Genomic DNA, 130,399 nt, shown 5'->3' on the forward strand with positions numbered 1-130,399 from the left:
CCCAACTTTTACATCAACATGGATGGGACTGGAGGAGATTATGCTAAGTGAAATAAGTCAAGCAGAGAAAGTCAATCATATGGTTTCACTTATTTGTGGAACATAAGGAATAGCATGGAAGACATTAGGAGAAGGAAGGGAAAAATGAAGGGGGGAAAATTGGAGGGGGAGATGAACCATGAGAGACTACGGCCTCTGAGAAACAAACTGAGGGTTTTAGAGGGGAGAGGGGTGAGGGGATGAGTTAGCCTGGTGATGGGTATTAAAGAGGGCACGTACTGCATGGAGCACTGGGTGTTATACGCAAACAATGAATCATGAAACACTACATCAAAAACTAATGATGTATTGTATGGTGACTAACATAACATAATAAAATAAAATAAAATTTTTTAAAAAAGAAAAAGAAAATCCTGCATAAAATCCTACCGTGGTTCCCTGCTGTTTTCAGAATGCAGCCCGGATGTCTTGATGGGCTTGTCCCTTCTTACCGCTCCAGCATCACCTCTAGCCTCAGCGCTTCAATCTGCTGGTTTCTACAGCCACGGTGCACACTTTCCCTTCTGCAGAGCATCTTCCTCTGCCTGGCTAATGTCTACTACGTCTTAAGGGCTCACTCCAGCTGTACACCTTCTGCTGGAAGCTTCTGGACACACCCTCCCCCTTGAGCTGCACATCTCTGCAGTTCTACACCTCATGCTACCACTATCACATACGTATCATACTTCATTGTGATTTTTCATTCTTCTGTCCACCTCTTCTACTCTATGGTGAGTGCAGGGTCTGATTCATAATCTGTGCTTGACATTTTTTTTCAGACGTAATTCAATAGGTATATAGAGGGCACCCTTTCCCCCTCTCCCCCCCGACTCTGCAACATCAGAAAAGGCCAACATATCACCTCTGCACCGTGACAAATGAGCTTTTGGGACAGGATTCCCGGGCATCCGTGGCCTTCAGTACTCCTGATGTGTGGGTGGCAATCCCGTCTCGCCTCTCGGGCTCCCCCTAGCGCCTCCAGATGAAGCTGCAGGAATGGCAGGGCACGCGTGAACATGCGGTCCCAGGCCCGTGCATGGCGCATGCGTAGCGCGCGAGCGCCTGGCTCGGATAGGAACAGTCCAAGTGAGAGGGGAGCTGGCTGTGGATTCAGATTCTTTTTCTTTGTGCATTAGGGAGGTGGCTTCTCTTCTCCTCTTCGATTGTATCTTAATTTGTAAGACTTGAGTGTGGCTCTGCAGAGAGCAAGAAAGGCACTAGAGTGTTGTCAAGCTTTTCTTCGTTCTTCAGCCCCCCACCCGGGGTGGGGGCGGAGGGTTAGACGGTCCCAGGTCAAGAAGCGCGGGGGCGGAAGCGGCGGCGGCTGTCAGACTTGGAGAGGGGCCGGGCGGAGCGGCAATGGAGGGTCAGCGCTGGCTCCCGCTGGAGGCCAATCCCGAGGTGAGGGCGGCTCGGATCTCGGCCTGAGGCCGCGGGCAGGGGTCGAGAGAAGCGGGCTGCCGCGGCTAGTTCAGAGCGTTTGTTTCTATAAATTGTGTTCTGTTTCGTTTTCAGGTCACCAACCAGGTGAGTGAGGTGTCTGTCGCTCGGGACCCCGGAGCCCTCCCTGCCCGCCTGCATCTCTACGCTTACTGGGAATCTGGAATTAGATTCAGTGAGGGCCCCTCTTGCTCTGCTTCAGACGGGTGTGCCCCCTTTACGGCCGTGTGCCTCCCACCTGGCTCCTGGAGATGCTCCCAGCTGTCTCAGTCCCTCCTCTGGTCCCACTGCCGTGTCATCACGTTTCCTCGGGTCTCCGGGTCTGAGGCTTGTGGCACGTTGACCCTGTATTCCCATACCTCTTCCCTCTTCGTTTTGCCTCCTGCTAGTGCCGATTCCATAATTTCCCAACCCTTGTACCTTCTGGGTGACTAATTTGTCTACACTACCTGACTCCAAGCTTTGTAAACTCGCCCACCCAGTCCTTGTAATTTCATCCACCGCCCGCACTATGAAATCATCTTCCAATCATCTTCTCTTGCTCCATCAAGTCACTTCTCTTCCCTGCCACGCCCCCTTTCTTTTCCAGTCCCTTAAAACTGGAATTCAGTTCTGCTTTGATACCATAGAAAGCGCAGGAATAGGGACCCACGCCATTCTTTGCCCACCTACAAACACTTAAAGTTCCTCTGGGTATGGAAGGTTCAGGTTTGGTGAGGGAAAAGGGAACATTTCCCCGCCACTCGATTAAAAGAACAGTAAGTGCTACCAGGTATAAACTTTTGATTTGCTCAGGTGTATTTTGTCCTGGCCTGTTTTTCATTCTCAACAGCTCATTGACTTTTTACTGCTCTCTTACTTTATCATATGATATACTTCCCTCCCGCCCCCCATAATCTTCCTTTTCATCACCAAGGAATAATGATTCATCACATACTTAATTGATTTTTTGTTTTCAAAGCTTGTAGAAAATTCCTTATATACAGAAAGTAGATAGAAATGCTTTATTTTAATGTTGACAGCAAATCCTAAATCTTATGCAGTTTATTTTATGTTTTCAGAATGACTCCAAACTCTTCTGTCTCTTTAGTAACCTAGAAATGTAAAAAACTGAAAACCAGCATATATCTTTTATATTACTCTTTAGGTGGCATTCCCTGCCCATTATCATGTCCATTTTCTTTTGTTTCCCCCCTTTGAAATTTGCTGTTAATTTTTTTCCTTAAAACACTTTGACACTTTTGTAAAAAGAGAAAAAAAATCTTTGGGCCGAAAAAGTCAGTATTTGCAACTTCTGATTTAGTGCCATAGTGAAAGAGGTATTTTTCTCTCAGATTTAATCCAAAATGATTTTTACACCTTTTGTGAAAAATCAGTTTACCATATATGTGGACTCTGTTCTTTTCCATTTATCTATGTATCTGTTCTTTTCCCAATTCCACACTGTTTTGATTACTGTAGTTTTGTAGTAAATCTTGAAATCGAATGGTATGGATCTTCCCACTGTTCATTTTTGAAATTGTTTTAGGTTATTTTATAGCTCCTTTGCCTTAGCATACAAATTTTAGAATCAGCTCATCAAGTTCTACAAAAAAATCGTGATTTTGATGGTGAATGTGTGTCTAAGTATATAGATTTAATTTGGGGAAATTAACATCTTAAAAATATTGAGTCTTGTAATCCATTAAGGTGGTATATCTCATCATTTACTTGGGTCTTCTTTGATTTCATTCAACAGTGTTTTGTAGTTTTAGCATTTAGGACTTGCACATATGTTAGATTTATACCTAAATATTTAATGATTTTTGGTACTATTGTAAATGATACTGTTTTAAAATTTCAATTTCTAATTGTCCATTGCTATGTATAGAAATGCAGTTGATTTTTATATGTTGACTTGTATCCTACTACCTTGCTAAATTCACTTACTCTGGTGGCTTTTTTGTGGATGTTTTGGAACTTTCTATATAGACCATAATTTTATCTGTGAATAGACTGTTTTTTATTTGTTCCTTTTCAGTCTGTGTGCTTTTTATTTCTTATTGCACTGGTTGGGACCTTCAATACAAAGTTGAATAGAATGGAGAGAGAGGACGTCCTTGTCTTGTACCAGACCTTGGGTGGAAAACATTTGATTTTTCATCATTAGGTATATTAATTGTAGGGTTTCAGTAAATACTTTTTCTCAGATAAAGAAGTTTCCTCTTTTTCCTAGTTTGCTGAGAGTTTTTATCATGAGTCAGTGTTCAATTTTCTCAAATGACTTTTCTGCATCCCTTGAGATGATTATTTAAGGAAGAAATAATACCAATTCTGTGTAAACATAGAAGAGGAGGGACACTTACCAATTCATTTTAATGGCCAGCATTACTAGACAAGCCATAATATGAGTAACTGCAGACCAGTATCCCTCATGGGATCTAAAAATCTTCAACAAAATGTTAGCAAAAAGAATGTAGCAACATGTAAAAAGGATAATAATTCATGACTAAAAGCAGTTTATGCAGGTTATTGGAAAGCTAGTTCATCATTCAAAAGTCAATCAATATAATTAACCATATAACAGACTAATGAACAAAACTATTTTTTAGATGATATTGTTATTTGTTAATAAGATATAAACTTATTTAACTCTGATGTGATCTAGCTGCTATTGGACTTTCCCCAGGTACTCTTAATAAACTATAAAACACATTCACTAAAAGAAACCACAAAAAAAAAAGTGTACTTTTTCGCATTAATTAAATAATATTTATATAATATAAATAATAATACCTTTTATAATGCCAGGTATCTGAGAAGGAGCTGGTTATTCTTTGGTGATTAAAATATTCATGGCTTTCTGCTTTTCATTTCAGTGGGAAGATAGACAATAAACAAGTAAGCAAACAATTAGCAATTGTTTTAAGTGCAATAAAAAAAATTAATAGGGTACTGTGATCGAGACCATCAGGAGAAACATAATAGGTTGGATGGTGACAGGAGGCCATTCTGAGGTGACATAAACAGGGAAAAGATGTTATTTAGTGTATGATTCTATACTATTTCTGGCTTGCTTTGGCATGGTTCAGTTTGTTTTAAAGAAGTAATATGCTTTTAGGGGAGAATGGGAAAAAATCTAAGGAGTGATTAGTTTTAACCAAAATTTTTGTGGTTGTTTCTTTATTCTCTGTGTATTAGTGACAAAACTGAGGGTAGAAAATGAATAGAAATTTAATAACTGACTTAAAATTTGGAGAATTAGTAAATTAAACCAGATAAACCCCAACAGTATCTATCCCCACACTATTTCCCTATCTTAATGGAATCTTAGGCCTTTTACTTGTTACAGTTTGATAGTTGCATATGTTATTATTGTACTCTTAGTTTGAGCAAATACTGTTTTATGTTCTAATGATGCCTAATTTGTAGAAGAATGATCAATCCATATTTACTATATGGAGATCATTATTAACTGTCAGATATTAAGTAGTAACCATGTGTCTCTGTAGATGTGATAAGCAATGATTTTTCTTACTGATTAATATGCTGTCAATCCCTTCTAAGGATACTTTGTCATGTTGCAGGTAGGACTTACCTGGAATAAAACCAGTTAAGTGATAGAAAAAATTATTCTCATTTAACTACTATTCTCCTATTTCTGTATCTAGCAATTACTAGTAGTATATGTTTATTAGTAGTAATATCAAGCAAATACTAAATAAATGTAATTTCTGTTAAAACCTAAATCATTAACAAATAAGTAATAAGGAGGAGTTTATTGCTGCCCTGAGCAGGCCATTAAAGACCGAAGAAAGTGGCTTTAGAACAAATTTGAAAGGAAAGTGAATTTTATTTTTCTATTTTCTTCAATTTATAAAATCAGAGTCTTTGTTATTTGATTGTCACCTAAAGAAGGAGGAGGAATTCATTATAAATTAGGGGCAGAGGGTAACAGTTTTTCAGGTAGAGAAATCTAGTTTTTGTGCAAAACCCGGAGGGAATAGGTGGTTATAGACCCTTTGAGAATGCAAAGAGTTCTTTGTAGCTAAAGTTAGAGAACAAGGTACAAAAAAAGAGACTTCAGACAATGAAAAAATGAGGCTAGAAAAGTAAATAGGGGGATGAGAGCATCCTGGAGCTCTGCATGTGGGTTTTGGCAGTGTGAGCTTAAAGAATCATGTAAACTCTCAGACTCCGTTTTCTCACTGGTAAAAGGCTATATTAAAACCTACCTTGGGCGCCTGGGTGGCTCAGTTGGTTAGGCGACTGCCTTCGGCTCAGGTCATGATCCTGGAGTCCCTGGATCGAGTCCCGCATCGGGCTCCCTGCTCAGCGAGGAGCCTGCTTCTCCCTCTGACCCTCCCCCCTCTCATGTACTCTCTCTCATTCTCGCTCTCTCAAACAAGTAAATAAATCTTTAAAAAAAATAAAAAAATAAAAAAATAAATAAAACCTACCTTGCCAGTTGCAATAAAGGTGAAGTACATTAAACCTTTTAGCATGGTTTCTGATACATGATACTTTTTAAAAATATTTACAAATAATTTTAAATTTATTTGGTAGAAAATTTTGTCATTGGACCATAGAATAAAAAAGATAAGTGGCCTAAGGATCTTTTATGGGCACATACTCTTTTTTTTTTTTTTTTTAAGATTTTATTTATTTGAGAGAGAGAGCACACATGAGCAGGGGGAGGGGCAGCATGAGAGAGACAAGCATACTCCCTGTTAGCAGGGAGCCCAACACAGGGCTCCATCCCAGGACCCTGAGATCATGACCTGAGCTAAAGTCAGACACTTAACCTACTGAGCCACCCAGGCGCCCCTAAAGGCACATACTCTAATTTACTCATTTTTCTTGACTGGACAGAATTTTAGTGGCATTGTGAAAATTTAGTGAGCTAATCAATCAGAATTTTGTTATTTTGTTATCCAATGTTTAGAAAAGCCAAGAGACTGGTATTAGAGGTTTTAAGTCTGTTATCCTGCTTGATGCAAACTGGATGCTTCTAACTGTGTAGAGATGGCTTTGCAAATGCATATATAGAATACTCTGTGGGTAGTCTGGAGAGATTTTTTTGGAATAGTTTTAAGATTGTTATTTTGAGTTTTCCTCCAGTTTTGTAAATTTAGCCAAAATACATATGTGTGTCAGTTCTATAGTTGTTTTTTTTTGTAACTTACAAACTATATATACCTATTGTAAAAATAACACATTTTTTAAAAACTGGAAAATAAAAAAGTTGAGTTCACACCACCCTAGCTAACTGCAGTCAATATTTTAGAAAATTTCCATCCAATCTTTCTCTGTTTCGATAGGATAATTTTAAACACAAGTTTTGTTTTTGTTTTCATGATCAACGTAAGACAGCTTCATGATTTAAAAAAAAAAGTGAGAGGTAAAAGTTGAAAGCCTTCTTCTTCACCCTTTCTCACTTTTCTCCACTTCCCAGAGGTAGTTACTATTAATAGCTGCTTTTGTTCTTTTTATTCATATGATAACTTCCTGTGTGAATCTTACAGAAATCTAGTCAGAGGATGCAACTAATGTACTTGATAGATATTGATTGAATTTTTTATATCAATCTCATTTGATTAGCAATATGAGTAAAAAGTTAAAAAGTGTGAGTCCAGTTAAAATTTAGCCATTTTTGTGTTAATTTAGTCATTCATTCCTCAGTTTGTTACTTACCAGTCTCACTACAGTTGCTGCCTTGGATCTTGGTACTTTTTGTACTTAATAACTTTGGCTGCCATGGAGTCAGTTGACAACAAAGGCCCTCTACTTCACAGTAATTGGCCAGTTTTGTCCAGAGTGTCACTAAAATGTTTAACTGTTACTTGCTGTTTGCGGCACAGATGTGAAATTACTCTGTTATGTGTACCATCTTGTTTTATAATTTTATGACTGTATGACTTTTGGGGGTATATAAAATTAACAAATTTAATTCCTCTTTTCAGGGTTCATGACACTTTTACTTTTAGAGCTCTCAATCCTGGGCAGGTAGTATTCTTCTATCCAAGTACTAACCAGGCCCAGCGTTGCTTAGCTTCTGAGATCAGACAAGAGCCGGGTGCGTTCAGGGTGGTATGGTTGTAGACTGAGCAGGTAGTATTCTGAGTTGATTAAATGAATGCCTGGTTTAGATTAGGCAAATACATCTTTCACAAATAAAAATGAATACATTTTAAATACGTGTCCATAGCTTAATGGACATACATAGACATACAGATGGCAAGATTATTTGTTAAAATAGGGATATAATCTTCAGTTCAACAAGTATAACTTGAGTGTCTTTGGTTTAGCCAGGTACAGTGCTAGGGGATGGGATTAAAAAAATGAATAAGACACAGTTCCTTCCCTTGATTTTGTCAATTTTAATTCTTTTTGGTTTCTAGATAAAACTAAATAAATTGGTTTAGTGCTTTAAAAAAACCTGAATATTGAGAAGGGCATTAACTAAGAATTTTGGAGAAAGTGGAGAATGGAGAGAGTAGTTTGGAATGAGTGGGAATCAGATGAAGAATAGGTATAATACAGAGGAGCCCGTTGATTTCTGTGGCCCCAGACTGTTGGAGAGCATGTGACTTGATAAACTTAATAGGTGTTGAGCACATTCTGCTGAGAGAAGTTTTTTAATTTAATATATTTCTTATTAAACATATCTAGGACCTTATTTTTGACCAACCATATTATCATTAGAGTTTCTTCACCAGGCAGAGAAGGAGTTTCTCTGTTTAATTAGGAAAGTCTTTTCTTATAGAACCTGACTATGAGACGAATGGCACTGTTTATGTAACATGGCATTTTCTATTGGTTTTGCAAGATCTCAACTGATGGTCCAAGTACATGCAATCATTCTTCAGGGAGAAGTACCCAAGGCACTGTCTTATTTTCAAATTTTAGATAATGTTAGATCAATAGATAACTTATATTCTTTTTTCTTTCTTTCTTTTTTCTTTTTTTTTTTTAGAGAAAGAGAGCACATGCAAGAGAGGGGAGGAAGGGGCAGAGGGCAAGGGAGAGAGAGACTCCTAAGCAGGCTCCGTGCTCAGCTCAGAGCCCAACATGGGGCTCTACCTCACAACCCTGAGATCATGACCTGAGCTGAAATCAAGAATTGGATGCTTAACTGAACTGAGCCACTCAGGCACCCCAATAACTTATATTCTTGAACTAAGATATAATGATGCATTTTTTAGAGGGGGAGGGGCAGAGGGAGAAGGAGAAAGAGAATCTTAAACAGTTTCCATGCCCAGCGGGGAGCCCAACATGGGCTTCAATCTCACAACCCTGAGATCATAACCCAAGTTGAAATCAAGAGGCGGATGTTTAACTGACTGAGCCACCCAGCTGCCCCATGATGCATTTTTTTTTTTTTTAAAGATTTTATTTATTCATTCGAGACACAGAGATACAGAGAGAGAGCGAACGAGCACGAGCAGGGGGAGAGGCAGAGGGAGAAGCAGGCTCCCCGCTGAGCCAGGAGCCGGACGTGGGGCTCGATCCCAGGACCCTGGGATCATGACCTGAGCCGAAGGCAGATGCCTAACCATCTGAGCCACCCAGGCGCCCCCCATGATGCATTTTTAATATGATTTTTTCCCCCTCTGCTCCTTTTTTTCTTTCATCTAAACCTTATTTTGTGGTGATGTACTTTTATAAATTAACAGCTTCATTCAACACAAACATTTATTAAGACTTCATTGTGAAATTGACATCATTCTCATTTTTTCTCTCTGCAATAGATTAGGGTCTGACATTTTATTTTCCTATGAAATCTTAGGAGTTTAAAAAACCACTAATCTTGGGGCGCCTGGGTGGCTCAGTCGTTAAGCGTCTGCCTTCGGCTCAGGTCATGATCCCAGAGTCCTGGGATCGAGCCCCGCATCAGGCTCCCTGCTCGGCGGGAAGCCTGCTTCTGCCTCTCCCACTCCCCCTGCTTGTGTTCCCTCTCTCGCTGTCTCTCTCTCTGTCAAATAAATAAATAAAATATTTAAAAAATAAAAAAACACTAATCTTTTGTTACAGTTGTTTTGCCAAGTATGAAAGACAGTGAAGTTGAATAGGTTTCACTGTGTACTAGAGGTCAGGAAGCCCATAGTTTACTTCTCATATCAAGCATTTTCTGGTGTTCATATTATCACTGGACTTCTTTGGCTTTATGTACTTTTTGCTCATTGATATAATTTGTGATGTATATCTATCTTTAAACCTCAAGTCTCATCTTTGGTAAGCAGGATAAACTGTGTTGATCATCTAATATAATTATTTGCTCGGACCTAAATACATCTTCTTAAAAATCATGTACTGGAAATGAGTTTAACATACCAACCAAACTAACTTGTATGTGTTTGGTGAAGTCCTGGTTTATTATGTTCAATCCCAAAGTAATGGATTTTTAAAAAAGGGATTTTGCTTAATATATTATAAAATTTTAATGTTTTTTAATTGGTATAATATATTGCTGTCTCTTCCCACCCTGTTCATGGAAAACCTGCTTTACTTCATTCTTACTAAACATCAGTAATAATTGTACCTTTCATTCCCTCTTATTTATTAGATTTGTAGTAATACATGTTCATTATTTCCCTGTTTACAGTTTTTGTTTGTTTTCAACTTTTTACCAGTTTCTCAAACAATTAGGTCTACATCCTAACTGGCAGTTTGTTGATGTATATGGAATGGATCCTGAACTCCTTAGCATGGTACCAAGACCAGTGTGTGCAGTGTTACTTCTCTTCCCCATTACAGAAAAGGTAATTGTTAACTAAGATAACAAAGTTTCTGGTAAATGTAATGTTTTCTTTCAATGTTGAATTAAAAACATACTCTTCTTTAAGAACAGATGACCTCCTTCTTGCATGAAATGAGGAAATCTAAAAGACATCTTAAAAAAAAACCTAGTTTTGGGGTGCCTGGGTGGCTCAGTCAGTTAGGCGTCTGCCTTCAGCTCAGGTCATGATCCCAGAGTCCTGGGATCGAGCCCCGCATTGGGCTCCCTGCTCAGCGGGGAGCCTGCTTCTCCCTCTCCCACTCCCCCTGCTTGTGTTCCCTCTCTCGCTGTGTCTCTCTCTGTCAAATAAATAAATAAATAAATCTTAAAAAAACCCCAAAACCCTAGTTTTATTAAAGAGATGATATTTAGGGCACCTGGGTGGCTCAGTCGTTAAGCGTCTGCCTTCGGCTCAGGTCATGATCCCAGGGTCCTGGGATCGAGCCCCACATCAGGCTCCCTGCTCCGTGGGAAGCCTGCTTCTCCCTCTCCCACTCCCCCAGCTTGTGTTGCCTCTCTCGCTGTGTCTCTCTCTGTCAAAAAATAAATAAAAATCTTTAAAAAAAAAAAAAATTGTATCTCCTCAACTTAAAAAAAAAAAAAAGAGCTGATATTTAGATTTTAATGTATAGATTGACAGTAAAGCCCTGAGTTAGACTTTTAAACTTGGCTAATTTTCTTCTTTTATAAAATATGATTTTTTGCCTCAGCGTGTTTCGATATCACATTTAATCACATTTTGTTGTATATGCTTTAGAAATGTTAAGTACTAGAATAATCTTAAATCTGTCTTAGAGAAGGTATGAATAAAGAATATTCACAATTTCAGTATATAAAATATGTAATTATTTCCAATATATATATAAAAAGAAGTCTTTTCAGAATAAACTCAGTATGTGTGGAAATCATTAAGTTTAAATACAGCTTTATTGGTAGATTTAGGATGTGTTGGGGATTATAATTAGCTGTTCTTAGAGTTCTGTATTTAATTTCAAATCTCCGTATTTCAGGCCTTGTCTAGATATATATATTATGGAGCCAGAACTTTTAAGTTCTTTTTTTTTTTCTTTCTCCATATACTTCTTTTTTTTTTGCTAGTAATTTTTTTTATTATGTTAATTTTTAAAACAGCTTTTGAGTTCATATCCTTCTGATTTTTATTTTTAAACTTGGAAACAACAGGATGAAGTCAGTAGTTGTGAAAAATGAGGAAGTAAATGGAAAGATGTGGGAGAAGTGAAGTACTGATGAGTTGGTGTATACATGCTCAGGTCATCTTATTTTTCAGGAATAAATGGAGCCAAGTCTCACAGAAAATAAGAATTAGGCTTCGTTCAGTCCTAGAAATTCCTGGATAATTTTCTTTATGCCATAACTAGCCTCAATTCAATATAAATAAAAAAATACTGAAATATTTCTCTTTTCTACTTAAGGTGCTACAAAAAATTAAGGAAGGGATATTTATTCATATTTGTTGTTTATAATATAGAAATTCAGAGTTAGAAATTTCTTGATGATTATCCGTTTTTAGACTAAACTACTTTTAATGGTGAGGTTGTAATTATTCTGAAATTTGAGAAGGAGTTAGGACACTTAAGTTTACTCTCTCTTAGTCCAGTGTTCTTTTCTTTTCTTTCTTTTCCTTTTTTTCGGATTACTAAAGTAAGCCAATAGATAGCTATCCCAGGACTCCAATTGTAAGGAATAATAAAAAGGAAAAAAAAACAGCTGCTTAACGCTTAGGATTTCTTAGTTGGTGTGATACAGATATGAGTTTATGGTCTGAATTGGAAATTTCCCAAAACATTGAGTTTTATGACCTGTCTTTTTTTTAAAGTTTATTTTTATTTTTTTATTCACTTTCTTAGTTAAAGAATAAATTGGATTTGATCTCCTTCATTTAGTGGGTCATCATTATTTAAAAAAAGCATGTTGTCCTTATCAATTGGACTCTTCATTTAGTGGATCACCAGTACTGAAAAGCTCATTGTGCCTATTGCTAGAAAGAACACAATTTTCTAAAATACTAAAGTGGGGAATATAATGACTTCTGCCACTTTTGGATCTCTCTTACAATTTGGTGTATTCTTATTCTGTTCATAAGTGACATATTAAAGTCTCTCAAAGGATATCTAGTGGGTATTTTAGGAATACAAAGTGTTTCAGGCTTCTATGTTTTTTCTTTTTAAGATTTTATGTATTTGAGAGAGAGAGTGAAAAAGCATGAGCAGAGGGGAGGGGCAGAAGGAGAGAGAAACAGACTCCCCGATGAGCAGAGAGCCTGACACAGGGCTCTATCCCAGGACCCCAAGATCATGACCTCAGTTGAGGGCAGATGCTTAGTCAGCTGAGCCACCCAGGTGCCCTTTAACCGTTTTTGTTTTTGTTTTCAGAGAGTGAGAGTGAGAGAATGAAAGAGCGCTCATGTGCACACAAGTGGATGGGGAGGGGCAGAGGGAGAGGGAGAGAGAGAGTCTAACCAGGTTTCATGCCCAGCGCAGAGCCTGACACAGGGTTCCCTCTCATGAACCTTGAGACCATGAGTTGAGTCAAAATCAAGAGGCAGAGCCTTAACCGATTGAGCCACCCAGGCGCCCCTATAAAGTAGATATTTTAAAAACATAAATGAGAATCATTTTAATGTCTATTGACCTAGAACCACCCCATAATCACAGACAAATTTCCGAGTTGGAATATGTAAATCTATTTCATTCTTTTTTATGTGCTTTATAGTATTCCACTAAGATATGCCATAGTATGTTAACCAAATCCCTATTGATGGATAATTAGAAGTTTCCCAGTTTTATGTTTGAGTACTTTTTAATGTATTATTTTCATAAGTAGACTATTGACTTATTTTTTTTTTTGGACCTTTTTTTTTAATAGTATGAAGTATTCAGAACAGAGGAGGAGGAAAAAATAAAATCTCAGGGACAAGATGTTACATCATCAGTATATTTCATGAAGCAAACAATCAGCAATGCCTGTGGAACAATTGGACTGATCCATGCTATTGCCAACAATAAAGACAAGATGCACTTTGGTAAATAATTTTGTGTTACTGCTTGGCCCCCTCACCCCGCTAAGTTAAAAGTTAACTTATTGAGCAGTAGGTGGTGCTGTAGTTCTTTCTTTTAAAGTAGTAAAGGAAACCTTTTCCTCTCTCCTTTTATAATGGCAATGTATATTGTGTTGAAGAAGTATTAATCTTTCCCATTCTTTTATGATTGATAAACAGAGGTTTAACAAACAACTTAAAGCCTATCATTTATCCCAATTTTCTTACATTCCCAGCTTACCAGTGAAAAGGTTTTTACCCGAAAAAGTTAGCATGCTAATAGTATTTTCATATATCAGTGAGATAGCAAACCTTTTCAATTTTATCTTCTTTAATATTCTCAGAATCTGGATCAACCTTGAAAAAATTCCTCGAGGAGTCTGTGTCAATGAGTCCTGAAGAACGGGCCAGATACCTAGAGAACTATGATGTCGGTACTTTCTTTTTGTCTCGATCTCAGTTATGGGCAGTTTTGTGGGATTGTAGATTCTGTTTGCGGGTTTATCTTGAAACTAGTTTTGAGCACTTGTGGATTTTGTTGTGTCATTACCTGAAATATCCATAAATGTTGATCAATTGCCACTTCTTTTCTACATCCAGAGCTGAATGAGAGAAAAAAAGTTTGACAAATATTAAAAATATTTTATGATTGACTATTGCTTACCATTCCCTCCCTATAAATAAATATATGCCTGCCAATACCCTATGTGTCTTTCACTGGGAATTTGGAACAAGGCTGAATACCAATGGAAAAAGCAAAGGTTTAATGGTAGATGCCAGACCATACTTTAGCTCTTTCATCCTCTTAGTAATGTTTTTGCATGTGTGAAGACACAGGCTACATAATCTACTTTTAAACGATTGTACCATTTCATAGAATGGTTTTAGAGTGGCATTTAAATTTCATTGGTTTTGAAATCTGTTTTTCTTTTGAAGTTCTTTTTACCTTTTGGTAACACTATTAAGTAGATGGTAAGTTCTCTGAAATTAGAAGCGGTGTAGTGTACAGATTATTTGGCTAGAAAAATGCCTTACACAGAGTTTGTGCCCAATAAATTCATTGATTTTATTATGTTGTTTTAGCATTCTTAAACACTTTGATTATCTTAAATTGTTTTTTCTTAAAAAAAACCCAGCAGATCTCATAAGATATCTTTATTTTACACAAAAGTAAAATAAACAACACAAAAGTCACCAGTGATCCCACCAATGAGAGATAGCCATCATTATTCATATTTTTTATAGGGAGTATATATATATATACACAATTTTTTAAAACAAAAATTTGATCACACTGTAATATTATTTTATAACTTGCTTTTTTCACTTAACTTATCACAAATTATTACATACCAGTAAGTATATATTTGACATCATCATTTAATGGCTGCATAGCTTTCCACTGTGCAGTATTTTATTTCACCAATAAATTATTGTTGGAAATTTAATATTTTTCCTCTTTATTCACTATTTAAAAAAGTACTACAAGGTATATTATTGTAGCTAAATCTTTACAGATATCCTTAATTATATATACTTATATACAATTACGTGTAAATAAACTCCTAGAACAGAAATTGCTGGATCAAATAGTTTGCATGTTTTTAAGGCTTTGATACTTACTGCCAAATTGCCATTCATAAAGGTACTTTCACCCGAAATTTACTACTTTTGCCCATTTTCTTCATCTTTCCTAATAGTGGGTATTATAAGAGCATTTTTTTTTAAGTTCAGAAAACTAAAATCTCTAGCTTCTGATAAATGCATGCTTTCTGCTCCCCATTTTTAAACTGCTGACTGAAGCTGCATGATTAAGCATAACTACAGCCAGAGCTGCAGAGGAGCATGTAACCTGGAGAAGCAGATGAGATAAGTTTTCCAGTCTCTATCTGTGAGATGCTTACTTTATTCTAGTCCCAGCTGAATAAAGTGTTAAAACGTTAGTTCTAACAAATAATTTAAATGGCTCCCACTTCACGTCTGGAAATTACAAATAATCAGATAGTCACTTTCCTAAGTCTTCAGGGATTTGTGGGTTGGAAAGTAGAGCAATTCATTTGGTTATCCAGAAATCATTCTTTAATATTAAACTGTTCCTAAATTTCTTCCAATTTGTTATCTCTTAACAAAGCTTTAGATGTTAAAATTTAGCATTGTTGTTTTCTTTTAAAATTTTGGATATAGTCATTTTTTCCAATTAATATCTTGTGTTCTTATTACAGGCTATTCGAGTCACTCATGAGACCAGTGCCCATGAAGGTCAGACTGAGGTATTTCACATTTTTCAAAACTTTTCTTGCCATGTGTAAGTTTAACCATAGTGTTGTTGTATGGCGTGTAGTTTTAGAAAATTACTTGGACTTTTTTTTCCTTTAAGGGAATTTGCTTATGTGAAAGTAGTGGTGAAGTAGCTCAAGAACATGTATCAATAAGCTATTAATAGGCACTTCAATATCGGCCATCTCAGTTTGTCTAATCATTTAGACAAATTGCAGACTGTGGGCTGGTTGCATCTTCCTTATTAGATTCTTCTGACTTATGCAAGTGTTTTGAGAAAAATACCTGCATGATAGTACTAGTAGATGAACCTGTAGGATTTTCAAGACTCTTTATCATGCCCAACCTCCAGCAAAAAACCCATCATTCTCTTTGCTCAATAAATCTGTTCTGGGGCAGTATGATGATTTCTACCATCTTCATTCTGTTAGTAGTTCTTCAGCTGGGTCACCTTTCCTCTCCTTCATCTCTCTCTCTCTCTCTTTTTTTTTTTTTTGTTCTCTTGGTTTCCCTTATTCTCTCTCCATTTCTTTTCTTTCCCTCCAAGCCTCATGTTCCCACTTTTGGAGGAAGGTTGTCAAAAGGTATTTCAGTCAAAGTGAATAGAGTTTAATTAAAGTCGTTTGGTAAATTTGTAACAAATTTAAGTCTTAACACCAGAAAATTATAGATTTTCTTCTTTCTTATCCATGTGTGACTTGAAACCATATTTTTTCACATACAAAGATCATACTGCCTTTATCCTTTAACAATACTTGAAAAAATACTTGAAAAAATAATCTGATTTAAAAATATTGTTCTTAAATATTTTCACTATCTCCAAAAGGTTTTTTTTTTTTTTTTTTTTTAAGGAGAAAACAATTCAATACTATGATATACCTGCAGTTTTTCATAGATTGAAGTGGATAACTGAGTGTTTGGAATAAAGCCATTTAGGAATTTAAACATTAATTCCCCCTATAATTATATTATACCGTCTTGGTTGTTCTCAAGTTCTGTTTTCAGGGGTCTGGACTTTTGCTTTTTGACTAAGTTTACACACACACACACACACACACACACACACACGGCATCTCTAAATGACTATAATACCGGATTGGAAATTAATGAAATGCTCCCTTTTTAAGTTGCTTTGTATGATCCTAAGCATGTTCTTAATCTTCACTATGCTTTGCTTTTTTGTTTGTAAACTTATAGTATTAAAATTAGCGATGATGATGATCAGCATGAGATTATTATAAAATATGAAGACATTTATAGTAAAGCTACTAAATGCTTTAATACGTGTTTACTTCAAAAAATTTGTCTTTGCAGTACCTTCTCTTGCCTTCTTTTTGGTGGCTTTATCTATATTATGCTTCAATAACTCTTTTTAGATGATGTTCACAGCTTTTTCCAGACCTAAATTCCACTTTTCTTAATCTTGGATGCTTTTAGACATCACCTGAATGATCACCAATATTTTGGAATGCACTTGTCCTTGTTTGAGCTTATTACGTTGTATTTTAAACTTTTTCTTTCCTTTATTTTTCCTGTTTCTTGTAATAGTTGCATCATACATTTTCCCCATTATCACTAATCTAATAATAGGAATTTATTTCACTTCTTCCTGGAAGATCAGCTTCTTATATAGATTCTCAATCCTTAATCCTTATTCTAATACTCATTCATTTTTACACAGTTCTCCTGGATTACCTTTCCTGAAAAGGTACTCAAATTTTTCTGGGTTTTTTTTAGTGTGTAGAAAGCAGTGATTATCCAGGTGAGGTAAGGGTAGAAGTTAGGATTTTCTGGACAGCTTTTTCTGTATTTATTCTCAGAAGAATTAATTGCTTTTGCTCATCTTGCATCTCTTATAGTTGAGGATCACTGCTAGAGTGGCCCCATTTTTTTATGTGTACTATAGCTCCAAAGTGTATTGGGGTAAAAAAACGAAAAGTGTTTGAGAACCATTCCCCAAGGATATACAATAAATTTCAGCCTCTTTAGCCTAGCTGTATTCAAGGTTTTCCTAGCCCTTGTCCTTCTAACTTTTCAATAGTGTTTTCTCTTTAAATAGTTCTCTCTTGCCATACCTCACTTTATTGTTGCTATGCTTTACCTCTTGCAATTTACTCTTGCTAAAAATATTCCTTCATCAAGCTCTGCTCTTCCTACTTCTACCTATTCTTCAAGATTTGGCTTAAATACTACCTTCTGCATGAAACAATACATGCCTTCTATGGACTCTTTTATATGACTTCTATTTGCATTTAGCTATTTTCATATTCTTTTTCATTTGTTTAAGATGTATATTTTTTCACTACATTTTTTTTTTTTTAAAGATTTTATTTATTTATTTGACAGAGAGAGACACAGCGAAAGAGGGAACATAAGCAGGGGGAGTGGGGGAGGGAGAAGCAGGCTTCCCACCGAGCAGGGAGCCTGATGTGGGACTCGATCCCAGGATCCTGGGATCATGACCTGAGCCGAAGGCAGACGCTTAACGACTGAGCCACCCAGGCGCCCTTTTTTCTCTACATTTTAACAGCCCTGAAATTAGGATGTATTTTTACAGTTAATGTCGTAATTAACTTGCTTAGTTGTGCATAAAATGTGACACATAATGACTGGTACCTTAGATTTGATGAAATGGGGCATCATATCTACCTTACTGTGGCTCTTAGGCCTAGGATTGGTATCTGGTTCATTTGGACATGCTCCAAAATATCCGACACCATTCCTTACACATGAGCACCACACATATTTATTATTTCACCATAATTCCCTCAGAGCTATCCTTAGTGATGTAAGAACTAAACAACAACAACAACAACCCCATCCTTGTTTTTTCCATAGTCCTCTATGTAAACAAGACATACCCATTAGCCATTTTTCTTCAATAGGGCACTATTAACATTTTGGGAAGGGTTCAGTTCTTTGTTGTATGGGGCCATTTTGTGCATTCCACGGTGGAATATAAATTACTGTATTTTAGTCACTATTTTAGTGACTCCCAGTCACTGAGAGAACAAAAACCCACAGCATACATTTTCAAATCCAGTATGAACCAGCTTAAAACTTTTGCACAGGTACTATTTTTGTGATCATCTTATTTCAGGTTCATCTGCCATCTATGGGCTTAAGAGTTTTTGACATATTATTATCTCCATTGTCTCTATATTCTAGCACACTGGTTTTTGTCAGTTCCTGAAAAACAACTAAGTCTGATTTGTATTTGTTTGCTTGGTTGCCATAACAAAATATCACAGACTGGATAGCGTAAGCAACAGAAATTTATTTTCTCACAGTTCTGGAGGCTAGAATTCAATATCATGGTGCCATCAGGATTGGTTTCTGGTGAGCCTCTCTTCCTGGCTTGAAGATGAGTACTTTCTCACCTGGCCTTTCCTCTGTGTGCATGTGGAGAGAGGGGGAGAGAGAAAGGGGGGGATTGATCAATTGATCTATCGATTGATTGATCTCGCCTCTTCTTCTTATAAGGACACCAGTCTTATCCAATTGGAGTCCCACCTTATTAACCTTAATTACGCCCTTGAAGACCCTAACTCCAAATACAGTTACATTGGGGGTCAGCACTTCAATATAAGCATTTTGGGGGAACACAGTTCAATCTGTAACACCATCTTTATGCTGTCTATTGACTCAGTACTCTTCTGGATATATCCCTCCTATTTGTATAGTTGGCACCTTCTTATCCATGAGGTCACTCCTTAAAAGTCATTTTTTCAAAGAGGCTTTTCTTTCATCACTGTTAAGTATATCCACCTCTGTGAATTTTCTGTCATAAAATCCTATTTATTTTCTTCCTGGAACTTGTAAATGATTTATAATAAGGTTTTTTGTTTGTTTGTTTTTCTGTTTACTTACTAGACTATAAGCCCCATGAGGTCATGGGCCTTGTTTGTCCCATTCACCTTGAATACCCAGGACAGTGCTTGGCATGTGTAGGCATTTATGAGAAATTACATATATAAAGGTAAGGAGCACAGGATATAGGTTTGTATGCTGACTCCACTACTTTGTAGCTTAGGCAGGATACTTTCCTCAGTGTAAATGGAGGTGTAAAAGTAGTAGCATCTACCTCGTGGGATTGCTGGGAAGATTGATGAGTGAATCATATAAAGTGCTTAGAATAGTGCTGGGCATGTAATGGACCTTCAATAAATATTAGATGGTTAATTTTATTAGGCATTCAGGAAAAATGAATATGGATGGCAGAGGATGAGGCTCTAATAAGGTGAGGAAGAGGCAGAGGAAGAAGTAATAAGGTGAAGCCAGATCAAGGAGGGGGCTTGGATTTTATAGGCAGTGGGGAGCCACCAAAGATGGTGTGTTTAGTTTTCAGCATATTGAGTTTAAGGTGAGTTTATGGGTTATCTGTGTAGAAGTTGGATATGGAGCCTAAAGCTTTGGGGAGATATCTGAAATCTTTTGTATTTGGGTAGTAGTTAGAACCTTGAGAATTCTATAGAGGGAGAATAGTGGTGGACCACAGTAAATCCCCAGGCATGTTGGTATTAAAGGAAGTGGTTAGAGGAAAAAGAGCCAGTAATAACAGTGTAATTGAAATGGTAGTTGTCATTGACATCGTTGGTGCTCTGTCAGAACATGTTCATGGGAGTAGGCAGGCAGGAGCCTTAGTGCATGTAGAGATTTGTAGACTAAATGAGAAATCAGTAAGTCAAACCACCCAGATACAATAGTGTCTTCAGAAGATTGGCCTTAATATGCTACTACAGACCAGTTGTCTGTTTACCTGTATGGTTTTTGCCATCCCACCATCCCACCATGAACTCAGGCCGACTCTGGCTAATCAGAAATTTAGCCCCACCTCACTTATGTTTCATTAACCTATACTGAAAATTATTGCTTTAATTTTTCACTTAAGATAAAAGAACAATGAGATATGAGGAACTTAAATTATGTGTTTTTAAAATTGTGAACAAGTATCAGTGATACAATAATGGAAGCAATCTGCAAGTCCAATGTGAAGAAAAGAAAAAAAATCCAAAAAGGTATTTAACTTGCCTTTAAACTGTACTTTTATTTCACTGATGCTTACCTAAAAAGCAATTTCTAAAGTTTGTCATTTGTCCATATTAGTCTAGGAGCCAGTCCAGATAAAAGTAGAGATCTTCTGATAATTTATTGTTTATTTAACTTTTTACAAAAGAATAAATTTATTTTATTGCTCAGAACTCTCCATTCAAGTTTATAATAATAATGAAAAGTAATAGAAATTGGCACTATTTTTTTTTTAAAGATTTTATTTGACAGAGAGAGATGCAGCTAGAGAAGGAACACAAGCAGGGGGAGTGGGAGAGGGAGAAGCAGGCTTCCAGCCGAGCAGGGAGCAGGGAGCCCGAGATGCGGGGCTCAATCCCATGACCCTGGGATAGTGACCTGAGCTGAAGGCAGACACTTAACGACTGAACCACCCAGGCGCCCCCTGGCACTATTGTTTTATTTATGGTTTTAAATAAACATGCCAATATGGAAAGTGTAGCAAAAAATGCTTTTTGATTTATATATATTTACTTCCAGTCTTTTCTTTAAAATGTATCTCTTTTTTTTTTTTTTTTTTTAAGAGAGGCAGCGGGGATGGTCAGAGGGAGAGGGAGAGAGAGAATCTTAAGGAGGCTTCATGCCCAGCATGGAGCCTGACTTGTGGTTTGATCTCACAACCCTGAGATCATGACCTGAGCTGAAATTAAGAGTCGGATGCTTAACTGATGGAGCCACCCAGGCGCCCCTTTAAAATTTATAGTTTTTTTTTTTTTTAAAGATTTATTTATTAGAGCGCGTGTGCAAAAGTCAGGGTAGGGGCAGAGATGGAAGGAGAATGGAAGGAAAGAATCCCAAGTAGATTCCACACTGAGTGCAAAGCCCATCCCAGGGCTCCATCTCATGACCCATGAGATCATAACCTGATCTGAAACCAAGAGTCATATGCCTCCCAAGTACCCCCCCCCTTTTAAATTTATCTTTAAAACAGTTAAGGGGCAGCTGGGTGGCTCAGTCGGTTAAGCATCTGCCTTCAGCTCAGGTCATGATCCCAGGGTCCTGGGATGGAGCCTGCCCAATGGGGAGTCAGCTTACCCCTTTCCCTCTGCAGCTCCCTCTGCTGTTCCCCCTGCTTGTGGTGTACTCTCTATCGAATAAATAAATAAATAAAATCTTTAAAAAAATTAATAAAATAGTTAAGATCAAAGAATTTTGTGGTATTTTTTTCTTTATATTTTATCATGAGCATTTTCTTGTCTCATCACGACCTCTTCATAAAGAATTCTTTGTGGCTGTGTACTATCATGTGAATGAACCATAATTTCCAGGTTTTTTTTTAAACTTTTGATGTTTGTATTGTTTTCAGTTTTTCAAGTTAAAACTATAACTTCATTAAATATCTTTCATTATCCAAGTATTCATTCTAGGTTCTTTCTTTAAGATAGTTTCTTAGAGGTAGAATTACTGAGACAAAGGGATGAACATTTTTAAGATTCTTGTTGTAGAATATAAAATTGTCTTTCTTTCATTTGATCAACCACATAACCTGTTTGAGCACCTATAATACCAGGCACTGTGCTAGGAGCTGTATGTACAAAGATGAATAGGATAGTTTGTGTCTTTAAGGATCTCTCACTTCAGTGGAAATAGCCCCAAAACTAACCCTTGCCAGTGTTGAATTCTATTTTTAAATTTTGTCATGTGTGATAGAGGGAAGTAATAAGTTTGGTTGCTAATGACAGTTCAAAGATCTTTACTACAAGTTTACAGAATGAATTTAAATCATGAAATTAAATTGTAAATTCTTTATGATGAAATATGTGATAATATATTTTGGTTAGTGTTGTCCTATAAGAGGAAGTTTATTTGACTGTTAGGTAAGCAATGAATAAATTGTGATTTCAAGTATGTGTTCATATATGTATACACAGTTAAAGCTAAAATGTGTGTGTGTGTTTATCTGCTTTTTGGCCCAATCAGTGCAGACTGTCAGCGGAGAAAAACAGTGTCAGGTTTCATTTTCATTCGATGTAGTAGTTTTCATGACTTCATTTTACGCTGCAGTAGTTTTGGTGATTTTGATTATGTTAGAATTATGGTAAATTAAGATGTTCACATTTATTTCTTTTTTAAGGATTTTTTTTTTTTCTTTCCCGTCTTTTAAAGAAGCTAATCCAATTAGGCAGAAACTTAATGCCCATCACCCAGTTAACCCATCCTCCCACCCACCTCCCCTCCAGCAACCCTCAGTTTGTTTCCTGTAGTTAAGAGTCTCTTATGGTTTGCCTCCCTCTCCTTTTTTATCTTATTTTATTTTTCCTTCCCTTCTCCTATGTTCGTCTGTTTTGTTTCTTAAATTCCACATATGAATGAAATCATATGGTATTTGTCTTTCTCTGACTGACTTATTTCACTTAGCATGATACCCTCTAGTTCCATCCACATCGTTGCACATGGCAAGATTTCATTCTTTTTGATGGCTGAGTAATATTCAAACACTAACACCATGTCTCCAAGCATGTAATCAGTTCTTTACTCTCACTAAAAAAATGATTTATAGATAGATTAAATTAGTTGTTGAAGGGTAAGAAATGTAATTACTACTCTATCCTGTTTGTACTTTTTCTCCCCCCCTTCTTAGGTTAACAAGTGCTTTGTCCTAAAATGGATCAAAATATTCTTTTCTTTGTTCATCATCTTATGTATTTATGATTTTTTGACAATCTGAGCATTTTGGAAATAGAGATATTAAGCTATTACTTATTTTAAAGGAAAATTCTTAGACTGAACTCATGAGTATACTCTTTCAGATCTGACTAGCTGTAACCCTCTATGTAAAAATGTCTTCAGCAATAAACATAGAATCAAGGTTAGGTTTGGGGATGGTGAGGTTTTTCTGTTTGTTTTGTTTTAAACCACAGCTTTCCAAAACAGAAGATAATGCTCATTTGTAATAAATGAGAACCTATTCTCACATTGCAAAAAAAAAAAAAGAATTTCTGGGAATTAGTTTGGCCAGCTTAACAGTGGTAAGGTTGAATTTAATGTAACATGTACAGATATAAGTCATTATATTAATAGAGATTAATTAATAGAGATTTCTGACCTGGAGAATTATAAATTGAGGTGAGAAAACACAGTTGTTAAAACCAGGAGACGAAAAGTCTTTTAAGACATTCTTGAATGTGGGCATTTTGATTTATTAGGTGAGCAAAATGAATAAATTTGCCATCACGTAGATTTTCCATGGACTATGTGGTGGTATTTTGTGTATTTTGATATGTAGCCCGTGTTTCACTTTGACTTCTTTGCCAACTAAATATGGATACTCTATAGGAAAGTTTGCATCTTTTGCATGAATCTGGTTTTACTTTCCTATTTTAAATTTGGACCTTACATTTAGTGTAATCCAATGTATTGTATAGATAGTTACTAAAAAATCTACAGAAATCCATTTAGAATTAATTTATAATTTTGATTTTAAACTTTTCAAGTTAAAAACTTTTCATGTTTTATATATGTGTACATGTTCTCATGCATGTGCACACACGTGCTCATACATGTATGCACACACATTTATATTTTACTTCTTTTCATAGCATTTGGCAGCCCTAGAGAAGTTCCTAATTCTTTTTCTGTCCGTGTGCCACATTTTAGACTCAGTGATATTTCTAACATCTGAAAGGACATATACGTTCAGGAATAACTTAAATTTGATTGTGATCAAGTACATATTTTATTAACAAGTCAATAAAAGGAACCATGATTTTTAATGATCATATAATGAGAAGCTAAAATTATTTTTAGAAGTAGAATTTCATTTTTTTTTTCAGTATTTTATTCCCATTTCTACCCTGTGAAGAGGAGATACTGTGAAAAAAGCGCACATTGTTCTCGATTAGAGATGCACAAATAATGTAGGTTCTGAAGCCAAAAAATTCTCACTGTGAAGTGACTGGGGATGCTTGGAAACATTAGGCATGATTTTGGGTGCCACAGTGTCAACTGAGGAAGTTTTCTTTGTAACTCCTTAGTGTCATTTATGGGTGAATACAAATAGAAATTAAGGTGCTTCGTAGCTTCCAAATATTGTCATCTTCTTAATTTTCACCGCTTTTGAAAGTATGTTTGCCATCTTATTGTAATGATTAGTATAGTTACACTGTACTAATCTTCTAAATTCCTTAAGATCTATCTATGTTACCCCATTTTATAGGTGGGAAAACTGAGAAGTAACTTGTTCAAGGTCACATAGCTAGTAAGTGACCATGCTCTGAAGGCAACAGAATATGAACATAAATCAAAATTGCTAACACAAAAAAGAAGAAAGGGAGGATTTTTAATTTAAAAGTTTTGTTTTTGTCCTAAAAGCAAAGTTAAACACAGCTAATAATTTTTTAATTTAAATTCAATTAATTAACATATAGTGTGTTATTTGTTTCAGAGGTAGAATTTAGTGATCCATCAGTCTTATATAACACCCAGTGCTCATTACATCATGTGCCCTCCTTAATGTGCACCACCAAGTGACCCCATTCCCCTACCCGCCTCCCCTCCAGCAACCCTCAGTTTGTTTCCTATGATTAAGAGTCTCTTATGGTTTGTCTCCCTCTCTGATTTCTTCTTGTTATACTTTTCCCTCCCTTCCCCTCTGCTCCTTTGTTTTGTTTCTTAAATTCCACCTATGAGTGAAACCATATGATAATTGTCTTTCTCTGACTGACTTTTTTCCACAGCTAATAAATTAGTGAAATATGTAATGCATTATAAATGTCCATTCAGAGTTGTGCTGAATACTTTATTCTTTGTTACCCCTGTATCTAAGTTAGCTCTTAGTAGATTTTTCCTTATATTAAACATAAAATCTTACTCATAAACCAACCACAGTCTTTTGATTATCATATTGTGTATATTTCAGAAAACAGTAATTATTTTAAGTATCTACCAGTTAATGATCCCTTCATGTTCAGAAAATTACGTGGTTATAATGATATTTTTCTTAATAACAGGATGCCCATTAAAATGAGATGTTTTGGGTGTAAGCCAAAATCTACTTAGTTTATTTTAGCATTTTAGAATAATTCAGATTTGAGCACTTAACCTACCAAACACTTTATTTCTTAATAGACAAGTTCTTTTAGGCAGACACTCTGCCCCTTTTAAAAAATGTCTGTGTCATTTCTTTTTAGCCTTTATAGTATTTCTAATTCTTTGGTTAATGTTAAACAGTTTAAAGAGTAATCTTCATTTTTCCTACACACAGAGACATGTACATTAATTGGACGAAGGGACACACTCCACCTTTTTATTAAAGGTTTAGATCATTTCTTTTTAGCCTTCATGGTATTTCTAATTTTTTTTATTGTTATTAAACAGTTTAAGGAGTAGTTGACTCATTTTCTCATATACAAAGTGACATGCACATTACCTGTGAAGGAAAAGTAATTTGGCCTTGTCGGACCCAGGTATTTTGTTTTTGGGGGTTTTTTTTGTTGTTTTTTTCTGAACTAGTTGTAAGTTTTGGAAAACAAACTCTTGAGTTGTGTTTGGAGAATACAGATAAAGATAATAATAGATTTCCCTCTATGAATCAGTTAAATTAGTTGACAGTTGATGGGTGAGTGGCTTTGTATGTAATGAAAACACTGAATTTAGGGCTAGGAGTCATGTGTTCTGCCTCTGGCTTTGACAGTCACTAGTTGAATGCTTTGGGCAAGTCAACTAAGTCTTTGTGCTTCTGAATATTAAAAACCCCAGCACTGTCATGATAAACTCACTCTGTGTCTGTATTTTATTTTTTGGTATTTTATTTTTAACTCTTGAGAGGATTTAAGTCAGACTGAGAATGCTTAAAAATCTCTTAAAATGAATGTTTATACCTAATTCTTTCATGCAATAATAATTTATTAAATTCCTAAGAGTTCTTGGTAAAGAGCAAAACATTTACTCTGCTTTTAAAATGGCTAGGTTCTGAAAAGTCTATTCTAGGTGTTCCCAAACATCATGTAATAAAGAGATAGATTTATATTACATGTGAAGTGTTCTATATGTAGTCACATTATACTGTTGCATTACTCACACAACAGAGGGGGTGCAGGTTCAATGTTAAAGTTCTGGCAAATGTTGATTTTTTAATAATTTTAATGAAATACGTAATTTTTAGCAATTTTGGATTCCTCTACCAGAACTGAAAAACTGAGGAAGTGAACTCTTTATTATGCCTCTTCTGAAAGACTCAAGAATAAACTGTAAAAATTTGATCTTTTCTAATTAGTATGGAAGACAATGTGAAAAATTGGATATTTAGTTCAAGATTCAGTTTACAGTTTAAATTTTCATATTTTGAAAGCAAGGCTACCTTGTTTTCTTAAGCTATTGCATTGACAGTTGATATGAAAATTTTTTTTTTTTTTTAAAGATTTTATTTATTTATGTGACACAGAGAGACACAGCGAGAGAGGGAACACAAGCAGGGGGAGTGGGAGGGGGAGAAGCAGGCTTCCCGCGGAGCAGGGAGCCCGATGCGGGGCTCGATCCCAGGACCCTGGGATCATGACCTGAGCAGAAGGCAGACGCTTAACGACTGAGCCACCCAGGCGCCCCGACAGTTGATATGAAAATTTAAAAGTTGGTGTGCTTGTCTTTAATCTTTGTAATTCTAGGAAGAAAACCTAGGAATTTTAAGATTTCATAATAGCATACTTCATATCAAAGTCATTTCATCTCTTGAAATGATATTACTTGACAGCCTTTTCCTGAATTATCATATACATTTTTACTGAAATTGAAAATATATATGATGTACACTGTTATGCCTAAATTATGAATTAAATTATCTTTAGAAATCATGTAGTTAGAGAAAATATGTTATATATTGTGTTCATTTAGCATTAGGTAAACATAAAAATGACTAGACTAAACATTTAGAATTATTACTTCTAATGTTTAACATCTTAACATGTTCATTTATTTATTAAAAATAATAGTAAGCTGACACTTGGGCTATAAAATAGTGGGTAACAGCTTTCCTGCCTAAGACCTTTATAAGGTGGTTAAAAGTAAAACAGCCATAATATAGTAATGTACCATCCCATTTTTTATGTTCTACAATATAAAAACATAGCCAGATACAAACACACACACACACAAACTTAAAGGGTGGAACTCATTCAGCAGAGTGTACTTTTTTCATTTTTTCCTCTTATATAAGCTTACATTGGAAGACATAATGAGTAAAAAGGGCTAAAATCACCTATAGATAACCTGATAAAAGTTTGGGCAAAAATTGTATCTTCATCTTTAAAAAGAAATGATCATAATTTTTACCTTATAGGGTTACTGTGAGGATCTATGGCATCTATAGTTTAGAACATCTGTTACATAATAGTAATCACACAATATTAGCTATTACTATTATTCACTGGTGAACATATAAAGATACTTGTGTGAACATATTTACAGCATAGTTTATAAATGTAGGAAAGTAGAAACAACCTAAATATACAATAATATATATATTTATGGTACATCTGTTTAAGAAATAACTTGCCTTGAAAAATGATATAGATACATACTTATTGGGTGGTTAGATGCCCAAAATATATGGATAGTGAAAATAGCAGCATGAAGAGTATGATCCCTTTTTGTAAAAAAAAAAAAACCAAAATGCTAAAAAATTTTAACAAATTGCTAAAGGCCAAGTATAGGCTAATATGAAACTATAAAATTGCTGTAAGGGGCCCCAAAAGGGAAGCTCTCATTCACTCCACAGACCTCACTGGTACTTATAAGATAGGCTAGGGACAGGACTAGAGAGAGCCCTAAGGTACAAACCTGAGGAAGGGAGCAGTTTCTACTTTGGTTAAGGCTCTAAGCCTTGGTTCTTCTCCCCTACAGAACAAAACCTAAAGATGCTAGGACAAAACACTTTCTTTGGGGAAGGGAATAGATAAAACCACCTTTTTGGGGAAGGAGCAGAAAACTATGAGAGAAATTGCTGGAGGAGGAAAGCCTGATCCTTGATACCGGGATAAACAGCCTAACTATAATGGTAGAAGCAATGGCTAAACCAGAACATTAAAGAATATCTCCACCTTCCCACCATTAAAGACCAGCAAGCACCAATAAACAAGTGTCAAAAGTGTGAGAGTGAGTCAAGAACAAGGAGAGAGACCTCTGAGCACACTCTCTGAGAAAAAGCCTAAAGCTTTGGGTGGAACAAGAACATTGAAAAAGAAAGCATCCAGCAACCCAGCTGCTACCCTAAGCACAAAGTAATGCTAGATGAATTTTAAGCTGATAGGGTGCTAAGGTTAACCATAGCACAGTAAAACACAAACAGCTCAACTCCTGACCAGATTGATTCAATTCCACACATTAAATGTCTAGCAGAAGAGGTATGCCCATTCCAAGGCATAAATAGTATTTACCTCAGTCTGCTCTTACACAAGATGTATAGCTTTTAACCAAAAATTACAAGACAAAGAAGAAAGAAGAAAAATAACAATACACTGTTATTAGACAAAGCAGTCAACAGAATCAGAGTCAGATATGATCCAGATATTGGACCTGTCAGATGTAGTTTGAAATGACTATAATTAATATGTTAAAGACTCATGTGAACAAAGTGGACATGTACTAACAAAAAGGGAGTATCAGCAGAGAGTTGGAAACTCTAAGAATCAAATGGAAATGCTAGTAATGAAAAATATGGTATCAGAGATGAAGAATGCCTTTAATGGCTTCACCAACCAGTAGACTAGACAAAATTGAGGGGAGAATCAGTAAATATGAATACAGATCACTAGAAATTACTCATACAGAACCACAAAAATATACTGCTGGTGGTGGGGGGTACTCGGGGCATCTAAGAGTTGTAGGGCAATTTCAAATGATCGGATACATGAAAGGAGAATCTTAGAAGGAAAGGAGAGGTGGGGGTGAGATGGAGACATGGGACAGAAAAAATATTTCAAGATCTAATGGCTGTTTTTCAATTTCAAAGAATAATTAAAGACCTCAAACCACAGCTTCAAGAATCTCAAAGAACACTAGGTAGGATAAATACCCCCACCCTCTGAAAATCAAACACACATATACACTGAAATGCATAATATTCAAACTGCTGTAAATGAAAGGTAAGTAGAAAATGTTCAAGGCAGCCAGAAGAAAAAGACAAGTCAGATACAAAGGAACAAAGATAAGAATTACAGCAGGCTTCTCATCAGAAAGTATGCAAGCCAGAACACCATGGAATGATATTTTTAAAGTGTTGAAAAAATTAAATGAAACAAAAATATCTTTCAAAACTAAAGGATACATTGAAACAAACTATTCAAAACTAAAGGACACATTGAAACAAACAAAAACAGAATTCATTAGCAACTTACCTGCACTACAATTTGGAACTACACAAAGACTTGGGGAGTGCTGGAAATGGAACAAGGGAAGGTAAATATAAAATAAATTTTGTAATTTAAAAAAATTGCTTTAGAAGATAATTGTCTAAATAAAAATGGTAGCTATGCATTATAAATTTATAGCATAGATTAAAATATATGGCATTAGCACAAAGGATGGGAGAAAGAATTTGGAATACTACCATAAGGCTTTTAGATGACATGTGATGTGGTGTAATATTATTTGAAGGTACACCATGACTAAAGATACATATTTTAAACCCAAGGACAATTACTGAAAAAGATAGAAATATAAACAATAAGACAATAGTACATATAAAATGGAATCATAGAAATAATCCAAAAAAAGGCAAAGAAGGAACAAACAACAGATGGAGAAAGTAGAGAGCTGACAAGATAATAGGTTTTAAGTCAACCATATCAATGATTACATGAAATTAATAAAATATAAATGGTCTGAATGTAAACCCACAAATTGAAAGAAAGATTATAACATTAGTAAAAAAGCAAAACTCAATTATCTGTGTCTACAAGAGAGTCACTTTAAATATAAAGGCATGGAAAGATTAAAATTAAAATAATGGGAAAAGATATACAATGCAAACACCAATGAAAAGAAAGCTGGAATAATTATATTGAAATTAGATGAAGTAGACTTCAGAACCAGGAATATTTAACAGTGATAAGGACATTCTAAGGATAAGGAGATCAATTCACCGATAAGACATACCATACAGTTTGTGTATGTAGCTGAAAATAGAGCCTCTAAATATATGAGGCAAACACTGAGAAAACAGAAGGGAGAAATAGACAAACCCACAAATAGAGTTGGATATTTCAACACTCTTCTCAGTAATCAGTAGAACAAGTAGACCCAGAAAATTAGTAAGACCTTAACATAGAAGATCTTCACAACATTGTTAAACAACTTGACCCTATTAACATTTATGAATATTCCATCCCAAAACAGCTTAATTGACATTCTTTTCAAATACACATGGAATGTTCACCAGGATACACCATATCCTGGATCAAGAAATTAACAATTTTCTTAAAAGTTGAAATCATACAAAGAATGTTTTCTGGACTAATGGAATTAAATTAGAAATCAGTAACAAAAAATATCTGGAAAATTCCCAAATATTTAGAAGTGAAACACTATACTTTTAAATAGTTCATGGATCAAAGAGGAAGTCACAAAGGAAATTAGAAAACATTTTAAATTGAATAAAAATTTTAAAAAATCGAAATATACAGGTTTCAGCTAAAGCAGGAATTAGAAATCTCTAACATTAAATGCTTATAGAAGAGAAAAAATCAGGAGTTACAGAAAAATCTATAGCACTAAATGCTTACAGTAGAAAAGGCAAGGATTCAAGAGAAATCCATAGTATTAAGTGCTTACAGTAGAAAAGAAAAGAGGCTTCAAGTCAGTGATCTAACATTTTACCTTAAGATAGTAAAAGAAGAGCAAATTAAACCCAAATCAAACAGAAGGAAGAAATAATAAAGATAAAAGCAGAAATCAATGAAATTCATTATTGTACTAAAGATCCTGGCAATAAGGCAAGAAGAAGAAAGAAAGGGCATATGGGTTAGAAAGGAAGAAATAAAACTGTATTCATAGCATGATTTTAAAAAAATTTTTTTTAAATTTTATTTGGTTAGTCACCATACATTACATCATTAGTTTTTGATTTGTGTTCCATGATTCATTGTTTGCATATAACACTCCATAGCATGATTTTTTATATAGAAAATTGTTTATTTAAAAATGGGGGATGGAGACTGTATTTGAAATGTTAATGTCAAAAGACAAGGAAAGACTATTGGAAATATTCCAGGTTAAAGAATACTAAAAAGACATGGCAAGTAAATTCATTGTACCTGTTCCTAGATTAGGTCACGAGGGAAAATGCTCTAAAAGAAATGAATAGATCAACTAACAAATTAAAATATGGACACACTAGACAAGATATTAAAGCAGTGTAAAATTATGAAGGTGATAACTACACTGCTGTTATGTAAGAGAATTCTCTTATAGAAATACTGAAGTATTAGGGGTAAAGGACCATGATATATGTAACTTACCCTAAACCCCCAAATGGTTCAGGAAAAAAATTACATAGAGAGAGAGTGTAAATGCAGAGGACAAAACGAATGGGGGGGGGGTAGGATGTCATGGGCAAAGATTTCAGTGTTTCCTGTGCTATTTTTGTTTTTGTAACTTTATAAGCTTGAGGGTTTTTGTTTGTTTGTTTTTTTGTTTTTAAGTTCTTAAAAGGTTTTTCAAAAATGCCAAAAGAAGAGGGCCATTACACTTGAAGGGAAACTGCTTTTCTCCCAGTAAGCAACTGTGAAGGATTAGGTAAGGTCTGCTTATAGGAAGAGTATGTTTGCTTGCTTCTTGTTATAAAACACGTTTCCCCAAACTCAATGTTCCTCTCCTGGAATGCAGCTCACCTCCTGTGCAGCCATCCATCTAGGCCTTCTGTGTCGCCCTCCTGTGAGCGCAATGCAAACCTATAGATGATTATGCTCCTGGCTGTGCTAGAAGTCAAGCCCTTTTTCTCTGACCCAGGAGTCTCAAGTCTTCTTCCAGCATCCCTGGAAAAGTAACAGGCCAGCTCTTTTGATTGAAAGGGTAAAATCAAATCCCAGACCCGATGGTCTGGTTCTGTGAACATGTCTTCCTTGTCCCTATTTTCTGTTCTTTTTCTCACACTGAATTCTTTGCCAGGAGTCCCTTTCCAATTTCACCTCCCCAAATCTTACACATTCTACTTCTAGCTTAGTAATCTCTCCCTCCCAGATGCTTAGAAGATTGTTGTTTTGTTCCACTGATCATTAGTCATCTCTCTTTCCCTTTCTTTCTTTACTCCATTTCTTTTCCCTCTTCATCCATTTTTCTTCTTTTCCCCATTCTCTCCTTCCCTTTCTTTCTGCTATTTTAATGTAATCAGATTGAATATGACAAACTTCTGATTAGACCATGTCTGTGAGAGCAGACCGTTTATTCCTGTATAGAGCCAGGAGGATTTATTTATGCATTTCTGATTGACTGGTTCTTATTAAGAGCCACTAAAGTGTTCACAAACATGTTTTTTAAACCCTCACCACAGTGATAGCTTTTATTTTAGGTTAGTGTACTGTTTACATAGATTGAAAGTACTGATCACAGAATTTTCAGAAATTTTCTAGATTTTCCTAGAAATCATTCAGGGAAAAACCCTTCATTTTCCTAAAGATAATAGGTCATGGTTAGTGATTGCTATCGCTTCCCAAGGACTCATTACACTATTCTTATTGCTGCTTCTCACTATGGTTATAAACACTTATAATTTTTTCATACTGCCTTAAATTTTTATTTCATGTACTGGTAATATTTTTTGGAGGTAGCAATCATAAAATTATCATTTGGGTTACCATTAATAAGTAACTTATTGTAAGCATGTGCATTTTGTGGAAAACTGTTGGGCCATATCCAACCTTTGTGGTGTAATTATGTTTGAAACCATGATTCTCAAAATATCTAATTTTAAGAGGATTGCACCTCTCATTAGAATCTGGTCTATTAAATTAGTTATAAAATGTTTCTCTTGGAAAATTAGGCTATACATCAAGGTGATTCTACACAATGGATTCTAGAACCAGATTTCCTGTATCTGACTCCCATCCCTGCCACTTGCTAGTACAATGGGCTCAGTTGTACTAATTAACCTCTATGTGTTCTGATTCCTCATTTGTAAAATGGGAATATGGTACCTATCTCATGGGTTACTGGGAGTTAATTAAATGAATTGATAATGTAAAGTGCTTAAAAGAGTGCCCAGGACAAAATAAGTGGTATGTATTTTAACAAAACACTATTGATTAGTAAAAGATGGCTAATAGGCTATGATAGTTTCCATTTAACTTGTCAGCCTAAGTAAGAGGATACTTTATGCAGGTCATCAGCTTTGGAGGATTTTGCTTTACTCCTCTTTATATTTCAAAGTCCCACCCCCCCACTTAGAGCTTATTCTCACTAAAGAATTCTTTTCACAGTGCCTATCACCATCTTGTTTTTTTCTACACATTATTCTTTGTGTTTTGTATGTGTTACATGTTGTGTGTTCTGTGTGTGTGTGTTCCTGTTTGTTAAACGATTTGATGTGATAATTCCATTTTAGTGGCTTTTAAATAATTCCACGAGTCTGTGCTACACAAATGAGAATAGGTAAATATTTTAGATGTGTACTTACAGAAGCTATGGCATATAACCTTATACCTTAGTTATATATTTCCACTTTATCCAGTTTTAACCAACATTCACATATGATCCTTTTCTAGATTATGGTTGATTAAAAGTACTAGACCATATAAATACAAGTATGACCATACGTTGCTTTTAAGAATAAATGATCGCCCAGTAACGTGGTCTAAGTAAAATGTTCTCTTTTTTAATTATGTAGTCCTCCTCGTCATCCTCATCACAGCCTCATTCTAGCCACTGCAGAACGAAGGCCTCATCATTGTGTCACCATGCATCCCTGCCCTGGGTCAAACGTAACCATGTAGGCCCTGCAAAGGCTACCAGTCCATCTCTCCGTCTTCGTCGCTGGCGACCCTTCTTACGCCTACCATCTATGGGTCTCCATTCTGTTGTAAGTGTAGTCAATCTTCCATCTCTTCTTCCAGTGACAAGGATAGTCCATTTTTTCCCTTACACTTCTTCAGTCTTCAAAGTGCTTTTCTCTTGGTTCACTCAACCATTAGCTTTTTCTCCCCCAATAAGATTGCAAGCATACCTTTATGCTTTGCAGTCTAGCTTGACTTTCACCAGTGCCTTGGTGAACATTCATCTTCCCACTCCATATCCCACCAGCATAAGGATGCCTGCCTTTTGATGAGTACTGATCGACATTCATGATAATGTTTAAGTTCCTGTCTGTTGTTAAAGTAAATATGTATTCTCTTAACCTTCATTTCTCTGATTTCATTTAGTTGACCCAGGTCAGCCAATGCTGTGTACCTTCTGAGTTCTTTGCCATCTCTTTATTTTTTTCATGTTTCTGAACATGACTGTAGTCTCTTGTCATACTCCGGGGTCACTTTACTTACTCTTTCCTTAACCTAATCCTTCATGGTGTAGGGTGTTTCATCTAAGCTATTTTATTCCCTGAGGTGTCTCAGGTACTTGGTTTAATCTTGATCCAATCTTCCCTGCCTATTCAGTTTCTAAAGATCTTTTCCAAGTAGGAGGTGAAGATTTTCTCCTTATGAATTGCTTCCCATAAATTTTATGATTTCTCCTTCTTAGGTTGATAATATTAACAAACTATTAAAAAGTACATTTGTTCTTATAATCTTGCTAATTATCTTAAATGTTGAGACTGATGATGGAATTCTAATAATTCTCATGATTGAAATAAACTATAGGGTTAGGCAACTCCAGCTCTTTTCTTTCTGATATTTTAGACTGTTAATAGCAATGACTGTGGTTTGGCAGAGCCTACTTAGAAATGCTATATTTGAAAGATTTGGTGTGTGCTATCCATTTATAAGAAACTTGATGCTTCTGGAAATCATCATAACTTTTGAAGCCAGAGGAAGTCTGATTCCTTACATATTTAATGATAAAAAAATTAAAAGTTGGTGTCAAACATTCTTTCTTTCCCCTTATTTACTCTTCCAGAGCTAGCCTCAAACTGTGAAGTAGAGTCTTGACATGTTTCCTTAAATATCTGTTTTCACCAAATGTCAGAATGGTCATCAAAATAGCCTTTCATTTATGCTGAATATCAATCAATAAACTGCTGTCTATTTCATTTTCCCCATTGGATCACAACATGCATTTGCCATTTTTATTCATTTGTCGATTTAATATTTGTTGCTTCCCTACTGTGCCATACACTGTTTGGCATAGTAGGAGACATAAGGTGAATTATATGATCAGAGTAAAACCCTAATTTGTAAATACTAACTTGGGTACAATTGACTCTAAATATGACTGATTCCTTTGTACTTTTAAAATATTCTAAATAAAAGTGAACATACCATAAAATTGGTGTTTCCAGTTTTATATGATTTTACATAATTTTGATCTTTGCTCTCCATATTAATTTTGTTGCTTTATAGCTTCATAAGTATTTTCGTAGCATAGCATGGATTCTAAAACTACCCCACCTGAGTTTGAAACCAGATTCCATCACTTACTAACTGTTGAACAGTTTTCTTGAGAATAAATGAGTATATTACCTATCTCATAGAGTTTATGTAACAATTAATTGGTCAGTACATTTAAGGTACTTAAAACAGTGCCAGTGCCTGGCATATATTAAGTGCCATATTAGTAGAAATTAAATTTAAACTGTCATTTTCAACAATTTGAAATTTATATTTAGTATTTAATTAATTTCTCTCATTGATTTGTTACATTATTTTTAACTGTTTGAGATAATAATAAGTGTTGTATTATAAATTAGGGAACTTAATAAAAAATAATACATAAAAATAAATGTAGTCAACATGATCCAGTCTATAGCTTCTGGTTTCTGCCTTCTTGGTCATGTTTTGAAATTGAAGACTTTGCCTTTTATGTATTGTTCTTGTTTTTAGTGGAACAATTTTTAAGCAGTTAGATAATTGCAGATTTCACACTCTCAGACTAATGAAGTTGATCAAAGGGAAAGGCTCCCAGTAGGTACCAAGGTTCTGTGGAAGGCTTAGAAGTTTTTAGCTTTACTTACCTTTTATAATAAAGTTTGAAGGCTTTTCATGCCCTCTTTAGAGTTTTATATTTTTAGTATGCACTTTTGGATAAAAGGTATAATGACTCACCATTATGAGTCACTAACATTACTGATTTCTTATATTTGTGATAATGTAGTATTAATATTGTGACGTTACATAATGCTTTTATAGCACTTAACAATTTACAAAATATTTTCATGCATTTCATTTAAACTTTAAAACAGATAAGAAACCCAGTGTACACAGGGATCGGGTATATATTCAGGTCTCTGACCCTCACTTGTACTCCTTTCTCCTCTAGCATGGTTGTATTTACTGACAAAATATGAAAAATAGAAGCTATAAGATGTATTCTTCTTAAGAAGAGATGGTGTTAAAATCGTTTATAATTTTTTAAAATGCAATAGCTCAAAAAAATTAAAATACTTGATTTCCTGTTGGAGAATTGTCTTAAAATGAGTAAAACAAAACTCTTTTCTAGTTGGGTAAAAAATCATTTCTAGTATTTTTTTGTTATAGAACTGAATTTATAATTTGTAGAATTGCCTAGGTTTAGCCTTGAAAAATTGGATTCTCTTCTGGTCATTAGTAAAACGATATTGGATTTGAGTGATCACTAATATTTTTTGATTCTCTGACCAGGAAAGTAAGGAAATTCATTATCACTATCTTTAAATATTTGAAGAAGTATCCTGTTCAAGAGGGATTAGGCTTTTTCTAAGATAATGGAAAATACCGGGAGACATATATTAGTCTCGGTATGAAGGATAACTGCAGCAAAACTGTCCAAAGACAGAACGGACTGCCTCCGAACCTAGTGCCAGTCCCCCGTTCTCCTAGGGGCCACTGCAGATGGGGCTGCATGGGGGAGGAGTCTACTACTGGAGCAGCAGAAGTAGATCATTTTGTTTCCTACCAACAGTGGAATTCTTTCATTCTAAATTGAAGTTAGGGAGAGCTAGTTTGTCACATTAATGTTATGTTGAGATTCTCCCATTCATAATTGGAGGGAAATAATCTCTGAAGAATAATGTGAGATTAGATGAGTCACTCTATCTGTACATGTTTTAGAAACATTCAGTAAATCCAAAATAGTAATGTTTATTCTGTTGCTTTCAATTTTTTCCTTCTGAAAACTTCTTAAAACTACTTAAAAAAACTACTTAAAATTATAAAATTATCTGAAGGTGAAAAAAGTATGAACTTTACATTTCAGACACTATTATGTTATAGGATGTTAATATGAAATGTGATTTGACTTATGCCTCTTTAAAATGTTTGCCTCTAAAATTTGCACTTGCGTTTAATAGTGATTGTATTTTATTTCAAACCATTTAAGATTTGAGATATAGCTAATATACATTAGTGTTAACTGTGCAGCTTACTGTGTGTCATAGACAGTACCATTTAATCATGTATTGATTTTGGGTAACTTATTTACATTTCTAAGAAATGTAGCAGATATTGTTTAATGCAGATAGAATTTGGTAAACTAAAAAAAAAAAACAACAAAAAAAACTAGGTGTAATTTAATTTTAATTTCAAGTAGTTCACTAAGAAAGCAGCCAAAATATCATAGGTTACAGTTAATTGCACTTTAATTTGCATTTATCTTCCCTCCCCTTTTACTCTTTTGGGCTGGTTTCCTGCATTTATTCATTTTTAAACTTTTTGAATCTATGATGAATAATGAGACTTATTTTATTCTAAGACATATTACATTGTTCAAAAAAGATTATCAAGTTCAAATCATTAAGGAAAGAATTCACTTTCTTGGTGTCTTAAAATTCAGCTTGAAAAGAGTTTCTTTAACTGTTTATGTTATAAATTTTTTTAACCTTTCTTATTTCAAATATCAAAAATTAGACAAATGAGTTCATGCATTCATTTCATTCAGCAAGTATGCATTATGTATCTACTAGGTACCAGGTGTTATGCTAGGCACCAGGGCTTCCAAGTTTCAACGATATTAAAGGTGTTTAGATCAGTTGAGATTAAAAAAGATAGGCTTTTAGCTGATGTTTTCCTGGTTAATGGGTGAGGACATTGTCATAAATGTGGTCATGTTCATTCTTTGTCTACCATATCAAAGATTAATAAACCTTGAATTATATTGGATAAATGTTCTCTCATGTCATTTCATATTTGTATGTGTTTACATGTACTTGATTGATTTGACTACTAACATGCATAATATGTATTTTTCCCTCCTATTTCAGGCACCAAGTATAGATGAAAAAGTAGATCTTCATTTTATTGCATTAGTTCATGTAGATGGGCATCTCTATGAATTAGGTAAGAACTATTTAAATTTACTCTGGGGAGGTAAATGATAAATGGGAAAGTCTCTATATTAACAGGGCTGTTGGCATTTATTGTGTTTAATATTAATTGCCCTTTAACATTGAGTAGGCATAATGAAAGTTTTCCATTTAAGATTTTTTACTAGAAAAAAATAATTTTTTTGATTGTTTAAGCAAGTTATAATTCAAAGAAGTGTGCGTATCACCTTTGTATTTCAAGCAAAGCAGAGAAGTAAAAATCATAGGAAACTACTATAGATCACTTCAGCGTTCTTTTTTTTTTAAAGATTTTATTTATTTGACAGAGACACAGTGAGAGAGGGAACACAAGCAGGGGGAGAGGGAGAAGCAGGCTTCCCACTGAGCAGGGAGCCGGATGCGGGGCTGGATACCAGGACCCTGGGATCATGACCTGAGCCAAAGGCAGATGCCTAACTACTAAGCCACCCAGGCACCCCGGATTCCTAATAAATTCTAAAGGAATATTGAGCAAGAACTATTGAGTTAGTGAATAGAAAACAGTGATTATATATAATGTATGGTGATTAACATAACATAATAAAAAAATATTTGTGATAGAAAATGCTAGCGGTTATTAAAACACACACACACAATACTTGCTAATACAGAGAACATATATTATGTATAGTTATTTGTGATTTGGCAATATAGAATCACCTATGTAATGAAATAATAATCTTCAGGGGCTTGATCATATATTTCTCTTGCCCTGCAGTGTTCCCAGATTCTTGAAACATGCTCTCTACCCATCTGAGAGCTTTGGCCTTTAAAGTACATTCACCTCTGTCCATTACCTCTAAACTCAGTCATGATGAGAGGTAAATAAATTTTGAAGGAACACACACACACACAAAAAGAAAACAGTGATTAAGAGAACAGCATAGGTTTTTAAGAAAAAAAAAATCATTTTCAAGTGACCTTATTTGTTTAAAGATAAGGCTATATGATTGTAGACATGTGCAAGTTAATTACTACAGGACAATTATTCCACAAAGGATAGTGGTTATCTTTAATATATTTATTCCATACTAAATTGTAAGGTTAACTGATAAAAGGAACTGAGTTATTCATCTTTTGGTTGTCACCTCTTCCTTTTCCTTAGGGCTTCATGTCATTAATGGCATATGTAGGAGGGGAGAATGGCATTTTTAAATAGATAAAATTACCCTTTATGGATAAATTAGAACAATGGGTTTGGAAGTGAATTCAGAACTGATTGAATCATCAGATTAGAAAACTGATAACTAACAATTTATTGTCTACCTGGAGTAACAGGAATACTCTGAAACATTAAAAAATTTTTATTTTGAAATAATTTTAAATTTTTATAAAAATTATAGAAATTGTATACAGAGTTCCCATAAACCCTTTACTCAGATTCCCCAGATTCAGTTAATATGTTTGAACCATTTGAAAATAAGTTGCAGACACAATGCCCCATTATTCTTTAATATTTCTGTATGTATTTCTTCAAAACAGGTGGATACTGTCTTTCATAACTGTAGTATGACTGTCAAAATCAGGGAATTAACATCGATCCATATTACAATTGAATTCACAGACTCTATTCAAATTATTCTGATTTTTACAATGTCCTCTATAGGTTTGGAATCCAATCCAGGATTGTGTGTTGTATTTAGTTGTCACATTTGTCTCCTTTAATCTGGAATGGTTCCTCAATCTTTTCTTTTCTCTCGTGTCTTTGACATTTATTTTTAAGTGTACAGAGCAGTTACTTTGAGATTATTTTTCAATTTGGGTTGTCTGATATTTCCTCATGATTTATCCATTTTTGGCACATACACCACAGAAGTGGTGCTATGTTCTCAGCACATCATTTCAGGAGGCTCATGATGTTGATTTGTCCCATCACTGGTGATGATGACCTTTATCATTTGGTCTAGGTGGTATCTGCATTTCTCCATTATAAAGTTAACAAGTTTTTTAAACTTGTTAATATGTTAATATGTTATAGTTATTAATTAGTAAGTAATGAATAAATATTTTATCAGGAGATACTTTGAGCTTATGTAAATGTAGTTTCTCATTAAGCCTTTATCAGATTTAGCATCCATTAATGATTTTTAATTGATTATCACTATGATGGTTGCCAAATGGTGCTTTAAAAAAAAAAATTCCTCCACCATTTCCTTTTTCCCTTATTCATTCATTAATGTCAGAATGGACTCATGGATTCATATTTCACTCAAAAGGTTACATACAGTTGATTATCATAATTTATTTTGATGCTTAAACTTTCCCCAAATTGGCCTTGAAGGGAACCCCCTCAAGCTTGCCCTTTTGTCTTTTTGATATGTTTCTCTCATTCTTCAAGCACTTTCTCACTGTCAGGTAGAATAAGACTAGACTCATCTTTGATTTTATGTGCCCTGGCCCTGTTATTCAGTTGCTTCTCCATTGAGCCCTGGTTCCTTTTAGTGGAAAATGATATTTAGAACCAATATCTCGGTGGTAGGTATGCTCATTGCTACTAAGATATCATTGCTTCTAGGCCCTTTCAGAGGACAAAGGTAGGAAATGTTTGTATGTATTAGAAAATACACTCACATACATATATGTGAATATGAGTATAGACACACCCACAATTATATCTGTTTATATATTTAAAAGCATTCTAGAGGGGAGGGGGTGGGAGGATGGGTTAGCCTGGTGATGGGTATTAAAGAGGGCATGTATTGCATGGAGCACTGGGTGTTATATGCAAACAATGAATCATGGAACACTACATCAAAAACTAATGCTGTAATGTATGGTGATTAACATAACAATAAAATTTTTTTTAAAAAGCATTCATTTCCATTAACACTTCTTTTTTTTTAAGATTTTATTTATTTGCGAGAGAGACAATGAGAGACAGAGAGCATGAGAGGGAGGAGGGTCAGAGGGAGAAGCAGACTCCCTGCTGAGCAGGGAGCCCGACGCGGGACTCGATCCCGGGACTCCAGGATCATGACCTGAGCCGAAGACAGTCGCTTAACCAACTGAGCCACCCAGGCGCCCTTCCATTAACACTTCTAAATCTAATAGTATATAGTTTATTCTAGTGTTCTCCATTACCCTTCATGTATTTCTTGACTTATCCATTCCTCTTGTATATAAACAAGCTCTTAGCCACCCCAGCCTAAAACTCAGACCCAAACACAATGCTCCCTGCACCTCCCCCCGACTTGCCCCCAACTGATCCTTGCCTGGCCAGGCCCAGACAGAGCAACAACTCTGCAAAGTGGGGACCCACCTTCTTTCTGATATTGTGCAAATTCCTGAACCCCGCTCTCTTTCTCCTCAGTCTCCTCATTAAGACTGTTGTGCTCTGCGTGGGTTTCCAATTCATGAACTGGCAGAAAGCGATCACTGTTGAGCTCACATAAAAGCTACCTATTTCCTGATGTCTAAGAACACTGTTTCAGCTATTTCCTCCAGCTTTTTCGTTGTTTCCAGTGGAAGGCCTCATCCAGTACCAGTTATTCCAACCTGGCTGGAGGTGGAAGTAGCCTCAGTATTATTTCTTCACTTCCCACAAGGAAGATCAGAATTTAGCTTTCCTGGTCACTCTTGTTCCTCGCCCACCCTCCCAGTCATGAAATAGATTATTTCCTTTCTCCTGGTTCTGTTGTAGTTATATTACTATGACCACGGAAATATTTATTCTCAGCTGAGCCATAATTAATGTACTTTTTAAAAAACTTGGGGTGCCTGGGTGGCTCAGTTGGTTGAACGTCTGATTCAGGTCATGATCTCAGGGCCCTGGGATTGAGCCCCGCATCGGGCTCCCCACTCAGCAGCGAGTCTGCTTATCCTTCTTCCTTTCCCTCGGTGATCTCTCTTGTTCTCATTCTCTCAAATAAATAAATAAAAATAAATACATTTTTATTTCTCCAGTTTTAATAATTGTCTCATTTTGCCTTTTGGTTTGTTTGGTTAATCTTCCCTCATATTTTTCTTTCACCGTGGTATCTACCAGCCCAGCTCTATCACTGTGTTTGTATATGGATTCAGACATTTTTATTACATTTGGAAGCCATGGAATTATAGAAGGGATTGTGTTTTTTTTTTTTTTTTTAAGATTTTATTTATTTATTTGGGAGCGAGCGAGAGAGAAACAGCATGAGAGGGGAGAGGGTCAGAGGGAGAAGCAGGCTCCCCGCTGAGCCGAGAGCCCAATGTGGGACTCGATCCCAGGACCCGGGGATCATGACCTGAGCCGAAGGCAGTCGCTTAACCAACTGAGCCACCCAGGCGCCCGGGATTGTGTTTTATGGATTGAACTTGAAGTGCCACATTTTTTCTTTTAAAAGAATTTATTAGAGAGAGAGCAAGAGAGAACACGAGCAGGTTGGGGAGAGGGAGAAGCAGACTCCCCACTGATCAGGGACCCCAATGCAGGGCTCAATCGCAGGACCTGGGATCAGGACCTGAACCAAAGGCAGACACTTAACCTACTGAACCACCCAGGCGCCCCATGAAGTGCCACTTAAAAGACATAAGAGATTTAGATTTGGATATAGAGTATCAGTTAACTTGGGTTAGGATGAGTTTATATAATACTGGACTTTTTCCTTTTTTCATAGCATTCATAAAGTAGTAGTTTATTCAAGATGTTTATAATTGTGTTTAATTAACATTGGTGGTCAGTGAAATAACCCTAGATTATTTAGATTGTTGGTATAGACCACTTACTGCCTTGCTGCTACACAATTAGTAGAAGTAATATATAAATCTTGTGGTGGCTCCCTTTCATTGGTATAAGCATGTCAGTCTTAGGAACCTTCTGATTTGAAATAAATATTTCATATTCCTGAGGGTAGAAACTAGGGTTGTAGCTTTTTAAAAACTGACTTAGGAATTTTTCATTTTTTAAGGAAATTAAAGCCAATGTTTATTTCTTATAAATTCTGTTTATGAAGATAATTTAGGCTTTCAAACATGGAAGCAAGGTTCTAATAACATATAATGTAAAAAATACTGATAGGTAGCACATTTAAAATATTTGTTTTAGGATATATTATTTTCAGTATCTTTGAACTTTCGCCTCACTGTGGGAAGAGGAAAATGGAAGTTGGAAGTACATTATAAGCAGCTAAATGTTACAGCTCTTTGTTCACTTTCCACAGATGGACGGAAACCGTTTCCAATTAACCATGGGGAAACTAGCGATGAAACTTTATTAGAGGTAACAACAAAACTTGTTGGCCTACTTTAAGTGTTACTAATGTTCTTGTTATCTTTAAAATATCTCTAAAGATCTCTTAAATAACATTTTCTCTGAATTTGGATCCTTACACTCTTGAGAAAATCCAAAAAGAAAATTCTGAGTTAGTGTTAAAAATCTACAGCAAATGAAGAGATTTTCAGAGCTCGTTGTGTGAACAAGTATCAAATTTGAAAAAGGTAATAGTATTGAAAGAGTTGCACATCTTATCTCATATTTCACTGAATCCAAGATACCATCGTTTGTATCTTGATCCTGATTTTAGAGACTTTTAGATTTATGAACAAATTATGTGGCTAAGAAATAGTAATTTTCAAGTTAAAGGTTTCTTTAAAGTACTTTAAGAAAGAACACTTACTATATCTTACAGTTTTGTACTAAGCAAATTAGGCTACCAACCATTCACTCTTCTGGTGTGTGCTTTAAATTATTTTGCATTTGGAAAAAGAAGTCTGATGTAAGGTTAGTATGAATTAGGAAAATGTGAAACACTTATTTATCATTTGAAAGGAAAACACATGTTTATAAAGTGAAAAACTACACATTTTTTCCCCATAGGATGCCATAGAAGTTTGCAAGAAGTTTATGGAACGTGACCCTGAGGAATTGAGATTCAACGCCATTGCTCTATCTGCAGCATAGCTGGTCAGTGATGGAAACACCCAATACTGTATTATCTGCAACAAAAATTAAATTTCTGCTGCCATACACTAACTCAAAAATTTTGATATTTTCATTAACTTGACTGATTAAACTTTATGTGAATTAAACTTTGACTTAATCTGTGTTTTGTTTCTGTTGCACATTAAAGCTGTCCTTCTTTTCTCCCCTTTCTTTCTTGTGAACGACTTACCTTGTCTGAGGACTAGCGATAACTTTCTTACTCTCTTTTAAATTTCATGGGAGATTTTGTCTTGGGTACAGGTACAGTTTCCATCTGCATAGTATAAATATATATCACATATTTTGACATATTTCCTTAACAAGCAGTTGTGGAGCATCGACTTGTCATGAGCTGGATGCGGATCTAGGGGCAGGAGTTGCAGCAGTGAACGCTGTCCACAGGTTCCACAGTCGTGGAGCCTATGTTCTTGTGGGAAGATATGAAGAACACATCAGTAAGATACACACCAATGCTAGATGCTAGGCAAAGTCAGATTTGGGTGAGAGAGTGACTGAGTGGATACTTTAGATTCTGTAGTCAGGAACGGCTCCTACGAGGAAGTAGCTGTGAAGTTGAGATCTGAATAGCAAAAAAACCCAGCCAATCAGAGAAAGGTGGTAGAGAAGAGTAAAGGGAATAATGAATGCAGAGTCCCTCAAGTGGGAAAATCTCACTGGATTATCAGGCCAGAAAGAAGGCTTCTAGGACCAGAGCATAGAAAGTGAAGGGGAAGGTGGCAAGAGATGAGGTTAGAGGAGGAGGGGCTGAGTGATACAGAACAGAAAAAGGCATTTGGATTTATTGCAAGTGTGATGGTAAGCCATGGAAGGTTTTAAGCAGGAGAGTGACCTGATTTGACTTACAATCTTAGAAGATCATCTTGACTCCTCTGTGGATAATATATTAGGGAGCGGGTAAGAATGGAGGCAGAGAGATTTGTGAGGAGGTCATTGAGAGATGGTGATGGCTCAATCTTAAAAGAAGTGGTAATTTAGACGAGCTATGTGTGTGAATTTGATGTGTGTTTTGAAGAAGGGAGGGCTTCAGCTGCGTCTTACAGGATAGGTGGAAGGCAGAGAAAAGGTGGAAGAGTATAGAGCTGGGTCAAAACACAGGGTTAGTGTGATGGCAATGCCCTGTATTTTGGGGCGGGGAGAGTATTGGTTACACAGGTGTATGCAATTATCAAAACTCATTGACTTGTTCATTTAAAATCTGTACTTCACTGTATATATATTTTACCTCAAAAAAAGAAAAAATACAGAGTTGGGTTGGAATGAGTATAGCAGTTAGGAGAAAGACCAAATTGGTCTGGAATGAAGTTCTGGAACAATCACTGAATGTAAATGTGTATACCTGATTCACTGAGGTAACCTAGATTCCTGAGGCAGTGACCTGAGATAAGTGGTATTTTAGAAAGAGTAATGGGGCAGTGACTTAGAGAATGGATTAGATCTATGTTACTCAAAGTGTTACATCAGCATTACCTAGGAACTTGGTACAAAATAATTATTTCAGACCCCACCCTAGACCTACCAAATCAGAACTTGGGTTTTCGACAAGATCCCTGGGTAATGAATATGCATATTAAGTTTGGGAAGCACTGGATTAGAAAAAAATAGACTATAATGAGGAGGATCACTTTGGAAGACCTTTAAACTCCCTATGCTGAAGAGTGCCTGAATGAAGTGATGGCAATAGGGATGAAGAAATCATCTGAAACAACTGATAGTGTATGGGGATGGTGCTTCTGTCCTACCAGTAACAACCAAGTGCTCTACTCTTTTGTTCCATCATTTATTTGCATTTTGAACTCCCATCTACTTTGTATATTATCTTAAAATTTTAAGTCTTCCTAAACAGCTCTCTGCCTGTTGCCTTGCTGAATTTCTCCTAGCATTTATTACCAAAAGTTTACATTATTTCTCAGAGTTTGCTGTGATGCATACTAATTTTTCAGACTTAATGAGCAAGAAGGGTTTGAAGTTCCGTATCTGTTGAAAACATTGGGTTAAAGTTAATTAAAAAAAATAGTTATATTGGGTGGGGGCAATTGCAGAACTCAGAGCTTTTTTTAAAAAAAATCTGTATTATGAATGTAATTTTCTAGACATTTAGGACTGGCATTCTTTTGCACACATTAGGATGCTAGTTCCTTGTGAAACTCAAAATTTGAAAATTTTCTCTTAGGTTTATGTCTAGGATTTTAGTCCTACTACTGTATTAACTATAATACTTTGTTTAGTAACTTTCTTAAAATTTAGCACTTGTAGAAGAAATTGATCGTTAATTTTGTATAGAAACTTGTAGAGAGACACTAAGGGTGGTCAAGTCATGGGTAATTTCTGGAACTTGTTAATGACTAATATATTTGGGGGAAATAGAACTAAATGGAACTGAAACTTTAAATGTTTTTACTTGGACTTTTGGGAATTGACTAAACATCACCTTTCAGTGGGCATAATGGTTTGCTTTGAAGTATTGGAATAGAATTTATGATATCCATATTTAACCTCTAATATTTTCCATGTTCATTTGTGACTAAAACAGAAGTTATCTGTATTCTGGGGTGAATCAAATTTTAATATGTCTTAAATGAAAACCATTTTTAATACCGTATAAAAATTATTTAAACCTCATTTAAATTTCGTTTCATTCCATCTTAGATTTGTGTACAGTGCTTATTAGGTAAGCTTTGTAATTGGGTTGTGTATAACACATAACCTGCTTATTTCATTTTGAAAATAATATAGTTTAAGAGATTTTCAGCTATTATCCGTCTACCATAATATCTTTCAAAGTAGCATCTGTAGGCTTATGATTCTTATATTGGTGCTTGTGAGAAAATTGCAAAAAGTAATATTTTCATCACTTTTAAAACATTTTTCTGTCTGTAGAAATTTCTTTTAGAGAGAGCTTACATATATGTATATATGTGTACGCATACACATATATATTTGTACATATGTTTATATTTTTGTGTATATATCATTATCTGGGAACTAACAAATATATAGATATGTATATGCATGTATATATATGTGCACACATATGTTCACACATTTGTACCTTGAATAGGCAAATAACTTTGGTCTAAATTCTCTGTGGATTATTTAAATCCTTTACTTTAATATGCAATTAAAGTAAAACCACTTTGAAAAGTATGTAATCATTGCAGAAGGTTTTTAGCTAATTTAGAAGGATTTGTACACACATGTATAAAGTTTAATAGTGTCTTTATTAAGATTCTCTGGTAAGATCTTAAGATGAGGTTCCTTGTACTCTCAACAAAATTACTACTAAAAACCAAGTGTGGAACATACTGAGTTTTCAGAAAACCAAAAGTAAGTTTTGTCATTTCTTTTGCTTCTTTTGATTTCAGAGTGTGGCCTGCATAAACTGTTGTGATGTAGATGATTCAGTGTAATGAAGAACACTGATTGTCTTGGTGCCAATGGTGCCAGCCGATCAGACCAATCCCCATGCCTTAGTTTCCTGTATATTTTTACTTGTTTTGCCTTTAAATAAAAGTTATTCTAAGTCTTTCTCCGGACTTCTTTAAGATAGTGGTTCTGAACCTGTCTGTTGCTTCCACCTACATTATAGGTGAGTGTCCCCAGTATGACATTATCCGTAGTCCACACCTAGATAATAAATGGGAAGTTATGTAGACAATAAAGGCTATATAGTACGAGCATTACCTTATTGCCTAATTGTTGGGCTGGTTGGGAATCCTTGGTTTAGAGGCATTAAATATACATGACCTATACTAACAGCTATTTTGCAAAATCAATTATTTAAAAGGCTTAGGGGGCCTGGGTAGCTCAGTGGGTTAAGTGTCCGACTCTTGATTTCAGCTCAGGTCACGATCTAAGGGTCATGAGATCGAGCTTCGTGTTGGACCCCACACTCAGCAGTCTGCTCCAGGTTCTCTCTCTCCCTTTCCCTCTGCCCCTCCCCCTGCTCTATCTCTAAAATAAATAAAATCTTTAAAAGGCTTAGAAATATATAATAAAGCCTTTCTAATCTATAAGACAGCTATGAGTATAAATTGAATTATTTAGAATAAAAATCCATGTGGTCAAGAATAAATCTCAAATAATGTGAATGACACATTTTAGTTGATTCAAAATGTGCCCTTTAACAACATGTGAACATAGTTGGTATTTAAATAACAGTTATGTTCAGTAGTGTATCCTTCTAGAGCTAAAGGATAAAGTCTCTGTCCTGCACATGTTCTGTAAGAACAAGATGAAAAATTGCTTGAGGCTTTATTTGTATCCTAAACATGAAAGACTTGCAACGCATGCAAAGGTTGTAAATTAGACCATTTAAAAATGTCCTAAAACCTGTTTGCTGAAAAGTTGTGCTGCATACTGAGAGTTTAATTACTGTAGTAGAAGATGACAACAGGTTTCATTTGCATTTTCTTTTAGGGCTAAGCAGTAGAAAGTTATTTTTCTTTATTCCGCCTCCAGTGTGAAGTATTTGGAACCAGAAGTTCATCCTGTCCTTCATCACTACTAAAGAACTATACACATTTGATAATAGTGTACACAGTTAATGGGAATGTTACATTGTTCATATTTTTATGGAGACCAAAGCATATTTCATGGTTTGGGTATAATTTAAAAGATGCATTCTTCTGAGAAGTTGATTTCTTTTATAAACAAAATGCAAATGCCTTAAATATTTCTTCATTTAGTGTGATAAATAGAATTACTTTTAAAGCCATAGTCTGGTATGGCTTGATAATCAGGTACACATGAAGTATTCAAGATAAGAGCATAATGGTATTGATTTTAAGAACTTTAGAAAATATTCCTTGTGGGCAAAAGAAAGACAGAAGGAATGTTTAAAGCCAACTGTTCACCTTACTGTTCTAATTTTTACCTTGTTTTCCATTTTCAGGAGACAAGAGCGTATATCATCTCAGATACTAAAAATATTCCTGTGAAAGCTTTTAGTTTTTCAGGCATAGTAGTCAACTATTGTTTTCTTATTGTGCATGAAATGCCTAGAGAAAGTGACGTCTTTAGCCAAATTAATAAAACATAGGATAGAAAATGCTTAGGCCAATTTATTCATGTCCCTCTGATATTAATTGTATAGTTGATAGCTATGTAGATTTTAGCAATTTGTTGAGCAACTAAGCTGGTTTCAAAATGGGATCTAGTTGCTCTCAAACTTTTCAGTCTCAGAAGCCCCTTCACATTCTTAAAAATTATTGAGGGGCCCAGAGAGAGAGAACTTTTATAGGGATGTTATCTGTTGACCTACAAATACTAGATATTAAGACACATTTTCAGAATATTAATTCATTTTAAAATAAAAATAAACCCATCATTTGTTAACATGAAGAACAATTATTATAAAAATAACTATTCTCTTTAAAAAGTTAGAATAGCAGTCAGTATTTTACATTTTTGCAAAATCTTTTTAATCTCTGACTTATGGAAGACAGCTGAATCCTCCTATCTGATAATGAATGAAAAGTGGAGTTGGTAATTTAGAGAGTCAGCTGGTTATCCATGTCAAAACAATTTCAGAGACAGTCATTTGAAGACCATGTCTCTTGCACACCAGGTTATCCTCAGAGTCTGGCACAATGTTGGGCATATAGTAGAGGGCCAGATGGTATTTGATGTGTAAACTATATTGCAGTGGGTTGAGACACAAACAGGAGGTGGAGATATAGATTCAAGGAGTACAAACACCTCCTTCAAGGCGCATGGTTGAGAAAAGAGAAATGTCTCAGGTACGTGGAGGCAGGATCAGCAGTGGACTTACATTTTTTAAATTTTTTTATTTAAAAAATTTTTTAAAAAGATTTTATTTATTTACTTGAGAGAGAAAGAGAACACACAAGCAGAGGGGAGGGGTAGAGGGAGAAGCAGGCTCCCTGCTGAGCAGGGTCCTCCCCCCCACCCCCACGCAGAACTTGATCCCCGGACCCTGGGATCATGACCTGAGCTGAAGACAGATGCCCAACTGACTGAGCCACCTAGGCACCCAGCAGAGGACTTTTAAAGAGTATTTCTATGTGAGGGTAAACAATACTAAACAAAAAATAGCAGAGAGAAGTTGAGAACACAGGTAAGAAATGGGATGATTGAGGGATCTAATTGGGGGTGGGATAAGGTATGTCATCTAACAGAGCATTTCAAACTTGAATGAGGACTGGAGATGCCAGATCTTGCCAAAATGTAGATCCTAATTCAGCCATTATAGATATAGGGCTTGAGATTATGCATTTCTAACAGGCACCCCAAGCTGCTGGTCTGAGGACTCCGCTTTGAGTAGGGTGATTCTAGAACCCAGCTGAAGAGTAAACCATGGGCAGGAGAATTAAACCCCTACAGAATCTGGAGATCCTGGCTGGTGGAACTTCTTAAGGGAGAATTTTTCCCCCTAATATCCAATTAGTACCCTTTCCCGGTATCAGGGGCACCATGATGGGTGTGGAGCCTACTTGAGATTCTCTCTCTTCCCCTCCCACTGCCCCTCCCCCCCAAATAAAACAAAGATAGAATCTCAGTGTTTTCACAATGCTTAATTGACAGCATGATAACTGAAGTTATGGCATAAAATATAGTGGTTCTACCAAAAAATTTATCTAAATGTCATTGATTGAGGAACAGAGCTCAGGCTTTGTTGTTAGACATGGTTTGAGTCTTGGTTCTGTCTCTGTGTGGTTGCTCTTAGGCAAACTATTAACACATTAGATAAAAGTACTCTTACTGTGGGTTTTTTTGTGAGAATTATAAATGTAGTACATAAAAGCCAGTACTCAAAAGTGATAGTGATTATTCCACAATCACCCCAATGAGTGCAATAAGCTGTATTGAACATAATTTTAAAAGTTTGTGTCATGAATCATCAGACTTGCCTAATTTTCTAAAGAATTTGAATAAGATGGAATGAATAGATCACATTCTGTTTCCATGCACAAGGGAACTGTGCATATTTCTTCTGTAACTCAGAAATGGTTTAACTTGAAAAAATCTCAAAATAGCTGAAGTTAGCAGACATGCAATTTAGCAAGGATGATTGGAATTTTGGTCTTTCCTGTAATAATACTATGCTGAAGCATACTGCTCATTAGGAAAACATTTTTATCTGAATCTTTTACCCTTGAGGGCCAAGAATGCTGTTTTTCTTTTTGATAGCTATGTTTACAGAATCTAAATCACCCTGAATAATTATTTCAACATTTCAAGTTATTATAACTGCTCATGCTTCATTTACAAGCTCTTTGAATTTTGATAAATTCCAGTATGGTGCTAGAATGACAAAACGAGTTCAGATAAGTTCAATACATGGTTGTGATATAAACCTATGTTAATTATTATTACAACTGCTGTAAAGAAAATTCAGACATTCAATGTTTCCACTTTTTACAGTTGGACTTCCTGTGCTGAGAACAGATCTCTGAGCGCTGGAAATATGGAGGCAAGTGATCAGTGCCCGTGTCTGGGTAGGTGTGGGCTGGCTATAAACCACGGAGGGAGTCGGCAGCACAGAAGGTAATAATAGTTCTTTGACGACTTCTCTATTGTTGCTTTGAAAGCTCTAAGGCATAATGCCTTCATTTGGCTTTCTTCTGGAACACATGCAGATGGAAAAGAAGAAGTCAGAAGGAGGTTAGGAAGTAAATACTACAACTGAGACAAAGTTAAGTCAATCTTGCAGAACATCCCCAGGCATATTCAATCTGAACTTTTATTGCCAGTAGCCACAATATTGCAAATATTTATACCCCTCCTGGCAAATTTATAATCATTATTGATCTCTTGTAACAGTAGGATATGTCTGGGTGATGGAGGACATTAAGGTAGCATAAGGCATGTTGTAGTTTGTAAGGTGCTATCACATACAAGGTGTTAAGGACATGCAGAAATGTCAACCAAGCTACTCAAAGCCAGTTTTAGTTTAGATTTGTGAGCCCAGCATTATTAAGATCCTTCTGGACTTAGCTTTGAAAAGTTTTTCTCATTCTTTTTCTAAATCTTGTAATTGTCTGTAAGTACTACCTTCATAATTGATGCTCCTACTCTAGCCATGCTTTTAAGAGTTTTAAGAATTATAAACCTGGGACTCCTTTCAAAGGGACCAAACTAGAAGTGGATACTTACGGTGGGTGACATGTTGATTTATGACCACCATCCTAACCTGACATTAGATCTATTCAACAGATAGGGCAATAAACATAGATAATACTAATGTCTGATTTTGAAAAATCTATGCATGAGAAGAGCTTATTTTCTCTCATGGCATTGGCTGAATATGTCAGGATATCAATTAAAAACAGATCTAAAAATTAATAACTCCTGGGGCGCCTGGGTGGCTCAGTCGTTAAGCCTCTGCCTTCCGCTCAGGTCATGATCCCTGGGATCGAGCCCCGCATTGGGCTCCCTGCTCAGCGGGAAGCCTGCTTCTCCTTCTCCCACTCCCCCTGCTTATGTTCTCTCTCTTGCTGTGTCTCTGTCAAATAAACAAATAAAATCTTTAAAAAAAATTTAAAAAATAAAAATTAATAACTCCTGCTCTTTGACTTAGCATCCAATAAGCTTTTCTCTGGCCATGAGGGTTTAATGAATAAACCACCTCTTTGGCAAAGAATTTTTCTGGCATGAAATATTACTGTAAAATTATTTTGTTGTACAAATTAAAACAAAAGGTTAATTTTGCATTGCCAATATATCTTGCAAAGAATTTTTCCTGTCTACAATGAATAGCTCTTTACATTTTATAGAGCAGAGTGTTAGGCCTTTTCCCCCATATCCTTCTTCTTACCTAGACCATACCCAGAGGCCTATCTCTGCAAAAATAAAATGGAGTCCATTATAATACTTCCTGAAGTAACAAAGCCATGTAGCCCTAATCACTACCTTTAATTATTCAAAGATCCAGTGGAAGAAGATACATGTATGTGCAATCTGTGGAGGGGTGTGAATGTGTATGTGTGTATGTGTGTGTGTGTGTGTGAATGTGTGTGTAGCCTTGATCCATAACAAAGTGTAATTAACTGTCTTAGTAAGCAGAAATGGAGTGGATAGTTGTCTTCTCTGTCCTGGGAAAGCCACAATGTCATGTTTTTGTTTTGAATTCAGTTATATAGGATTGAAATGGCTTGGCCTGACTGGTCTATTTCTGTCCACAGGGACCAAAGAAGTTTATAATAGAGTCACGGATGGAGCATTCTTCCTGCAAGAACTCCCGGGAACTTTGGTGATTTACCTCACAGACCACCTGGTTTCACTCATGATCCTTGGGAGCATTCTCAAGTGATCCCCACATTCAAGGAAACCCCTTTACCTCCTTTCGTTCGGAAGCTTCTGGCTGAGCTGGGTCTAAGGCTGGCCTCTTCTGTGATAATCTCCAATCCTCGAGGGAGCACCAGACCTGTCTCAGCATGATATCATGGCCATCCTGGGACTCTGGAGACTTCTTTTTATGGCTCTTTGTAAGATTTCTTCATACTGCATGAAAATAAGAAACAGCTTTTTAGAAATCTGTCATCCAGGGCGCCTGGGTGGCTCAGTCGGTTAGGTGGCTGCCCTTGGCTCAGGGCCCTGGTCTCAGGGTCCTGGGATTGAGCCCCACGTCAGGCTCCCTGCTCAGTGGGGGAACCTGCTTCTCCCTCTGTCCCTCCCCCCCAACTTGTGCACACTCTCCCTTTAAATAAATAAATAAAATCTTTTAAAAATATCTGTCATCTTACAACTGAGGCCAGACTAGTACCAGTGGTAAACCCAGGAGCACAGCCTGAGTCTCTTGTTTCTCAGGCCAGTCTATTTTGCAGTTTTTGAATCCTTTCCTTTTTGAAGGTAATATATTATCAATGTGTAGCCAGTTCTCACATCATAGGGAGAATGAAAGGGTTATTAAAAGAATTGTTTCCTGGGATGCCTGGATGGCTCAGTTGTTAAGCATCTGCCTTTGGCTCAGGTCATGATCCCAGGGTCCTGGGATCGAGCCCCGCATCGGGCTCCCTGCTCAACGGGAAGCCTGCTTCTCCCTCTCCCACTCCCCCTGCTTGTGTTCCCTCTCTAGCTGTCTCTGTGTGTCAAATAAATAAATAAAATCTTAAAAAAAAAAAGAATTGTTTCCTATAACTATATAAAATTAAGTTTGCTATATGGATGAGCTATTTCTTCCATGGGTCCATTTCAGAATGTAAACATTAAACAATGGTTTAATGGTTTCAGAATAACTATTAAACAATGGTTATTATAATTCTAAAGTATTAATACAGTAAACCCTGTGCTTATTTTTTTTCCCTCCCTTTTTAAAAGCAGAACAATTTGAACAGATAGTATAGTTGTTGCTCTTTTTTAGTAAACTTAATGAAAAGTCAGGTAGAACTTCTCTCCCAAACCATAATAACAAAGAAAAAAATAAATATGTTTTAGAGAAATCTGGACTTGACTATTTTTATCTGTGATTATAATTACTAAAGATATCCTTTTAGGGAAAATACAGAGTTTACTCATTTCATGGGACTTCAGGAAGAGAAGTTTAGTAAACACACATTCTCTCCTTCTTTCCCAGAATCCCCAATAGTTTATTTTAAAGCTAATTCTAGGGTAAGTCCTTTTGATCTCACTGCTATCACTTAGAGAATTATAGTGTGGTTTTGCAATTCTGGCTAGAATGCAGATGCAGGATCTTAATGGCAACAACAACAAGAAAAAGTCCTAGGTTTTATGTTAAATAATTTGAGTTCAATGATAGGAAACTGTTCTACATGTTAAAAAAAAAAAAAGCCAAACTCTAAACTCTTAAGATTTTTACAGTAGGAAGAAAATAACTAACTGTTCTTATTATGGGGTTGGTCCCATGTTTTGAAAGTTACAATCTCAGTTGATCTCTTAATGAGATGTCTGTGAACACAGGGGGAAAGTTGATACGAGCCAAGGGCTTCTCACCTATTCCTTCTCAGTTAACCATCCAGCAGGTTCAGAAGAAAATTTAGGACCCTTGTCTTCATCCACTGGGCAAAGCACTCATCACCATCCTAAGGCTATACTAAAAACCTCCTCACGGTTTGTCTACATTTTGGGGGAGTGATAAAATATGGATTCACCTAGATTTTTCCCCTTCTATATCCTTCCCTCTTATCTTCATTTCTTAATCATTATCTGTAACACGTTAGCTTCTTTTTTCTCTCTGGCTTCCATTGAATTGAATCTACTTGCCTGAATGTCATTATTTAAGTACTGGCAACATCATAATCCTTTAATTACTAACACTATTAGATATATTTTTGCGGGTAAAGATGGGATAATTACGACTTTATCATTATATATGTATATATTTTTTGTTTACATGAATTTCTTCCAGCTTTATTGAGATATAATTGTCATACATTATGTAAGTTTAAAGTGTAAAACGTGATGATTTATTTTTTTTAAAGATTTTATTTATTTATTTGACAGAGAGACAGCGAAAGCAGGAACACAAGCAGGGGGAGTGGGAGAGGGAGAAGCAGGCTCCCGCTGAGCAGGGAGCCCGATGTGGGACTCGATCTCAGGACCCTGGGATCATGACCTGAGCCGAAGGCAGACGCTTAACGACTGAGCCACCCAGGCGCCCCAACGTGATGATTTAATACACATATAATTGTGAAATGATTACCACAATAAGATTAGTTAACACCCCATCATCTCACATAATTACCATTTTCTTTTTATTCTGGTGATAACACTTAAGATTTATTCTCCTAGTAACTTTCAAGTGTATAATACAGTATTGTTAACTAGAGTCACTATACTGTACATTAAAACCCTAGAACTTATTCATCTTATATCTGGAAGTTTGTACCCTTTGACCAACTTCTGCTAATTCTATGCTTCACCTCCCATCCCCCAGCCCTTGGCAACCACCATTCTATTCTCTGTTTCTACGAGTTTGGCTTTTTAAGATTCCACATAAAGATAAAAATATACAGTATTTGTCTTTCTCTGATTTATTTCACTTAGCATAAAGCCCTCAAGGTCCATCCATGTTGTCCCAAAAGGCAGGATTTCCTTCTTTTTTTAATGGCTGAATATTCCATTTTGTATGTGCATATGTGTGTGTGCATGTGAGCATGTATGTGTATGTATAATTTCTTCATCTATCAATGGATACTTAGGTTGTTTCCATGTCTTGGCTACTGTGAATAATGCTGTAATGAACATGGTGTTGCAGATATCTCTTGAGATAGTGATTTTGTTTCCTTTGGATATATACCCACAAGTGGAATTGCTGGATTGTATGATAGTTTTTTAATTTTCTGAGGAAACTCCATACTACTTTTCACAGTGGCTGCATCAATTTACCTTCCCACCACAGTGCACAAGTGTTCCCTTTTCCCCACATCCTTGCAAACACTTGTTACTTCTTGTCTTTTTTTTTCTAGCCGTTTGACAGGTAGGAGGTGAAATCTCATTGTGGTTTTGATTTGCATTTCCCTGATGATGAGTGATGAGCATCTTTTCATGTACCTGTTGGCCATTTGTATGTCTTCTTTGGAAAAATGTCTTTTCAGGTACTATGCCCATTTTCAAATCAGATTTCTTTTTTCTTTTTCATTTCTCTTTTCCTTTGTTTTTGCTACTGAGTTATATGGATTCCTTATGTATATTGGATATTAACCCCTTATCAGATAGTTACAAATATTTTCTTCCATTATGTAGTTTGCCTTCTCATTTTGTTGACGGTTTCTTTTGTAGTCCAGAGCCTTTTAATTTGATGTACTTCCACTTCTTTATTTTTGCTTTTGTTGCTTGTACTTTTGGTGTCACGTTCAAAAAATTATGGCCAAGACTAATGTCAAGGAGTTTTTCCTGTTTTCATTTAGTAGTTTTACAGTTTCAGGTATTATAATTAATCCATTGCAGCTTAATTTTTTTTAAAAGATTTTATTCATTTATTTGACAGAGAGAGACAGTGAGAGAGGGAACACAAGCAGGGGGAGTGTGAGAGGGAGAAGCAGGCTTCCCACGGAGCAGGGAGCCCGATGCGGGGCTCGATCCCAGGACGCTGGGATCATGACCTGAGCCGAAGGCAGACGCTTAACGACTGAGCCACCCAGGTGCCCCTTTTGCAGCTTAACTTTCATCAATGAAAAATAAGGGTCCAATTTCATTCTTTTGTGCATGACTACCCAGTTTTTCTAACACCAATTATTGAAGAGAATATCCTTTCCCGATGCATAGTCTTGATAGAGACTGCACTGAACCCATAGATGGCTTTGGGTACTATGGACATTTTAACAATATTAATTTTTCCAATCCATGAACATGAATATCTTTCCACTTACTTGTATCTTTGATTTCTTTCATCAAACTCTTCTAATTTTCAGTGTATGGATCTTTCACCTTCTTGGTTAAATCTATTATTTAGGCCTTTTATTTTTTTGAAGATATTGTAAATGGTATTGTTCTTTCTTTTTCAGATAGTTTGTTGTTATTGTACAGAAATGCAACTGGTTCTTGTATGTTATTTTGTATTCTGTGGCAATTTTACTGAAATCATTTATTAGTTTTAAGTGTTTTGGTGGCGTCTTTAGACTTTTCTTTATATAAGAGCATATCATCTGCAAACAGAAACAATTTTTATTATATTTAATATATATTTTTTATCTATCTTCCAGGAATGAATCTTCCCATTAATAAAGGTATTATATAAGCATGAGAAATATATATACAATCCAGATGTTGGCTATCTTTGAACTTATAAGGGCTGGTACTTTTTGAATCGTAACCAACCACAGTATAGATTCAGTTCTTTTGTTAGAATTTGCACTGTGCCTGTCTCTTCTCACACATCTTTTCAGTCATCAGATCCCTTTCCTCTTATAATCCTTGCCCAGACCTCATTCAGTCCAGTTCTCCCTTGCCCCTTCCTGTATTATAACACAGAATAGCCTTTGTCCTCTAATTCACCCTAACTCTTCTCTACTCCACCCACATGTTGCAAGAAACTTGGGCTTCAGTTATACTTGTAGGGTGCCAAAGCATTAACTGACAAAGCCAGTCTCTTCCTGTAGAGCAGTGGTTCTCAACTGGGGCGATTTGCCACCTGTCCCCCAGGAGACATTTGGCAATACCTGGAAACATTTTTGGTTGCTGAATATTCAGGGGTGCTGCTAGGACCTAGTGGTTAGAGACTGGGGATGCTGCTACACATCCCACAATGCACAAGACAATTCCCCTAATAAAGAATTATCTAGCCTGGGTTATTAATTGTACTTCTGTTTAGACACCCTGCTGTAAGGAAAGTCTTGTATTAGCTGCAGCAATCAACAGTATTTTCTACTCTGATAGTATCAATATTTTATTACTTCTCTGCATTAAGCGTTATATTAAATATATATGTATATTTATACCCACATACACTCCCATCCATAAACAGTTGTTGAATACCAGATATGTGTCACACACTCCTAAATTGCGCATGGTTCAACAAGAAAAATAAATAATACTTCACGAAAGGGGCTATGATTACATAAAGAAGAGATATCTAACCTAGCCTATGATGATCTGCAAAGATGTTTTGAAGGATACTGAGAAGCAAGAGACCTTAATTGAGCCTGGAAGAATAAGTAGGAGAAAGCCAGGCAAGGAGAGAGGGAAGCACATTTCTCACAAAGGGCGAAATATGGGCCAAAACATGTGGTTAGAGGTCGGGCAGGAGCAAATCCTGGAAGATGCCACTTAATGTTCTGGAAACCATCAAATGACTCTTAAAAGCAACCGACAGGTGCCTGGGTGGTACGGTTGGTTGAGCATCTAACTCTTGGTTTCCCCCTCCAAATAAATAAATCTTGAGAAATATAAAATGGCAACTGGGAGTCACTGAGGAGTAATGGGAGGTGGAATGTTCTGGTAGCATGATAAGATTTTAGAAAGGTCATAGGGTTTCTGACATCTAGCTGAGAACAAATGATGGCCTGACCTAAGATAGTAGAAATGGGGATTGAGAAGAGGGGCCAATTGGAGAGATACTAAAGAAATAGATGGACAAGAGTGGGAATGGGGTAGACATGGGGGTGAAAGACAAGACCAAATTTTAGGCGTGGTACCATTTGCCAAGTCAGGGAAGGCAGGAGGAGGTTGAAGTTTGTGGGATGAGATAGCCAAAAAAGATATTTGGACATATCTTTGTGTCATACTTATTTTCCCATTTATAAAAGTAATGCATATGTCTTTTGCAAAAAAACTTGTAAAAGAAAAGCACAATATCTCCATTTGGAAATAGCTGGCATTAAAATTTGGGTGATTTTTTCTAATTCGTTCTATGTGGCAAAATGCATTTTAAAAATGCAATCACATATTAGGGTGCTTTATACATTGCTTTTTATCCATTTCAATATACATTTTTAAACATCTCCTTGGGTTATAGAATTGCCTTTTACCTTTTTAATGACTGAGTGATAACCCACTCTATGGAAGAAACGTAATCTACTCCACTGTCCCTGTTGTTAGTTTAGACTGCTTGGGATTTTCATTTTTTTTTAAAGATTGTATTTATTTGAGAGAGAGAGCATGACAGAGAGAGGGAGAAACAGGCTCCCCGCTGAGCAGGGAGCCCAATGCAGGGCTCCATCCCAGGACCCCAGGATCATGACCTGAGCCAAAGGCAGACACTTAACCGTCTGACCCACCCAGGCACGCTGGGATTTTCATTTTTAACAAATGCTTCATGTTATCACAAGTTTAGTTCTCCAGAAGCTGAAAGAAATGGAGTTTGAAGAGCAAGATATTTATTAGGGATTGACCCCCGTGAAACGAAGAAGGAAGAAGCAGGAAAGAGCAAGGGAGAAGTTGAACTGTGACCCAGGCCTCATATTTATGGAAAGGGCCCATCAAAGGTACTCTGTTTTGGGTGGAAATGACTAGACTTTTGTATCGTACAGTCACTCAATCACCAGATGAGAGCAGCTCTGGGAGGACCATGAGCTCAGAGGAGGCTGCACTCTGCAGCTGAGGCAGACTTCAAAAGGGCTGGTCAGCAGACAGCCTCCAGCTATCTCCAAAAAAGGTTTGGCCAGTGACTCTGTGTCCACCACAGCTGCTCATTTTGTGCACAGATCTTTCTTCATATTCTTAGGATAAATGCCCAGAAGTGGAATTGCTGCAACAGAGTATGAGTAGTTAAAATTTTTTTTAAATATTTGTCAAATTACCTTCAAGAAAGATTGTATCACTTTCTCCCACCAACAGTTCATCACCAACGTATAAACACATGACAACTGTACTGTTTTTAAATACTGGAAGGTACCTCAAATTCTTTGGGAAAATGAATAATATTCGTGATGTTTTATTGTTGTGAATTTAATTTTAAATTCTTGCAGTAGGTTACCTTTCTCTATAGAGCTGTAGAAATCTTTCCAGAAGGATAAAACACTCTAATGACTGATAGTAGAAGGCAAAGATTTGGATTTGGGACTTCTGAGATGTAAACTGCATCATTAAAGAGACAGAAATGGCTGGTGCCTGAACGGACTTGAAACAGAGTTCACAATACCCTATAGCTCTTTCCATGTGAGTATTTGAGCAAATAAATGAAATTACCATTTATAAGGAAAAATTCATATTTGACACACTGTTGTTAGAGAGAGACTAATGGGAAATAACCATTGTTTATTAAGTGCCTACTCTCTGCCAAGCAATGCCCTTAGGCTTTTACATATATCATCCTATTTCTCACCACTTCCCTTTGAAGTAGTTATTATCAGCACATTTTTCAGATGAGGAAATTGAAGGTCAGTGCGTCTGGTAACTTGGTAACCTTAGTCATTCAGATTCCAGTCTATGTGCTCTTTACCATCCTGGGCTGTTACCCCCAAAGCTTTAAGTCAAGTTACATAGCAGCGGCTTTAAACATAGAGTATATGTACATAGTAACTGTAGTAACAATAATTCTCATGAAGCTTGGGGAATGTCTGTCCCTCTCCTGAACTAGAAGTACATGGGAGTCAGTGTCTTACAAGACAATGCTATTCTAAAAAAAAAAAAGCAGGAATTTAAGAAACAAAACAAACAATTAAAAGAAAAAAAATAAGAGAGACAAATCAAGAAACAGACTCTTAGCTATAGAGAACTGATGGTTATGAGAGGGGTGGGCCGAGGGGAATGGGTGAAATAGGTGGTGGGGATTAAGGAGGGCACTTGTCCTGATGAGCACAGAGTGATGTATGGAAGTGTTGAATTCATTATATTGTACACCTGAAACTAATATAACACTGTATGCTAACTCCTGAAATTAAACACTTAAAATTAAAAAAATATTTTAGTAATAAAAAATAAATTAAGGGGCGCCTGGGTGGCTGAGTCGTTGGGCGTCTGCCTTCGGCTCAGGTCATGATCCCAGGGTCCTGGGATCGAGCCCCGCATCAAGCTCCCTGCTCCTCAGGAAGCCTGCTTCTCCCTCTCCCACTCCCCCTGCTTGTGTTCCCTCTCTGGCTGTCTTTCTCTCTGTCAAATAAATAAAACCTTAAAAAAAAATAAAAAAGCCATGGGGGTGGGGGTTGGTTGAAGGAGGAGGCTATTCTAGGCTAAAAAAAGACCTAACCAAATGCAATTGTGTGGTCATTGTTTGGATTCTGGTCTCAGTAAGACAGCTGTAAAAGACATTTTGGGATCAGTGGAGGAATTTGAGTCTGGATGGGGTATAAATTGCTACTAGGTAATTAATGTTAGCTTTAGTTAGGTGTGAAAATGGAAATACGATTATGTAGAAGAGATGTATATTGTAATATTTAGGGGTGAAATATAATAATATCTATCTTTAAGCAGGAAATGAAGGTGATGAAGTAAATAAGGCAGAATGCAAATGATTGTTCAATATAGGAGCTAGGTTTTATCTATTTATTAGTTTCCTGCTCTATGCTTGTTTACTCCGTATGATGAAAAACGACGTCAATCAACTGGAAAAAAATAGAAAATAAGGATTTGTTTCCTTTACGAGAGTAAGAGCCGATCTTTACCTTCCTCCAAAGGTGACGCCATCAACATGTGGCCTGAATAGGGCTTCAGGAGCATCACGCGAGGTCCCAGGGAGACTGGACCAAAGAACACGTTCCTTTCCGAAGATTTGATTTTTGTGTGAAAAGAACTCACATAAGCCAAACCAGGAGCCTCCGACCCTCCAGCCCTGCGCACCTACCCAGGACCGCTGGGGACACTGAATAACCTGTCACCTTACTGTTCGACGCTCTGGGTGAGGCCGAGAGACATACCAGGTTCCCCTCCGCTTCCCACCCTTTGCGGAGAGACGGGGATGGAGTGGCAGGTACCTTCCATCTCACCCACCTGGAAGCGGGGCGGAGCGGGGCCGGCCTAGACTGGGGGAAATGGGCGGCACACACTCAGGCCACTTCCCTCACCTGCCACCAGGAGGGCTCGGGCGGCTGTAGGGGCGGAGAACTTGGGGTAGGGAAGGCCACGCACCTGGCGGCGGGGCCGCGCGCAGCGGGACAGCGGGACGGCTGGCTCAGCCGAGCGGCGCGCGCCGGGCTCAGGCCGCAGGTGAGGGCGGCGGGCCGGGCGGCTGCGCACCACGGCGGGCCGCGCTCCTCCATGGGGGAAGTTTCTTGGCCCGGAAAGGTGCAATTGTGTGCAGCTATTCCTGGTATGTCAGGCGGGTCCGGCGGCCGCAAGCCGACGGGGCGCCTCTTACCCGGGTCCCGGGGAGAGGGAAGGCGGCCAGGCGGGCAGAGACGGGAAGGATGCGGGCGCCGGGAGCGCAGTCCCACCGGGCGGAGCCGCGGTCTAGGCGGGCAGCGCGGGAGCGTGGCCTTGGCCACGGCCTCCTGGCGGTCGGTGGCATCTCCTGGCCCAGACAGTCTGACCACAAAGGCGGCTGCGGCCGGGAGCCCCCGGGAGCCGTAGGGGGGCGGACGGAAGCGGCGACTCTGCGATCGGGGTGGGCTGGGGCGGGGCCATTCCGGGGAGGGCGGCGGCTGCAGTGCTGCGACTTTTGAAGTCCAAACAGTTGCCGGGCTGGTGCGGCGCACCGCTTCTGGTCCCCGCGCCCTGCCAGGCTGCCCGGGTCCCCGGGGTCGTTTTTCGGGAGTTGAGAGGAAGCCACGTCTTCAAGTTCTTGCGGGTTCGAAACTTCTCCAAACTGCAGAGCGCAACAAAAGGAAAGAGAGCCCGGGCGCCTCGCAGCTTGAGAAGAGGCCGGGAGGCAGGGCCAGACGCGCGCGGGACCCCCCGCCCCTCCGCGCACTCATCGCGGCTTTCTCTCTCCCTCTTACCCTAGTCCTGGAAGGGATGGAGGAGGCCGGGGCCGACTGCGCCTTAGCTTTCGCCGAGGCCCAGAGATGGGTGGAGGTGAGTGCCTTTACTTTTTTCCGCACGAGTTCGTGGCCTCGAGGCCGCTCCCGCCTCCCTGCGCTTCAGCACCCTCCCCGGACCTGCGCCGGCGCGTGGCAACCGGTTGGTTTGCAGTTTGGGGGACTTGGCAAGTCCTGCTTCTCGTGTTTTTCAACGTCCCTCTAAGCCTAGTGCTGCCCTCCCTACGACGGGCTCGCTGGCTTCCCCAGAGCTCCTCTGCCAGGGCAGAGTCCGGCCCTCGCGCACTTGGGTTTGGGGACCACAAGTCCTCGTGCGCCGGACCACGTCAGCACCGGGGCAGAGGCGGCCCAGGGCCCTCGGGAGCGGTTCTTTGGGGGTGGTGACAGTGGGAATGCCCGACTCTTACCTGCGCGGGCAGTGTGTTGTGTGCGCTGTGTGGGAAGGCAGGTGGAGGAGGTTAGACACTTGCGCACCTGGAGAGATGTTTTCTCCCGCGCAGCGTCTGGAGCCCGGGGGTGGGGGTGGGGTGGGGGTAAGCATTTTTACTTATTCAAGGTTGGCATTGATGAGACTAAGATCTCCTGGGGTCACTCACTGAAGTGTTGTTACTTTCCCAGCTGTGCCTTAGAGAGGCGATCTTCCATTCCATCGAAATGGAGATGGTCTCTAGGAGGTTTCTTCCTCAACGCCTTAAGGTTACATTTATCTGTAAAATTAATACCAGGACTTCTATCCGTTATTCTGGATGAAAAAGATGACTTTTTAAATGATGCTAGGGAAGTCTTCAGAGTAGATGTGAATCAGGAACAACGGCTTGTTAGAAAATTGTTGCCTCCACCAACCTTGCAGTTACTTAGAAGTTATTGGTGCCACGTGCTGGCTTGTTCAACGTACTTAAAAATGCAAATTAGGTTTAGAGGTTATTCCAGCGCAAAAACAACATATTTAAGAATCTCAAAGCACACAGTGTTTAAACATAATTCATTTGTCCTTAAAGAAACAAATGTATATATGTGGGAAAAAGAATAAACTTTCAGTGTTACATTTCTAACAGTAAATAAAGGAATGTGAAATGTGAGTAGCATTACCCACTAGACAGTAGAGGGGGTCAAGAAATTCGCCATTGGTGTCCTTTTTGGACTGAACTTTGAACTAGTCTGAAGGTGATTTAGAAAGGTATGGAGGGAGGGGGAAAGATGTAAGGGGAGGGCATGGGGACATTGAGAGGAGAATAAACACTGTATTTTGAATTGAAATGAGAGTGGAAAAATTCTAGCAGTGCAGTTAAGAGAAATGACTTCCCTCATTCATAAACTTTGAAAAGCCAAGGCGTCCAAAGGTAATTTTCCATTTGTAGTATTTGTTCTGCATAATTTTAGAAAACAGATTAAACTTGTCTTTTGGATTTTGAGTGTTGGGGGGATAGAAGGAGAGAGAAGGAAAGAAATATGAGGACATTTTTAGGTCACACATGGCTCCTATGTGGAGTTTGTATCTGCATGCTGTGTATTTGCTTCAGGAAATCTATAAATATGGAAGATTTCACACTTTTCTTTTTTAGTATACAGATTTTTGAAATCTAAAAATTCTTGTTGTAGCTTGCTCGTGATTGTGTAGACTTTCTGTGAGAAATTTGTATCTAATCAACGCAAGGGAAGTGTGTTGCAACAAAAGATATCATAGTGCACGGTACACGTGCTCATCTTCCCACTCTCATCCATCCCATCTAAACGTGTTTTGTTCATCTTTAGCAGAGAGACAAATTTTCTAAAGGCCTTGCCATATCATTATAATATAGTTAATGAGATTAAAATTCAAATAATTTTTTGCCTAGTGCCACTGGGAGCAAGGCAGTATGTTCATTGAAGATATGTGAATAATTTATATATTCATGTACACTTTCCGCATGCTCTGGACATTCAAAGTGACAGCAGTGTGCTCACTGTTAGGTTTATTTTATTTCTCCAATTAGTGTCCAGATTTATTTGTCTCCTTTGCTTTGCCTTTACAACTAAAGCACATATTTTATTTATTTATTTATTAAAAGATTTTATTTATTTGACAGAGAGAGACACAGCGAGAGAGGGAACACAAACAGGGGGAGTGGGAGAGGGAGAAGCAGGCTCCGCTGAGCAGGGAGCCCGACGCAGGGCTCAATCCCAGGACCCCGAGATCATGACCTGAGCCGAAGGCAGATGCCCAACGACTGAGCCACCCAGGCGCCCCTAAAGCACATATTTTAAAATTCTGTTCTTGCCAAAGGAAGCAGAATGGATGACTCCCTTGTTGCCACAATTGCCTCTTAACTCTGAGAACCCCTAATTTAAAGATAAAATATTGATTCCGAAGTGTATTTTATAACATATTTTGGAAAGTGGGGAAGATTATGGTGTAAGTCTTTCTTCTGCTTGCTAATATTCTTGCTTCATTTTCCCTATCATACTTTTCTCTACGTATATTGAGGCATAAGTGGGTCATTCATATATATAAACGTATATATATTACATAATCTACTTTGCTGTTTTTATTCTTAGCTGCAGCTTTGACTATCCTGAGGTCAAGAAACTCCAGTAACCTTGTAAAAAAATTTTTTTATGATTTTATTTTTTTTATTTGACAGAGAGAGACAGCGAGAGAGGGAACGCAAGCAGGGGGAGTGGGAGAGGGAGAAGCAAGCTTCCTGCAGAGCAGGGAGCCTGATGCGGGGCTCGATCCCAGGACCCTGAGCCGAAGGCAGACGCTTAATAACTAAGCCACTCAGGCGCCCCAACCTTGTAAAATTTTGAATGATGGCCAGTGTCCATGTTAGTATGTTCTTATCATTTCCATTCTCTATGATTTTAAATAGCTAATGTATTATTCCCACAACCAAAGTTAAAGTTTTATTTATTTTATTTTGGGATAGAGAAGGAGAAAGGGCCAGGCAAGGGCTAGTGGTGGTGGTTCTACCAGTTAAAATTGTATGACTATTTTAAATTGTGCTTAAATGGTTAGGAATGTATGTATAATTCAGGTTAGTTTAATATTTCAATTTAAAGCAAATGTAGGAATGTCACCCTTTAATGTAATTCAACAGAATGATATTGGATTATTATCTGGTTGGAAATGCTGTTTGGAATATTAATAATGTAGCAGAGCTGGTTTATGATTAAACACTGTTTTAAAACCAAATAATGTAATAGTTTAAAGGGAGAGGCGGAGAGAAAACCTGATTCCAGCAAGGTCATCGAGTGGGTGATGAAGTAGAAATTGCCGGCCGGACCCTCTAATTTTAGACTTTTTCTGTAGCACCTTCTAATTTTCTACACCTAACAGTTGCCTCTGTCTCTCTGTTTTGGGGCACTAAAAAGCCTTTGTAGTGAACAGACAAAATACCAAGGAGATGGAAAACTGGATCTATCACTCATTGCATTGGCTGGTCACCAGTTTCCAATCTGGGTTCATGTTGCTGTCTGGATTGAAGTTTAAATACAGTAGTAAATACAGGATGGTTGGAGCAGAACAGGCTAACTTCATTCCCCACCCTCTTGCTCACTTGTGCTTCCTGTTATCTCTGAGTTTGATTCTTTCCGGATCACTGTCAGCCTGTGGAAGGACCTAAGGGTGCCAAGTTGAGCTCATTGCCAAACCTGGCACCGGAATATGACTCCTTACTCAGTTACTTCCACTTAGTCTGTTTCTCCACCTACCCCCAAATCTTTCTAAGTGGTTTTTCTCTTTCTCTGTAAACTGCACCCTTTCTGCTAGTGGTTTCCAACCTGTGGTCTGGTTTGAAAGGGTTTGCCTGGGAAACATGAGTCCTCAGTGCACACAAGCATTATCTGTGGACTAAATGAAGGTTGCATGGACTTGTACTATTGCTTTTCAAATGTATGTAGAATGATGTAAACATTGAATTCATAAAAGCATTTTTGGGGGTGCCTGAGTGGCTCAGTCATTAAGCGTCTGCCTTCAGCTCAGGTCATGGTCCCAGGGTCCTGGGATCGAGCCCCGCATCAGGCTCCCTACTCCGCGGGGAGCCTGCTTCTCCCTCTCCCACTCCCCCTGCTTGTGTTCCCACTCTTGCTGTGTCTCTCTCTGTCAAATAAATAAAATCTTTAAAAAAACAAAGCATTTTTGGTAATTATGTATAATTTCAATGAACAGATATTAAACCTGGAAATACTATGATGGTAAAAATTTATTTAAAAATTGAAATGTTAGGAAGCAATTCTTACAGTAGCTGTTATAGCTAAAATTATTTTTTCAAAATAAAAACCTGATTTTGTTAGTTCCTTCTTTTCTGAGAGTCATGAAAAGATTTTAAAGTCCACGGTCTTTATTTACATTGCACTGTGAAGCATTACCATAGGGTTGACAGCTTTTTACAATCTCATCTCTGCCTATGTATCTATTTTTATTTTTTTCTATTCTCTGTAACTATTTGCCTAGCTGCCAGATAGCACAGAGATTAAGAGCACTGTTTTGCATGTTACATACCCAGTACTTCTTTGTCTTAAAATGGGAAGTTTGTACCTTTTGACTACTTCATCCAATTCATGATGACTATATAGTTAATGCTGCTGTATGGTATATTTGAACACTGCTAAGAGAGCAGATCCTAAAATTTCTCATCGCAAGGAAAAGAAATGTTTTTTGTAACTCCACGAGGAGATGGATGTTAACTTTTTGTGGTAAGCATTTTGCAGTGTATGTATGTCGTGTCATTATGTGGTACCCTTTAAACTATTCTACTGACCGGTGTGTCAATTATATCTCAATGAAATTGGAAAAAAAAAAAAAAAGAAGAAGAAGAAGAAAACTCTCACAGGTTTGGGAACAAACCCTGGTTCAAGTCCAGGCTCTGCTCCTTAAATGCCGTAGGGGCTCCGTTTTCTTCCTTGAACGTCGTGGACTGGTGGTGCCTGTTCAGTGACCTGTGGACTGTAGAGCAATTAGTGTTCCCTCCTCCTTGCTTGTGTTTTCCCACTGCCCGGAAGCTGTTCTCTGACCTCCAGGCTACTGTGCATGGAATTCGGGTTGTTCCTTGTTTAAAAAGGAAGGAGGAGGGACACCTGGGTGGCTCAGTCGTTAAGCGTCTGCCTTGGGCTCAGGTCCTGATCCCAGAGTCCTGGTTTCGAGCCCCACGTCGGGCTCCCTGCTCAGCAGGAAGCCTACTTCTCCCTCTCCCACTCCCCCTGCTTGTGTTCCCTCTCTCCCTGTCTCTCTCTGTCAAATAAATAAACAAAATCTTTAAAAAAAAAAAAAAAAGGGAGGAGGTAAAAGGAGTCAGTCTCTTCCCCTTTTACCTAACACCCATTACTTCTCTTCAGTCCTCCCTGCTTGGACTAAAATCAGCCTTTCCGTGGGGCCTTTTCTGAGCCAGCACACCTCCACTCCACCCATTGCTTCCTCTCCTCTCTTGCTTGTCTAGATCTCTCTTTTTGCACTCTAAGGTATAATTCTGTCCATTTTTCCATATTAGACTCTGAGCTAACTGAGGGCAGGAACAGTATCTTTATTTCAGGGATTTGGCATGGTGCCTGGTAAATGCTTATTGGATAAGAGTATAATCTGAAGGCTACACCCTTAACAAAATTTAACAATAGGGTTTTAAAGACCACAACTTATTTGTCCCCCTGGCGGAAACTTGCTTCAGTGCCTAAAGCTGAGTTCATTGCCTGGGGGTTGGTTGGTCCAGACCAGCTACAAGATAAGCCTTCATCTGGGGGCCGGCGTATACTTGCCTCTTTACCTAGCATTTTCTCTTCCGCTCCAGCCCTGCTGCGGAGTCCTGTCACTCTCTTCCTGCATTCTGATTAACGCTTGCCCTCATGGGGACTTGCATTCAGTCAGTCTGTTATCCAGAAAATGCCTTTTATGTGCTTACTCTGTCCCAGCCACTTGCCAGGCCTGTTGATTCAACTGCCACATTCTTAGCGTCTCTGCTGGACCTCCAGCCAGAGGCATGCCCCACAAGGAGCAGACACACAAACACATGCAGGGGCTGTTCGATAATTGCCGTAGCGCACATTTGTCCAGTGTGGAGTGACAGCATTTTAGCAGGCAGCCCGAGTCTGCTGGGGGAGCCGAGCTCGCTCGCAGAGAGACAGCATTCACATCAGGCTGCGGTGGGGCTAACACATTTGCCCACTTTGTGGCTTTAGAACTTGTAAGACCTTGAAGTTGTATGCGGCACAACTCTTAGGAGTTGCTGAGAGGAGATTATTTTTACTCAGGTCATGTTTACATGCAGAGAAATGCACAAATTTTAAGTGTACAGTTGTAGGAATTCTGTCAAATGTTTATACCCATGTAGCCAGCAATTTAATCAACATGTAGAACATTTTTATCACTCAGCAAAGTTCCCTTCCAGAAGGGCACGTGAGACTCTACCTCTTGTAGGCAGTGTAGTTTTGAACAGCCAAGAAGTATCTCGATAGTCAATTCGTTCCTTTTTTCTTTATGTAGCATTTTACTATTACTTGAACACAATGTCTTTGCTTGAAAAATAGGACAGGAAGGCTGGCAAGAGATGATTGTGCTCACAAAGTCCTCTTGAGAAGGAACTGATTCACACAAATAGGAACCAGGGCAGGAATGCCGTTAGAATAGCCTGACTCCAAGAGGTATGAGCACACATGTCAAGGTATTTCCTGGGCAGCCGGGAGGATTTCAGTACAGTGCTATTTAGTATCTTTCCAATGTACTCATGTGCTGAAAGTTAGAAATCGGCCTCCTCTTAAAATGGGGGAAAGTACAAAGAACTTGTATCTTTAATAAAACTGAGTGTTCTTGAACCAGTTTGAGGAGTAGACTCACTGGGTCAAAGGGATTGAATGATTTTTTTGGTTCTTGATCTATTATCAAGTTACTCTCTGAAAGGTTTGTGCTGGTTTGCAACCATTAGCAGAGGTTGAGGGCCCCAGCTTCTCCATCTTCTGGCCAGAATTGGAAATTACCATTAGTGTTTTTTCTCTAAATAAACAGATGAAAGATGCATGTTGTTCTCCCTCTTCTCAGATCCCTAGTGATGTTAAACATTTATCTAACAGAGTGGGCTTCTTCCCACTGAGAAAGGATGAAGCTGAAACAAGGAGGTTCTGTCTCCTCTCTATAAGCTTACGAAAGACTCAGAGGGCCCCTGGCCTGGTAAAGCACATTGCCAAGGTCATGGGCATGGTAGAACCATTAAGGAAGTGTCTCCTGAGTTGTCTTATTTTTCTTTTGGGTTATTTGGAGATAGACCGTCTGAATTCTCAACAAAATTATGAGATGAGGAATGGAACAATTGGCCATTTTGAGGATGTTTAAAGCTTCTCTTAGCTTTAGGAATAGCATCCTGAGTGTGTGGCAGGGCATATGTTGCTTCATTCAGTTCGTTTGGTTCTTGTCCTTCTATGCAGTGCTTTAGCATGCTTGCTGTCTGGATGCCAAGAGTACTTTGGCTAGAAAGGGACTCCTGTTGAGACTTTCTCCTTTTACTTCCTCCTTCCTTTTTATTTTTTTTATATTTTTTTTATTTTTTATTTTTTAAAGATTTTATTTATTTATCTGAGAGAGAAAGAATGAGACAGAGAGAGCATGAGAGGGAGGAGGGTCAGAGGGAGAAGCAGACTCCCGGCCGAGCGGGGAGCCCGATGCGGGACTCGATCCCGGGACTCAAGGATCATGACCTGAGCTGAAGGCAGTCGCTTAACCAACTGAGCCACCCAGGCGCCCCCTCCTTCCTTTTTAAACTGCTTGTCAACATAACAGCATTTGAGTCAAAGAAAAGTACTAGTTTTGAGAATGTTAGTTAAGAAAAACAAAGCAGCAAGGGCGCCTGGGTGCTCAGTCAGTTAAGCGTCTGCCTTTGGTTCAGATCATGATTTCAGGGTCCTGGGATCTAGCCCTGCATTGGGCTCCCTGCTCAGTGAGGAGTCTGCTTCTCCCTCTGCCTCCCCCCTCCCCCGCTTTTTCTCTCTCCCTCTCTCAGATAAATAAAGAAAAAACACCATTTATAAATTTGTCCAACCCTTTTAGTTTAGGGAAAATAGATGTTGTAGGAAGACCATTTCATCTGTTAGCATCTGCAGACTGAATTTTTTCCGTTGTTCTGTATCCTAGAGTTCCTGGCAGAAAGTTCTCAAAAGCTTGTTGAAGGAATGAATGTTTTGTGTGCTGTCAAGAGATTGACTTCTTTAATTAATGCTTGCACATCTCCTTAAGCCTGTTAGCTGTCAAAAGTGTATTAGAGCCCGAGGAAATGATAAAATATGTGTCCCTGTGCTTATTCTTCAGTTTCTGAAGGTAATTATTAGGTGTGTTTTTTAAAAAACAATTTTGATGTACTCAAAGCTCTTAATAAGGGTAAGAGTTGTCATCTGTGCACAACTTTGGGAACAGAGGTTTAACGTGCTCAGCTGCCACTTTGCTCTAAGTAGATAGGCATTAGCACATTCTACAGATGACTCACAACACAGTCCCATAAACAGCCTTTCCAAAAATTGCAAAATCCTCCCTGATAGGGTGCTTGAAGACTGGTTCTCATTTCTGTGTATACAGTGGTCAGTTTGGTGCTTGGGTGCTTGAGTGCATTGAGATGCTGGTGCACAGCACTAGACATTATGTCTGTCTTTAAGTACAGTGGGGATTGTCAGAGAGAGATTAGAAAAATTCTATGTGGGTTCAAAGGGCAACACTAGTAATAACTGATGAGGCACAGTGAGACTTTGGCATCAAGTATTTTGTTTATTTTGTTTATTTTTTGTTATGTTCAGTTAGCCACTGTGTAGTACATCATTAGTTTTTGATGTAGTGTTCAAAGACTCATTAGTTGCGTATAACACCAAGTGCTCATCACAACACGTGCCCTCCTCAATACCTGTCACTCGGGTACCCTCCCCTCTGAAACCCTCAGTTTGTTTCCCGGAGTCCATAGTCTCTCATGGTTCGTCTCCCTCTCTGATTTCTCCCCCTTCAGTTTTCCCTTCCTTCCCCTGTGGTCCTCTGTGCTATTCCTTATGGTCCCCATATGAGTGAAACCATATGATAATTGTCTTTCTCTGCTGGCATCGAGTATTTTGAAGGTGTTGCTATAAACTAAGTTCTGTCCTATGCCAGAATAGGCTGACATGAAGAGTGAGTTACCTGCTATGAAGGTTCTACAAGAGAAGGTGAGTAACCGACAAAGCAGCTAGTACTTTTTTCTACAAGTGCAAGCTAGGTGGGCAAGTGTATTATCCCTGCATACCCTTGTAATGAAGGACTGTTATTACCCAAGGATGTTTTCTCTGAGGGAAAAAAGGGGTGAGAGGTCAAATAATTTGCTCAGGGAAACACTTAAAACTAGTGAGTAGTGGTTGGGATTTGAACCCAGGTAATTTGATTCCACAGCCTGCCCTCTTAATCACTACACTCTACTGTCTCAGAGTGACACTGGTCGGTAAATCGTGGTAAAGGATTTATAAATCAGAAGAGAATGGGCTCTCAGTCCTCATTCCATCTAAAGCTGTAAGATTAGCTATTTTCTGTTAATGACAAGTCCTGCACACTAGAACAGCTTCTATCTTGTTAGTGCCTGGAAAGCACATGATGATCGAAAATATTCTATAAATTATAGAATTGCTGATAGACATTCTTGATCGATTGCAGACTTTAGATTTATATGTTCTGGTATATCTAAGTGAATACATTAATGATCAGTAAACCATTTAAAGTGCTATAAAAGGGAAGCATTTTTATATGATGACATTGAGGTATACAGTGAGCTAGAAGAGGAGATAAATTATATCTCATTAGTTTCTTCTATAAGACTATTTACAGAAGTATCAATTTCTTACTGACCGACATTTCAGTAGTCCAAGACATACCAGAAATTGTACAGACTGTTATTGTACAGTGTTTCAAAATACATGTCATGTTTTCAGTGAGGATACATTCTAGTTAGTGTTTCATATGTGTAAGTTCTGCTGAAGCGAAGACCGGGATCAAAGATTTCCTCTTCTTAACTAGGTTGAAATTTGATCTAGATGTCTGAGCTGGGAAGGAAGTGTCTTCTTTTTGTTATACCACCATTTCATAACATTCAAGGAAGGGGACTCATTGCCAACCTTATTATAAACTTGGATTCTGGAATTCTTTCTCATTAGGGTTTAAAGTCTTTCATTCTGCCTGAGGAAGGAGAAAATAAGCAAATGTTTTGCCTTTACTTCTTGAGTGGTATGTAATCAATTTGGAACTTAGCATATTGTCCAAAGAAAATATTGTCAATCTTATCAGAAGCATCAGACACAGTCACACCTTCCTTCTTGAAACATTTCCTTCAACCATCTTTTGGATTTTTCTCCCATTTTACTTGATGTTTCTGATTTTCCTTTGCTGAATCCTCCTAATTATTTGATCAGTAAGTATTAGAGTATCCCTGGGTTCATCTTCCCGTATCTTCCTTTATTTGTCTATAATCTCTCCCTATAGATATTATCAAAACTATAGCTTTATATGCCTTCTATATGCTGATGACTTCTATATTTATATTCCTGGCCCTGATGATGTTTTTAACCTCCCTTTCCCTCCCTCCCACCTTCCCTCCCCCTGCACCCCGTGTGTGTGTGCGTGTGTGTGTGTACATACAGACATACATAGATACACACATACACTCAAGATTTCCAATTGTAGGTCAAATAGGCACATCCCACTTTGTTCAAAACAAAACTCCGAGGTCCCCCCCATCACCTACCTACTCACCCCCCCCCAGTGTTTCCCATCTTAGTAAATGGCACCACTGTTAACCCACTTGCTCAGGTCTCCACCTTTGAAGTCATTATTGACTCTTGTTTTTATCATACTCCACATCTAGTATGTCAAGAAATTCAGTTGGCTGTATCTTCAAATATATACAGAATCTGACTACTACTTGCCATCTCCACTATCCTTTCTGCTTCTAGTGTAACAGTCAGATTCCCCTTTAAAAATGTAAATGAGGGGCGCCTGGGTGGCTCAGATGGTTAAGCGTCTGCCTTCGGCTCAGGTCATGATCCCAGGGTCCTGGGATCGAGCCCCACATCGGGCTCCCTGCTCTGCAGGAAGCCTGCTTCTCCCTTTCCCACTTCCCCTGCTTGTGTTCCCTCTCTCACTGTGTCTCTATCTGTCAAATAAATAAATAAAATCTTAAAAAAAAAAAAAAAAAAAAAAAGCGTCTGCCTTCCGCTCAGGTCATGATCCCAGGGTCCTGGGATTGAGCCCCGCATCGGGCTCCCTGCTCGGCGGGGAGCCTGCTTCTCCCTCTCCTTCTACTGTTCCTCCTGCTTGTGCTCTCTCACTCTCTCTGTCAAATAAATAAATAAAATCTTTTGAAAAAAGCGTAAACCAGAAAGAAGACAAATGAATGGCCAACAGACTCATGAAAAGATGCTCAGCATCAGTAGTCATCAGGGAGATGCAAATCAAAACCACAATGAGATGTCATCTTATACCAGTCAAAATGGCTAGAATCAAAAAGATAAGAAATAACATGTGTTGCTGAGGATGTGGAGAAAAAGCCCTCCTGAACTGTTGCTGGGAATGCACTATTGCTGGGCACTGTGGAAAACGGTATGGAGGTTCCTCAAAAAATTAAAAATAGAATTACCATATGATCCTGTAATTCCACTACTGGGTATTTACCCAAAGAAAAACACTAATTTGAAAAGGCATATGCAACCCTATGTTTATTGTAGCATTATTTACAATAGCCAAATTATGGAAGCAACCAAAGTGTCCATCAGTAGATAAATGGATAAAGATGTGGTATATATACAATGGAGTATTATACAGCCACAAAAAGAATGAAATCTTGTTATTTGCAACAACATGGATATACCTAGAAGGTATAATGCTAAGTGAAATAAATCAGAGAAAGACAAATACTATATCATTTCACCATGGAATTTAATAAACAAAATGAACAAGCAAAAAAAGGGGCCCAAACCAAAAAAACTCAGTATCTTAAATAGAGAGAACAAACTGGCAGTTGCCAGAGGAGAGATGGGTAGCGGATGGGTAAAACAGGTGAAGGGAATCCAGAGTACGCTTACTGTGATGAGCACTGAGTAATGCATAGAGTTGTTGAAACATTATATTGTATCCCTGGAGCTAATATAACACTGTATGTTAATTATAGTTCAATTAAAAAAAATGTAAACCAGAGATTGTAATTTGAACTCTGCCCTCTCCTCCCCCCACAATGGCTATCCATTACATTTTTAATAAAATCTGAATTTTTAAACCACGGGCCATAGAGTCATGCATGATCTGTTTCCCACTTGCTGTCTCATCTGCTCTCACTCTTTCTCTTACGATTCTCTCATCATACTGGCTTCCTGTTCTTCCTTGGATGTGCAAAGATTTGTATTTTAGGGACTTGGTGTTGCCATTCTTTTTGCATGAATATCTTTCACTTATTCAGGTCTCAGTTCAAATGATACCCCTCTTCCCTCCACCCTTTCTCCCTCCTTGTAAAATAACATTTCTTGTCACTCCATACTCTTAGATATCATAGCATTTAACACTTTTATAGGTTATAGGTTTTGGTTTGGCTATTACTTTCACCAGAATAGATAAGTGTCTTATGTGCAAGCGCTTACTTTGTTTTCAAGCCTTAAATAGTGCCAGGTATTTAGTAGACACTCAATAAATATTTGTTGGATAAATGAATGGATGAATGAACAAATGTCTTTTAATTCTTTATACCTGATACCTGTTAACCCTGTGATTTGACTGCCTCTCCGGCTGTGTTTCCCTGAACAAGACAAGCTGGTTTGGTTATATCAGGTTTTTTGCTTGTTTGCTTTTCTTCAACTTCAGTTCTGTATTGAGCAAGTTCAAAGCAAGCTTTTGGGAAAACAGGTTTAAAGCATGAGAAATTAACTTTGTTCAGCCAGTTGTAAAGATGCCTGGAGGTAAGCAAGTATCATAAGATAATAAACATCTCAGAACATTTGAAGATGAGCTGCCTTAGCTGAATATCCTGCACTGGGGACAGTATTTCGTCATGCAACTTTGGGGTATTAGTCATGAAAAAGATCTTGCCACTCACTGATTAGTGTCCTCCAGCTTGAGTAGGGACCCTGGTACGAATTGGAGACAAAGAAGCAGAATACAACTTTACCCTGTTTGGAAATAAATGAAAATAATTAAAAAAAAATTGAGAACAGGAACATTTCTTTCTCTGCCGCACTCAAACATCAGAGGCCTACCTCATGCTTGCAAAGTGCTATATATATATATATATATATATATATTTTTTTTTTTTTTTTTTTTTTGAAATTATTCTGAAATGGCACATAAAACTGAAGAGTAGAAGCTTTCCAAAGAGCTCCCCTCTTTGGAACCCTTTTTTGGGGGGGAAGAGGGAAGCTGAAACTCATTGTCTGTTTTGATGCAAACTGACTTTGTCTAAATGTACGTTTAAAAAATTACTCCTCCAAGATGATGTCATATGAATTAATTGATACTATTCTTTTTCTAAATATAATTTTTTTAACAGATGAGAAAAGAGTGGTTCAGAGAAGTTACGTTTCTTTCCCAAGACCACACAGCCGATACTGATGGAACCAGAATTGGAAGTTAGATTTTTCTAACGGAAAAACTTAAGCTCAGTCCCTTCATTCACCTTTTCTGTTTCTCTGCTGTTATGGGTGTGCCTGTGGTTTTGGCACATACACACCCTTTTGTGCTGTTAGCTCTTGCGTGTGTCTGCCTCTGTCTCTCTGTCTGACTCTTGCTCTCTCTCTCTTTAATTTTAAGATTGGAGTTAAGTTAAAAAGCATAGGAAAGTTTTCAGATTTAATATAAAATGTGTAAATTCACAGTAAGATGTGCACAATTTCCTGCTATTGGAATGCAGTGGGTTTAAAGGCAGGGTATAGAGAGGAGGGGAAGGTGAGGGCACTTGCTGTGGTGGTTCTTCCTGGGACTTGTCCTGACAAGGAGGAGACAGTCACAAGACAGTGCGGGAATAAATGTGACCACGTTAGACAGCAAATCTGCAGGGACTTTGGGGATTGGAAAAGCATCTGGAAGCTAATAGACAAGGTCTTTCTTGAGCTTGACCAAGAAGATGGGGGTGGAAATTAATGCGGAGGGCAGTTGAGTTAGGTGATGGTGCACAACATGGGTCCACTGGATTGTCTTAGGATAAGGCAATGAAGCTAGGAGTTGACTCGTTGTGGAATGTGCTTATTTGAAGGTAGTGAGAGTTACAAGACTAAATTGTGGATACAGAGTTAGAATTTTTCCTTGAAATGACATATCAAGGGATGTTGGAACTCCAGGGACAGAATGGGTCAGTGGAGGGGAAAGACCACATCACGTTGAGGATCATGGACTGAGCCTTGGGATAGGTCTTCTATTAAGAAGACAGGAAGAGGAAAGGGAGATCAGGTTCAGAAAGCTAGGCAGAAAACCAGGGATGTGTTAGAAGTCTTAAGGAAGCATTGGTTTCATGAAAGATAGAAAGGAAGGAGTATCAACAGTGTTCAGGTTTAGAAGAAGTGGTCATGGGAAAAGAAAGTGGGAACAAGGCCATTGAATCTGTCAGGACAGTAATTTCTCACTTGTTGAAAGTATAGCTGGAAAGTGTTAGTGTGGGAGCCAAATTAAGCTTCAGAAAATCCTGAAAGTCTTAGCATAGTCTTAGCTTAGGGGCAAGAGGGCCGTGAGAGAAGAGGTAGGAAGAGCTACCGAGAAACCAGTATTCTGTCAAAAAAGTTATTTATTTGTGTTAGCAAAACTATCTCCTAACTCCAGTTTATGTTATTGGATATATTAGAGGTACAAACCCTTCATATTTAGGGGCAGTGCTCTAGGACAACGGGTCTGCTATGTCAAGTACTCTTAGTGTATTAAACATCATCTAAGAGTTTAATCTTCTGAATTTAATTTCCTCTCTCCTAAACTGGGAAAATGCCTCTCCCGCCCCCAGGGTTTTTAGCTGACAATAATTTGGTGAAGATATTTTGTTTTTAACGTTCAGAAAGAAGTATCTTAATAGTTTTGATTTAGTGAAGTCATGTTAATATGAAAACAGACAGTAATCAGAAAGGAAATAAAACACTTCTAACTCTTAAATAGAGATACAAAATAGTTACCATGAAAATGTCCAGTTTCAGATGGCCGTGTCTTTATTTCTTTTCCGTGTTCTAGCACGCTATAGTGGCAAGAGCAGTGCGGTTTGGGCTAATACTGAATAGGCATAGCCAGCATAGGACGGTTGCTGGAGAAAATGTGTCACCGTGGACAAAACCTGAAGCTTCTCTAAGCCTAAATTCCCACAGCTATAAAATGAGGAGTGTAAGGTGGTGATAGGTTTAGAAAAAAAGAAGGTGGAATATATGTAGGTTTATTTTAACCTTTGATTTGTGAACATGGGTATTTATTGAGTCCTTTTTATATTGTTCTTAAGCTGTGATGAAAATCCCTTATGAGACCTTGAGGTTGGAATGAACAAATACCTTAAGAGTAACGACTTCTGTTTCTTTATGGTACTTCTGTCACTGTCTTCTCTCTAGGGATCCCCATGTGCATTTTAGCACTTCTTTGCTATTGATTCTGTCAGTGGATTTATGTAAATCTCAGGCTAGTCAACTTGCCTGAGACTTTTCAAGTTGAAGAATCCCATATGTATTGCATTGTTGAAAACAGAGCCATATGTTCTTGTAGTCCCTGCTCCTTGCCACTTAGCTTCTCTCAGTTTGAAGTGCCAGATTAGAGAGCAGGGTGTGTAGATTCCGTGCGTTAAGTTTCTTCTTTTCATATGAATTTTTTCAAGTTCCTTTACATTTCTGTTATCTCATGTATTCTTTATCCTTTTACTTTTCATGTTTTATGTGTGTGTCTTTGAGTCATCTTATGTAGCTTTTCTGCTGTATTCAATTTGGAAGAGGCAATTGTAAGATCTTTCTAAGATTAGAGGACATTTTGTGATGTCTTACTAAAATTGAGCCTAATGGGCTATTTTAGAAAGAGAAGCTTTTATAGTTTCCATGAAGAAAGGAAATACATTTTTAGGTGTTTTATTCAAAGGATAAGCGTTTAAATGCCTGTTTTTAAGCCAATTTGCAAACATTTTTAGACTTGGAAAATGTAAGTCCTAAAAGGTATAACTTGCCAAATAGCTGATACTTTTGAAATTTGGCCTAAGTTCTGGTAAAAAGAATGTGGTTGACGGCCACACTGCAATTTACAGTAATCCTTTTTGTGTAAGGAAATGAATCTACTTGGCTTAATAAATTCCAGATGAGTTTCTGGCTCCTTGATTATTACCAAGTCATTTAAAATTCAGGTTTCATTATTCAGTTAACAGCAACCCTCTCTGTGCTTGTAATGGCCAATGTGATGTTAAAATCCTTTGCAAAACTGAAATACTTTGGGAGGAAATTGCTTTTTGGCATGAGTCATTTTGGGGCACAAGCTTATGATATGACCAGTGACTCAGTATTTGGCATGATCTGGGCCTAAAAAGTGTCCAGCATCTCTGCTTCTAGCTAGGTAATCCAGGCCATAAGGAGATCAAGGTGAAGACACATAGGAAGTCCTCCTAGTGGCATAAAGGAGAACTCTCTTGGAAGCCCAGCTAAATATTTCTGCTGATTTTTCATTGGTCCACTGTTATCTGCAAGGGAGTCTGGAAAATGTTTTTAGCTGGATACATCACTGCCTTTAACAATATGGGATTTCTGTTACTAAAGAAGAACGGGTTGCTGATGTTGGGTTGACAGTGAAGTCTCTGCTACATGTATTTGCTTTCCTACAGCATTTTGCTTTGTTATGATGGCAATCAAATGTCTTGCTTTCGGAAGAGACCGTATTGGGTTTTTTTTTCTCCTCTTACTCCCTGCATTGTCTCTGTCTCTTCAAAGTTCCTTTTCTATTTTTCCCTTTTGGCTTTGGTCTCTTTTAAACTGGAATTTTCTTTTAAACCTCTGATAATCATTGTCTACCAATTTCTGTATATCAAGCTGTGTTCCTCACCGCCCCTTCCTATCTGAAGAGCTGGTTGCCTCCAGATTCTAAGTCTTTCCTGAGGGAACTTGACTGCTTTGCTTTCTGTAGCATCTCTTCACATGTCCTGAGGTTGAAATGTCCCCCATTCTGCTCAGTTAGCTACCAGTCCTCCATCTACTTTCTATCTTCCAAAAGTTTGTTCAAAGTTTTCTTCTACTTTTTAGATGCCTTTCGTTCTTGTGAGTTAATACCTCAAATTTCTGTGCTGTGGGAGGCAATAAAGAAAAATGTGTAACCAGTTCATTGTGTTTAACCAGCCGGAAGTCCTGTATGTGTGTGTGTGTTTGTGTGTGTGTATTTGAAGTGCATCATGGAATAAGAGAGTAGAAAGACGTGAATGCAATAAAGATTACAAATTTCATACAAGTAAAATAGATGCCACCTTATTTAAATTTAAAAAATCCCACCATACTGTAAATTTGAATTGAGAGGGCTCATATAAATCTTAAATTCACACACCGCCATAGATGAGTTAAAATTCCTGCCCTATGTTGTAATATCTGTGCTATGGTGGGCTCTGTGTCTAGCAGTCAGTTCAGAGAGAGCCCTGGTCTCACCCTGCCTTGCACAGCCTGGCCGCTAGGCCCTCTCATTGACCTGGAGGACAGAGTATGGGGGGGGAAATAAATAGTGACTAGCATATAATAGCTATTCAGTAAATGAGAGTTCTTTCTTAAACCTCCAAAAAATTTGTCTTTCAAAGAAAAAAAGGAAGCTAACATATATTGAGTACCTATGTTCCAGTCCCTTCAAACAACTACATTCTACACAAAAGAAAACTGAAGATCAGATAACATTAATAACCTGCCCCAGAGAGAATAAGCTGTACACCGAGACCCCGGCTTTGGTCCTCGTGTCATTTCTTCCCCATCAGAATTGCTACCAGTGATGCTCCTTCTGTGAGTGTTTCCCTCAATGAGAAAGCGCTTCACTTGTTAGAATTAGTTGTCTTTGCTACAAGCTTCTTTTTCACTTTTTTCTTAGTTAATAAAACTTTAATATTTTATTTTTTTCCAGTTTTTTTTTTTAACTTTTTTTTTTTTTTTTAAAGATTTTATTTATTTATTTGACAGAGAGAGAGAGAGATAGCGAGAGAGGGAACACAAGCAGGGGGAGTGGGAGAGGGAGAAGCAGGCCTCCCGCCGAGCAGGGAGCCCGATGTGGGACTCGATCCCAGGACCCTGGGATCATGACCTGAGCTGAAGGCAGTCGCTTAACCAACTGAGCCACCCAGGCGCCCCTATTTTTTTCCAGTTTTGAGATATAATTGACATGTAACTTTATTAGCTGAAAGTGTATAATATAATATGCACACATACCGTGAAATGGTGATCACGGCGTTAACATCCGTCACCACACATAGTTACACACCTTTTCTTTTTCTTGGGATGAGAACTTTTAAGATATTCTCTTCGCTGTCAAATATACAATACATTTTGTCAACTAGAGTTACGATTAGCTCTAGGCATCACACTACACATCATGTTACAGGCTTCTTCAGAAGAGCTACCAACCACCCAGGACCGTGCCTGAAGCTTTGATGATGGCTCAGGAGAAATTTCTTGAAAGAAAAAATGTTGAATGAATTCAGTGTTCTGCATGTACTGTAAGTTCTTGTGGAATGAGACCTGAGCCTTAGTGACTTAGATGTGTAGCTTCTGGAGGGAAGAAATGCTGAGCGAGACGAGGAAGCCATCAGGACAACTGGGAGCAGTCTATAATGGATCTGGTATTTTGTGGCTGCAGGGATCATAGTCCACATCTCTGATGACAGATCCCAATAAATAGTTTTCTGTTATTCTCGTGAATTTAGACCAGTAATTCTGGCGTCATTAGTCAACAGATAATTCACAACCTGACACTAGGAATGTGAGGTGTTTATATATTACTCGAATACAACCTTAGGTGAGATTGCACTAATCACTTAATGTATAGTGATCTTAATTCTGTTTAGTGATCATCTCACATCTTTTTTTGTAACTCCTTTTGTTTGCATTTAGGTTTCCCATGGCTCTTCCCAAAATCTTTTCATGTTTTCTGTCCCTTTGTAGTTTTGCTCTGTGATTGATATTTTTTTTGAGGCCTCTAAACTTGGTAGTGCTGATGCCTTAGTTTATGTGCTAATTTTTTAAGTTCATGGAATATATATTTTATATATATATCCCGTATATATAATGTATATATTCCATATATATAATATATATTTCATATAGAATATGTATTCTATGTATTCTATTTATATTTCCATATGTAATATATATATACACACACACACATATAGTTACAAGAAGGATTTTTTAATATTGACTCAATTTCCTGAAGTGCTCGTTTTTGCTCAGGTTGTCACCTGTGACCTCCAGTAGGTCTAATTCATGAAAAGTTGAGAAGATTTTGTTTGTTGTTTCTTTGGCTGCTGGGCACCTGCATGGTTATTTTTCCTTGTCTCCTTGTTGCCGCTCAGGTCCAGCTTCTGCGCTACCTTGTGTGGGGGTGGCTCAGTGGTTTCTGTCCATGTGGCAGGCAGTGGATCTGCAGGCAGGTTCTTGTTCCATCTTGAGACACCAACAGGACACTTCTCTGCTCCTAGGTTTCCTTATGCACTTAGATCCTTGTGTAGAGGATGCACATCCCTACTTGCTCTAATCCTGGCTACATGGAAGCTGATATTCTTGTTCCTGTGGGGATCCAGGTCTGTTTGTGCATCACTTCTTCCTAGAAGACGCTGTGGTCACCGGCTTACCTGGGCTCTTCCACTGTTGGTCCTACAGTTCTCTTGTGCTGAAGGAAGACAGTCCTACAACAGCTCTCTTGTTTGCTCTCTGGGGGCCCAGTACCTTGCTTGGAACTGAATCCAGGGGAGATATATGGCTTGGATTTGAAGTTGGGAGAGAAAGGAAGGTGGTATTTAATATACTTACTTCCTGGTATATATAAAAATGTTTTAGGCTTTCTCTAGACACACTATTAATATTTATAATGTTTTTAATTATCCAGCAATTCAGAATGGTTATTCACCTTTGAAATATGTTTAATTTTTTTTTAATTTTGGCATTTTTTAATGCATGAAGATGTTTTTGTATTTCAAAACCTAGACTGTAACATTTTGTCTTAAATTATGACCTTGGAATAAATGTAGGCATATTTTGTATGTGAAGGGATTGTCCTAGTTATGGTTTCTGAAATGCCATGTTTAGCCTGTGGTTGGTAGACCATAGAACATTTATAGTTACAGCCAGTGGGGAGAAACCCTAGCCAACAAGTTTTATTTGAATGTGAAATATAGGTTCTTGGAAAGGTTATAGCAGTTGGGTTGGCTGTGAAAAAGCTTAGTTTAGGATGGGCTCTCTGGCAGTATGAGGACCTGTCTGTGAAGAATAGATTTCAGGATCCTCCTTTCTGTCCCCTTCTTGAGTCATCAGCCTACCTATGAGCCCGACATCGCTCTTTAATATTATATTATGTGAATTTATAATATATAATATTATAATTATACATAATTAATAATCATTAATTTTATTGATAATCATTATTAATAATTAACAGTTCTTATAATTAATATAAATATACATTACATGTATTATTATATTATATGAATTTTGGACCAAAATGATAGTCTTAATCTTCTGGAGTATTGATTCTCAACTGGGGGTGATTTTGTCCCCCAGTGATGTTTAGGAATGTCTAGAGACATTTTTGGTTGTCACAGCTGTGGTAGGGGGTGCTACTGGCTTCTAGTGGGCAGAGAGCAGGGATTCTGTGAACCATCCTACAGTGCGCGAGTTGGCCCGTGTATCAAGTATTTATCTGGCCTCAAATGCCAGTAGTGCATAAGTTGAACAATCCTGTTCTTGAGTCTAGACTTTTCCCCCACATATTTTTTGGCACAGTAGTAATTTTTAAAAATAGAATTACACTCAGTACTTGAAGAGTTATACTCGACTGTTGTTTTGCTTATTTCTTTTCCTGTGGAGAGCTGTCTGTCTGGACATTATAGCTGCAATAGCATTATCAAAAAACTGAGCGGCACGTACAGGTGATTGTGAGCAGCATGATGTTCCAGATGCTGTTGTGGGAATGTAATGACGAGAGGATAGTCCACTTTCAAGGACTGATTAATGAAATGAGGCAATACAATGAATCTGAATGATAAAATACAGTTTAAAATAGTATACTATCTATAAATAGTCTCCAAGAGTCAAAGAATATGTATCATGTTTGGAATCCTCCTTGATTCCTTAGCTACGTCCTCTTGAATAAACCCAAGTTATTATTGATCACCCAGCAGTTCTCCTGGGCAGGTTAATACACATTGTTAGGATAGGGAAACCCATGAATTGACGATTTACATATTATACCAAAGAGAAAGATTTGATGTGACTGTTTTAAATCACTTCTCTATTCCCTTTACTTGAGAAAAACAAACCTGTTAAGACTTGTGTCCTGATCATTTCAACAGTCTTGGTAAGCAAGTATAATTTTATATAAGAGAAAAGTAAAAATGATACCCAATTCACAGAAGCTCCTCACTGGGGATGGAAATTATTACTAAGTTTTTTGTCATTCACAAGTAATCTTGACTACTAAGTATCATTTAAAAATAAGCTTTAGTGAGCTTCAGCTTTGTCTTAATTTTTTCATGATTATTTTTATTTTGCTCTTTTAGTACATTTTCCTATCCTTCTATTTCAGACTTCAGGTCTAGAGAGTTGAATTAATGACACTTTGTAGTTTAGTTCAGGGTCTGTGATCATGGTACACTAGAATCCTTTTTACTCCCAATCCTTTTGCCACATAGGCAAACAATATGTTTGGTCTGTAGACTTTTGTGTTCTTACAAAATAGGTACTGTTTTCTGTGTACCTGTGCATTACTGTCTTATAAATTTACATATTTTAGATCCCATTTTATGTATGTATTATTTATTTACCAAGCTTTGTTTTATGAAGATTGAACCACGTAGACAAATGGCGTTGTGATAAACATCCTCAAACTTGTCGATGTGTGCCATGGTATATACTTGGGAGTGAGATTGCTGTATCATAAGATATAAACACCTTCGTTTTCACCATTAACTACTTGCCAGATTGCCTTCCAGGAGGTTCCCACAGCTACACACTTGCTAGCACTGAACAAGCATTTCTCCTTGTAATTCCCTCCTGTCCTCACTGTTGAGGGTGAGTTGTGTCCCTCCAAAAAAGATATGTTGAAGTTTTAACCCTTAATACTCCAGAATGTGACCTTGTTTAGAAATTTAGCATTTTTTTTTTTTTTAAGATTTTATTTATTTATTTATTTGTCAGAGAGCACGCACAAGCAGGAGGAGTGGCAGGCCTAGGGAGAAGTGGGCTCCCTGCTGAGCAGGGAGCTGGATGCGGGAGGATTCAATCTCAGGACCCTGGGATCATGACCTGAGCCAAAGGCAGATGCTTAACCAACGAAGCCATCCAGGCATCCCTAGAAATTGAGTCTTTACAGTGGTAATCAAGTTAAAATGTGGTCATTTTAATCCAATATGATTGCTGTCCTTAGAAAGATGATAAGTTTGAACACGTAAGAGACACGCACAGAGGGAAGATAACCATGTGAAGATGGAAGATTGGAATGACGTGCCTACAAGCTAAGGACGCCAAAGATTTATAGCAAACCACCAGAAACTAGGAAGAGGCAAGAAAGAATGCTTCCTTTACAGGTTTCAGAAGGAGCATGGCCCTGCCAACACCTTGATTTCTGACTTTAACACTTTGGAAGTGTGAAACAATAAATTTCTATTTTCTAAGCTGCTCAGTTTGTGGGAGTTTGTTATAGCAGCCCTAGCAGACTAATAACACTCCTCATCACTGATATTATCCAATTTTGTAATTTTTGCCAATCTCACTGGTGTAATGTGGTATCTTAGACGTGTGTGTGTGTGTGTGTGTGTGTGTGTGTGTTGGTGACACCAGCAGTCAAGTTAGTGATCCAGTAAAGAAACACCTGAGGCATAAATCTGAAAGTCCTTGACTGTAGTCTTTAAAGAAAATGAGATCTCTCAGATTTCGTGATCTAGATCCCTATTGAGTAGAAGAGAGGGAGAATACTAACCCACACAGAGAATCGTATTCTCTTCAAGGGGTGACATAGTAACCCTCAAAAACTGTCTCAGGTTGTTTTAATATGCATTTCTAGAATTAAAAATAAGATTGAGCATCTCTTCATATACCTGTTTGGGTTTCAATATCTTCTCTACAGCCTTCACCTACTACAAAGTAAAGAATTTTCTTTTCTTTTCTTGAAAAGAAAGTCTTTACTTTGATGTCACATTCATCCATTCTTATTTTATATTTAAGTATTTTGTGGTTCCTTTTTTTTTTAAAGATTTTATTTATTTATTTGAGAGAGAGAGAATGAGAGACAGAGAGCATGAGAGGGAGGAGGGTCAGAGGGAGAAGCAGACTCCCTGCTGAGCAGGGAGCCCGATGCGGGACTCGATCCCGGGACTCCAGGATCATGACCTGAGCCGAAGGCAGTTGCTTAACCAACTGAGCCACCCAGGCCCCCGCAGTATTTTGTGGTTCCTTAAACCATAAAGATATTCTTCTATATATTCTTTTGATACCTTTATAACTTTACGTTCACATTTGGGTAATCAATCCATTTGGATTTTATGTTTGATGTCGTAGTATGGTATGAGGTAGTAGTCAGCCTTTCCCAGCACTGCTGTTTTTCTTCCAGTTTTCCCAGTACCACATATGGAATCATCTAGTCCTGTTTTTGCTGCTTCCTTGAACATGTGTCAAGGTCCGTATATACACAAGTTGTCTATTGTGTCTGTCTGTTGCTGTATCAATATCACTGTGTTGTGTTTTTTTTAGTTGACTTTGAGCTATGTCAGATATTAGGTGGTGTGAATCTCTTTCTGCAGTATTTCAAAGTTGATTTAGCTTATTTGTCAACTTGCATTTTTTTCACACAAACTTTGGAATTAGTTTAGAGAGTCCTTCAAGTAATCCAGGTAGGATTTGCTTGAAGTTGCCTGAGTTTCTAGATCAGTGTGGGGGAGAATTGGCATCTTAACAGTTTTATCCCATCTGTGAACAGGGTTATTTCTTTATTTTTCAAGTTTTTAACATATTCCTTTAATATGTTTTAAAAATTATGGATGCAGTTCTTACATATCAGGTTAAATCTAGGAACTTTATAGTTTTTTGCTGCTCTGTGTGGTATTTGATTCAATGATGTCTTCTAATTTAATGTTGACCTTAAATTAGTGTTGACAGATGTAACAGAAGTTTGTCTTCAACTTGGAAACTCAATTCTTTCATTAGTTTTTAGGGTTGATTGATTTTTTCCCTGCAGATAATCAGATCATCTCCAAATAATGATAACTTTATCTCTTTCCCTCCAGTGTTACAGATATATATATATATATATAAAATATATAAAATATATATACAGATACATATATAAATATATATATATATTTACATTTGTCAGGATCCACAGCATGATGTGGTATCTTTGACTTGTTCCTATCTTAATAGGAATTCAGAAAAGATTCCTCTTTTCTACTATCGTATATGCTCTAGTTTGGGGTATATAGCATCAAAAATCAATTGAGCACTTTCTTCTACTTCTGACTTTGAGAGTATTTATCATAATCAGATGTGGAATTTCATCGCATACATTTTTGGCATCTTTTAAAGTTATGTGGTTTTTTTCCCTCTAATTCATTTATGTGGTGAAATATACTGATAAACATTCTAATATTAAGCTACCCTTGCTTTTTGGAATAAATACTTTGTGATGATGATTTAAAAAAATATTCTGTTAGCTTTTTTACTTTATATTTTTCTAAGATTTTTCTCATTTATGTTCCTAAGGAATCAGCCCTGAATTTTCTTTTTTGGGCTTAAGATTTGGAATCAAGATTTTATTAGCCTCATAAAAATGAATTGTGTGGCTGCTTCTCTTATTCTGTCATGTGTGAAAATCATTTAGTATGGGCTTATTTCAGGGAAGGACTGATTAAAAATCCATTTCTTCTTGCATTTACTTTGGTATTTCATATGATTTCAGAAATCTACCCATTCCTTTTAGATTCTCAAATTGTAGTTGATAGTTTATAATATTCTTGTAAAAAAAAAAAACTTTGTGTATTCACTGAAAAAATGTTTATTGAGTGTTATTGAGCACTTGCTGTATTCTAGACAGTATAGTTGGTGGGAGAACAGCAACAAACAAGTAGATAAAAGTCCCTAGCTTCAGGGACTTGCACTTACAAACGAGATGACATTATTAGATCTTTGTTTATTGTCCCATTTTAGACTGTCTTTTACTCATTGTAGTCCTTTCTTAAAAATCTCACCACATTATCCAGGGGCATGTGGATGTTATTGATCATTTCAAGAAAGAGTTGTAGTTTTGTCTACCTCTTTTTTTGGTATGCATACAGGCACTTCATTGTTTTTGCCCTTCTCTTTAATATCAGTCTTACCTTTTGTTTCTTGGTTTTTACTCTACTCTTATTTTCTAACTACTTAAATAGTTAGCTGATGGGTACAGCACTTAAGTTACTGCCCTGGGAGACTTACTGCATCTTGCCCCTTCTTTCCTCTCAGTGTCTTATCTTTTACTATGTTTAGTGTTTTCAGATCCCTGCTCACCAGGGGGGTCGGAGCACCCTGGCCTCAGGAATTGTAGAGGAGGTCACATGCTGTGCCATGAGGAGAAGGAGCCTTCCTTCCTAAATATCGCTCCATTAGATTGTCATGGTTTCTGCCTTTAGAAACCCATTTGGTGGAGGTTTTGTGATTTTATTTCTGAGTCCTCCTCCTGAGTAGTAGAAGAGATGCTTTATCCCTGTCAGGAGTTTCAGGTGGGGTGTAGAGTTGGCTGAGAACAGGTACTTTGCTAGTGGAATTTAGAATGTCAGAAGTGTGGAGTCCCCAGGAGGAGAGTTAGTTAATGCAAGACCACGGCCATTTTTATAGGCTTGTATTTTCACATTTTGTCTTCTCCCTGTGTGCTCTAAATCCCTTATTCTAAGAAGTTTTGATTATTCTTTCCAGTAGCAATGCTTCTATGTATTATTCTGCTTTATTTCTACCTCTAGTGTATATATCCATCTCTTTTAAAGTAGTAATTTTTGCTTAGCTGTTTCCCATCCTCATGTGGAAACACTTAAAGGGCTGAGACTCTGGCTTTTTCATCTTTGTGTTTCCCATAGTACTGTGTATACATAGTAGGTGCCAAAAAAAACCCAAAAAGGTTGAGGTTTATTAAACTAAATATTGTCAAATGCTAATTTTAGAAAAGGTGGCTTCTTGACATTGGACAGCCAAGAATAAAATTTGTATATATATGAAAGTGCTTTGTAAACTACCAAATGTGACCATGAGCAAGGTACTGAACCTCTCTGTATTTTAGTTTTCTTATTGTAAAGTGCTTGTAAAACCTTTTTTATGGTGTTCAGAGGATGAGACACGTAAAAAGCTGTTACGATTGGAGCAATAGAGGAATGCAAAAGATGTGGACACCAGAAGCAAGGAAAAGGGTGAGGTTCCAGAAGAGGTAACGCAGACACCATGGGAGTGCCCGAAGAGTGCCTAGCAACCAGACCCACCTTCCAACCACTGCCACCTTCTCCTCTGTTGGCCAATCCAGGAGGCACGGAAACTTCCCTCTGCTGGGACTGTCACGTTCCGAATGCATCTGCACTTGAAGCCCATGATTCCTGTCTCTTTTCTTTTCCTTTTCCTTTTTCTTTTCTTTTCTTTTTGTTTCCTTTTCCTTTTTCCTTTCTTTTTTTCAAGATTTTATTTATTTATTTGAGAGAGAGAGAGAGAGACATGGTGCATGGCAAGCCTGCGAGCACATGGGCTAGGGGAGGAGCAGAGAGGGAGGAGGGGGCAAGAATCTCAAGCGGACTCCCTGCTGAGCTCAGAGCCAGATGAGGGGCTGGATCTCAGGACCCTGAGGTCATGACCTGAGATGAAACCAAGAGTGGGATATTTAACTTGCTGAGCCACCCAGGTGCCCCAATTCCCGTCTCTTTCCGTGCTTTGTTTTTATTTTATATTTTAACAACTTTGTTGAGGTATAATTTACATCCTGTAAAATACTGTGCTTTATTGAAGATTCTTAAGTATCCCCCCTGACAACACTGTTGTAATAACATAGGGTTACTTTAATAGGTGAACAGTCTTATTTTTTTTTAAGTGGGTTGCTTTTCTGCCACTGGAAATTGTGAATTATAAATATTTTTATATGGAATTTATAACTTCAAATTCTTATTCTCCTGCCATTTTAAATTTTCTTCTTTTGGTTTTAAAGTTCTTTTCTACTTGCCATTTTAATGTTAAGTAAAAAGTGACAGGTTTTTTTTGTTTTTTTGTTTTTGTTTTTTTTTTTTTAGTTTTTAAAATTACATTTGTTTCGGGTGTCCAAAGTAGTGATTTGACAAGTCTGTATGTGATGCTGGGCCCACCATCTGTCACCATATGATGCTGTTACAATACCATTGGCTATATTCCTTATGCTGTACCTTTCATTCCCATGACTGATTCATTTCATAACTGGAAGCCAAGATCTCCCACTTCCCTTCACCCATTTCTCCCATCTCCACCCATGCCGTCCCCTCTGCTAACCACCAGTTTGTGAAAGTGACACAGTTTGAGTGGCTACTCATGTCTGACCTTGACTCACACTTAACCATGTGTTAAACTAAATTTCTTAATGTTCCAAAAGTTCTTTTGTGTGGTACTCATGGAATTTTTAGAAACTGATCATTTAACAAGCACTATATAATTTTCAGCTGTTTCCTTGCTTTCTTATTTACCTTTACATTCTTGAAGTAGTAGACCATTTTCACAATTACCTTGTGAAGGCCAGCGAGGAGATGATTAATGCTTGGAAGAGGACTGAGCAGAGACATTGATTTAAGCATCCCAAGTTCACATCTCTTACATTGCTGTTCATACTTTTAGGCTTATACTGTCCTGTGTGTTCTCATCTGTTCCTTCCAAAACCCCTCTCCCCTATGAGTGGCAGATAAAGTTCCCATTTTACAGATGAGGAAACTGAAGCCCACTTAAGGGACTTCTGTATAGCTTCCAAATGGTGGAGCTGAGGGCTCCAATTTTTTTTTTAATTATTATGTTAATCACCATACATTACATAATTGGTTTTTGATGTAGTGTTCCATGATTCATTGTTTGCATATAACACCCAGTGCTCCATGCAGTACGTGCCCTCTTTAATACCCATCACCAGGCTAGCCCATCCCCCACCCCCCTTCCCTCTAGAACCCTCAGCTCTGATTTTAATCTAATGTCATTTATAGATTGAGTATATTTTCCTCTGTTGTTCTTCTAGTTCTTAATTAAGAGAAGAAGTAAAGTTTTTTAATTGTCAAATTTAACTCAGTACGTATTTACTGATTTTCTGGTATGTGCCTAGGAGAAAGAAATTATCTTTGTGAGGAAACCAGCTGGTTTTTGGGAATAAAAGCAAGTCTTGATCCTGTTGGTAAAGGAGGGGAACCTCTTATTAATTCCCTTTAATTACCCCCAACTGTTTTTTTTTTTTTCTTCTGAAAGTTTTCTGATTTTGATTAATGCTGAGAGTTTAAAGGAGTGTTGGTAGCATCCTCTAGCTAAACAGCGCCTTTAAAGTGACAAGTGTGCCAAGTTTACCATTTGCTGTCGATGCTGATAATAATAGATAAATGACCTACATTATGGAGGGGACAAGAATACTGATTATTACTAAGGAGCTTTTGAGATATCCTTCATGACTGTGTGTATGGTTTACCTGATTCTAGGAAATGTAATAATTTTGTTCTCATTGCTAAATATAAGACTTAGCTATTGAAGATTTTCTCTGAGATATCTGTATTTTTTTAAATTTATTTTATTATTTTTTTGGAGCTATCTATATTTTAAATTCAGATTTGTAAAATGTTTAGTCAGAGTTCAGGTATAATTTTGATTGCTTTTTATATTACATGCTTTTTAAAAAAATTTTATTTATTTATTTGACACAGAGAGAGAGGCAGCTAGAGAAGGAACACAAGCAGGGGGAGTGGGAGAGGGAGAAGCAGGCTTCCCGCTGAACAGGGAGCCCGATGCGGGGCTTGATCCCAGGACCCTGGGATCCTGACCTGAGCGGAAGGCAGAAGCATAACAACTGAGCCACCCAGGTGCCCCTATATTACATGCTTCTTTAATATAACTTAAAGTACAGTTTGGGATTTAAATTTTGGAGGTTTAATATGTTTTAAATATCAGCCAAATGTTAATTGTAAGATTAAATGGATTTAGATTTACCTTTAATTGTCTTTAAGCTAATCATTTACAAAATGTTACACTGAGGGAAACGAGATAAAGACACTGCATACTGTTAAAAGGTAAAAACAGCAATGGGATTAACTGCAGCAATAACAAAAATTCTTCCTGAGGTGTAATGAAAAAAAAGTGATAAAATTTATTGTATTACAAATTTAATTACTGCTTTTTTTCTTTAAGAAACAAAACAGGGGGGCGCCTGGGTGGCTCAGTCCTTAAGTATCTGCCTTCGGCTCGGGTCGTGGTCCCAGGGTCCTGGGATTGAGCCCCGCATCGGGCTCCTTGCTCGGCAGGAAGCCTGCTTCTCTCTCTCCCTCTGCTTGTACTCTCTCTCTCTCTGTCAAATAAATAAATAAAATCTTAAAAAAAAAGAAACAAAACAGGACTAGGCAGCTGAGTGGCTCATTCAGTTAAGTGTCTGCCCTCAGCTCACGTGTCCCAGGATCCAGTCTTGCATTGGGCTCCCCACTCATTGGAGAGTGTGCTTCTCCCTCTGACCCTCCCCTCTCTCATGCTTTCTCTCTCTCTCTCTCACTTTCTCTCTCTAAAATAAATAAATAAAATCTTAAAAAAAAAAAAACAGGACTTTTAAATATTTACGTAAAAACCTTTTATGTTTCAAAAATCTTGTGAAGCATCAGTACTAATGATAAATGGTGGTATATTTTAGTTTGGGGGCCATTTCTGGTCTTTACGTCAAATTTTTAAGATCTAAAACATGTCTGTATCACTTGTTATAAAATTAGAAAAATTTGCATGACTTTTTAATATAAACTAAATCAAGTTACACAATGAGTGAAGCTTTTTTATGTAAACTAAGTCAAGTAACATAATGACTAAGGAGAAATGAATATCTTTGTCCCTGTGTATTCACATCTAGAAGTTAATATATGCCAAGTGAATTTTTTTTTTTTTTTTTTACTATCTTGGCATGATACATTTAGAATCCAATAACAAAGTTGATTTTAATTTAGATAACTTCTGGTCCTTGAAAGGGTCTTTCTAAATATCTTCATAAGGCAACAATAGATATATGTGTTTCTGCTCCTAAGTTCTTGGGAAAAATTTGTTTCGTAGTTGAAGTTGATAGCTGAAAAATTTTTCCAGCTAGAAAAAAAGCTTACATGTCTCATTTATGTTTAGTGACTATGAAAATTTAAAAGTGTTTGACTTTTAATTCTTATTGAATTCAGCAAGCTGTATAAAATAAGTACTCCAGGTTAGACACAGTGCTAGAGTAAAATAAGTTTATTGACTGAAAATATATGTTTTTTAGGATTGACTATTTCCTAGACTTTTTTTCAGCTAGTTTCTTTCCAGAAATTCCCTTGATACTCTTCCCTGTACCAAGATTCTTTTTCTAGTGCTGTTTTCTGTGATATTTGCTCTCTCCAGTGGTGCCTCACGTTATTTTGTTGATTTTTATATTTGGTACATGGGATTTGGGGATGGGGAAAGATGAATGTAAGAAGTCTGTCAATGAATTCTTAAATGTTGTTTTATTTATTTATTTTATTTATTTATTTGACAGAGAGAGGGACATCGAGAGAGGGAACACCAGCAGGGGGAGGGGCAGAGGGAGCCCGATGTGGGGCTTGATCCCAGACCCCTGGGACCACGACCTGAGCCGAAGGCAGACGCTTAACGACTGAGCCACCCAGGCGCCCCTTAAATGTTGTTTAATCTAAAAGGTTGCTTGATTTTAATTTTACTATTCAGATTGGCTAAGAGAACATAAGAATGTGACCTCTTATCAAGTTGGGCTTCTTGCTTGCTATAGAATTACAAAGAAATGTTTTCTAGTCCTTAAGATCCACCTTAATATAGTTAAACATTTAGAGTGGATTATATACTTATGGATCTCATAATCCCCATCTTTTATACATTATGTGTTCATAGTACAAAATTAGTATAATTTTTTTTTTAAAAGATTTTATTTATTTATTTGACAGAGACACAGCGAGAGAGGGAACAGAAACGGGGGTGGGAGAGGGAGAAGCAGGCTTCCCGCTGAGCAGGGAGCCCAATGCGGGGCTCGATCCCAGGACCCCGGGATCATGACCTGAGCCGAAGGCAGACACTCAACGACCGAGCCACCCAGGCGCCCCTGTATAAGATAATTTTCTGCAGCCAACTTGGCAAGCCTTATTTTTTTTTAAGATATATTTATTTATTTTAGAGAGAGCACAAGAGAAACACGTGTGCATGTGAGTGGGGAGAGGGGCACAGGGAGAGGGAGAGAGAGAATCCTCAAGCAGATTCCCCACTGAGCATGGAGCCCATTGCGGGGCTTGATTCCAAGACCCTGAGATCATGACCTGAGCTGATATCAAGAGCTGGCCGCTTAATGGACTGAGCCACCCAGGTGCCCCAAGCCTTATTTATATGATCATACCTGAGGTGTCCTAAAGCTGGTATTACCCCCATTTAAATTAGCATAATAATATGAAGGTCAGATATGTGTGTAGAATGAAAATTTTTAAATATTGTTTGTTTTTGAGGAAATAGAAAGGCTATTATAAATTATAATAAATGCTTCATAGTTTTAAATTTGTTTTCGTGCTCTTATTCTTGGGTAGAATATATTAGATTTTTTAGTAATTTCTTTAGAAATTTAAAGCTTTTTGAAAATTCTCAATTTTTTTTAAAGATTTTATTTATTTTGAGAGAAAGAGTGGGAGGGAGGGACAGAAGCAGAGGGAGAGAGAGAATATCAAGCAGACTCCATGCTTAGCAGGGAGCCCCACATGGGGCTTGATCTCACAACCCTGAGATCATAACTTGAGCCGAAATCAAGAGTTGGATGCTTAACTGACTAAGCCACCCAGGTGTCCCTCAAATGTTTTAGTATAAATTTTAGAACTAGTTAAAGTTCAGAAACAAATCTGTTCTGATAGTTTCTTTTCCTGTTTTTTTTTTTTTTTAAAGATTTTATTTATTTATTTGAGAGAGAGAGAATGAGAGAGAGCACATGAGAGGGGGGAGGGTCAGAGGGAGAAGCAGACTCCCGGCCGAGCAGGGAGCCCGATGCGGGACTCGATCCCGGGACTCCAGGATCATGACCTGAGCCGAAGGCAGTCGCTTAACCGACTGAGCCACCCAGGCGCCCTCTTTTCCTGTTTTAAAGGCTATGATTTCTTTTCCATAGTTTAGTAATTTTTCCTTATATATTTTAGATATTCGTGGGGCGCCTGCATGGCTCAGTTGGTTAAGCATCTGCCTTCGGCTCAGGTCATGACCCCAGGGTCCTGGGATTGACCCCTGCATTGGGCTCCTTGCTCAGCGGGGAGTCTGCTTCTCTCTCTCCCTCTGTCTCCCTCTGCCCCCCGACCCCCCGCCCTGCTTGTGCTCTCTCTCTCTCTTTCAAATAAATACATAAAATCTTTAAAAAAGTTTATATTTTGGATATTTGCAAGTAGTCATTTAGATATTTGTAAACTTTATATGATGAGATTTACTTTTGGATTGTTATTTTATAAATTAATTTTATTTATTTTTATTACTTTATTAAATAAAGTCTTATTCTGAATGTATTAAATAACTTAATAGAGTTCTGATTCAGAAGCATTTTTTATCTACCTGGCCTATATTTTATATGTTCTATAACTATTCAATGTTGGTGCCTAGAAACCAGAAATCCATATGGTAGGGATTTCTACAAGTGTTGATCGTTACTCAACTAAATGTATAATTTTGATTTAAGATTCAATTTTCCAGGAAATGAAAAGTGTTAGAGGATATTTAGATTAAAAAATCATAAAGTACTAGGACTTTTTTCCCAATGTTTGTTGTAAGAATATTCTAATGTGTTTCTGTCTTAATTTGGAGTCAAAATTTACAACATTTTTTTTAAGTTGGTAATTTTTTTGTTATTGTTATAGAGCATGCTTTAAATTTACAATGAAATACATTCTTTTTAAAGAAATTTTTTAAATTTATTCATTTGAAAGAGAGAGAGAGAGAGAGAGAAAGCAGGAGCAGTGGGGAGGGGCAGAGGAAGAGGGAGAAGCAGACTCCCTGCTGAGCAGGGAGCCCGATTTGGGGCTCGATCCCATACATTTTTTTTTGCCACCCAGGCACCCCATCGATCCCATACATTTTAAAACTTGATAACAGGGGCGCCTGGGTGGCTCAGTCGTTAAGTGTCTGCCTTCGGCTCAGGTCATGATCCCAGCATCCTGGGATCAAGCCCCGCATCGGGCTCCCTGCTCCGTGGGAAGCCTGCTTCTCCCTCTCCCACTCCCCCTGCTTGTGTTCCCTCTCTCGCTGTGTCTCTCTCTGTCAAATAAATAAATCTTTAAAAAAATAAAAAAAAATAAAACTTGATAACAGACTGGTTTATATTTGGAAGTTGGATATTACTATGGATAATTTTTATTTTTCAAAATGAGATTTCCCCAATATCTTAATTTTTTTTTTTTTTGGTTAGAATTTAGAAACTTCAAAAAGTAGAAACCTTCCTAAAGTGTTCTCATTTCTGCTCTTAATTCTAGAATGAGGTGGTGTGCTCAGGGAATTGCCCAAATTTGGAATAGCTGAACCTTACAGGGGCAACTGGGCACCAGAGGGAATCATGTAAAGCAGATGGGGGCTCTGAGACCCCTTTTTTGGGAGGGATCTACAAGTTCAAAACTATTTTTAAAACAATACTAAGATTTTATTTGCCTTTTCTTGCTCAATCTTTCAAGTGTATGCAGCGAATTTTCCAGAGGCTACATGATCTGTGATGACATCATTGTTCTCATGTTTAATGGGATATGCACTTATGGGTTCTTGTATTTGAAAAATTTCTCACTTTAAATTGAATTTTTTAAAGTTTTTTTTTAAGATTTTATTTTTTAAGCAATCTCTATACCCAACGTGCAGCTCAAACTCACAACCCCAAGCTCTAGAGTCGCACGCTTCACTGAGCCAGCCAGGCATCCCTCACTTTAAATTTCTAAAACAACAAATACTGATAGGTCAGCCTACATAAACAAGAGCTTTCTGGGGCCTTCAATAATTAAGAGTATAAAGGGGTCCTGAGGCCCAAAACTCTGAGAATGCTGTTCTAAAGAGTTTGGGTTTTATCTCGAGTGCGGTCGGGAGTCATTGAATGACTTTTGCAAGAGGATGACATAATCAGTATTCCTAGCATGGCTTGTGATGTGAAACATGAAGTTTCGGGGGCCAGAGAGACTAGTTAAACAGCTATTTCTGTAATTCAGGAGAGATGTGAGGGCTCAAGCTACTTTTTGTTGAGATAGTTGTGGTAGTGCCAATAGACCAAAAGGAGGTAGAATTCGTCATCCTGGGAGGGGTTGAATGGGAGGAAGATGTCCAGCTCAGTCCCAGGTTTCTGATGTGGGATGCTGTGTGCTATTATGAGCTGAGTGGACATGTTATTTTCTTTCAGCATTTTAAAGGTAATGTGTGTGTGTCTGCCCACCCCTCCCACCCTGCAAAGATGAATGAATGAATGAATAAATGTTTCACTGTTTTGTGGCTTTTATTGCCCCGATGAGAAGTAACTTGTAATTCAGATCAGTGCACTACTCCATGCAATGTGGCATTTTTCTCTGCTTTCAAGATTTTCTGGTTCCATTTAGTTTTTAGCAGTTTGACTCCGATGTGCCCATGCGTCACATTCTTTGTACATACCCTGCTTAGTAGGATTTGCTTATCTTCTTGACTCTCTCCTGGTTTGCAACTTTCCTGGAAGCTTCCCTGGTGTAATCTGAATTTGGCCCCTGTACTCAGAGTGCAGAGAGAGACCAAAGAATGAGGCAGGCCACTCCCCAGCTGAGCAGGTGGCAGTTTTAATAAGCAAAGAGAGCTTACATATGAGTCTTGTATCGGGCAGCGACGAGATGTGTAGATCCTTGTATCCACCTGCCAAATCTTGAAAGTGTATAAAGAGGCCTTACCTGCGTTCAGTTACATATACTGTTCAGTCATAGCACAGTCTCAGGACTGTGTCCTCGGAGTACTCTCTGGAGCAGGAAAGGCAAGCAAAGGCCACATTCCAAGGACAGGGAGGGGGTGAGGAGCCTCCCAGTGCCCAAGCCCAGCTTATGGGCCCTTAGAGGTCACGTCTTTTTGATGGCACTCCTCAACAATCACCAAACACCTTTCCCAAATTTTGAGAAATTTTGGCCAATATCTGGCCAAATGTTTTTTCTGTTCCATTCTCACTCTCCTTTTTTCTGGGACATCTGTTGCAATTGTTATCCGATTATGTTAGACATTTTAATGTTGTTCCACAGATGCCTAGAATTCACTTTGCAATCTTCGATCTTTCTGTTCTTTAGATCGAATAATTTAGATCCATCTTTAATGTGTCCTCAATATCTTCAGCGAGTTCACTGACTTTTCTTTGTCATCTCCATTCTGCTGTTAATCCCACCCAGTGAAATTTTTATTTCCGGTACTTTATTTTTCAGTCCCTGAATTTTCATTTGGCTCATTTATTGTCATTGTTACTCAGTTTCATAGCTTATATTTCTCTGCTGAGATTTTCTTTCAGTGTTATGAGCATTTTTGCTTTCTATACCCGAGTGTTGGAATGAGAGCTGCTTCAAAATGCTTGCTAATTAGAGCATCTGGAACATCTTGGAGTCTCCCTTGATTGTCTTTTCCCTTGTGAATAAGCCCCTGTTTCATGGTTCTTTTATGTCAAGTAATTTGGATCGTATCCTGGACATTATAAGTAAGTTGTGGAAACTCTTAGTTCTGTTACATTTTGCCAAAAATGTTTGTTTGTTTGGGTTTTGTTGTTGTTGTTGTTAAACCAGGCACTTAATTTGGCTGCAAATTCTGTTTTCTCTGCAGTGACGGCAGCTTAGCTCTCACTTCAGTTGGTCTTGCCTTAGCTGCGGCCCTTGGAGCCTGCCTGCACATCTGTGGTTCAGAGCCATGTAGAGATCTGGGAGGAGTTTGATTATTTCCTCTCTAGTCCTCTCTTGCCTGGCATTCTGCTTTCATTTTCCAGTTACTGTGGTTGCCCTGGACACTGTTCTCTAGTTCTGAAGCCCAATGAGTCTGTGGGTTTTGTACCAGAATTTTCGGCATGTGCCTGGTATAGACAGGGGCCTTTTGTCAGGCTATCAACCCTAACAACTGAAAACTCATCTGGTGCAGTTCCTTCTTCCGCATATCGACTCCCCTCCAGTGATTGCCTGCTTTCAACTGCTCTCCAGTGCCTTCAAATACTGTTTTTTAAAAAAATATATGTTAATCCTGAGTTTATAGTTCTTGGGTTTTTTTTTTTTTTTTTTTTTTTAAGATTTTACTATTTATTTGAGAGAGCAAGAGATAGAGCACAGGGGGAGAATGAGAGGGAGAAGCAGTCTCCCCGCTGAGCAGGGAGCCCGACATGGGGCTCGATCCCAGGACCCCTGAGATCATGACCTGAGCCAAAGGCAGACGCTTAATGGACTGAGCCACTCAGGTGCCCCCTGAACTCATAGTTCTTATTTGTGGGAGAGTTGGTCCGATAGGAGCTACTTGGCCATCCCTGAAGTGGAATCATATTGTGTTGACATTATTAACTGATAGAGAGATTATAGAAAGACAACGTAATTCACTGAATTTAATTTTGGCCATGTTGAGCATGATGTTAGCCAATGTGGAGTTCTCCCCCAAGTGGTGGTTATGGAATTGGGACTCCTAGAGGTGAAGTTTGGGTTGCAGATACAGATTTAGAACATGTAAGCCTGCCAATGCCGACTGAGGTCATGAGAATGGATGAGGAAGGAAGGAATGTTTTGAATGAGAGGATTGACCTGAAGTCATAATCCTGAATTCATAATCCTGAATTCATAGCCATGTTTAAGAGGTAGGCATAGGAAGAGAGCCCAGGAAGGAGATAAAAATGTAAGTGGAGTAATTTGTAAAGAAAAATTGTTACAGAAACTAAGCAAGTGGTCAGCAGTTCTTAACCTGGGATCTGCTGACCCAGCTGGCTTAGGATTCAGTTTCAGGAGGTTTCTGGACTCTCTCTACAGTGTACGTGTGTATGAATTTTCTGGAGAGCAGGTTTATAGCATTCGTCAGCTTTCCAAACAGGTCTGTGACCCACAAAGAGTTAAATGTTGAAATGAACAGTATCAAAGTTCAGAAAAATGAATGAGAGCCACGAATGGCTTCATTTGAGCAATTTCAGAGTGAAGGTGAAAAACCAATTGGAGTTCACTGCAAAGTAAATTGGAGACGTAGAAGTAGTGATAGGGAGTGTAGAATTCGCTTTCAGGAGGTCTGGATGATAAGGTGAGGAGAGATTGCTCGATAGAGAGGAATAAGATTAAGAAAAGCATAGCATTGCCCTGCCTGGCCTCATCTATCACAGGCCATCCTAGCCCTTTCGTGCTTATGCACTCAGTCTTCTAGTTTGTGAAAACTGCTCTGTTGTGAAAGGCCAGGGGCTGCTCGCGTGGGCCGGCATGCATGCATTCAAAGCTTCGGATCCCAAAGAGGTTATGAGATCCGTGACAGCGAGGACTTCCTGTATTTTGGGTGTTCTTTCCCTATAGCACTTTTTATTATACGCTGCTGATAGTAAAGGCTTGCTGTGGCTCACTGGCAGAGGTCTCGGGGTATGGGATAGGGCCACGCGCTGGGGGAAACAGGCGTCTGTGCCAAGGGTGGAGAAGACGTCTCTGGTGCACGGTTACTCTTACAGCTGCGCCCGGATATCCTCAGGTCCCTGGATCCATAGTGCTCTACACTATGTCGGCTTGACTTCCTAAGGTTGACCCTTTAGAGGCCCTTAGAACAGGGAAAGGCCTTAGACCTTTGACCAGGAGAAGTAGGGAAGAATGGAATATACACACCCCCCACCCCTTTTTGGGCTTCATTTCTTAATAGGAGAGAAGTGTGATTAGATGGGGAGACACTTGGCTGAACTAATGTGGGAATCAGAAAGGTAGCCTGAGGTAGGGAAATTGAGATTTTGTAGCTTTCTGAGCTCATCCTGATGTCTTTAAGTTAAAAGACAGTTTGTAGGGGCACCTGGGTGGCTCAGTTGTTAAGCGTCTGCCTTTGGCTTGGGTCATGATCCTGGGGTCCTGGGACCGAGCCCTGCATGGGGCTCCTTGCTCCGCAGGAAGCCTGATTCTCCGTCTCCCACTCCCCCTGCTTGTGTTCCCTCTCTCGCTGTCTCTCTCTGTCAAATAGATAAATAAAATCTTTTAAAAAAGTTTGTAAAAGGGCTACTGTTGTTCATTTCTTTTGCTTCTTTCATTTTCTGCCACCATGCTGCTTCCCAGTGTCACATCCTCACCCAATTCATGACGAATTCTTCTTGTTCCTTCTAGCCCTAATGAAGCTCTCAGGTGTCATTGTGCTTCTATCAAATAAGGATGAACATATTTCATCAAAGAGTAAATGGAAGTGAATCCCCCACCAACCTTCAATTATAGTAGAAAATTGTTAAAAAAAAATAAATCTGCTGGGGCGCTTGGGTGTCTCAGTCAGCTCAGTGTCTGCCTTCGGCTCAGGTCATGATCTCAGAGTCCTGGGATCGAGCCCCACATTGGGCTCCTTGCTCAGCGGGGAGTCTGCTTCTCCCTCTCACTCTGCTTCTGTCCTCCCTCTCTCTCTCTCTCTCTCAGATAAATAAATAAGATCTTTAAAAAAAAATAAATCTGCAGTTGGCTCCATTTGTGGTAAAGACATTTTGGACCTCACGCTTTTAGGGTGCTTTGCTAAGGAGTAAAATATATCAAATCAGCTTTGGAGTTGCAGTTCCACAGCCAGCCTCCTGCTGTCCTCACCTCTGTGAAGGCCCTGTGTCACCTTCAGTTGCCACTGTTTGGTGGGGAAAATGCAGTTCAACTATGGGTAGTGAGTGAAAAATAAATCAGATGGCTTCTGAGAAAGAGTGCTTTAGGGAGCCTCCATTTTTCATATATTAATTTTTAAGAGTATGAATGGAAACGTAATATATACACTATTCTATTCCTTGGTTTTGGTACTTAATAGTATAGCTTGACTACATTTATGTATTGACACGTGAAAGGTTAAAAAATTCTTTACAGTTGCAAAATCTAATATGTGTAATCACTATATTTCATTCAGTGGATAAACTAGAACTTATTTAGCCTGTCCTCTTTTGATAGATACTTAACATTTTTTTGGATATTTGTAATAATAAGCAATGCTTCAGTGAATAAAATTGGGCATAGGTCATTTTACATTATTGTAGGATTGTTCCCAGCTGTTGAATTTTGGGGTTTCCTTTCTGAGGGTCTGCCAGTTTATACCACCAACCACAAAAGAGAGGGTCTGTACCCCTATTGTTATTCTTTGTTAGAAAGATGAAGATGGTATCTTATAGTTTTGATTTTGTATTTATCTGTGTTTAAGAGCAATTTGTATCTTTTCTATTAACTCCTGATAGCCCCTTCCTCCTTTTTGTTGGAGCTCTTTCCTTATTAAGAAATTTGGCTCTTTGTCTAGTGTGTGAGCTGCAAATATTTGTGTGTGGGCGGGGGGGAGGTGGTGATTGTGTTTTGATTGTGTTTGGTTTTCTATGAACAAAACTTATTTACATGTAACTGAATTTATTAGTCATTTCTTTTATGGTTTCTGGTTTTGTATGGTTTTATGGTTTTGTATCTTAGAGACCTTTCTCATTTCTGGAGTATAAAAATTCTCCCAGTTCTATTTAGGTTATTTTGTGGGTTCATCTTGTATGCTTTAAAGTCACTGATTTACCTGGAATTAACTTCCATGAAAGGCAGGAGCTATCCATCTAACTTTATTTTTCCCTCTAATGGCTACCCAGGTGATTTCATTTTTTTTTTGAAACCTCTACCTAAGGCTGACATTACCAGTTATGAACCTGATATCCATTCTTCCCTCTTCACTGTGTGAACCCTGGTGTTTGTGAAAATGTCAGTAAAGCCTGATGAAAAGATTTGCTCGTGTTGGATATCTTTGTGCTGAGGGTGGCCACGTACCATGGAGGACGAAGTGGCTGAGCTTCTAGGAGAGCTTTTGCCTTGAAGGCAAAGAGGGACAGATTGATGCTCACCCTTTGGTCTTACCCTTTCCCTCTTTGCCTGTTTGAATGAAAGTAAAAAGTGCGGATGCCCAGCATTTGTGGGCCATGAAGGAAATCACTACGAATTACACTTTGAGAAACAACCCTATGGATGCTGTGAACATCACAGACAAATTTAACGGAAGTAAAAACATTTGTGGAGAAAGTTCCCATCCCTGGCAGTAGAGGTCAGAGTGCTTCTGTGCATATGTATGTTGGTGAGCTCAAAGCAGAGGGCGGAGAACCGTGGAAGAAAGGAACTACACGGAAGGAAGGACTGAATTCTTAGTTTTCATTCCTTATATGTTGGCTTCTCCAAATTCAACCTGAGAATTGGGGCATACAAAAAACTACTCTGAAATATGATGGCATCTCAGACCAAGTATGTTGGTTTTCTCACTAGGTTTTAGCCTAGGTTTTGAAAGGCAGAGGAAACCCATTCAAAGGAAATAATATGCTTGGTTTCAGCATAAGGGTAATATCTTTATTTATTTAGTTTTGGTTTTGGGGTTTGTTTTTTTTTGGCCAATATCTTGATTTGAGTAGTGGACTAAGTAGTATGCAGTCTTTAAAGAATAGAGATTTTATTGTGAAGAAAATATAAGTAATAATTCATTGACCTATACTGGATTAAATCTGCCAGCTTCAGTAAAGTTCATAGTGAGTAGATGGTTTCTGAGTTGATTTCAACTCCCTTTCCTTGTTATTTATAATTTTATCTTCATGTTAAATTGTAATGGAAGTATGTTCAAACATATTTGCACCCTGTATTTCCTCTCAGTATAAAATATTTTGTAAGCCAAATTGGAGTTATGTGAATGATTGTAAAATAAATACTTTCATGAAACAACTTGTTTAGGAAGTTGGGCTTTATTTTTTTTTCAGATTGACACATCTTTTCTAACCGCCCCCGTCCCCCCCCCACCCCGCCCCACCATCCTACTGTTAGCATTTTTTTTTCATTCCAGAGATAAGTTAAACACTCTCTTTTGGAGGATATTCTCTCTTCTATGCTTTTGGAGCCTGAACCAGCAAGATGAATCCGAAGACATCTTTGTGGTTAGAGGCACGCTCTGAGGTGTGGGTGAGCTCTCTGAGAGAGAGCTCTGTATCTAAATGTTACCCTGCCATTCATTGCTGGAATGCTATTCTTTAAACAGACAAAGAATGAGTTATTAACTTAGTTGAAGAAGGTGGTTCAATAAGACAGGATGCTTGTAACACACAAAATTGAACAGCATTTTATAAACTGGCTTCCCTATTCGTAAATGTCTCCCTGTAAAAACACGAACACATGCACACACATAGACACGCACACAGATGGGTATCATTTACAGTTTCTTAGAAGAAGCAAAGTCATAATTAAAATACATGGGGAAATTTACAAACTTTTCCCTAAAGCTGCACACGTTTCTGAAAGACTGCATATACAAAATCAGGCTACTAATAGATATGCACTGATAGATGTAGTCACATTCCTGTTAAAAGTGTCCTTGGCATCCCGCCTGGGGCATGGTAAATGATCAGTAAATGGTGGAATGGATGAATCAAAGTATGCTGTCAAGTATAGCATTTTTAAGTATGTGACTTTCTCTAGACTATTTGATTTCATGAAACAGTGACTGTTGCTACTCATTAATCTTTAGGATTGTAAATGTGATTATAGGTACAAAAAAGGATTTTTCAGATCTTGCCCTTTTGTATCTAAATTATACACAAAGAAACCAAGCATTCAAGCTGGCTTCTTTGCATTCATATGAATACCTTCTAAGTGTTTTTGACTACAGAGGGAAATGAAGCTGGAGGAAATGTAGCAGGTAATGCAACACCCAGGTGGGGGAGCAAGAATTTGTTAGGTGTTGATTCTCTCTTGAGTTCTGTGAATGTTTCTCTCTTTGTATCAATCCACACCTGAAGATTAGGTTTGTCCTGCTCTGGATAAAACATTCCTTATTTAATGCATTCCACAGAGCTACCAACTGAATGTGAAACTCAAACCTTGTTTCACTAGCTAACAAAAATGAGAAGGCAATGCATTATTAAAGCTTTTAGCCACTTAAAGGGGTGCTAGGTAAATAAGCTGAGGATACCCGGCCTGTCCATTGTTTTTCAAAGAAAACAACTATTCAGGGGTAGTACTTTCCTGTAATAAGGTGGCAGTTCTTTGATGGTTACATAGGAGTCTTTCTTAAAAGGCTTTTTATTTACTACATGTTTAAAATTCTAACTTGGACTTATAACTTTAAGTCTGTAATTGAAGCTTTTAATATAAAACTGGTGAAGTTTTGTTTCTGGATCAAATTCTGGTAGTATAGCTTTTATTTTTGAGCCGGAGATAAGAATAACTTACCTTTCTTTCTTAGAAAAAACCTTTTAAGACCTTTTTTATGGTATAGAATGAGCCCAAGTATATTTTTTTTCCTGGATTTGTTTTTCAAGATTTTGTTTAATTCAGAAGAGACATAGCTAAGAATATATACACCAAACAGTAATGATGACTCACAGTCGGAGTGATAGCATGGCCCCGGGTGGGAGATACAGACCATGGAAAGTCCTCTCTACAAAAATCTACTCTAATACCTTTGACTAATTAGAGATTCATTCACTTAATGATTTTTAAAAATTGCAATTAGTCATTGTCATTCAATTCTTACCAGTGTGAGATCATATTTTGAATGTACGGGGGATATGTTTTATATTGATGTTTATAAGCTACGTTATGTTTAGATATTCATTCAAAATTATTTGAGTACCTACTATGAGTCAATGACTTTTCTAGATGCCTGAGATATATGAGTGAAGAAACTAGACAAACATATAGAACAATGTGTTAAGTTTATTCCACTGTTCAGCCAAGTTTACTCAGTTTGCTGAAAATCTTTTGGTGGAAATTAGCTAGATGTCCCAATGAAAGGCTGTGCCTTTATTCCTGCAATCTTATTTTTTGAGGATGTTGGCTAATGTGGTTCCACAGAGCAGAGCTCTGCATGAAGACTTTGCGACATGACGTGTGCAGATGGGATTTACAGAGTATATGGCTTTTCAGTGATCCTCAGAATCTTCTACCACACAATCCCCCCGCACTCCTCTCCCCACTTTATTAGACCAGCTCTACTCCTATCCGTTTATGCAGCGGAATTCAGCATAGTATTTCTCTAAAAATAAATGTTCCACTTCAGGTTATGAATGGAGTAAATGAAATGTTAGAAAATGGAGAATTATTTTCTCCATTTGCAGTTTGCCTTAAACAGACAAGTTGATGGTTTAGGTGTTCTTTGATTAACCTTTGTGGTCATATTCCATGTTTGCCTGTGAATTTCATTTCTTTCTTGTCTTTCCAGCTTGGTAAAACTGTTCAAGGACACTAAACATGTGATTATCTGAAATCCATAGCTCTCTGAGAATTGGAAGTTTGGAAAAGACCTTATACAGCATCTGGTATTTGCTCATGTTTATTGTGCCCACTCCCTGCAGCAAGAAAGTTCTTCTTTCCTCTATTTATAGCTGTTTTGCCTTTGTAACATACGAGTCATATGCAGAACAGCTGGAGTTGCTGAGCTTTGGAGAGGAACAAAAGCTTGTTCAGATCAAGAAATGATGGGAGGGTTATTTGTATCAACTTTTGCCGTGATAATGCTATGTAACTTAACCTCACACTGTAGTCTTTGGACAACCTGCATCAAAGTAATCTAGAATGTTTGTTAATGCTGCAGATTTCTGGCTTCCACCTACCAACTCAAGAATGGAGGCATAGGTGGGAATCCAGAGTATTAGCCAACAGCGACCTGGTGATTCCTAATTCTCAGAACAAGTTAAGAATCCATTGTATACCCTCTAGGATAATGGCAACATTTCTTTTTTTTTTTTTAAAGATTTTATTTATTTATTTGACAGAGAGAGAGGCAGCGAGAGAGGGAACGCAAGCAAGGGGAGTGTGAGAGGGAGAAGCAGGCTTCCCGTGGAGCAGGGAGCCCGATGCGGGACTCGATCCAGGGACTCCAGGATCATGACCTGAGCCGAAGGCAGACGCTTAACGACTGAGCCACCCAGGCGCCCCGATAATGGCAACATTTCTGATAGCTGTTTCACATTGTTGTCTCTCTCTCTCTCTTTTTACTGAGGCATAATTGACAATGAAATTCATCCTTTTTAGGTACTGAGGTACTAAATTCTGATAAATGCATATAGTTGTGTGACTGCCCCCTCAGTCAAGATTCAGCATCTCATCACCCCCCCCCCAAAATTTCCTTGTGTCCCTTCCCTCCTCATCCCTTGTCCCTGGCAACTGCTGATCTGTTTTCTGTCTTTGTTGGTCATTGTGGTTTTGTTATTTCGACAATGTCCTATAAATGGAATTATCCTATTTGTAGTCTTTTTTTTTTAAGATTTTATTTATTTATTTGAGAGAGAGAAAGAGAGAGAGAGCATGAGAGGGGGGAGGGTCAGAGGGAGAAGCAGACTCCCTGCCGAGCAGGGAGCCCGATGCGGGACTCGATCCTGGGACTCCAGGATCATGACCTGAGCCGAAGGCAGTCGCTTAACCAACTGAGCCACCCAGGCGCCCTATTTGTAGTCTTTTGAGTCCAGCTTTTTTCTACTTAGCATGACACATTCAAGACTCATCAATATTGTTTGTATCAGTACTTGATTCCTTTTTATAGCTGAAAATGAATATAGTAGTCCTGGAATACTACAGTTTATTGATTTCCATTTGAAGGACATTTGGGTTTCTGGTTTTGTCAATTATTAAGTCACTATGAACATTCATGACTTTTTATTTCACTTGAGTAAATGCTGAGAAGTGGGATTGATGGGTCTTATCATATATTTAATTTCTCAGACATTAACAAACCGTTTTCCACCTTGGCTGCACCAGTTTGCATTCCCACCAGCAGTGTGGGAGAGTTCCAGTTCTTTCATGTCCTTGTCAACCCTTGTTATTGAGAGTTTTTAAAATTTTAGCCATTCTATGCAATATAGTAGTAGTATGTTTGTAGGTATGCATCATACCTTACACTAGTTTTAATCTGCATTTTCCTAATGACTGATGGTTTTACTTGAGCACCTAGCATCCTCTGCTGGACACTGGGCAGTAGCTCCCCGCTCCTCCAGGAATTTATGGATGTCAGGACAAATGACACACAGCTACCAATGGATGTAAAATCACATTTATCACTCATATAGTAAATAGCAAGAGGATTTACTAAGGAGAAGAGCTTAAGTTTTGTTGGGCGTGAAACATGCTAAAGAAAGGATTGGTGGTTTGGGATTTTTACCATGTTTAAGGGGTGGAGCCTGGATGAGCATTTTTTTCAGCCAGGCTTGTATTTTCTCAGCGAGGTTCAAAATTTCCATTGGTGCTAATGGACAGCTGGTGCATGTGGGTGTTCTTATCACATTTTCCAGATGTGGGCTGAAGAGAAAGAGGAGGGCTGGGGGCTTGAAAACTGCAGAAATCAAACATCAGAACTTGAGTCTTTCTCTTTACTACCTGATGATGTTGAGCACCTTTTTGTGTGCTTGTACCCCTTACATCTTCTCTGATGAAGTGTTGAGATTATTTGCGTATCTTTTAAATTAGACTGTTTGTTTTCTAGAGTTGTATATTCTAGAAGTAAGCCCTTTATCCGTTATGTTTTGCGAAAAATTTTAGTGGCTTGATTTTTTTTAAAACTCTCTTAACGGTGTCTTTCAAAAAGTAGAAGTTGTGTCCCAGTACTAACTGTCGTTTACTGCAGTCATATAATTTTATTTTTCTTAACAGATTCCTTCTCAGCTATTCTTTTCCAGCACTTTTAAACCCATGGGCAATATCTTTTTTTTTTTTTAAAGATTTTATTTATTTATTTGAGAGAGAGAATGAGATAGAGAGAGCATGAGAGGGGGGGAGGGTCAGAGGGAGAAGCAGGCTCCCCGCTGAGCCAGGGAGCCCGATGCGGGACTCGATCCAGGGACTCCGGGATCATGACCTGAGCCGAAGGCAGTGGCTTAACCAACTGAGCCACCCAGGCGCCCCCATGGGCAATATCTTAAATATATCCAGTGGCAGTATGGAGTAGTGGAAAAGAATATTTTTCATGTATCCAAACTTTATCCCTTTGAAATTTGTAGTCATTTTTTTCTCCTTTCAAATTTTTCCCATGGAGGTTGTGCCTGGGGGGCTCAGTCGGTTAAGTGTCTGCCTTTGGCTCAGGTGGGCTCCCTGCTCAGTGGGGAGTCTGCTTCTCCCTCTGCTTCTCCCGCTGCTTGTGCTCATTCACTCTCTCCCTTTATCTCTCTCAAATACATAAAATCTTCAAAAAAATAAAATTTTTACCATCGAAGGCAGAAAGTCTTGTAGGAAGGGCATAAGATTAGCTAATCTTTTTATGAAAATGTGGTTCAATGAGAGAGAAAAATAGAGGATTAGAAATTCTCTAACATAGCTAGAGGGTGACAGAGCCTGAAGTGGACAGCAGGTGAGTCAAACCTGAAGCTTGTGCTTGTTACCATATACTGTCTTTTCTTCACTAACCTATCTCTTTCAGTGAAGAGTCTTCAATTTCTCATCTTACATAGAGTGATTTACAGTTTACAAAGAGCTTTGGATGTCAGCTCTTAGGTAATCTTAGAGGCCCCTTCAAGGTTTGATCTTCTGTGACACTGGGATTTATTAGATTAACTCTAGTAAATTCCACCTATCTTCAGCTATTTGTAAATTATTGTGTAACAGCAGTAATAGTGGACATTTTAAGCATGTTTTCCATAACTTTTTAGTCCTTTATCCTACAGGTAATTTCCCCAGAATTTGTTAGATAAGGAGAAAATGTTTTGCCTCTGAGTATCCTTTGGTGTAGATTTTCCATGGAATTTGCCTTTATTTTCATTTTGTGTAGACTTAGTAAACACCCTGTAAAAGGCAGATATGATCTTGGAGTAACCTGGGTTTGCAGTGCCTGTGAACCCTGTTGGCCCCTGGGAATGAGGCCACCACACCACATATTTGAGTGTCTTTACCCCTTCTGGCTAGAGCTGACTCATGTTTGTGCAAAGTGGGAGGAAACTGAAGCCTCATCCCACACTATTGTCTTCCGAAAGAATGCCGAAGAGAAACCAATTAAAAGATGAAAGCCTGGCAATGCATTTTAATCTTCTCATCTGCCTGTCCTGGGTAGCCTCCAGGGCCCTGTCAAGGAGAGGAAGCAGAAGAGCCTGTGGAATATTTACTTGGATTTGACTTATGGAAACTAACTCAGTCCTCAGCTGTTCATGGTTTGTACCAAAATGACTCATGAAGAACATGTTGAAATGAAAGCCGTGTTTTCAGGCTTACCTTTGAATGTGTAGCTCTGTGAGGCCTGGGGTGGCGGCCGACAGACCCAGACATTGAAGAATGAGAAAAGGTGGAGGAAGCTCTTTAACAGCCTGGAGAGGAGGTATATGTAGGCCATGTCAAATGGTAAAAAATAATACAGTTTACTAATGAGTTTGTCTTTTATTCAAGGGAAAACAGTTCATGGATTGGGGAGATACAGTGCCTAACAAGCAGTGGGGAGCACTGTTCCTGAGGGATTTGGGGCAAAAGTGAGTTTTATAACATTAGAAGCAGCAACATGGAAGGGAGGGCATGATTGACTTGGAGGGCAAGGATTTCCTGGTCAGGCCGGCAGGTCTTTGTTTTCTAGGGTACAGTGAACTAGCTAAAGCTGAGTCAGAGGATTGTGACTGGTGTATGTTAGGTTTCCTTGACCAGTGTTTCCTGAAAGTGCAGGCTTTCTTAGGCTTAGATTTGTGACAGGGCAGGGCCACTGGGGTGGCCTCCATTTTTGTGGGTCCTCAAATAGCAGTTAACTTCATCAGCCCCCCCCCTTTTTTTAAATTTTTATTGTTTTTAGAGCAAGCAAGTGAGGGGCCTGGGGTGGGGGAGGGGCAGGAGGCGAGGCAGGGGGAGAGAGACTCTCAAGCAGGCTCCACGCTCAGCACAGACCCTGAGATCATGACCTGACCCCAAATCAACAGTCAGACGTTTAACCAACTGAGCCACCCAGGTGCCCCATCAGCCATAATTATGTATATGATATAAGGGGTAAAAAATAGAGTGAAAAATGGCTACTCAGTTCTGTCAATTCACTGGGAAATGAGGCTTCATCAAAACAGGATTTCTGGGGCGCCTGGGTGGCTCAGTTGGTTAAGTGGTTGCCTTCGGCTCAGGTCGTGATCCTGGAGTCCCGGGATCGAGTCCCGCGTCGGGCTCCCTGCTCAGCAGGGAATCTGCTTCTCCCTCTGACCCTCCTCCCTCTCATGCTCTCTGTCTCTCATTCTCTCTGTCTCAAATAAATAAATAAAATCTTTAAAAAAAAACAAAAAAACAAAAAAACAGGATTTCTGTCTCATGTCCCAACTGCTCCTGACTCCCACACCAAGGGATAAAATACGTTGAAATCAGCTTTGTGTGAGGGGGTTTCAGATATGACAGACTAATAGCGTGTGTACAGAAGGGTCTAGGCAAAGTCTGTGGAAACAGTATCGAAACACAAATCCTTAGAACAGGAAGAACATTTAGGAGAAGGCGTGAACGTGCGATCCGTTATCCTATGGGGGAATGAGGGACACACTACAGGTTCTGCGAGCATGAAAGGTATTATCCCCATTCTGGATTTATTATTAGTGACTCTTTATAGGATGTGTTTCTATAAAGTGACTGTGGGTTTTATGGGAGGGCTAAAACTTGACTGTGTTAGGATCTGTTTTGTCAGAAACATTTGGTCACATTGTTATTATCAGTCTTAAGTGACTGGAACAAAGGAGGGGTAAATTCTGAAGGAAAAGGACTTGGGAGGGGCGCCTGGGTGGCTCAGATGGTTGGGCGTCTGCCTTCGACTCAGGTCGTGATCCTCGAGGTCCTGGGATCCTGCCCCGCATCGGGCTCCCTGCTCGGTGGGAGACCTGCTTCTCCCTCTCCCTCTGCTGTTCCCCCTGCTTGTGCTCTCTCGCTCTCTCTGTCAAATAAATAAATAAAATCTTAAAAAAAAAAAAAAAAAAGGACTTGGGAAAATTCTAGAACAGTTTGAGTAATTTGGGAGAAAGCCCTAGTGGGGGGGACAGTGCTTCTCGGCCACCAGAGGGCAGTATTCATTTAACAAATATTTGTTGAACTCCATGTTTCAGAGAACCACTGAAAATTGTGGGAAAGAGCATTGCCTCCTGAGTGAAGACAGCTTTGTACTGGTTTTATACTCATTCTCCCTTTTCTTTACCTGCCTAACTCCAACAAAATGTCATTTTTTTCTCTCAGACTTTTTCTTTTCTCCCCAAGCAGAGTTATTCCCCAGCTTTCAGTACATACCTCTCTGTGGCACTTACTATATTTTCTTTTCTCCTTTTTTATTGTAATATATTCGAAGGAATGTAAAACTTAATTGCTTTTACCATGTGACTGTGAAATATTAACTCCACTGCCTCCCAATAAAGATTTAATAGTTACTTTTGTAACAATAGAATAATTATGGCATTTGTAAAAACAGTATCAGTTGAGACCCTCTTGGCAGTTCATCACAAAACAAATAGCAATCTTAAAAACAAAATTCCAGGTTAGTACCGTTAGGCTGAATTAAAGTATTGGAAACTAATGGGCTATACCAAATGGATGTAAACTGAAATGGATTTTTATACTGTAGGTCTATGTAAGTGTTAAAAATCCTAGTGTATGCTTAGATTTCTTGTGCAAATAGCAGAAAGCTCCATTTCATTCATTTCACTAGGATAAACTCCTTAGAGAAGGATGGAAAAGTTTCCATAATTAGCTCCCAAATTTTATGCTTTTTTTTTTTTTTCTACATCTGTCAATTTCCTGACACACTTAACCCAAGCAGGAAAATCTTTTCAGTAAATCAAGCACCTGGAGTTCACAGATGGATTGAAGAATACCACTACCCCATATTGTTTTGGTTTCCTATCTATTCTTTGCTTCAAATCCCCATAGACATTTATTCTCTTCTCAAACAGCCTGTGAATTTTCAGCATCCCTTTTAGCTTGTCAGAGCTAGTGACAGCTCTGAGTTTCTACACCAAGCTCTCTGGTAACTAGCTGGTTGCTGAGTTCCTCAGTCTTTTCCATGTTCTACTTGTCCACAGCCTGGTCATGCTCTTGAAGGCCTGGCTTATCAAATTTTTTTTTTCTTTTTCTTCAAACCTATCACTGACTCCAAAATATTGAATATGTTTCTTCCACTGGCTTCAAGGTTGTTCCCTATGAGATTCCCCTTCAGTCTTCAACTTGGCTTTTCTGTGCCCCACCCCCCACGCCCGATCTTGAGGTTGGGGTTTTACATTTGGAATGTTTTTTTAGGCAGTTCTTGAAATCGATTCTACATATTTAAGGAAATTCCAGAAGGGCATGCTTTGTATGCATTTACATTTCCCTCTGTTTCAGTTTTTGGTCTGTCTGTAAAGAAATCTGAGATTTGTTCTTCTAATTATCCAATCTTTCTCTTCCTGTGAGTTCAGGCTTCATCTTCAGAGTTCAGCGCAACATCACTTCACTTAGGCCAAGAGGAAGCAGCCCATTCCACATCTTCTCTTAAAGTTAAGTCTTCAAGAGGATAGCTTTAGAAAGGTACACTTTCCCTGCCTGGCTGTATACCCAGAAGTCTGTGACTCCAGGGCTGAGCTCCCCTTCGGTCCCACTGTGGGAAGAATTCCCTCCAGGAACAGGACAAAATGCTCAGGTCCCAGATAGGATTTCTAGCCTGTTGACATTTCCTTGAGCTGTAGGTGTTTCTCAGAATACAACGATTGTAAACATGTCCATTTTCCCAGTGGGGGGCATCCTTACCCTTATCACTTTGGTTGGGTTGGGACAGAGAAACCCTTTCCGACCAAAGACCTGGGAAGTTGCTGAGTTGCCCTTTCTGAGGAAAGTGTGGGCCTGCCTGGGGTCTTCCCTGGCTCACTCTGCCTACACAGGGCCTCTTGGCAGGCCCTCTGGAACTGTCACCCATAGCCCAAGCCCATGTTTTATTGTTTATTTTGTCCTGTATTTGAAAGATCCTGGGGGGCAATGCTGTGTTTTATGTACATTTGTATATTTCCCAGCATTTGGCACTAATGTGTTTGAATGAATAAATGAAAAACCTTGATAATTTGTCAATAACAATAGTCGGCAAACTTTTTCTGCAAGGGGCCAGATAGTAAATATTTTAGGCTTTATGGGCCAAATGTCTCTGTTAGGACTACTCCATTCTCTCTGCCCATTATAATGAGAAATCTCATTGCAATCGATTGGAATCTGTGTTTCAGTAAAACTTTATAAAAACAGAATGGCAGGTCTGGGTTTGGCTCCGAGGCTCTAGTTTGTCTATCCCTTGTTTAATGTGTATTTTTCCATAAAATTAGGTTTATAAGTTATTTTGTCTCCTATATTGCTTTAATACAGCACTAAGAAAATGCACGTAAATTACATTGATTTTGTTGAATGGATGGCTAAACAATTGTTTCTAATGACTGAATAATAATTACTTTTTCTGGTAATACTTCATAGGAGTTTTCATAGAATATATAAAGGATCATTTATATGTTGTATTTGTAAGTATTTATTTTATATTACAGTTAAAAATGGAGGTTTAATTTTAGTAAATGAAAAATTTTGGTAAGTCCATTTGAAGTGTACTCTTTAAGCAAAACTGGAAGGTTTTTCTTTTTCTTTTAAAGATTTTATTTATTAGAGAGAGCACGACCTGAGCCAGGTGGAGGGGCAGAGGGAGAGGGAGAAGCAGACTCCTCACTGAGCAGGGAACCTGATGCTGGAATCGATCCCAGGACCCTGGGTTCATGACCTGAGCTGAAGGCAGACGTTTAACCGATTGAGCCACCCAGGTGCCCCAAAACTGGAAGATTTTTCTAAGCCAAACTGTGACTAAGAAGAATGTTTTCAGAAAGCTTTAAAAAATTAGTTTTGCTTCAGGTAATGTGAATATAGCCAAAATATCTCACTGTTTCTAGATTAATGACCTAATGTTTGAAGTATTATTCATCCCATCAATCTCCTGGGTGTGTGTTGGGTAGAGGATATTTGTTCAGTTTAGTTTCAAAATGTAGAATGGTTTATCATAAGAAAAAATGCATGATTCGTTCGGTCTTGGCCTGACTTCCTGTTAAATGTAATGGAAATGTTTAATATCATGTAGAGGTCATCTTTGCCCCCAGCTGACCTCTGTGTCCTTCCTTTCAGCCTTTGTAACTACCCAAGATGGAGGAGTTTTGGTCATAATGCTCAAAACGTGGCCTCCTGGCCTGGTGCCCGTACTTCCTCTCAGATCTTTCCACTCTGCCCTCTGGAACTCTTCTGTGGTTTCAGCTTCTACCCCTTCCTAAGCCTTCCCTTTGCCTCTTTCCCATATGAGAAACCTAGTCCTCTTTTTCTCCTGTAGCCTTTCCCAGTGGAGTTTGCTCATTCCCACCCCCTGCATACCTCTGGGCGGGAGGCAGTGGCCACTTCCAGACAAACTGGAAAGTTTACATAGAAATATCTACACCTTATACCATGGGGCTTACCTATCCAGCACCCTCCTCCTCAGTCCTATGCTGACCTCTCTGTTGTTCCTCTTTATTCAGTGCGGGCTTGTGCACCTGCCTCACTGTTTTCCTTCCACCCTAACCCTGCCATCATCTGGGGGATTACAGTGTAGAGTCGGAGGGCCCGTCAAGTCCTCTCACCTCCGAAACCATGACTTCCACTGCTACTCCAGCCTCTTTCATTGACATCCTAATCCTGGATGTCGTTATTTCGTGGGAGGGCTTCACTTTTGCACTGTTAAATCCCAGCATCTCACACTGCAGCCTGCTCAGCATCTTACCTTGCAGCTTCAGCCAAACCTGCTTAGTCAAAACCTCTTCACTTTCTTCCTTCTTACCAGCCTCCTGTCTTTCCCTCCCTTGCCTGCTTAGCATAGTTGCGTAGTCTAATACCAAGCCACCTTCTTGACGCTGCCTTCAAACTGGCTCTCTGATCCTCTCACATCTACCTGGGAAGACCCAGCTGTTGACACTCTGTTCGGGTATGCTTTGTCCGCACTAGCTGTGGACCTCCTGGACCCTTGTTCTGTGGTCATTAGCCAACAGACACCAGCCAGTTTCGGGGCTATTAGTCCACTCAGTGTCTCTTATTTAAGAGGTTATTTACCCATGACCTGCAGGAGTTCTATGATCCCCTAATTCTTTCCTAGTTGCTTTAGGATCCTGCATGCTTGCAGATAACTACTCATGTTCCCTCTGGTTACCCAACTTCAGCTCTTTCAACCCGGAGCTTCACTTCATACCAGGTATCAGATGCCTTTTCAAGTGATGTCTTCCTGGAGAATAACCTCTCTCCAGGAGATCCAACTCCTTTTTGTCGGGCTTTTATAGAAGGCAGATAGCACTGGTGACCTTCAGTCTTAGTTTGACTTTAGACTTTGATTAGATGACGAAACGGCATCGAAGTAGGCAATGCGAAGTAGTTCCGAGCGTTTCTTCTAGTCAAGCTAGCATTAATAAGGCAGTGTGCACACTCTTGTGAAATCTGGTCTGCTCCTTCTAAGGGTTATAGAAGCTGTAACTTTGCTTGATGTCTCACGTTGAGACACTGGGGAGTGGTGTGTATGGTTCTCCCTCATTCATGACCAGAGCTTTCATTTTGGGTCAAGTGTGTGGGTAGCTGAATTACCTAGCCCTCTGTGGTCATACAGTTAATCTAGTGGCCTGGAGTATCAGCTTAGGTTCAAAAAAGTAATGTTAGTTTTCATGACGTACACAGTGATTCTTCGTATCAACAAAAGCACTTATTAAACAACCACATTTTGAAAAATGTACCAGTACAGCTAAGTAAATAATGAAGGCGATTTTAAGTCTTTTTGTGTAGTACTGACGTTTATTCTATTATTAGCCTGTTTGTGGAATACAGAATTTTATTGTGTGGTCATTAAGGAGTTCATCAAAATTTCATATTCCCTGTGTGGGTCCCCATTGTCCGTGGCTGCCATCTGGCTCTGCTTCCGACGGGGGTGATAATTCTTTCATGTGGCACTGCTAGTCCCCCTCTCTACCTTTCCTGAATCTGTTTTCCTTTTCTTCTAGCTTGTCCATCTTCTTTTTTTTTTTTTTTTTTTAAAGATTTTATTTATTTATTTGACAGAGAGAGACACAGTGAGAGAGGGAACACAAGCAGGGGGAGTGGGAGAGGGAGAAGCAGGCTCCCCACAGAGCAGGGAGCCCGATGTGGGACTCGATCCCAGGACCCCGGGATCATGACCTGAGCCGAAGGCAGACGCTTAACGACTGAGCCACCCAGGTGCCCCTAGCTTGTCCATCTTCTGACTCCGTTCTCTGTTCCAAGAGGAAGAGTCACTGCCCTCCTCTGTTAGGGGAGGAAAATGTTCATTGACGCTGGTTTTTGGCTTCTCTCTTTCCCCTCAAGACACTGGTTAGGTTTCTCAGGTGCTGCCAGAAGCACTGAGAGTGTTTTTCCACATCACAGGTACCTTTTGTCTGATCTGGGACTCTTGTTTCTGAATTGTGGCCTGAGAGGCAGCGAGGCTGGTTTGCTTGCCCAGTTTCTCCTACTTTCCATGGCTGCCTTCTGTGGATGGTAGGCGGTAACCTGGTCTTGCCCTGTCTCATCACACGTATGTTTGTTTGTTTTCAGAAAGTCAAAGTGTTTTTCCTGAGCTGTGTTCTTCCTTTTCTGTAATGCCTGAAGCAGCAGTTTCTCTTTTCTTTCAGCCTTTTGCCTTTAGAAGTTAATGATTTCTTATTACTTGCAAGTACTTGTGCATGTTACTGAGTGGGGAGGGAGGGAGAAGATGTGTAGAACCTTGATGGAGGTTCCTGACTTCAATAAAGTTTCTGTCTAGTGCAGAAGAGAAGATGACTAAATTATGGTGACATAAAGCAGAATGGCCCAGTTCCTGAATTAGTGGCTCAAAATCAGTGTCACAAAGATGTGAGGGAGAAGGAATCTTTTTGGAGCAGTAGTATTTGGGGAAGACATTTGAGTTGTTAAGATGGATGAAGGTACTGGAGGACATTGACTTCTTGTGTTTAGGCAGAATCTGGGGTTTATGTGTGAGGATCCAGGGAAGAAGGGCCTGAGGGCAGGTAGGAAGACCTTCCTCAACAGACCAAACGGACCTTTGGAAGATTTTGAGCAGTGGTTTTTTGTGACAAAAGCTTTTTTGATCTTTAAGGAGCAATGGGCAGGCATCGAAGTAGAGTAGATATGGAGGAGATTAAGGCAGAGTAGGAGGTACTGAAGCTTTACCTCTGTCAGAAGAGAAGGCTAGACCTTGGTGCACAGAAGTATGTGGACTTGGAGTGACAAGGAAGGTGCGTTCTGATGTTTTGCGTCCGGTCATCTGGGAGGATGTTGGTATTGTGATTTCAGTAGCAAAGTGAGGTATGGCAGTTCAGTCTTTGGTGAGAGGGTGAGGTCGATTTTACACCTGGTTTTGTGGTGATATAAGGGTGCTCAAGAGGAAATGCTCAACTGGGAGCCATGAAGGGACATCCCAGGGAAGGACCAGAGTTGTCAATGTAGGATAACCTGCTTGGAGTTTATACTGGAATGAGCAAGGTTTAGAAGGTGGAGGAAGAACTCTGAGCAGGTGAGCTGAAGAAGAATTTGAAGGAGGGAGTGGTTGGCAGGTCAAGCTTCACAGTTTCGAGGAGGGTGAAGTAATCATGAGAAAGCTTCCAGATTAACCCATGCTTGCCTTCCTCCCACACATCCTGTCACACCCAACTGCTCTCTGCTGTGGATCCTTCTGGGTTTTGCCTGAACATCTAGGCAGAGAGCTTCAGTTTGTTATGACTGGCTGTCAGCCCATATTGTCTCCCTCTGGAGTGTAGTTCTAGGCTTGGAGAGCAGACTCTATCTATAAACTAAATCCAGAAGCCTCACAGGACCCAGATTCATGAGCTCCCTGGTGGTCTATCAGATGAGAGAGAAGCCATCCCGATCATTGAGAGGAATCTTAGAAATCTCACCCAATCAAGATGAATTACATATGTTTGGCCTAGAACATTTTCTGTATCAGGGGTTTGCTTTTTCCTAAAGTACAGATCATTCCATTCTGGAACTTTTATTATGGTAGAAAGTTATTCCAGTTAGTAGGTCCCAAATCTACACAATTGTATACTTCAGTGTGCAGATTTTTCCACTAAAAGTCTCAAAATCTATTTGTGTGTTCCAAAATCAGTTTTATAGAAACACATCCAGAAGCTCTTGTATAATTAACAAAGGAGACAGACTAGTGGTATTAACATAAACAATTAGCTTGATTGAGGTATAATTGACACAAAAAATTGTAAGATATTTCTTTTTCTTTTTCATCAAATGTAGCTTGGTTTTGTGTTTTTAAACTATTTTGTTGTATTTTCTATGTACTTGAATCTAGCCTTTAAAAATAGAGGACAGTATTTCCAGGGCCAAAGTTTATACCTTTGCAGTACCAGAACATGTCAGCAGGGGGTAGCAGAGAATAGTAACGAATTTCCTGCTTACTTTCCTTAGACTTCCAATAAAGAGCCAAAGCATTTGGAACTGGGAGGAGATGTGGTGAGTTAGTCCAAGTTCTTTTTCTTATAAGGAAAGTTCTTTTTCTTATAAGGTTCATAAGAACCCTAGATACCTAACACTAAAACCGTGTTTATCAGAGATCATTCTTAGCAAGACTCAGTAAGGGTGCTTCTGAAAAAGGTGGACTTTCAGTTGTCAATCCAGGCTGATTGAATCAGGACCTCTTAGAGAAAGGCCTGGATTGTTCTACAAGCACCACAGTATATAAGTCCATTTGCTGTGGTCCTCTTTCTTATGCCATAAGTGTATTTTCTGCTTTGAAACCATATAAGTAAAGTAAATTATCAAAAAAGACCATAAATGCATGTAAGAAAACTTAGGGTTGTGGAATTGTTTAGATATAATGCAAAGATGACACATTAAAAAATGGAAAGATAGATACAAAAATATGAAAGGAAATATCATAATTTGATATTCAAACGTTTCTGTGTGTAGGGTAGAGAGGCTGGAAATTCCACTTTGGAAATTTAGTCCTATTCCTGTGAAATTATATATAACTTTTTAAGGGAAGTAGGCATGTAGAATACAGAAATTACTTTATTGGCTTAGCGCCTATTGAACGTCTTTTGTGTTTGGGGTACGGATACCATCTAAGGCTTTTTGGAAGTATCTTTTTTTAAAAAAAAATCTTTATTCAATTTCAATAAAACACAAATTTCTAGGTGTACAATTTGAGGTTTTTAAAGAACGTATTTATTGAGATAGAATTCACACTTTTAAAGTATACAATTCATTGGCTTTTGGTGCATTCACAGAGTTCTGCAACCATCACCGCTGTTTCATTTCAGAACATTTTCAGCATTCCAAAAGAAACCTTATACCCATTAGCAGTCACTCCCCATTCTTCACTTCCCCTAACCCTTGGCAACCACTAATCTACTTTCTGTCTGTGTGGATTTGCCTATTCTGGATGTTTCACATAAATGGAATCACACAATATGTGATTTTTATGTGTGTCTGGCTCTCTTCCCTTAGCTATATATTTTCAAGGTTCATCCATGTTGTATCACGTATTAGTACTTCATTCCGTTTTATGGCTGAATGAGACTCCATTGTATGGTTATACCATATTCTATTTATTCATTAATCAGTTGATGGACATTTGGGTTGTTTTCATGCTTTGGCTAATATGAGTCATGCTGCTGTGAACATTCACATACAAGTTTTTGTGTGGGCATGTTTTTATTTCTCTTGGGTATGTGATTAGGAATATATTGTAGCTATCTCTTTGCTTCCTAGAAATTCATTGTTGAATGGAAGGAAGGTTGACGAATGGGTACCAGAAGGACTGCGTTGTTAGCTTGCAATAGGAATCCATTAAGAATTATTTAGGGAACTCTTCTGTTAGTGGTCACCTCAGCTGCATTCCTTAATACCAAACATACACTGGAGACAAAGCATATCATTGGTACCGGGGGTGTAACTATCAAACTGAAGTTCATATAAAATAAGTAGGGACTCTCACCTGTAATATAAACACACTGTTTCCCCAAATGAATGTTTCCCACAGTGATGACTCTCTTAGTAATTCATAGGGAGATAAGCAGATAATTGTTGAGACTTGCTAATGTGTGTGAGACATTTCTGCAAAAAAGAAGGATGTCTCTTGACTCTTGAGAACCCATGATTATATTAAGCATTTGAACTATACTTAAAATATCCTGATAATGGATGTTCACATCTATGTGTGCCTCGTGTGCTAGTTATTTAAAAACTCCTTGATCTAGAAAAAACTAATAATTTATGCACTAGACTAGTCTTTTGGTAGATTTTTTTCCCCCTTGGAATATTTTTTCCTATTGTTGGCAACAACCTAAATTGGAGTATGAACCTGTATTTATAGACAAAATGTACTTTATACCTTACCCTTTAGAAGTAGTTTTTATGATTGTTAACAGAACACAAAGTCGGTCTGTAAAATCTGAACACATTTGTGTGTGTGATGTTTTCAGTGACCTTAACTAGCTGCTAATAGGTTGTCTTGGATTTCGTATCTGGATGAAACCTGCCACATAAATTGTCAGCCCTGGAGCGAATCTTCCTCTTTCCTTGGTTTTATTTAATTCTTTTCAGTTGTTGTTCATGTTTGGCTTATAAATGATTATGTTTTAGCCAAAATAATTTGGGACTGTACACTAAATGTTGGTAATTGTATAGGGAAGTGATGACTTTTGGAGCAGAAATTATGCTTAAACTCATTCTTTTTTTTTTTTGCACCCCTAAATCTGAGTGTAGCTGACATTTGGCCTAATGATGATTGAGTGAGAATTTTGAGTGTTTATAAAGACAGTTGGCTTTTCATTATCTGGGGATTCAGCTGGGAGCTTCACATTTTGCTCCTTTCCCTTCCCGGCTTTATGAGGACGTGGGAGTCTTGCCCAACAGAAGGCGAAGTGGGATGTGTAACTTACATCAGCCACCGAGACTGGGGATTTCAGGGGCAGTGGGGCAGGAAAAAATGTTTAGATTTTTGACCATTATGAGACTTCTGGATTCCATTTAGAATTCAGTGATCTGTGCAATTCTAATTGCCACTATTTTGGAAGACGGAGAGCTGGCTTTGGATTTGCTATCAAGTGATATTAGCATTGGCAAAAACAGTCCTAGTATTCTCCAGGATATTATGTAGTACGATGCCAAATCTTCAGAGAGGCCAGTGACTTGAGAATTATGTTGCTTAGAGCAATGCTATTTGCTGAATATACAATATAAGTTAACCAAGAACATGCTGTAATTCAGAGGGTTAACCACATTTTAAAGAGATGGCCAGCCTTAAAATACCATTTTGACTACACATTTCAAAACAGGGTTAGACTTTTAAAGAAGAATTTCCAAGAATTGCCTCATCTAATTTTTAAATTCTTAGTGCTAAGCACCATGTCAGGTACGTCCATAACAATTGTCATTACATGAGTTTTGAATGAATTAATAACTGTGTACCTTCTTAGTATCTTAGATTAAATTAAGAAAGTTAATTTAAATGAGGAAGTTAAATTCCAAGATATTGTTTAGCCTGGAAAAAATTTCAGGTAGCAAATCCATAGTGGTAACAAGCTCTCAACTTTGAACATTTCGTCCAAGAATATTCCCTTTGGAGAGGGTATATCACTAGAGTGATATGCTTCCATGGACTCTTGTGTTTGTTCTTAAACTATTGACAAAACTACAATGGGTTCGTTCATTCTTACGCAGTAAAATCACTACTTTAATAAAGTGATTTCAGGAACTGAGGGAGGTTCTTCCTCTAAAACACCTCCCCCCGTCACCTCCTGCCCTATACACCTGAAATGAAACCATCAGTTTGTTTTGTTTTGTTTTGGTCTTGTTCTCCTTTGCTTAAAATATTCATAGTGTAAATATCCATTGGAAGAATAATACATAAATTTAACATAAGGGACTAGTATGTGTAAGCTGTATTTCAACCACTGAGAAGTTGGGCGAGACAGTTCTGTCCTTGAGAGTATGGAGTGTAGCCTGGCATGGCCAGGACTTCGTTCCTAATCACACTGTAGAGTTCACTCTGCGCTATGATAGACCCTCTTACTTGATACTCACTGCCTGTAAGTAGGGAGCTACTTACTGATCCAGATCTCAACTCAAGCAACCATACTGTAACTCAGTTTCCTTATGTAAGAATGTGGTAAGAGATCCTACCACATATGGTCGCTGTGGGATAAAGGGAGATTGTGCACAAAGGAAGCAGAGTAAGTGTTGGCTGTCATAATCTGGGTACCTGATTCATAGCAGAGAAGACTGAGGCCTGGGGAAAATCACATACTTACTCTTAGTTATACAAGGAAGGAGTGGGAACCTCCCATCCCAGCTTTTCTGTCTCCGTATTCCTTTTTATTTGGGATGCAGTACCAGGGTGGTTTAAAAAAACAAACAAAAAACAGCCCATCCTTTTGGGAAGAACCGGCTTCTCTAACATTGTGACTAACCTTTTCAATAATTTTACTCAAGGAAAGGAGCTAGCAGGTAGACATTTGTTCTATTTAAATTACGTTTAGTTTTTACCTAATGTTTTTGACTGTGTGCCTTAATTCTTGTCTTTATAAGTTTTGGGCATGTGTGATCAATAAGATCTGTCAAAATTGCTGTATCATAAATAATAATAGAGATAACTCATGGAATATAAAAATTGGACCTGTATTGTGGAGTTCTGGGGATCATATAGTGGTTGCTTCAACAATGAAAAAAAAATTGGGGGGGAGGGGGGAGAAAGAGTGGAGGAGGGGCAGAGGGAGAGGGAGAAAGAATCCCAAGTAGGCTCCACACCCAGCATGGAGCCTGATGTGGGCCTTGATCCAACCACACTGAAATCACGGCCTGAGCCCAAATCAAGAGTAGGATGCTTAACTGACTAACCCATTCAGGTGCCCCAAAATGAATTTTAATGGAAGAAAGGAGAGAGAGGTGTTTTTAATTCTTTGACTGCTTTAGAGATTGACTGAAAAGCATGGCAGCTCCTTGATGTGTGTGGCCTGGGGCTTCCAGCTATGGAAAAAACGCCCTATATGGGCCCTCTCATTCAAAGGTGAACACTCAGTTGTCTCCTGGAATGGAAAAATTAAGGCAGAACCATCTTTGGTGAATTGTTTCATGATATGGTCCTGTGTTCCACAGTGGCTTCTGGTGGTAAATGTTCCTTGGGTTTTGTTTTGTTGGGTTTTCTTGCATTACTTAGGTTGGAATGATTGACATGATGATGATCATATGTATGTATCCTAAGCAGGACCTAGCAGTTGATCAGTTAGAATGTAACTGAATTTGGAATCCATTGTGAGACCAGTTGAAGTTCGTAGCTTAGTTTTTGTTGTAAGCATCGCTAGATTCTCTCTTTTAAAACAAGCTCAAATGGGCACTGTGTTTTTATACTGTGATTCCCACAAAAATATGATCGAGAGTGCATTTTGGATTCTAAACATCTTTTACATGGCTGCTTAAAAGGAATTGAAAAATTTAAACAAGATGAGTGTCTGCTGACTTGCGCTAGTGGGGTGTTTTGCCGATAACAAGTCTGGTATGAAGTGGTCTTTGAGAAGGTCCCAGAATGTTTGAGATTTAAGTCATGTGGATTATGTGGTCAGAATTGGAAGGGAGAGATGCAGCCATAGAGAAACATGTTGCTTATAGTGGTGGGAAATCTCATCCAGCCAGAGGATTAAAATAAAACCGTAAACAATGCAGTAAAGGGTATGAAGGTAACTCCCATTGGTTTATTAAAATAATACATTTCATAGCAAAAGAGATGGCTTTTTTGGAATTTGTGAACTTGCATTTATTGCCAGAATACTTACCTGATAATTTTCTTCCTCAAAATCTGCCCTTTGAAAACTTCCTATCCTGAGCTCCTCTGGAGGCTACAGGTGGAAAGACAGGTTTTGGCAGCAGGGTTTATGGGGAGTATGCTTTTGGCCTGCTGCTCTACCCTTAATATGCTTGGAGAGAGTAATGGACTCCAGGAGAAGCTTCTCACCCAAGAGCCTCACGGTGGGTCCTGTCTCTGACCGCTGACAGCTTCTTTCCAATAACAGAGCCTGTCAGCACCCAGGACACAGGGCTGGCCTGCCTCTAGTGTGTAGTTGATTTTTGTTTGTTTTTTAGAGGAGTCAAGTATTTTTTACATATCATCTGTGTCCTGTGGAGTAGATAGGGCAAATATCTGGTGTCTTGTTCTAGTTAGGGGACTGAGCAGTGGCTTGTCACAAGTGTGTCGAGAGATGGGTCTAGGATTCAACCCCAGGTCTTTTTGTCTGATGTCCCTCTCAGGTTAGTTCAGGTAATGATTTTCTTTACCTGCATTAGGAAAAATATGGAAAGGGGCATGAAAGAGGGAAAAACCAAGGTTTTATAGAAGGCAAGGTGTGGCTGTTTGACTGCATTGTGATTATGACTCTTGTTTGTGTTGACTTCTGATAACTTAAGAGGGAGACACAGAGTCTTTCTGTATTTGGTTCCTATGAATCACACCTCATTACGTAAAATGTATCACACCTCAAATAACTTGCTAATGAGTAAGGTTCAAAATTACTGAACGCAATAGTAATTGTTAGATTAGAACTCCTAGGCAGTTTGTTCTTTCAAGGTTCTGGAATTTCTTTCAGCATACTGAATTCTTTTTTTTTTTTTTTTTAAGATTTTATTTATTTGCGAGAGAGAGAATGAGAGACAGAGAGCATGAGACAGGGGAGGGTCAGAGGGAGAAGCAGGCTCCCTGCCGAGCAGGGAGCCAGATGTGGGACTCGATCCCGGGACTCCAGGATCATGACCTGAGCCGAAGGCAGTCGCTTAACCAACTGAGCCACCCAGGCGCCCTCAGCATACTGAATTCTTACAATAAGGATGAGTTTATATTTTAAAGTATGATTTAATTTTTTTTGAACAAACTGCCTTCACTATATTTGAGGTCCTTTACAGATCTCTATAATTTGTACACTTTCCAGGATACAGAAAGTCTCGTGGATTTTTATAATGTAGTAAATCAGTTTCTTCCTTTAATTAAGGGATGTTATGTCTGGCAAAACAGATTTTTGTTTGATAAGATGAAACTTTTTATCTTCATTCTACAAATGGATAGTAACAGCTAATTATCCTAGCTAACATTTGTCAGTGCTCCTGAGTCAGGCAAGTGTTGAGTGCCTCATTACTTTATCTCATTTAATTCTTAGTAACCCTGTGAGGTGGGTACTTCGTATCGCCATGCACAGATCAGAACACTAGGAAGTTAAGCTGGCTTCTCCAGAGTTACAGGTAGGAAATAGCAGGGGCTCTGGAGCCTGACCTGGCCCCACCTGGCAATGGTAGATGCCTATTGTAGGTTTCTTAATGAACATGGCCCAGGTAGCACTATATACCGAAAATCCCTGCTATTAATTTATGCTTTCTAGGGGGCACCTGGGTGGCTCAGTCGGTTGAGCGTCCCTTGGTTTTGGTTCAGGTCATGATCTCAGGTTGTGAGATGGAGCCCTAAGATGGGCCCTGTGCTCAGTGTGGAGTCTGCCTGAGATTCTCTCTCTCTCCCTCTTGCTCTCCTTCTCTCTCAAATAAGTAAAATATTTAAAAATAAATTTATGCTTTCTTTTTTTGATTTAAAACTCTAGGAAAAACTTTTTTGTTTTAGTTCCTTAGGATGGGTCTTAGATGAGTTTATATAAATTTACACGGATATATAATTTGCTGATTAAAAATTTTTACTTCACAATAGTCAGATGTTTTTATTACTGAGGTTGAGTTAGCTAGCATATACAGTATGAGCATTTTGTACATGAAAATGTCCAAGGAAACTCTTAACCCACTTAATTTTTCATTTTATTAATGTATAGAGTGCCATATTCGCTCTTTCTCTCACGCGCTCACACACACACACACACACACACACACTCATTATGTATTAAGACACAGATTTCTTTTATCCGGGAACATTATAAAAAAGATAATTGGAACATTTTTAATTTACCAAATTACTTTTTATATCCAGAACAGTGGAGGATTATTTTAGAAGACATATTGCATGGTCTAATATACTAATTTAGATTTTAAAAAATCTACATACAGATTGAAGACAACTTTTTTAGTTTAGAAACATTTAGTGTGTGATGAAGTTGGGATACTCTGAGTACTTGTAAAACGCTGTAGGTTTTTGGTGTCGGTTGCATGCGGATGGTTCTGTAACTTTCTAGAAAGTTAAACTTTCTGAGCCTTAATTTTCTCACTAGCAAAAGGGGAAATTAAGGATTATTAAATTTAAGGATTATGTAGATTTCATAGATAATGAGAAAAATTACATAGCATAAAAATTTCCTTTATTCTTTAAATGTGGGAGATACAGGAAATTAACTCAAATCTGATGGTTTCTGGCCTTTTTGAATTTTTTAAAATGTTAATTAGCTTGTATATCTATTGCACAAGAAATACCTGTGGTTGTTACAGAATAAAAATAAGCAAAAATAGGGTGCCTGGGTGGCTCAGTTGGTTAAGCGACTGCCTTCGGCTCAGGTCATGATCCTAGAGTCCCTGGATCGAGTCCCACATCGGGCTCCCTGCTCAGCAGGGAGTCTGCTTCTCCCTCTGACCCTAACCCCTCTCATGTGCTCTCTCTCATTCTCTCTCTCTCAAATAAATAAATAAAATCTTAAAAAATAAATAAATAAAAATAAAAATAAGCAAAAATATATTTAAATAAGGTATAATTCCACCACTTAGAAACAATTACTGTTAATATATTCCATCTTTATTTATATAACACCTACTATAGAGTTGTAGTAATTGGTATATTTCATGTAGTCCATAAATTATTTTATAATTAATACGTTAAGTGTTTTTTTTTAAAGATTTTATTTATTTATTAGAGAGGGAGCACAAGCAGGGATAGGGACAGAGGGGGAGTGGCAGAGGGAGAGGGAGAAGCAGGATCCCCATTGAGCAGGGAGCCTGACTTGGGGCTTGATCCCAGGATCCCGGGATCATGACCGGAGCCGAAGGGAGACGTTTAACCGACTGAGCCACCCAGGCGCCCCTACATTAAGTATTCTTTACAAGTAAACTACTTTCATAATGTGAGTTTAAATTTCATGTAGTTTTCTGTTTTATGGTTTTATCATAATTTAACCAATTTCTTTTTTTTTTAGAGTCATAAAATTTATTTTTTTATGTAAAAATAGAAATAATTTTATTTCAATTTAAAATAGCAATTTTATCTTGCTAAATGTGATGATCAGACAAATCCCTTAACTCTTCAAAGAAAGGTTTCTTGGAGGTTAGCATGCTTAGTTAAGTACATACTTTTTTTTTTTTAATTTTATTATGTTATGTTAGTCACCATAAATACATCATTAGCTTTTGATGTGTTCCATAATCCATTGTTTTCGTATAACACCCAGTGCTCCATGCAGTACGTGCCCTCCTTAATATCCATCACTGGGCTAACCAATCTCCTCTCCCTCCTCCCCTCTAAAACCCTGTTTGTTTCTCAGAGTCTGTAGTCTCTCATGGTTCATCTCTCCCTCCAATTCCCCCCCCCTCATTTTTCCCTTCCTTCTCCTAGTGTCCTCCATGCTATTCCTTATGTTCCACAAATAAGTGAAACCATATGATAATTGACTTTCTCTGCTTGACTTATTTCACTTAGCATAATCTCCTCCAGTCCCATCCATGTTGATGTAAAAGTTGGGTATTCATCCTTTCTGATGGCTGAGTAATATTCCATTGTATAT

The 130,399-nt window shown here is 38.3% G+C and overlaps 1 protein-coding gene and 1 long non-coding RNA gene across 2 annotated transcripts; one reads left to right on the plus strand and one right to left on the minus strand.

Moving 5' to 3' along the window:
• The first annotated feature begins 1,129 nt into the window (after positions 1-1,129).
• Positions 1,130-45,057, plus strand: UCHL3 (ubiquitin C-terminal hydrolase L3). Its single transcript, XM_006733619.3, has 9 exons — positions 1,130-1,440; positions 1,555-1,566; positions 10,092-10,220; positions 13,124-13,280; positions 13,640-13,725; positions 15,518-15,565; positions 38,953-39,028; positions 44,190-44,248; positions 44,846-45,057. Exons 1-9 carry the CDS (start codon positions 1,399-1,401, stop codon positions 44,927-44,929), a joined length of 693 nt encoding a protein of 230 aa, XP_006733682.1. The 5' UTR covers positions 1,130-1,398; the 3' UTR covers positions 44,930-45,057.
• Positions 45,058-48,170: 3,113 nt separating this feature from the next.
• Positions 48,171-63,762, minus strand: LOC145720672 (uncharacterized). Its single transcript, XR_014143819.1, has 3 exons — positions 63,624-63,762; positions 54,270-54,433; positions 48,171-52,554 (listed from the first exon to the last, which is right to left on the minus strand). It is a non-coding gene; the product is annotated as an uncharacterized LOC145720672 (long non-coding RNA).
• Positions 63,763-130,399: the final 66,637 nt, after the last annotated feature.

The sequence above is a fragment of the Leptonychotes weddellii genome, chromosome 3 (genome assembly GCF_054177405.1).
Source record: "Leptonychotes weddellii isolate Sample4059 chromosome 3, ASM5417740v2, whole genome shotgun sequence".
In the NCBI taxonomy this organism is placed as follows: Eukaryota; Metazoa; Chordata; class Mammalia; order Carnivora; family Phocidae; genus Leptonychotes; species Leptonychotes weddellii.

Bases quoted from the DNA above. Each gene is read 5' to 3' on its own strand.
- UCHL3 (XM_006733619.3), top strand. From the start codon at position 1,399: ATGGAGGGTCAGCGCTGGCTCCCGCTGGAGGCCAATCCCGAG. The intron at 13,281-13,639 runs GTAAATAATTTT...TAATATTCTCAG, and splicing joins TAAAGACAAGATGCACTTTG to AATCTGGATCAACCTTGAAA. The intron at 15,566-38,952 runs GTATTTCACATT...CTCCTATTTCAG, and splicing joins CCCATGAAGGTCAGACTGAG to GCACCAAGTATAGATGAAAA.